The sequence below is a fragment of the Eptesicus fuscus genome, chromosome 7 (assembly GCF_027574615.1).
Source record: "Eptesicus fuscus isolate TK198812 chromosome 7, DD_ASM_mEF_20220401, whole genome shotgun sequence".
NCBI lineage: Eukaryota > Metazoa > Chordata > Mammalia > Chiroptera > Vespertilionidae > Eptesicus > Eptesicus fuscus.
This window is the reverse complement of record NC_072479.1, coordinates 59321913-59423358: the sequence shown is the minus strand read 5'-3', so window position 1 is coordinate 59423358 and position 101446 is coordinate 59321913. Positions and strand designations below refer to the sequence as shown.

Sequence of the window (101446 nt, the reverse complement as noted above, 5' to 3'; positions counted from 1 at the left end):
AGAGAGGTGGGGAAAGAAACCTCAGAGCAGTGCAGAGCAGGGATGTGACTGAGCAATAATAATAAAAGTTAACATTTACTGAGCACTTATATGCCAGGCTCTGAGCTAAGTGTGCTATGTGGATTGTTTCATTTAGTCCTGACAATGGAGGTAGGTCCTCACATGATCTTCATGGTACAGATGAGGAAACGGAGACTTAGAGAGGTTAAGTGACTTGGCCAATGTCTCCCACAGCTGGAGTCCTCCATGCAGTCCTGCCTCAGACACTCAGTCTTCAAGCCAGTTAAGTGGGGGAATGTCAGCTCCTTCACTGGGCCACGAGGCTTTAATGAGAGTAAAACCCATGAGTGTGTGATATGTTGTAGGTACCTCACGCGTGCACGGCCCTTTCCTTTCTCCTAAGCGCAACGCTGTTTCACGAGCCAGGAACCTCGTAAATATTTCAGTGGTATCTGTGGCCGAGGCTGTGAAGCCTGTTCTCTGTAGCACTTTGACAGTGAGGTCTGGGGGACGTCTCAGGCCTGGTGCAAGTGTTTGCTCAGCTTTAAAATATATATTGATTTCAGAAAGGAAGGGAGAGGGAGATCAACAATGAGAGAGAATCATTGATTGGCTGCCTTCTGCACGCCCCACACTGGGGATCGAGCCTGCAACCCAGACATATGCCCTGACTGGGAATCGAACCGTGACCTCCATAGGTCGACACTCAACCACTGAGCCACATGGGCTGGGTTGCTCAGCTTTATTAAAAAAAAAAAAAAAAAGATATTTTCCTAGAACAGTTGATAGTCATGGGCATGAGACAGATCTGTAGACTTTTTCTGGAAAGAGGCCAGAACATGAGCTGGCCCAGGGTCCCATTTCCCAAACAAGACCACCGCCAAGGCCCAGCCACCATCACGGGCTCCTCCACCCCCCACACTCCCACCCAACTTAAAGACTGTGCCAAGGGGTCCCAGGAGGGCTGGAGGGAGCCCAGAAAACAAGAGACTCAGGCTGCACCCCTACAGCAGGGGCTGAAGCTAGAACTGAGGGCAAGTTTACCTGGGCCGGTGCCTCTCGAGAACTTTGAATTCTTTTTAAAAAAAATGTTTTGTGGTAAGAACATTTAACATGAGATCTACGCTCTTAAATTTTAAGTGTACAATACAATGTTCTTTAACTATAGTCACGGTGTGGTACAGCAGATCTCTAGAATTTATTCATCTTGCATAACTGAAACTTTATACCCGTTAAATAGCAACACTCCATTACCCCTCCCCCCAGCTCCTGGCAACCGCCATTTGACACTCTGCTTCTCTGAGGTTGACCGTTTCTACCTCATAAGAGTAGAATCTTGCAGCATTAACATAAAGCCCTCAGAGTCCATCCATGTTGTCATCTACGGCAGGATTTCCTTTTTTAAGGCTGAATGATATTTCATTGTACACATTTCCTCTCCCTAATCATCCACCGAAGAACAGTTAGGTGGTTTGCACATTTTGGCTCTTGTGAATAACGCTTCAGTGAAAATGGAAGTCTAAATATCTCTTTGAGATCCTGGTTTCAACTCTTTTGGATAAATACCCAGAAGTGGGAGTTCTAGTTTAAATTTTTTTGAGGAACTGTCACTGCCATGCTGTTTTCCACAACGGCGCACCACTTCACATTTCTACCAGCAGTACACCAGGGTTCCAGGTTCTTCACTTCCTCATCAATATTTGTTATTATTTTGTTATAATAGCCATACTAACAGATGTCATGTGGTATCTCACTGTAGGGTCTTTGTTGTTGTTGTTGTGAATCCTCACCCGAGGATATTTTTTTCCATTAATTTTTTAGAGAGAGTGGAAGGGAGGGAGGGCAGGAAGGAGAGAGAAAGAGGGAGAGAAAAGGAGAGAGAGAGAGAGATCACATTAGGATTGAACCTGCAATCCAGATATGTGCCCTTGACTGGGAATTGAACCCGCGACCCTTCAACCCTTTGACCCTTCCGTTCGGAGGCTAGCACTCCAACCACGGAGCGAAACCAGCCAGAGCTCTCGCTGTAGTTTTGATTTGCCTTTCCCTGGCGATGAGTGACGCTGAGCATATTTTCATATATAGGCAGACCTTGTTGTATTGCGCTTTGCTTTATTGAGCTTCACAGATGTTGTATTTTTTGTAAATTGAAGGCAAGACACTGCACCAGCAAAAAGATTACAACTTGCTTTATTGTGGTACTGGCTTTACTACGATGGTCTGGAATCAAACCTGCAATTCTCTGAGGTATGTCTATCCCTGTTGGCCATTTGTATGTCTTCTTTTTTTTTCTTTTCTTTTTTGAGAAATGTCTATTCAAGTCCTCTGCCTGTTTTGTAATCAGATCATTTTGGGTGGTTTTATTTGCTATCGAATTAGAGGAGTTCCTTATATATTTTTTGAATATTGATCTCTTATCAGATGTATGGTTTGCAGATTTCTACTCCGTTCTATATGTTGCCTTTCCACTCTGTTAATTGTTCTCTTTGCTGTGCAAAAGCTTTTTAGTTTGATATGGTCCTACTTTCTAGTTGGAGTCTTTGAGCTCTAGCTTGCCTCCATCTTCCATCCCACAGAGTGCAGAGAGCCCCTAGGTGGCAGGCACGTGGCAGGCCTTCGGGTGATGTGGAGATGCAGACCCCACCCTCAAGGGTCTGGAGAGAAGACAGGCCCACAGTTAAACTCAGTACAGGCCAGGCCTTTGTTAGAACCACAACAGAGGACAGTGATGTGGAGGAAGGCCTCAGGGGAACTGGCATTTTAACGTGTCTTTGAAGACCAGGCAGGATTTTTAACAACATCTATTAACACAGATTGCTTTTTCAGATTATTTAAGTAATTAATTCATAAGGGAAAAAAAGTTTTAAAGAAGAGTAGAAAGAAGAAAATGGTTTCCTAGTTCTAAAATCCAGAGAAAACCATATGGTTCAAATATAGGTGTGCTTTCTTCTGGTCTCTTTGCTTTGTTACACTTTCTTTTCTCCCTTCATTTTGTAGCTTAAGCATTTTGAACGTAGCATTTTGGCAGATGCAGTTGGAGGAAGAGGAAAGGCACGCAGGAAGGAGGAGAGGGCAGAGTGAGGATGTGGCATCTCTGGACTCTTCATGTGCCCACATTGGGGTCCTCGGAGCCCACGGGTGAGCTCCCTTGCGATCCCTGGGCCCCAGTCCTCAGATTAATGGGCCACACCCTTGGCCCAGCCTCAGCCCACTTTCCTGCCTGACACCCTGGGCTGGGCTCTGGGCAGGGACATGCGGTAGCAGCCGCCCTTCTTCCTGGCCAAGTCTCTCAAAGAGATGGAGCCTGTTCCCAGGGTAATGGAGTTGAGTTTCCAGCTCCAAAGCGAAGTAAAGCAGGCTGAGCCCCAAGGCTGATCATCCAGACCTGCGCGGTCCAGCGTGGTGGCCACTCGCCACACGTGGCTGCTGAGCGCCTGGTACGTGGGTAGTCCAGGTTGAGGTGCCCTGTAAGTGGAAGGCACACACTGGGTTTCCCCGATAGTAGGAAGAGTGAATGTAAAACATGCTATTGGTGATTTTTTAATATTGATTGCATGTCGAAGTGACAATATTTTGGGGATAGTGTGTTAAATAAAACATATTATTAAAAATACTTCTACTTGTCCTTTTTGCTTTTTTTCATGTATTAAAACAATTCAAATTACATACCACATGATTTGTGTCTCATGTGTTTCTTTATGCTGAACTTTGCTGACCTAGATGGAACCTTCCCTTCCCCCTGATCTTCTGAGGGAAAGCCACGGGCAGATATTATGGGGGAGATTCAGATGGAGCTTGATGCATCCAGACGAGGCTGGAGATGGAGAGGGACATTTGACAAGGGGCTGGGAAGAGGGGATGGAGGAGCAGGCATCTTCTCTTTCACCCTCATATTCCACATAGTTCACGTCTGCCTCCCTGAGGTAAATAAGGCCTTGTTCTAGTCATCTCTATGTCCTCAGTGCCAACCATAGTGCCTGCCATAGAGAAAGTGCTTGAAAATACGAACTGAATTAATGAATCAGGTGAGGGATAGGATGGGGAGAGGATCTAGACAGCAGAGAACTGTTGGGAGATGGGTCTGCCTGGGTGGCTACAGCACTCACAATGTTTGGAGATTTTAATCTTAAATCCTTTATATTATGACCTTCGGAGAGCAGGGAGGCCAAACTCATATATATCTGTAGCCGGTAGCCGGAAGACAACTGGGAATAGGCAGTGGGGACACCCCGAGGCCATTGTCTTCACCTCCTGCCTCTCTGCCCGCTCCAAAGGAGCGGATTCTCCCCACTCCTGCAGCCTGCCTGCCCTTCCTCACAGGCACACACGCACCAGGGGGAGAGTTCAGCAGGTCTCCCTCCTCGGGCCAGGATGGTGAAGGCCGCTGGTGCAGCCAGGGAGGGAGGAAACATTCAGCTACTCCTGCCTGGCACAGCTCTGCTCCCACTTCAAACCGGGGCCCCACCCTTGCCCAACTCATGGGTCAGTGACTCTCAAGAGCACCCGTCTCACACACCTCAACTCTCAAGGTGGGGTCCCACTGGTAGGTTCCCACAGTCCCCACCCTCAGCAAGCCTCTTCGCCCAGCAGCGGGCAAGGTAGGGAGGCAGCAGGGCCAGGGAGGGCCTGTGAACACGGAGAGTCTCCCAGAGGAGCTCAGCTGGACGGGCGGCGAGCGCTGCGTGTTGGGAAGCAGCCCATCGTAGAACTTAAGCCGCAAGGGGGCTCTGGGGCTGGATCTTGGCCAAGGTACTAACCTCTTTAGACCTTAGTTTCCTCACTTCTCAAATGGGCACGAGACAGAGTCCCTGCCCACAGGACGGTTCAGAGAGTCAATGACTGAAAGCAAACCAAGGACTTCGAACTGTGCCCGCCAAGTGGTCAACACTCAATGTTAGGAGTCTAGTTCCCTCACTTACTGCTGGGGAGACGGGTTATAAAGACAAAATGGTTTTATATCACTCAGCTCCTCCTTTTGGTTTTTATTATGGAAAGTTTTAAACACACAAAAGTGGAGAGAAATAATATAATGAACTCCCATGTGCTCATTACCCCACCTCATTGACTATAGACTTATGTCCTACCAAGTCCTTCTATGCCCCTGGGCTCTTTTGAAGCAACTATCAGACGTTATATAATTTCATCTATAAACATTTCAGTATGTACCTCTAAGAGAAAGGGATTTTGAAAAATAGCCACACTACCATTAGTGTACCTAAAAAATGAACAGTAATGTACTAATATCATCAAATATCCAATAACTGTTCAAATTCTCCAGTTGTCCCATTTCTAAAACATTTGTTTAAATCGGGGTTCAAATAAAGTCTATGTATTATAAATTATTGATGCCTCTCTCTCAACTTTAAACTATAGGTGCCCCCTTTCCTTCCCCGCCCCTTACAATATATTTGTTGGAAGAAACACACACAGGCCATTTGTCCCGTAGAGTTTCCCACAGTCTGAAGTCCGGCCGTGTCCCTGTAGCCAGAGGCTCGATATGATCCAGGTTCAACATTTGGGAAGTTACTCCCAGGGGCTGGTGTTCCCTCCTGTGCGGAGACACACCGTGAAAGCAGCTACGAATGAAAAACCCCTGGACACATTATTTCATTAAGCGTTGCAAAATAGTGACGTTCTATCATTTCTTTCTGCATGAAATAGCTGAAATACTTTTAACTGTGTATGATGCCAGCTGGGTGCTAGAATTTTCGGGAGGATCACTTCATAAATTATATAATTGTCTAACCACCATGCCGTACACCTGAAACTAATATAAAATAATATTGAATGTCAGCTGTAATTGAAAAAAAAAAAAGAAAGAACTGAAATACTTTTACTAAGAGAAACTTCCTCCCTCAACTATTTGGTTAACCGGAGTTAACTTTTATAAACTATATTAAAAAAAAAAAAAGTAGATCGGTGCTTGATTCTTTCCCCTTTATTTACAATTTCACAATAATGAGTTACTTCCTTAGCATCTCCGGAAGAAATAAATGATTCTTTTAAAATCATGAACTTGTAGATTTAAATATATTTGAAGTTTCACAGCCCACTGCTGTTACACTTAGGATATTTCTAAACAATGTATTTCTGGCTTAAATTTAGGAGACGAGGGGCCACATGAAAAAGCTGAGAGAACTCTGACTTTGGAGTCAAACTAACTGCCCTGGGGTGAAGTCCTGGTTCCACCCCTTAAGCTCAGTGACCTGGATCAAGTTACTTAACTTCTCCCTCCTTCTATTTCCTGTCTCTAACATAGGGGAATGGTTGGCAATAGCTAACATTTATCGAGTGTTTACCATCTTCCAAGCATTGTGCTAAGTGCTTTAATGACATGATGACGATATGTAGTCTGCATGTCAGCTCCATGAGGTGGGAGCTGTTGTCATCATCCCCACTTTAGCGATGAGGAGGAAACTGAAGCATAGAGTTCTTGAGCAATTTGTCAAGGTTACACACCTAGAAAGTGGTGGAGCTGAGACTTGAACCCAGGACAGCAAACGCCAAAGCTCGCTGCCGTCCAGTGGTTATTGTGAAGACTTGAGATGGTGATGATCAATCATTGTATGTCTACTATATACCAGGCATCATGCCAGGCACTTGGCCTAACTCCAAAAGCCACGCTTTTAGCCAGTACTGGCCTAGAGTGGGTGCATTAGTGAGAATTGTCGGTGGTTGCAAGCATGTCAAACTCAAAGGCTAACACGGGCCAAATAAACAAGGTTTAAGTTTATGTGGGCCGCAAAAAAACAAAAATCTTCAATTTTCACAGAAACATAGGTTTATTTCGATAGAGACATGCTGAATACAAAGGGCTGAAATAAATGAGTAATCATTAACATAAAATAATAGAACATTTTAATAAACATTAATATTTTTTCTTGAACATTTACTTACCAGACACTGAATAACTGCACAAATTAAGAAGCGTAATGCAAATAAACCTATTTTTCTTGTTCTCTGAAAGTGAAATAGTTCCTGTTATGGACACCAAACAAGTCAGTCCAAGACTAATGACGTGGCAATCGGCTGCTAAAATATTTGCTGCTAGTATTAGTGGAGAGAAATGGTGCGCCTGCGCATAAGGCATGTAAGGGAAATGAATGCAACATGATTATAGTAATCAGTCATTAGTGAACGTTGTAGTTTGTTATTAATAATTGTGTATAACAGGATACTGTAAAAATTAAGTTATGAAAAATTTTAAAAACATTTCTTACATACCGTTATATGGGCTGTGCCACAAAAGTATTCATTGTGGGCCGCATGCGGCCCGCGGTGCGCGAGTTTGACATGCTTGGGTGGTTGTAGAAGTAACCACTGTGGGAGTGTGGGATGGGGCACTAAGCTAGCCAGGAAAAGGGCAGGCCCTAACGATGGGAAGATCCGTCCAGGGTCCAGAGTGTGAGCACGGCTGTCCTTGGCACTTCCCCTCAGAAAGGGAGCATGATCAGGTCTGGCCCATGGGGGGTCGAGTGGAGAAACTCCTGTTGCAGCGGTGGTCTCCTCCTCCCCGGGCTTCCCCTCACCTGCTGAGACGCAGACCTCTCGCCTAAGAGTGCACTGTTGTTCGTGCGTTCTATTTCCGCTGCCGTCGTGGTTCTCGTCCTACTACTTGCTTCATCCATCCACTAGCAGGTATAACCCTCCTTTCAAGATATGATTTGGTGGCACAATTGACACTGCAGTGGGGGGACGTGCCAGGGCTGCTGGGCGGGGGATGTCGGTGTCTGAGGACAGGACAGTGAGCTTGGAAGTGGGTGGAGGCTGGCTCTGGGGAGCCCTCAGTCAACAGTATTACTATTACTTCCGCTTAACATGCAAGAAACAGAAGTGCATTCATTTAAAAATATGTATTGTGCCGAAACCGGTTTGGCTCAGTGGATAGAGCGTCAGCCTGCGGACTCAAGGGTCCCAGGTTCGATTCCGGTCAAGGGCATGTACCTTGGTTGTGGGCACATCCCCAGTAAGGGGTGTGCAAGAGGCAGCTGATCGATGTTTCTCTCTCATCGATGTTTCTAACTCTCTATCCCTCTCTCTTCCTCTCTGTAAAAAATCAATAAAATATATTTTAAAAAAACAACAAAACAAAACAAAAATAAAAATATGTATTGACCCCAGTGCTTTTCAGGGCCTGAAGGGACAGGTTAACTGATTTGCACAGAGTCCCCAACTGGTAGCTAGTGGCCAGCTGAACTCTGCATCCCTGCGGGTTATGTACCTCTCCTCCTTCTCACAATGTCAGCTGCTGGGCAATTTCAAACAATACGTTGTCCATGTGTTAGAATTTTCTGTGTATGTGTACCCAACTCTACTCTCACACCTCACCCCTGGCTGGGATCTCCAGAGAGCAGGTATAGTCTCATTCCCCTTGGGAGTCCCAGGCAGAAGCTCAGAGAGGGGGTGCTCAGTAATGTGGATTCCAGGGACAGCTTTTTTCATGTTCTTGATGGTGTCCTTTGAAGCACAAATTTTTTAAATTCTGATGATTTCCAATTTTTTTGGTTGTTTGTGTTTCAGATGTCATATCTAACAAGGCTGCGCAGGAGCAGAGCTGGGGAAATCAGGAGCTCACGCAGGACTCTGCTTTCCTCTTTATTTCATTATGCCCTGAGTTTTGGATCAGTGTCCTGTGGGGGCTACAGCATTGGGTTTGGGGCCAGTTGTTAATTGCTCTGTGGCCTGAGCAGGTCTCATAACCATTCTGAGCCTGTTTGCTAATCTGTAAAATGGGCTGGCTCCCAGGATCGGCATGATGTACCTCTGGGAGCCCCGGGTAAACCACAGATCATCATGCAAACCCAAGTTTACCACTGTCATCCACCTGCTTGCTTAATGCCTCCTATGGCCTCTCAACCCCCCAGCTCCTGGTCTGGAAGCCACACTCTTTCTACCTTGGCTCCAGCACCACTTTCCCACTCCATCTACTGCCACTCCTCCCTACACACCCTTCACTCTGGCCATAGAGTTAGTCACCACCCTGAACAGGACATACCCTTTTACGCCTCCGCACCTTTGCACAAACTGTTCTTTCTGCCGGAAATGCCCCCGCCCTTTGCCACCTGGAGAATCCCAGCATCATCTGCCTCCTCAGTACCCTGCTTCCTGGTCTTTCTGTACCCAAAGTGGAGTCAGGGTGGGTTAGACTCCTGGCTCTACCACCTACTGGCTCAGTGACCTCAGGCAAAGTTGCTTAACCTCCCTTTGCCTCCGTGTGCTCATATGCAAAATGAAGACAGTAACAGACCCAGCTCTTGGGGGCATTGTGAGGATGACCTGAGGTAACACAGGCTTGGTCCCTGGTGTCCTCAGTGTTCCAATCCCTATCGCCTCCTCCGAGCTGCACCCGGGATCTCTGCCCCCCACCCGAGCCAGGTAGGCCCTGACCTGTCCTCTAAGACACCACCCAAGGGCCAGCTGACCTTGGAGAAGCTGAGGAATAGGAGTGGAATTGCTGGATCATCTGGTAATTCTATGTTTACTTTTTGAGAAAACACCACACTGTTCTCTACAGTGTGGTGTGGCTGCACAATTTTACATTGCTACGTATGAGAGTTACATTGTCATGTATGAGGGTTTCAGTTCCTTCACATCCTTGTCAATACTTGTTATTGTCTGTGTTTTTTATTATAGCCAAACTCCTGGGTATGAAGTGGTATCCATTTGCATTTTTAAGTGCCTATTGGCCATTTGTACACAAACACACACACACACACACACACACACATATTTATATATATATATATATATATATATATATATATATATATATGAGAAATATCTATTCAAATCCATTGTCATTTTTAAAATTAGGTTGTCTTTTTTATTGTTGAATTGTTGAGTTATAAATGTTCTTTATATGTTTTGGATGCTAGACTTTTATTAGATAGGATGATTTGCAAATATTGTCTTTTATCCTATTGGTTGCTTTTTTTCATGTTCTTGATGATGTCCTTTGAAGCACAAATTTTTAAAATTCTGATGATTTCCAATTTTTTTGGTTGTTTGTGCTTCAGATGTCATATCTAAGAAGCCATTGCCTACTCCAATGTCAAAGAGAGTTTTATAGTTTTACCCCATACATTTAGGTCTTTGATCATCTTGACTTAATTTTAGTTTAAGGGTCCAAATTCATTTGGTTGCATGTAGATATCCAGTTGTCCCAGCATTGCTTATTGAAAAGATTATTCTTTCCTCATTGATTGTCTTGGCATCTTTGCTGAAAATCTATTACCCATAAACATATGGATTTTTTTCTGGACCGTCAGTCTCTTCCTTTGATCTGTTATACGTATCCAATGCCAACACCACACAGTCCTGATACTTGATACAGAGTGCACTGCATCAAGTGTAAATCAGGAAGTGTGACTCCTCCAACTTTGTTCTTTTATTTAAAGATTTGTTTTGGCCATTCTGAAGCATGGATTACTTTTATAGAAGGAAAAATACATGTCACTATGAACAAAATCCTACATTTTCAATTCATTATCACCCAAATGCTACCTCCTCCAGGGAACTTCCTCAGACTCTCCATTCAGGATCTGCCTTCCTCTGACAGTCTTGTTAGTACTTCTCTTATAGCATCTTGTATTCTCCTGGGGTTGCTGGGATCACCAATCTCAAAGACAAACTCTTTGAAGGCAGGGATCATGTCTTATTTACTTGAAAGTATTTCCCAGGGCTTCTGGCATAGAGTCTAGTATTATGATAGGGCTGATATACATGCTGAATGAATAAATCAATAAATGAATGCTATTAAGTCAATCATATAGGTCATATTCTGATCAAAACCTGGGCAAACATCCACACAAAAAAAATCTTAGGAAATGCATTCATGAAATTCATGGCTATACCTCTATAGACAAGTGTAGTCATGTTTTGTTTCATCTGAGGTTTCCTTAGCTTATTATAGCCATTATAACGCTTATCAGTAAGAAGGGAAAAATGTGCCTGAGTTATTAGAGGAATTATGTGTGAATTGCATACTCAGGCAATTCCACAGCCAGGGCCCAGCTTCAATCAATACTGTAACACAATGACAGACAGGTCGTATCAAAGCATCAGACCTTGCTTAAATGAAAAGATTATTAGCCTTTGAATTAGCACTCTAAACAGGGCTCTTAATTAATCTGCTAATGATTTTTTTGTTGTTTAGAGGAATTAACTCTAATCCCAGAGCTCCATGCACATATTTGTCCATAAAATAATCCAGGGAGAGCTGGGGTTTGAGTTCTTGCCCTCAGTCCAGGCATGGAGACAGCACACACACCACTCTTCTGAGTCTGGGGCCAAGTGCAAGGTCGAACAGTGGGCCCAGAGCTGCAGGGCAGGAGTAATTCTGCCTGGGAGGCAGGGAGGTATCAGGCCACATGAGACCTTTAAGCCGAGCCTAGGAGCCTACCTAGGATGTTGCCAGGGAGAGACAAGGGGAGGGCACAGTGTTCCAGGCAGATGGACCACCGAGAGCAAAGACATGTTCCCAGGCGCACAGATGCATCCTTCTCCCACAAGGGCCAGTCAGAAACTATCTGGAAGATGATGTCATTGTGTCTGCCTGGGTCAGCCCACAGATCAAGCCACACCAGGCCATGGGTTCTAGCTGTCCTTTTCTCAAGAAGGCATTTAATGTCTGCCGTTCCTTGCTTTCCTTCCCATCGGGACAGGCCCTATCTTTGCCACCAGGCTGGGCATCCCCTCAGGGTCCTTATTCACTGCAAACTGTGGTACTAATCCCAGGAGGCTGGGTGTGAACTGGCCAGAGGTCATTGGTCATGATGAAGCTCCTACCCCCAACGGGTCCTTTGACTGACCAGCCAAGTGGTGGGGGCAGGGAAAACCTCCACAGCCCTGCAGGCCACGGACTGGGGTGCAGCTTTGTCCAATATTGAAAACACTTCTTAGAAACATTCTCAGTGTGCTTTCATCAATCAATGATAAGTATTTATAGACCATGTACCTTTAAAATCTTTTAATTGGAGTATTACGAACATACATTAGTATGCATTACAAACATACGGCCTGAGACATTGTCACCAACTAAACACACCCGTGTAGCCAGAACCCTGATCAAGAGACAGAATGTGACCAGCACCCAAGAACTCTTCTCGTCCCCCTCCCAGTCACCACCTCCCTCAAGGGCAACTGCTGTCCTGGCTTGTGACAGCATAGATCAATTTTATCTGGTTTTGTACTTCATAAAAATAGAATGATATAGTACGGACTCTCTTGGCACTTACCCTTGAACAAATAGTTGGTCAAAGACTCAAGAGAGAAAACGAGAGGGTGTTTGAAAGCCTGGCTCTCGGCCTGGCTGGATAGCTCGGTTGGAGCCTTGTCCCAATCCGCCAGGGTTGCAGGTTCGATCTCTGGTCAGGGCACATACAAGAACCAACATAATGGATGCATACATAAATGGAACAACAAGTCTACGTTTCTCTCTCTCTTTTTCTCTAAAATTAATCAATCAATAAAAATGTAAATAAAAAAAGACTGGCTCCCATGAAGATTATTGACCCACAAATGTAAAATGAGCGTCTCTGAGGTCCCCGGGAAGGTGGGGCGGGCAGGTGGCCTCGTGGAAAGTGCTCTGGTCTAGGAGTCGGACGCTTGTGTTCAAGTTTTATATCTGTTCACAGTGTGCTGCGCAAACTTGAAAAAACTCTTTGCCTCTCTGGACCTCAGCTGCATTCTCTGCAGGGTTGGAGTGGTTAATCGTTTCCTACCTTTTCACCAGCTCCGGCACCTTCTGTTATCTATTCCCGCCCCCACCGCTGCCGTGGAGGTCATGCTTTGAAAAATGTTGCCGACTGAGCAGACTGCATGTAAGTAATGATTAATTTGTTTCCCCGTTTCTTGTTAACGGAAGATGTATGAAGCCGACTCAGATCTGCTGCAGATAGCGAGCAGTGCCACCCTGGGTTGATAGAATTCCAGGAAAAGCAGAGGCTCTTTATGGCTGAGTTACTCGATTGCAGCCTCATGTCAGGGAAATGCTCAGAGCCCGGTGCACCCAATGAATCATTACAAACAGCTTGAGAACCCCCATTCCAGCCTTCATGCAGCCCCAGGCCCAGAACCACCGACAGACAGGCAATCACTAACTTTCTTCCCAGCTCTGGTAAGCCAAGAGTCTGGGGGTTGCCTGCTCCCCTGGAATTGACCGCAGAGTTGTGAAATATAGACCTCTCCCTTCTCAACCTGACCTCAGCCCCCAACCCCACTTTGTGCCCTTTACCTTGAGGGAGCAGAGCCCTGCCCAGCTCTGCTGGACAAATCCTGGAGGCCCAGGGCTGTCTCCTATTGCTTCATGAGGCTACTTGGAACCTGCTGATGGCACTTGAATTCCTGGAGCACTGTGATAATTGCAACTCCAGGCAGTCCTCACCATCCTGGGGGAGGAGGCCAGTGTTCCCTCTTTGCACCCCTACGAGCTCTCTACTTTCCAGCCCCGACCCCATTTCTGTCTATGACCCAAGGATGGGATGAAGTCTGCTTGAGGACAGGAATTGTGCTTGCTGCTGGGGGCAGGGAGGGAGGGAATGGATTTGGTCAAAGAGAACTTCTTGGCAAAGGGGACTCAAGCATGGACATGGAGTGTAGGCAGAGCTGTATGGAACAAGGTGTTCTGGGGCAGGGGCGTTGCATCTGGGACAGTCTCCATGTGGTACTCTGGGCAGCATGAGCACGTGCAGGGCATCCATTCTAGAGGAATGAAGTAACTGGGAATCCTCTGGGATGATGCGTTGGGGAGGGCAGAGGGGTGCAACTAGTGGGAGATGGGGGAAGTGTGACTTGAATCTGCTGAGAGCCTGGAACTCGATATAGACATCTAGAAGCCTTGGTTGGACATGTGAACATGCCTGGAGCAGGTAGTTGGATGGTCAGTGTAGATGACCCATTTCCTCTGTCTTCAAGGTAAGCTCTGGGCTTTTGTACAGTGAGGCACAGTGGGAATTGAGAGGTGTGGCCTGAGGTGTCACCTCGTGGTAAAGAAGTGCTTGTCTGGTTATAGGAAACCCCATACAAGCATGAGCTATGGCCGGCGCAGCTCTAGAAAATAAGGGTGAAGAGTTGTGATCCCTGCCCCCAGGGAGCTGACGTTGTGGAGAAGACAGACCATGGAAAACTGTAAAGACATAGAACTTAGAAAGGCTATGATGAGGGGGTGAGGAAGTGTCTAACGCCAGTTGTGTCTGAATTGCATTTTGACATTTTAAGAGTTTTCTAAGGGATGAAGTGGGGGCACATACCCAGAGGCTTAAAGATCCTCTTAGAATCCGATGAAAGTTATGAGCTCTCTCAGAAACACACACACACACACACACACACACACACACACACACACGTGCTTCTCAGGTATGGCAATAATTAAGGACATTGAATTCTGGGGCAAAGATGAATCTCAAGGACAAGGACCCCAGCCGGGGCACAGCCTGCCCATGGGTAGTGGTTGCCAAAGTGTGACTCTCGTGACATGGCTAGGCCGCTGGTGGGAGAGGGAGGTGGGCTTCAGCAGGAGCGACTTCCCTGAGACCGAGCTGTGCTGAGGGTGTGGCTGAGGTGGCTGTGGGATGAGGGACCAGGCGAGGAAGGCGATGGTGGTGAACACCTGCGATGGTAGCTGGTGGAGGTTTGGATCATGAAGGTGGTCCTGGTGAAGGCAGTGCCGTGGGGAGGTCGAGCGCATTGGTTTCAGATGTTTGAGCTCCAGGGGGTGGTTGTTATCACCTCAGAGATGACCTGGAACTCAGCCTTCAGCAGTGGCTTCTGAGGGATGGGGATGGGGAGGGTCAGCATTCCCCCGGGAGCTTTCTCAAAGTGAAGGTGTCACCCCCTCCCCATCCTCACCCTTGCCTAACTCAGACAATATGGCCTCCGGGAAGGTGGGCAACTGCATTATGGAAAGCCCCCCAGGTGCTTCCGATCGGTCCCAGCACTTTGTCTTTCTCCCCCCAGAACAACTGCCCAGAAAGGTCATTGAAAAGGAACAAGACACTGTTCCTCTGAACTAATTAGACCACCAGCAGCTCAGCCCAGCCCGATTCAACCAACTAGCTCATTCAGTCACACACTTTTAGTGAGTGTCAACGATGGGCCTGGCCCTGGACCAGGTGCTGGAGACCCCAAACCCAGCTCTAACCATCCGTGCAGGGGAGGCAGGCCGGAGCAGACATGGCGGTGCTGTCAGCCTGGGACAAGGACAGTCCAGTGCTCTAGGAACGCCCAGGAAGGGCCATCTTGGGTCATGAGGAAAGGCTTCCCGAAGGAAGAGTAGATCAGGGCCAGGAGCCAGCAGAGGGGTGGAGAAGCCCTTTCAGGGAGAAGAACCACCTGTGCACAGCCCGGAGGCAACAGAGAACAGACAGTTCAGGGAGGTGCAAGTAATCCCGAGCTGGCCTGTGTAGAAAGAGGTGGCTGGAGAGACCAGGGGGTCAGGGGTTCATCCTGCGGGCGGGAGGAGGGGGTTGGGAGAGCGGGAGCGGGGCGGGGGGGGGGGGGGCGGTGTAGAGGGGAGGTGTCTGAGTCTGAGGAGTTGTCCGCTGAGATGTGGTTACTCTGGGGACTAGAGGTCTGGAGAGAGGGGTCCCTGGAGTCAGGTTGTGGATCAGTCGGCTGCTCTGGGGACCTCAGCAGGAGATACTGAAGCCTGAATGAAGAGAGTGTCCATGGGACTGGATTCCTCAGAGCCGCACCCCAGTGTGCTGACCCCTGCTGAGAGGCCGCAGAGGGGATTGTTTGGGAAACCTTGTCCGGCCTTCCCCATCTGAGCTGTGAGTTTGTGTGGCCCTCCAGCTCTTCCCTGCTTTTTGTCCTCTGCTTCCTGTTCCCTCTTTCCCTCCCCAGTCTTCCCAGTGCCCTCTGACAAGCCTTCCAGTTTCTTCAGCGTCGCTGTTAACCCCCCTCCCTCCCTCCTCAGTGCCCTGGAAGCCCACCTCTCCTCCGGGGTAGTGATGGCCCTCATCTGCTCTGTTCATTAACATTCTCAATTCCAAAGGCCTTCCCATCTCCATTTTAGTCTCCCTCCCATGGCCACGCCCTGGAGCTTGTCTTTCCTAAAACACCTGATCTTCTTAAAGCTTGAATGAAACATTCTACTCGATGGACACATCCCTCTGTGCTTCTGATTCTGACTTCCTGGCTCCCGTCTGCCGGTCCTGGAGTCTCACTCACCCAGACCTCCAGCCCCCTTTTCCCCACACCCCAAGGCCCTCTGGCCTGCACAGCCTTCCCTGCCTGCCACCCCCGCCCAGGTTCCCCTTGTACCCACCCAGCACCCCTGATGGAGCCGCCACCACCCTGGTTTCCACCTGGGCTGCTGCACCCACCCGTAGAGAGCAGCAGCCACTGGAATCCTGGCCTCTTCCCTCAGCAGGCTCTTCCCCGCTCCGGCTGGCTCCCTCTCGGTGCTTCACTGCCGCTCTTTCAAACCCTCCCCCGTGCCCTCAGCCCCCAGCTCTCCAGTCTCTCTGGGCAGCTGATCTTGCTCCTTCTTCACAAAGAAAACAGGAGCCGTAAGAGGGACATTCCCTCAGGTTCCTTCACATTTTCATATCATCCATATCCCACCTTTCTTCCTTCTTACCACGGCTCGCTCTCCTCCTGACTGGGACCAGCCTGGGGTCTGGACCCCAGCTCCTCCCTCTTCCTTGGACATGGAGCACCATCTGTTCTCCCCCGTCACGCCCCTGTTCCCAACACATTCTTCCCCAGCACCTCCCATAATCATTGAAACCCCCCTGTCCTCACCTCCCATCCCCTGCTTCTGGCTTCTGCAACTCCCCAGAACCTGCTCTGACCCAGCCAGAAGCACCTCAACATGCGAACATCAGAGCTCATCTCGGCATTCCTCCCCCAACCTGCTCCTCCTCCAGTGCACCCCATCTCAGTAAAGGGCAGCAGGGCCCAACTACACACCAGAGTCATTCTGTACGCCCCCTTCCTCGATTTTCCACATCCCACCCCCCACCACTCACCGAGGCTTCTCTTGAATATCCCCGGAATCCATCATCATGCTTGTTAGGCGCCAGGCACTTACCCTGCGCATTCTTGGCATGTTCTTCTTTCAGGTATTCGTTCAACAAGCATTCCTTAGAAAGGCCATCCTGGGCAGCATTGACTTGACTCACGTTCACAATTCCAACTCAGGCCGTTGCCCCACTTGGCACTCGGCTTCTCTCATCCTAATACCAACCACTGCCCTGAACGCCTCCCTATTGTCCAACTCTGTCTCACCACCTACACTGCCTGGGAATTTGGCTGTTCCTCCTCAGGCCATCTCTAGCTCCTGTTGGCTTTATGCGGACCTGTTAGTGGCAATTATGATGAGGAGTCGTGGCAGCTCTGTAGACTCGATGGCAGCAGCAGCAGTGACAGGGAAACCATGTGGGATGGGGCTGGTGGAGGTAGTAAATCTATTAGAATTCCCTCAGGAATTATTAATTTATGCACACAATAAATATTTATGGAGTGCCTATGCCAGGCACTGAGGTAGACGCTAGGGGTACATCAGGGATGAAAAAAATATACAGGCTCCCCTTTCTTTCCAGGAGCTTATAATTTAGAAGGGGAGGCAGTCATCATATACATGTTGTAATTATAACCAGGACATGTACTCCACTGGAATGGCACATGGCACTTGAGCATGTAATAGGGAGGCTTGGTCCTCTCTGAGAAAGTGACGGTTAAGCTGAGATCCAAACACCCATGATGTTTTAAGTGAGAGAAGAGAGGAGAGGCAAGCATCCCAGATAGAAGGACCAGCATGTGCAAAGGCCCTGGGGGAAGCAGAAGAAATACACGAGACAGGAAGTCCAGTGCGGGTAGGACCACACAACTCACACTTTTTAAAATCTTAAAGGAAGAGAACACAAAATGCACCTCTTCACCCATCTCAAAGCGCGTTAACTCAGTGGCGTTTAGTAAAATCACAATGTTGTGCAACCACTACCACTATCCAGTTCCAGAACATTTCACACCCCAAAAGGAAACCCTGTGCCCATTAAGCAGTCACTCCCCGTTCCTCTCTTTCCCCAACCCTTGGCAACCACTCCTCTACTTTCTGTCTCGATGGATTTGCCCACTCTGGACATTTCAGATAAATGAAATCACACAACTTGTGGCCTTTTGTGACGGAGTTGTTTCACTCAGCATGTTGTTGAGGTGTAGCGATGTTATAGCACGTATCAGTACTTCCTTCCTTTTTAAGGCTGAATCCTATTCCATTGTGTGGACACACTGCATTTTGTTTATCCACCCATCAGTTGATGGACACTTGAGTTGTCTCCACCTTTTGTCCATTGTGAAGAGTGCTGCTGTGAGCATGTGTGCACACGCTTTTGTTTGAACACCTGATTTCAGCTCTTTGGATACACACCTAGGAGTAGAATGGCAGGGTCGCGTAGCTCCGTGTTTAACTTTTTGAGGAACAGCACACACTTTCTGTTGCATTCGTGTGACATGACTTCAAGCTGCGGTGATAAGACTGGGGTAAAGATGACAACTGCGGGTAAACCCTACTTTCTACAATTTACCGTTTCTTTTCTTTCAGGTTATTTAAAGCGGAGGAGACCAGGCTGAGAAGGGTCATTGAACAAACTTCCCCACGGACTGAGTAAACTGCCCACACCGTCAGCCCGCCAGGCCAGGGAGCTTTGTCAGTTTTGTTCCCTGATGCAGCTAAAGGCCTAGAGCAGTACTTGGCACACAGCTGGTGCTCAGTAACTGTTTGTCGCATGAATAGAAAAATACAATGAACTATTTCAAGTGCCCTAAAAAATCCCAAGAAAACAGACATCCAGCAGGTGGAACCAGAGAGAACGGGCCGCCCTTCCAGCCAGAATGGGGGTGGTTAGAGAAGCAAGGGTTTCCCAGAGCCACGGGCCCTCAGCCCTTGGGGAAGCCTGGACTCACATTCCTGAACACTCGCCGTGGGCAGGTCCGCTTACATTTGTTCACCCGGAAGCTTGGAGAGCCCGAGTGGCTTTGGGTTCCACAGCCAGGAAGCCTAAGAGGTGGCATCAAGGTCTGCCCCAACCCTCTGGACATGCAGGTCTTGCTCCCCTGGTGGGCACAGCAGTCCCTCCACACCGAGGCCTGGGGTGAAGTCCGCCCGAGGGATTCCCAGGGGCCCTCGAAGCGCTGTGGAGCGTGCTGTGTTCTCCCTTCCCCCCCAGCAGAGGCCGGAGGGAGGAGGGGCGGAGGGCAGCAGAGCGTGCAAATTGGAGGCTGATATTGAATTGCAGCAAAATGAGCAGAGGATCAGGTGCCCCACCTGGACCCACCCCAGAGAATACCAAGGCCTGGGCCGGCTCTCACGGGAAGCTGGCAGGCCCCGGCCCAGGCGGAATCACGGTTGAGTGAGCAGGGGTCAGGAGGCAGGCGGCTGGGCGCTCAGGCAGGAAGACACCATGGGTTTGACTGAGGCCTTCACCTCCTGGGCCCTCCATCCCTGGCCTGGGCATTCACGTTCCACAGAGCTCCTCCTGGGTTCTGGGGGCAGAGCTGGCTGGGGATCAGAGCCAGGCTGAGACACTGTCCCAGGCCCCATTTTCAAGGAGAGGGGGGATAGGAACGCACCTAAACACCCAGGATTCTGAGTAAGTCAGGGAAGGCTGCCTGGAGGCGGGGGAAGGCTGTGGGGCTCGATTGGGATCCAGGAAGATCTGAGTGTGAGTTATGGCTTAGGTACTTCTTAGCTGTTGAACCTTGGGCAAACAGTTCATTCTACAAACTCTTTTGTTTGAGCACCTACTCCATGCAAATCACGTGTGAAGTTTTGGGACTACAACGTTGAATTCAATACAGTTCCTGTCCTCAGAGCTTAAACAAATCACCCAGGACAGCATGATCCGTGCTATGACGGAGGTGAGGCAGGGTGCTGTGGCATAGAGGGCAAGAGGAGGTGGCCAGATTAAGGTGCTTTAGCCTCCTTACCCCACTCCATAAAACGGGGTTGTTTGGTACCCACTTGACCGCGGAGTTTAAATGCCGGGGGGAGAAAGGACAGGCGCCTAGCTCGGTGCCTCACACAAAGCACAGGCAGGAAGAAGCCTGAGGCTGACAGGGACAGAGGCCTGGGAGGGCAGGAGGGGGCTCCAGGGTGGGAGGAAGGTGAGTGTGTGGCATGGGGGGGAGAGAGGGACCCTGCGCAGTCTGAAAGGGGTCCTGCAGGCCCCCCTGTTGCTGGAGCCCACAGATGCTGGAGGCAGGGGCTGGGGAGCCGGGGCGGTTCAGCTGCAACTGTCCTAAGTGGGGAGTCAAACAGGTTTAGGTGACCTTTGCGAGCAAGGTGGTGGGGCGCTGCTCGCAACCCTCCAGTTCGTTGCCACCCCTTCTCTGGTAGGACCTGGGTTGGCCTGGCCCTGGTGTTCACACTCCTCTCTCTCCCTCTACGGTGGAGTCCCCAGCTCTCCTGGGCCGGCTGGCAAACACTTTCCTCTCTGCCCTCCAGGCCTGTTTCCATGGGTTTGGCTGAGGCCTTCACCTCCTGGGCCCTCCATCCCTGGCCTGGGCATTCACCTTCCACAGAGCTCCTCCTGGGTTCTGGGGCCAGAGCTGGCTGGGGATCAGAGCCAGGCTGAGACGCTGTCCCAGGCCCCAATGCACCAAGTCACCCTCAGCTCTTCGGGGCCCCCAGGCTGGTCCTCCTCCCCCAGATGTGACGGGGGAGGAAGCCGGGGGCTGGAAGGCGCTCAGTTAAGCGGGGAGCAGTCTGCCCTCCTGCAGCCTCTTCCTGCCAGCTGGTCTCCTCTCCTGCCAGATTTCACAATGGCTCCCAGTTGCCCTCTGTAAGGAGGCTTTATTGACCTGCAGCCGGGGCTTCTCCATGTGCAGAGCTATATGGGACCCCATTCGTCAGCGTGTCCAACCCTCCCCCTGTGCACAGACTCTTGCCACAGCTTCCCCGCTGCTTGCACAGCCTTTTTTGGACCCCTCCAGGCAACAGGGAGCTCTCTATCCACAAGGCAGGGCTGTTAGAAAGGTGCCCCCGCCCCCACCCCCTTACTCACACCTAATCCTTCCAAATGAAGACAAACGTGTCCCTGACCCCTCCTCGCCCGCCAATGCACAAATACACACTCCCTCTCTCTGCCCAAGCTCTGAACATCAGCTTCTCTCCTGAGCCAGGTCCCTGAGGCCTGATGCCCTGTGGCTGCAGCCTGGAGCTCGCAGGGCAGGGTGCAGGCAGGCTTGGGGGGACACGAGCTGGTGGTTTTGTTCATTTATTCACTCGACAAACATTTATCGAGCACCTTGATGTGCCAGACCCTGTGCGAGGCACGGGGTGGAGGTGCCATGGTGAGCAAACCCAGAAACGGCCCTGCCCTCTGTGCACAGCCCAGAGGAGGAGCGAGACGCCGAGGAGGTAATTACCGGCCTCTGAGGGAATCAGAAGGTCGAGGCACGGCTGGTGGTGCTGCTGGGAGGGTGTGATGTGGAGGCTGCAGGAAGGCCTCTCCAGTAAGAAAGCAACTTTAAAATGTAAACTGCTTCGTGTCTTAGTCCTCTGGGAGCAATAAGGAGAAAAGGCCATTCTTAAGCCAGGATTGAAAGTGGTGTTTTTCAAACTGTGAGTGGCGACCCATTCGTGAGTCATGAAATAGACTTAATAGTTGTGACCTGAAAAAGTCTTCTAGGGCAACGGAATAGAGGAATTTAAAACATCACCTTTAGGAAAGACTGATTTGTGAAATGTTAGTTTTAGTTATATCTTGATCTCTATCATTCTATCCAGATAATGTTATGAATTAGGATATTAAATGTATTTCCTCTTGCAGGTCTTGATCAAAAATGTTTGATAGTCACTGGCCTGAGGAGTTGGAGGAAGAATTAGTCACGAGAAAATGATGGTGACACATATACCAGGCTGAGAAAACAACACACATCAGAGCCCAGAGGGGAAGGGGTGGAAGGCGGACACGCCAAGCCCAAGGCCTGCGCTGACCTGTGGGCAGTCGGGAGCTACGTGAGGTTAGGTGAGCTCCCATCTTCTTTAGCCCTGCGCCCCACCCCGTGGGTAGGAGGAGATGGCATGAAGCTGTCTTTGTGTCCCTCCAGGAGCCTGGACCTTCAACCTCCCCTCCTCCCCCTGGGCCTCCACGGTCAGAACTGCCTGTCCTTGAGCTGCGTTTAGAGGACGAAGTCAGCCAGTCCCTGGGAGGCGGGGGGGAGCAGACAGACCTGTGTTCATAGCTTACATTCATACTAACCAGCCCTGTGTCTTGGGAAACCTTTATAACCGCTCTGTGCCTCAGTTTCCTCCTGTTGAAATGGAGCGAAAACAACGCGTCCCCAAAAGTCCTGTGAGGATTTAGGTTGAGACCCAGATGTCCCCAGGCCTTCAGCCCTCTGGGTTCCTCCTTTGCTTCCACATAGAATAGGGCTGCCAGATTTAGCAGATGCAAAGGCAGGGCACCCAGTTCGACTTCAAATAACAAATAATTTTTCAGTATACGTATGTCCCACATAGGGCTTGGAATTACTTATGCTAAACATTTTATTATTTATCTGAAATTCAAATTACCTGGGCTTCCTGTATTTTATCGGCCACCCGACAAGACATCCAAGGGCTTGCACTGTGTCCCGGAACTGCATGGATCCGGCACCCTGCAACATTCCCAGGCTTCCCGAGGGGCCCGACCTCAGCCTCCCACCCCTCCCGCCAGCTGCTGCCTGGGTCTGCTCTCCACAACGTCCCACTTCACGGGACTGAGGACGGCCCCGTCCCTTCTCCCTCATTCCCCAGTGGTCCAGCCTCCAGGCTGTGATGGGTGACCCACTTTTTCTGACCTTGTGGGGAGAATGGAGGGCATTTGCAGCTCAGCTCAGAGCAGGAAACACCGCACACCAGCGGTCAGACGGCACGGGCCCTGAATTCCGTCCTGCTCCCACGTGCGGCATCCTCACTGGCACAGCTCCCCACAGACACCCTCTTTCTGCCCCCACTTTTCCGGGGGCTCAGCCCCCTCCTTCAGGTCACCAGCAAACATCACCCAAATCATCCGTGTGTGTGTGTGTGTGTGTGTGTGTGTGTGTCCTTTAGCATTCTTTCTCACTTCTTTTCCATCTCGATTATTTCTGAAGGTGAGGTGGTGATTCACTGTCACAATCCAAAAGTCCTCGTGAAGCCAGACTTCTGGGGTTCTAATTCTGCCTCCCCACGTACAGCTGTGTGGCCTCCGGAAGGTTACTGAACCCCTCTCTGCCTCATTTTCCTCATTTCTAAAAAAAATGGGATGTTTAGCTCACAGGACTGCTGTGAAGAGTAAGAGAGTTAATACATGTAGAATGTGGAGAGCGGTGCACGGCCGAGCGAGCGCGAAGTGCATGCTAATATCGTAACTGCTACATCTCATCCACTCTCAGGTGTGCTCTTTTTCCTCAGGTTAACGTCTCTCTCAATCGTGTTGTGTCAGAGCAGCTGGGAGTGGTTGTCGCCACCTGTGCGGACTTAAACTTGGCCAGGTAAGTTCCCCGCCTCTCAGGCCTACATCCGTTCAACCTAATTGCTATTTAAATGTCTTCAAGGAGGTTGCACTGTGGTTTCGCAGTGAAGCACCGCGTTATTGTGTACACAAAGACGGAAACAGGAGCGCAGCAAGAATGTAATATTAGTGAAGCACATAGTTACCATTGAGGAGCGGTTCCATGTTTCCTTGCAAAACAACAGCCGAGTGTTTTATGAAACCTAAGACAGGAACGGCCTCCCAAGCAGACGGGGCTGTGGTGTGTTTTATTACCGAGAAAAGGGCAACACGATTGCCAGTCACATGTGAAGCAGGAAAACACATGTGATCAAGTTTACAGAAGGAGCAGCCGAGGCGTGGAGAGGAATTCTGGAAACAGCAGTGGGCAATCTCGTAGAAATGCCGCCTAACGACACTCCCGACGCACAGGGGACGCGGAGAGAAACACGGGGCGCGGGATCCAACAGGGCTTAGGAAATGTGGACTCTGACTGTGAGGGAGATCTAGGGCGACAGTGGACGCTTGAATAACACGAGGAATAGGGGTGCCAACCCCCTGTGCAGTCGAAATCCACAACTTTTTGCTCCCCCGAAACTTAATGACAAATAGCCTACTATTAACAACAAATAGCCTTACTAATAACATAATCAATCAGTTAACACATATTTTGTATGTTATATGTATTATATACTATATTCTTACAATAAAGGAAATTAGAGAAAAGAGAATGTTATTAAGAAAATCATATGGAAGAGAAAATACATTTACATCATTTTTTTCTTTTTGAAAAATACCCATATGTAAGTGGACTCGTGCAGTTCAAAGCCTGTTGTTCAAGGCTCAATTGAATTTCAGCCAATTCCTTTTGCCTATAATTTCCTTTTTTATGCATGCACAAGAGAGATTTTGACTTAAAAACTGAGGTATAGCCAAAACCGGTTTGGCTCAGTGGATAGAGCGTCGGTCTGCGGACTGGAAGGTCCCAGGTTCGATTCCGGTCAAGGGCATGTACATTGGTTGCGGGCACATCCCCCGGTGGGGGGTGTGCAGGAGGCAGCTGGTCAATGTCTCTCTCTCTCATCGATGTTTCTGGCTCTCTATCCCTCTCCCTTCCTCTCTGTGAAAAATCAATAAAATATATTTTAAAAAAAACAACAACAAAAAAAAACACCTGAGGTATAAATAAATAAAAAAAAAAGATTTCTTCCAATAAATACACCAAATAAAAATGGATTTTAAAAAAAGCATTTTCAGGTCATGTTCCTTTACTCGCTTTCTAAAATTATTTTTCATTGCTACAAAGTACCATCCTCCCCATGTTTAAGTGCACAGCTCGATGGGATTAAGTACAGCCACACTGTTGTGCAACCATGACCACCACCATCTCCAAAAGAGCATTTTGGCCATACCGCGTTAGCAGGCATCCTACAACTGATGGCATCTTGGACGTCACAAAGACACCGCATGGTGGTCACTGGAGACAAAAGGAAGCCCTCCCCTTGGGGTGCTCCACTGCCTGCCAGGACGCAGGGCTCGAACCCGTGGCTTGACGGGAACACCTTCTGTTTCCCTAGCTCAAAGGCAATGATAAGGCCCCGGGCAAGACTGGCATCCTCCCCTCCTCCCAACCTTGGGCCCAGGCAAGGATGAAAGCAAGTCACCATCTGTCCCTCCCTCTGAATCTCTTCCTTGAGCAGGAGGAATGCCTGAGGTTGGGAAGGGATGGCTGAGAGCAGAGAAGCAGGGTGCCAAGTAAGAGCTGTGCCCTGGAAAAGGAGAGGGGGGCCGGCAGGTCAAGGGAGGGGGGAGCTTTACCTGGAGATACTGGAAAACTACTGGGTGCTGGACTCAGAGTGGGCAGTGGACGTGGGGAGTATGGAGCTCGCGTCCACCCAGTCCTCAGCTCAGCTGGATTCATCGCAGCCTGTCTCAGCAGGAGGCAGGGGCGGAGCGGGTATCTTCATTCAGGACACAGTTGAGCATCCACCTGTGTATCAGGCACCATTCTAGGCCCTGGAAATACACCAGAGGACAAGCCCCATGAGAATTCCTGATTTTTTTGGGGGGCGGTCATTTTCTTCTTTCCTCCTTCCCCTCCTCCTCTTCCTCCACCTCCTCGCTAGTAGGGTTCACTAGTCCCTCTATATATTTGGGTGGTGCATTCTCAATTGCAAAATATTTCCCATTCATTGTCTTGCTCCATCCTCAAAACAACTGTGGGGTGGGCAGCATTGCTCCCATTTTCTGAACAAGGAAACTGAGGCTCGGAGTGTGACTGGCAGGGCAGGGTGTGGTAGAATGCTCTCCAGGTTAGGCTCCAGTCCCAGCTCAGCCACTAACTTGCTGGGCCACCTCAGATGAGTCACTCGCCCTCCCTGGACCTCAATGACCCCATGTGATACAATACAAGGGGTTCTACTCTACAGTCTCCCACCGGCCCAGATTTCCATTCCTGGGCCTGCGACTGGGACTGCTGGTCAGGAGGCAGAGCAGGGCCCCAAAGCTAGTCCTCCTGACCACACTCCAAGACTGACCCTGCTTTTTCATCCCCAGGAAAGGGAACAGGGCTGGGGGGATTGGGAAGAGCAGGGTGTCAGGCGGGGGCGCAGGGGGGACTTCCCAGACCCAAATGCTTCCTAGACCCTGGGCTGGAGCAGCATTGATGGCAGGAAGCGGCATTGCCCGGTGCTGGGCTGCGTGGGCACCCAGGCTGGAGAGCCGCCTACCGAGCGCTGCGGCCTCCATGAGCCTGCACAGCTCACTGCCTCTCAGAAATGTCCTCCCCAGAGCCCCGTGTGGCTCTGAGCTCCAGGGGGTACCCAGATTCTGTCCCAGCTTCTGGAACCCTAACCTGTGAGTTTGGGGAGACTTATTCTCCTCGGAGTATAAGTAATACTATTAATAATAGCTGGTATTAATTGATGGCTCACTGTGGGCCAGGCACTGCTTTGAGCACCGTATGTACATTATTTTATTTAATCCAAACCCCAATCCCATGAGGTCGTTATTGTCCTCTTTTTACAGAGCTGGATGAGAAGGGGTTCACAAAGAGGGACAAGGGGGGTGCTGGAATGGAAGCCCGCAGCTGCCTGTCAACCCCAGGTTCACTCCGTCACCCAGGGCCAGGGTCCCACTGCCCCTGGAACCGCCCCCTGCCTCCAGGCCGTGGGAGCTGCTATTTGGCTGGGGTTCCAGGGAGGGGGTGAAGCTTAATGACTTACGGGTGCTTGGCTGCAAGAAAGCAAGCACAGAAGGGACACAAAACCTTTGTGCCTCGGAAGGTCCGCGTACAGCCAACCAGTTGTTTTCCGTCCCCGTAAAGAAGAAATAACGAGGTCAGACAGCAGGAAGAACTTCCCAGTCACTAGAAGGGGTAGCACTGACATCCTCTCCCCTGGTCAGTTTTGGGTGAAGCATTGCCCCTGCCTTGGCCAACATTTTGAGTCAGAGAGAGGGGTTTTGGCAAATCTCCTACAGAATCCCCATTCTCAGGGCCTATGGGGGCCGGGGAGGCCCTGGGGCAACAGCCCTGGGGTTAACTGAGGGGACAAACACGGAAAACCAGGGGACGTCAGCCCTTATCTGGAGCTCATTAATGGGGAACATTAGTCAGCTGTGAAGGCCAAGATGGGGTGATAGGCATGTGGTGGGCCGGGGTGGGGAGTGGGGGCAGGGGAAGCCATAGGGGTGAGGAAGTATTAGTCTAAACTCCACCTCCGCCCCACGTGTCCAAATGCTGGATGGAAGGACCCTGTAAATGCCCATGACCCAGCCTCCCCAGAAACCCTGAGAGAGAGAGAGAGAGAGAGAGAGAGAGAGAGAGAGAGAGAGAGAGCACGGGAGAGAGGGAGAGAGGGAGACCCAAGCCTCCTGCCCCGAGACAGCTGGGCCGGCCCACGGAAAGCTCGGCAGCATGTGGGAACTCCGGTCCATAGCCTTCTCCAGGGCCGTGTTTGCAGAGTTCCTGGCCACTCTCCTCTTCGTCTTCTTCGGCCTGGGATCGGCCCTCAACTGGCCGCAGGCCCTGCCCTCGGGGCTGCAGATCGCCATGGCCTTCGGCCTGGCTATCGGCACCCTGGTGCAGGCGCTGGGCCACGTCAGCGGGGCCCACATCAACCCTGCCGTGACTGTGGCCTGCCTGGTGGGCTGCCACGTCTCCTTCCTCCGGGCGGTCTTCTACGTGGCTGCCCAGCTGCTGGGGGCCGTGGCAGGAGCCGCTCTGCTGCACGAGATCACACCAGAAGACATCCGAGGGGACCTGGCCATCAATGCGGTGAGTAGCCCGAGCTGCACCTCCTCCCCAGGGGCGGATGGGATGGAGGGAACAGGTCTGGGAGTGGAGAGAGACAGAGGGAGAGAGGCTGCGGTGGGGAGGAGGGGAGGACGGGGGGGGGGGGGGGATCAGAGGTGCTGGAACCAGGAACACAGCTCCCACAGGAGAACCAGGTGGAAGGAGCAACAGGCCAGAGCTGAAGCCGATACGATACCCCCGGCGCGGCTGGTACCTTCTGCCCTCCCTCGTGGAGGAAGGCCTGGGCTAGGACTCGGTGGAGGACAGGGTCCCAAAGTAGAAGTGCTTTCCGGACTGGGAGGAACCTCAGAGTGAGTCCCGTGGGTCTTCTGAGGGGAGAAGGACCCACCTTTTCTTCAGCATGTACCGGCCTCCTGCGGGGGACTCCTCACGAGCCTCGCACGGACACCTCGCAACAGCACTGCAAAGTAGGGACGGGTACGTCCTTCCTTAAGAATATGGAACAGCCGAAACCGGTTCGGCTCAGTGGATAGAGCATCGGTCTGTGGACTGAAAGGTCCCAGGTTCGATTCCGGTCAAGGGCATGTACCTTGGTTGCGGGCACATCCCTGGTAGGGGGTGTGCAGGAGGCAGCTGGTCGATGTTTCTCTCTCATCGATGTTTCTAGCTCTCTCTCCCTCTCCCTTCCTCTCTGTAAAAAAATCAATAAAATATATTAAAAAAAAAAAAAAGAATATGGAACTGAGGCTCAGAGAGGGCAAGTGCCACGGCCAGGCTTCAGACCCAGGTTTGGCTGCAAAACCCACGATCTTCCAACCTGAGCCATCACCTAAGTCTTGTTTTGCAAACAAGGAAACTGAGGCTCAGAGAGGGGAAATATGAGCCTAAAGTTCTACAGTGTGTCAATACCAGAGAAAGTACCAGAACCAGGGGGCAGCAGAGGGGCGCTGTCTCTCCAGAACCTGGAGCCCGTGAGCTAACTTCCGAGTGGACAATGTGATGGGGCCGGGGGCTGAGGGCTGAGAAAAGGCTAGGATGGCCATGGCAGGGGACAGACTGAGGAATGTGACCATTTCCATTGAGGACAAAATTGGTTTAGTTGGCAGCAAGGGGAGGTTCACTTAGACAAAGAGCAACTTCCTGAGAACAGGGCCAAGAAAGTCTCAGAATGTGACTGAGGAATCTCCTCTAATCGCAGGGCGACGGGACTGCTAAGGGGACAGGGGGACTCTCAGTCTTGCTCTTCCATCATGTCACAGTTGACTGGAGCCTCAGAATGGGAGGGTCTGGGAGGTCTCCCCCAAGGTTATCACTGCCTTGAGGAACTGAGGAGAATGGTGGCTAACCCGGCACTTGGGTGCGTTGGGAGCTGGGGGTGATGCCGCAGCCCCTCCATGCCCCCACCTGCTCCTCTCGTGGATCTGGGCAAGGCCTGGGCATCCGAGGGCGTGGGTGGGGAGGAATGGTCTGTGCCCATCAGAACCCCGACTCCCGACCCCCGCCAAGCCCAAGCCCAGACAGCAAGTGCCTCTCTCGGGCCTCAGTTTCCTGCATTTTTTGGCCTGCTCTGTCCCTGGCCACTAGGTTAGAGCTCTGGTGTGTCTGAAGCATCCTGCACAGTCCCTGTGGCCACCCACTCCTCTGCACGAGTGGCCCTTTCTGATACGAGGGGCATAGATACCCCAACTGGGGAGCTTCTCTCTTCTTACTTCTTCCGAGTGGACAATGTGATGGGGCTGGGGGCTGAGGGCTGAGAAAAGGCTAGGATGGCCATGGCAGGGGACAGACTGAGGAATGTGACCATTTCCATTGAGGACAAAATTGGTTTAGTTGGCAGCAAGGAGAGGTTCACTTAGACAAAGAGCAACTTCCTGAGAACAGGGCCAAGAAAGTCTCAGAATGTGACTGAGGAATCTCCTCTAATCACAGGGCGACGGGACTGCTAAGGGGACAGGGGGACTCTCAGTCCTGCTCCTCCATCATGTCACGGTTGACTGGAGCCTCAGAATGGGAGGGTCTGGGAGGTCTCCCCCAAGGTTATCACTACCTTGAGGAATGGAGGAGAACCCCGCCTGGCTGGAGGGAGGCAGCCGTGGCGCTGACTTACCCGGAGGCTAGAGGTCCCTAGAAAGGCTAGCCTGGCCACCAGGGAGTTTCCATGGATGTGCGCCTGCTCTGTGCCAGGCCAGATATCATTGCATTCTTGGTATAATGCTGTAAGGTGAATTCTGTGATCCTCTACCATGAGTGGTAAATTGAGGCTCAGCTTTCAACTGATTCAAGTCACAGAACCAGTAAGTGTCAGTACCTGGAAATGGACCCAGAGCCATCTGACACCAAACCCATGTCCACACCGTCTCCCTGAGAGCAGCCATTTACCAGCAGGAATGGGGCTGGGGCTCTGCCACTGTCGATTCCAGTCCTCACACAGTCCTCCCGAATTTTGTTATCCCCATTTTACAGAAGGACAAACTGAGGCTGAAGTAAATAGGGGCCCATGGTAAGTCAGAGGCCTCCAAAGTGTCTGCCTTTAAAGTGCCTTTCACTGTCCCCCACTACAGGCTTTGACATTGGGTCACAGGGGATTGAGAATAGGCTCTAGGAGACCCAACAGTGACAGTCCAATGGCTGGGATCCAGGGGTCGGGTTTCAAGGCCTGAAGAAGGGGCATGGGAGGTGAGCGCTGTCACAGGTCTACCTGGTTCAGTGCCCAGCCCCAAAGGGCAGGGTGTAGGGCACAGAATGACAAAACCCAGAGAGAAATCCAGTTCTGGGTGTGGTCCAGTTATGAAATTACCTCTTTGCTTGGCCTCAAGTTCTCTCATTGCCCAAGGCAGGGTCTGATGGGGTCACAGGCACCCCGCATGGCTATGGAGGCATCACAATGCAGGGCTCCAGCACCCTCACCTCAACTTCCATGGTATGTGCAGAGAGCAAATCACAGGGCAAAACTGAGGCCTGAAATGCAATGGGAAACAGGCACAGTCAAAGGGAACAGCCAAAGGTTAGAGGAAAGAGTCATATGCTAGGCTTGGGGGGGGGGTGCGGTTAAGGGGCACACTAGGACTATCCCCAGACACTAGTCCCTGTCCCTGGGAGCCCTCTGACCATGGGCCTCTGGTTACACCAGTATCTTATGGCCTAGGGAGAGAGGAAGGCCTTCCTGTTACCTGGCCTCCACTTCCTGCTGTATTCAAAACCTTTTATCTTCTTGCTCTTCAAGAAACAGAAAATTTGGCCCGTCCAATATGGCTCAGTGGTTGAGCATTGATCTATGAACCAAGAGGTCATGGTTCAATTCCCAGTCACAGCACTTGCCCGGGTTGTGGGCTTGGTCCCGGGTGAGAGGCGTACTGGAGGCAGCCAATCAATGATTCTCTCTCATCATTGATGTTTCTATCTCGCTCTCCCTCTCCCTTCCTCTCTGAAATCAATAAAAACATTTAAAAAAGAAAAAGAAAAGCAAGAAAAGAAACAGAAATTCTGGATTCCGCGTCCTTTTCCGCTCACATTGTAGGCACACAATCCCAGCCCCCAAATCTCATGGGCTATGGAGTCATTTCTCCTACCTCTGACCGGGGAATCACGGGCAGTCTTTGAGTCCATCCCTCTGCCTGTGGGCCACGGGCCCAGGAAGAAGCCATCAGTAGTTTGGACTAAGGTGGCTGGTGAGCCCAGGTATTCTGGCTCCCAGCCAGCCCACAAGCCGCTCTGGAGTCTTGACAGGACGATGGAGCCAGTGCGGGGAGCATGCTCACTGTTCCCCCCTCTCTGTCCTCAGCTCAGCAACAACACGACAGGTGGCCAGGCCGTCACCGTGGAGCTCTTCCTGACGCTGCAGCTGGTGCTCTGCATCTTCGCCTCCACCGATGAGCGTCGTGGAGACAACCTGGGCACCCCTGCCCTGTCCATCGGCTTCTCCGTGGCCCTGGGCCACCTCCTTGGGGTAGGTCATGGCCTCAGCCTCACTGTATACAAGACTTTCCCCCAAGGAAACACACCCAGAGACCACTCTAGAGACAGAGACACAGAATCCCCCCAAATGGCAGACAAAGACCCCAGAGGGACAGATACAGACTCCCACGAAGGACAGACACACCTCAGAGGGTCTGACTGCCAGATACCCAAGCACAGATATGACTCCGGCCTCAAAGGAATAGAGCCCAGTAAACATAACATGAACTTAATTGTCCGGGGGGTGGACTCCCTTTAGGTTGAGCTCAAGGTCTGGAGAGGGGCGCAGGACTCCCCCCCACAGGCCTCCCCTCTTTTCTCTCCCTTTCCCCTGCCTCCCACTGCAGATCCACTACACGGGCTGCTCCATGAATCCTGCCCGCTCCCTGGCTCCGGCTGTTGTCACCGGCAAATTTGATGACCACTGGGTAATGGCAGAACCCTCCCGCCCTTCCTCCCCTCCCCAGGAACCTTCCAGGGCCAGCTCAGCCCGGGCTGGAACAGATCCGGGAGGGGTGCTCCACGCCTTCCCCGGGGTCCCTGGGGCCCACCCTGCAGGTGTGATGCTGAAAGACTCGGTTTCCCCGTCTGTAAGTGAGGACCCTGGCGCTCTGGCCTCTCTGCCTTCGGGAAGGGTTAAGTGAGGTCACTGGTGTGAACAGGTCCCCGGTGCCTTCGGACCTGATAAACGGTAATAGTTATGCTGGCGAACACGCATTTTTATTCGGCGCTTATCTGGTGCTTAGTGTGTGCCAGGCCTTACTCTATATTAACTCCTTTAGTTTTCACAGCCCTGGGCGGTGTTGTAATGAAAGGAAACTGAGGCACCGAGGGGGTGAATGAGGTGTCCAGGTTCACGCAGGCAGTCCGCTGGGGAATCCGCACCCTGAACCCCAACTCACAGGCCTCCCCCCACAGCCCGCGTGGTCATTTCTAATCACAGGACACGCACTTTATACCCGCGTGAGGCCCCGGCCGCCCCCGCGGCGGGAGAGGAGCAGGCCCCCGCGCCCCGCGCCCCCGGCCCCCCCCCCGCCCCCAGCGCCCTCCGCTCCCCCCGCAGGTCTTCTGGATCGGACCCCTGGTCGGCGCCATCCTGGGCTCCCTCCTCTACAACTACGTGCTGTTCCCGTCCTCCAAGAGCCTGTCGGAGCGCCTGGCCGTGCTGAAGGGGCTGGAGCCCGACACCGACTGGGAGGAGCGCGAGGTGCGGCGGCGGCAGTCGGTGGAGCTGCACTCGCCGCAGAGCCTCCCGCGCGGCAGCAAGGCCTAGGCGCCCCGCCCGCCCGCCCGCCCGCCGGCCCCAGCTCCTGCGGCCCAGGTCCTGCCGGGGCTCCGAGGCACCGCCACCCCTGCCAGCCCACCCGCCCCGTCCCGGGTCCAACGTTGGCCCCCAGGGCAGAGGAGCTGCTTCCAGGGCCTGCACGACTCCCGGGGTGCGGGGTGCGGGGTGAGCCTGGCCGACCTGTCTAGAGGCTGCAGGCTGGAGAGCAGTGGACTCTCTCTGGCCCCTTGCAGGGAGCTGGGGACGTGGGGACCGCGCTGGGAAAGGAGGGCGGGTGAGCGGGCGGAGGAGGATTCTGGAGAGCCAGTCTCCAGTAGTGGGTGGGGTTGCGGGGAGAGTGTGCAGACCCCACCATGGGGGGTCTGGGAATGGGGTTTTGCTAGTGTGCAAGTGTGTTCATTCCCGAATGCCTCTCTGCCCCCAGGTGTAGGGCTGTGCTTGCTCCTGAGTGTGAGCAAGTGTGCCTGTGGTGGTGCGCGTGCGCACTGGCTGGCGACCCCTCTCTCACCTTCCCCTTGACCCCTTCCTCCCTTACTGCAATGACTCCACTTCCTCTGCCGCGGTTGAGTCCTTGCCAGGGGTCCCCCCCACCCCCCACCCCAGGCCCTCTAAGAGTGCTCCCTGGAGAAGGGAGGGTCTGGAGGCCACTTGGAGAGGGCTGAGGCAAGCACCTGAATTCCCTACCCTGCCCCTCCTGGGAAATTTCCCCAAGCTCAACGCTGGGCTAAGACTTGTCAGGACCCATTGCTAGAGGCGGAAAGGAGTCAACCAGAGAATGGCTCCCCCACAACTGACCTCTGGAAAAAGGAAAATTGGTGGGCCAAGGACCTCCTTCTGCCCTGAGGGAGGATCTCTCCAAGGGAGGAAGCAGGGGTGTGTGTGTGTGTGTGTGTGTGTGTGTGTGTGTGTGTATGCATGTGACCAACATGTGTGCATGTGCCCCCACCTCCAGGGGGCTCTAGACCTCGAGATTAGCCTCCCACTGTGACAGAGAAAACAAAAGTTCTTTGTGGGCCCCTGGCTTTTGTCTTGGGAGAGGGAGAAATTTGCAACTAGACACTTCTTGAAAGGAGACACTCCATTTCGCAAGTGAGCCCTCTCACCCAGCACACCCTGTGGCTGGCTGAGCAAGGAAGGCGCTTAGGCATGAAACCACAGGCACCAGGCAACACCCCTCCATCACCCATCCCACCACAGGCCCCCCTCCCCAAGCAGCAGCTCTTCCCCTCTCCGTCCCTCCTCCTCATTCCCAGTGCTCCCTCCCTCCAGCCCCACCACAGGACAGTTACTGTGGAGAGAGTAACTTGTCCAGGCAGAGGCAGGTTTGTGTCTAGAGCCTGGGCTTCTACATTTCCAGGCCAGTGTGTCGGCTCTCAAACGAGATTAACTGGGATTAAGTGAGATGGTGCATGTGAAGATGCTGTGTGCACTGTGGTTCCTCATACCATTATCACTCATTATTGAAATCATTTCACCATTTCTGCTTCCTGGGGCTAGAATGAAGAAGGGGCCTGGCCCCCTCCTCTTTTTACCTCTTTTAGTTGGTAGTCAGAGCAAAGGAGAGCCCTGAGAACCCCAAGGTGCAGACAGAAGGAGCTAGGCTGGGGTCTGGCCCCTTCCTGGTCCGGCCTCTTAAACGCTCCTGACCTGAGTGCACGCTGGTTGTTCTCTCCTTTCTTTCTTCCCGCCACCCAGACCATCCATTCTCTCCTTCCTCTCCAACCTGCTGCATGGCTAACTTAAGAATCACGCCTTGAGCCCCTTCTGCGTGCTCTCTGATGCCTGCATGCTTTCAGGGCGTCGATATGTATCTGTACCACACTGCGCCAAGCACCCACTGTGCACCCGAGTCTCCAGCCCCTTCCTGCCCTCCTCTCCCTTCAGAGATGGACCGAGTACCAGGAACATTTCTGTAATTGTGCCCACTCTGCATCTGTCTTTTTTGTCTTCCTTGACCAAAGCTCCCTTTGGGGTCAGAAAAAGGCTGCTCTGGGTCATTGGAGGCGATTCTTCCACCCACCCCCCACACCCCCACCCCCGCCCAGGACCAGCCACTTGACCTCATTACAGGGAGAAGAGTCAAGTCAGAGACCAAAGTGGCCTCCAAGGCAGTACTCCTGGTAGCTGACTGTCCTTCTCTGGAAGTTCAGGGACAGCAGAGCCCTGAGCTGTGGGCCAAGCCCGGATGTGTCCCAGGCTCTTCGTCCCCTCCACCTCACCTCAACCTGTCCCTTTAGAAGTTACCAAGAATGTCTCTCGATATCTGTTTCCCTTCCTGGATTTCATCTCCCTCAGAACTAAATGTGAGATCCCCACCGCTTCTAGCCCTGATGGCCCAGATTGGGGTTACTAAGGTCAGAGTTCAAGGCAAAATTCAAAGTGATGAGGTTGGAGGGGAACTGACACCTTTGAGCATCTCTTGTGTCCCAGCCTCTGTGCTGGGTGCTTTACATGCGTTATCTCACTTAATCCTCCTAAAACTGCAGGACTCCCTTATCCCAACCCTGCGGGATAGGCAAGGCAAACACTGTCACGCGCCGCAAAATGACATTTAGGTCAACAACTCATCACATATGCGACGGTGGTCTCATAAGATTATAATGGAGCTGAAAATTCCTATCATCTAGTGACAATCGTAGCCATCGGAGCATCGTAACATCTTAGCACAACAATTACTCACATGTTTGTGATGATGCTGGTGCAAACAAACCTACTGCGCCGTCAGTGGTATAAATGTATAGCACACACAATTACTGGGTTTATTCCATCCGGGTTTGTGTAAGTTCACTCTATGATGTTCACACAACGACAAGATTGCCTAACGATGCATTTCTCAGAATGTATCCCCCTCATTAAGTGGCCCATCCCTGTACTGGTCTTCCTCTTTTATAAACTGAAGCTAAGAAACAGGTCTAAAGTCGCGGAGACAAGACTTGAACTGAGGCCTTTTATTCAAAACCCCATGATCTTTCCAGTCAGAAGTCAGAGGAGACCAGGTCTGGGCTGAGGCAAGTCCCAGGCCCCTCTTGGAAGCCCCTGGCAGACACCAAAGCATGCAACTGAGCCTGTTCAGCCCAACCCATTGACTTGTGGTGGACACGGGGCCTGGAGGAGGGCTGTGGCAGGGCAGGAGTAAAATGACGAAGAATACGGGGCTGGTTTCTGCCCTTGAAGAGCACTCAGTGTGGAGGAGGATGGAAGTCAGTCACACCTCAAACCAGACAGAGGCCGGGCAGCATAGAGGCAGGTGCATAGGTCCCCAGGCTGGGGACAGAGAAGGCTCTGAGCCGAGGGGAGGAGGTAGCTGACCACTGGGTCCCAGCAGCATCCATTCCCATAGCCCCACGTTGTGCCAGATAAAGACTTTGCACCTGCAAATGTTGCTTTGATGTTTTGTATCTTTAAGCTGTACATATGCAATGCCCCCCAGCTAGACTGTACGCCCTACAGGGGCAGGGCTCCTCCCAGTTCTCAGATGGCATTCTCCTGTCTATCTTCACTCACCTGTGTTGTCTGGCACAGTACCCTGCATATCGTAAGCTCAATAAATGCCCATTTGCAAACCAGTGCTGTTTCTTCCACAACTTAGAAATGGTCAGTACAGTCCAAAGGGCCAGCAGGCAGACTGGGGTCCCTGGCACGTCCTGGGCTCCCCAGAGCTGCTGTTAGGAATGGTGCAGCAAGGATTTCAATGCTCAACTAATTGGTGGCAACCTGGCCAGATGAGCATCCAGGCTCTGTGACCCAGGTGGTACCATGGAGAGGGCACAGAGACATGGGTAGGCTGTGTGGCCTGCAGACAGAGTCAAGAGCAGCCCCTTTTGGTCCCCTCGTGCTGGCTGTAGCACTGTGTTGGAAAATCAGAGCAGGAACCTCCAGGGTCTGGGACAAACCTAATGCTCCACGAGTTCAAAACTGACCACCTGCTCTTCTCTCCAAACCTGTGCTTCCTATGCCCGGACACACTGGCTCAGTGGTTGAGCGTCGACCTATAAACCAGGAGGTCGTGGTTTGATTCCCGGTCAGGGCACATGCCCGGGTTGCAGGCTCAATCCCCAGTGTGAGGGGTGCAAAAGGTAGCCAATCAATGATTCCCTTTCATCATTGATGTTTCTATCTCTCCCTCCCTCTCCCTTCCTCTCTGAAATCAATAAAAATATGTACTTTTAAAAAACACCTGCTCTTCCCACAGTCCTTTCATCTCAACTGATAACAACTCCATTTGTCCAGCTGTTCAGGTCAAAAAGCTCATTATCCTTGACTCCTTGCTCTCACATGCCACGTGAGCCCCATCAGAGAATCCTGTCAGTTCTACCTTCACAGGGGATCCAGAATCCAATCATCCTCACCTCAGGTCCAGGCCACCATCATCTCGCCCTGGATAGGTCCCTATCAGTCCCCCTGCTTCCATTCCTGCCCCTCCAGTCTCTTCTCAACACCGCAGCAGAGGGGTCGTGTTGCACACTTTGTCAGACCACATCAGTCCTCGACTCAGTGACTTCCTTGATCTCTCAAGTGAAGCCAGCAGTCCTTTGGGGGGTGCACAGGTCTACCCACCTCCACCACCTCTGTCCTCACCTCCTTAAGCTTCCCCTTGCTCCCTCTGCTCCAGCAACACTGGCAGCTCCCTCTGCCTGGGATGCTCTTCCCTCGGACATACGCATGGTTCTCTCCCTCTCCTCTTTGAAGTCTTTGTTCAGCTGTCACCTTCTCCGTAAGACCTACACTGACACCCCTTTACAATTTCAAAGAAACTCCACTCCCACCCCAGCACATACCCTGTTTTTCCATAGCACTTAACAGATTCTATTGTACTATATAATCTGCGTATGTCCATTATTTGTTGTCTGTCTCTTTTCACTAGAATATTAGCTCCATGAGGCAGAGATGTTGTCTGCTAGCTCATAGCTATACCCCCAGTGCCTAGAACAGTGCCTGGTACATAATAAGTGCTCAATAACTCTTTGTGGAGTGAATGAATATTTCCCAACACTGGGGATATGTGTAGCCCCAGGGGCATCACCTCCTGTCAGTTACCCCCAGCCCCACAGAGAATACAGTGGTCCCTATGTCAGGAAAGGAGAGAAAGAGCCCTCCCTGAGATAGTCTAACTCTCTCTGCCACAAACGGGGAGACCCATCTCCCAGCCCACGAAGGTCCCAGGGAAGCACTCCTCTGGGGCTGGCAGGGCAGGGCCCTGGTGCTCAGAGAAGAGACAAGTCCAGGGCACAGGAGCTCCTATGGTTCTTTGTGACAACCTGGGGACCGAGTGACCCTGACCGAGAGTTGGAAGAGAGGGAAGGATTTCAAGCACGGGCCTAGGAAACATAACCAGCTGCCCCATCTGAGCAATCTTAACAGCCAGGTCTCCTTCTTCAGCCACACCAGGCCCATTCCTGGTGACACTGTGGGTCCCCTCTCAGGTCGCGGGGTGACTCTGGACCTCTGAGCCTGGGTTTCCTCACACGCAGCTCAGAATCGAATCACACAGTGGAGGCCAAAGACCTTGGACAGATGAAAAGGATTGGGCCAAATCCTCAAGCAGGAGCTTCCCCTGGTGGCCAGTCTCCTGTGAGCACTGCTGAGTCCTTCCACTCCCAGAGACCTGTGGGCTCAGGAAGACAGGGCCCAGAGAGAGAAGACAAGAAAGCAGGTGGAAGGGTGCAGACAGGAGGCAAGTTCAACAGCCCTCGAAGCCTGTGGGGTTATCAGGGTCCTTGTTCCAGTCTGGGCCAGGCCCACAACAAGCCCTGAGCCCCAAGCCCAGATAAAAACCCTCCACACAGCTGCCAGGCTCTGCCAGGAGCAGGGCCCCAGCACCCAAGGCAGAAAGGACGGACAGACCTCCTGCCTTAAGAGGAGAGATGTGGGGGCGGAGCTGCTCCAGCAGGAAGCACTGAGCGGAGGAGGAACAATAGCAGGGTTTCTTTGGTCCCTGTTTTCTTTGGCCTCTTCGCTGCCACGGAGCCCAGAGCCCGGACCTCTAGGCCCTTGGCTTTCCTCCCGGTCCCTCCCCTGAGCCCCTGCCTGCCTGACAGACGGACAGAGGAGCACCTGTTCTTTCCCTCTGCTGCACCCGCCACCTTAGCTCCACACAGAGCCTTCAGGGGGCTTTTTAAATTACAGTTGCAACACGAGGAAACTTGACTTAGCCTGACTCCGCGCCAGGCTCCGTGCTAAGTGCTTCCCAAGGACACACAGTGGTGGGGGTTGGAGGAGGGAGGTCTTTAGTGCAGCTCCTCTCCCGGGATCCTGAGAGTCATTCCCTGCCCCTCCTCCAAGCCCTGAGGGCGCTCCAGCCTCATTCCCCACGTGCCTGACCCCGAGACAGGAAAAGGGAGAGGTGGGAGGAATGGTGGGTAGCAGCTAGGAGCTCAGAGAGAAGGTGCAAAGACAGGAGGAGCCGTGGGAACTGGAAGAAAGCGTCACCCAGACCAGGGGTGGGAGGACCTGACTTTGGGAGCATTGAAAACGACCACATGGAAGAGAGACAGACATAGAAATGAGGTAGAGACATACAGAAACCAAGAAAGTCACAGAAATTAAGAGGCAGAAGAAAGGTGAACTAGAGAGAGAGGCTAGAGAGGCTAAGGCTAAGACTGTAACAGGAAGCGGGGAGGGGGGCAGAAATGGACAGGAGAAGGAGAGGGAGAGAAAGAGAAAGGTAGAGAAGGAGAGGGAGAGAGACTAAAGAGAAATACAAAAAGTCTGAAAAAGAGAGATGGACAGGGTTCGGAGAAACAGACTGAAGGAGAAAGCCAGAGGAGAGGCAGGAAATTCAAGGCTGAGTGAGAGTTTGCAGGACAATGAGACTAAAGAGACGGAGGAGAGGAGGGGAGCAGAAGCTGGAGGAGAAGGAAAAGCTGGCATCTAGAGTGGGGGCTTCGGAAAGGAAGGCGGGAGAGGCCAAGTCCCGGCATGGGAGGGCAGCGGTGCCCTGTACCCCCACCACCCCGCCCCACTCCAGCACCCCACGTCCCACGGCTTCTTCCCTGGCTGAAACCCTAACCGACCATGCCCCCTCCCGTCCCGTGTACAAAGTGACCCCCCCAAGCAGGCCATGCTGGACGGGTTGGACGGTTGCCGAGCAGAGGGCGCCTCCGGGGCTCCACCGGCTCCTTGCAGGGCTGCCCGGTGGCTGCTGGGGTCCAGGACGGCCAGGCGCGGGGAAGACCGGCACGGCGCTCGCTTGTCCCCAAACGCCCCCGCTCCAGCCCCGGAGGCCCGCCCGGTCCAGGCCAGGGAGAGGCCCACGACGGCCGGCCGGACGGCCCTGCGCCGCCCAGCCCGCCGGCCGCCCCCGCCAGCGGGCGGCAGGGAGCTGAGTGCGCTGTCCTCGGGGATCGCATCACTCCAACCCGCCGGGGTGAGGCTGGGTGAGGATGCCCGGGTCGCGGGAGGCACAGGAGGAGCTGGACCCGGGGCCCGCGGAGGAGAGCAGGGAAGACCACGGCGGGGGGGAAGCCCGGCGGAGGCAGCCAGCCCGAGGTCGGTAGGGCGGGAGAGCCGAGCCCAGTGTCCGCGGGACCCGGGGCACACGGCGCGGGGCTGAGCGGGGGAGCCGCCCGGAGCGCGCCATGCGCGGGCCCCCCGCCGCGGGGCCGGTCTGCGCCGCCGCCCGGGTCACCTGGCCCCGACAGGTCGCACGCTGCCCGGGCTGGAGACCTCGCGGGGCCCGGGACGGCGGCGAGCCCGGGGCGGCCGCCAAGTTCCCTCCCTGCGAGCGGCGCTGGCCGCGGAGCGCGGGAGCCGCCCCCTGCCCCCCCGCGCGGGCCCCGGCGGGGGGCGCCCGCCCTCTATATAGCGCACCCCTGCGGCGCCCGCGCCAGGCCGCCAGCCGCGCGCACGGCCCCGGAGAGCGCGCCGCGCCCGCGAGCCAGTCCCTCGTCCCCCGAGCCGCCGCCGCCCCCCCGACGGGCGCCCCCCGCCGCCGCTCGGCCCCCGCGGCCACCATGAAGAAGGAGGTGTGCTCCGTGGCCTTCGTCAAGGCCGTGTTCACCGAGTTCCTGGCCACCCTCATCTTCGTCTTCTTCGGCCTCGGCTCGGCCCTTCAGTGGCCGTCGGCGCTGCCCTCCATCCTCCAGATCTCGCTGGCCTTCGGCCTGGCCATCGGCACCCTGGCCCAGGCCCTGGGGCCCGTGAGCGGCGGCCACATCAACCCTGCCGTCACGCTGGCCCTCTTGGTGGGCAACCAGATCTCCCTGCTGCGGGCTGTCTTCTACGTGGTGGCCCAGCTGGTGGGCGCCATCGCCGGCGCCGGCATCCTCTATGGGCTGGCACCAGCCAATGCGCGGGGCAGCCTGGCGGTCAATGCGGTGAGTGCCCCGGACTGGGGGTGGGCCCGTGCACCCCGAGGCCAGGAAGAGGCATGCCCAGGCTGGGGGGTGCTCACCTTCCCCCTCTTGCTGCCCCTTCCCGGCCTCTCTCCTGGTGCCTACTGCCCCTCCTTTTTGTCGGAAGCTCCTGCCTTTTCTCCTGTCTCCCCCCCGAGTTCTGCCTTCCTCTTGCGCCCTCACAGCTCCAGTCTGTTCCTCAGTGGAGTGGTTTCATGGAACCATCAGAGAGACGGGTTGCAATCTGGGCTTCTGCTGGCCCTGGCCTCCCTGGGCCTCATTTTCCTCAGCCATTACAGGGGATGGCGGTCGCCTACCACAGCAGGTGTCACGGGATCCCATTTAGAGATCGTGCATGGGAACCCCTAATTCCGTTCTAATGTGAGGGTCTCTGTGGAATATTGGCTCCTGTTCCTGGCCCCCTGCTGCCTTCCCCCTCCCCGAAGCCCCAGATTCAGCCCCCATGTCCCATGCAAACTGGGTTCATTAGTCAAACACAGAGGAGGATTTTCTCGGCCATTGTCAGGCCGTGAGTCAGCCGCACTGGAGAGACGGGTTTGAGGTTGGCCCTGGCAGTGGCTCAGGCACGGGCGGGAGGTGGGCTGGGGGTGCAGTAGACAAACTGGGCAGCTGCCCACAGGAGGGAGGGGAAATGCCAGCTTGTGGGGGTTGGAGACTGGGCAGAACCGTTGACAGGGCCGTGTCCAATAGAAGCTCCCCGCATACCACCCTTCGGCCATGGCCTGCGCCCCAGGCTTCGTACACACTGTGAAGTATGTAGTCTCTTCGGCAGCTGGCCTCCCTGCCTTGACGTGCACTGGGCTGTGGGGTCCTCGGAGGCCCTAAACCCCTTTCTCCAGGCCCCTGGCCATAGAGCCGGAAGGCGAGCCTAACCCTCCCTCCCCTTGCAGCTCAACAACAACACGACGCCCGGCCAGGCCATGGTGGTGGAGCTGATTCTGACCTTCCAGCTGGCGCTCTGCATCTTCTCCTCTACCGACTCCCGCCGCACCAGCCCTGTGGGCTCCCCGGCCCTGTCCATCGGCCTGTCCGTCACCCTGGGCCACCTTGTGGGGGTGAGCAGAGCTGCCATGTGGATGGGGTTATGGGGAGCCTCTCAGGGCAAATAATGGGGCCCTAGAGCAGTACCTCTCTGGACCAGTGAGCCCTGCAGTTGGGCCTGGGGTGGGGCTGCTATACTCTGTCCCAGACTGGAGCCCCCCAGACCTTCTCTAGCCCGAGGGAAGATGGGAAAAGTGGGAGTTGAAGTGGGGCAGGAAACCAAGCCCAGGCTCAGGACAGAGAAGAGAGGAGTGTGCACAGGGACCTGTGGAGGGAGAGGTACCAGCCTGGGAACTGGAGATCCTGGGTTGGAGATCTGGCTGAGCCCCTGGACTGCTGGGTGACGCTGGGAGAGTTGGGGCTCAATGGGAGCAGACATGCCCTTTGTCCTCCTCACCACCTCCCTCTCTCTGTCCAGATCTATTTCACCGGCTGCTCCATGAACCCAGCCCGCTCTTTCGGCCCCGCAGTGGTCATGAAGCGGTTCAGCTCTGCACACTGGGTGAGTCTGGGCGTCCCTTGATCCCTGAGGGCCGGGACACCAGCTGCGGCTCTGGCCTTTCTGGGTGCTGTGGGCCCAGAGCTTGGGGTGGGCCTGGGGAGCAGTGGCTGGAGAGAGAAGGGGACATCCTAGGGAATAGGATGCAGCCAGATCACCGGCAGGGGTAGATTTATATGGACAAGGAGGCCCTTGTTGGTGGGGGGGGGGGGGGAAGACTATGTCTGTCTGTCCTCTAGGTAAGCGAGGGGATCCCCACCTCTAGGTTGATCTCTGAGGATTTTGTCTGTGCCTCTGGGAGTCTGTGTGTCTGTCCTCCCTGATGTTTTACTCACCTGTCCCTGTTGAGGGGTTGGGACAGTCTTCCTTCCCATGGGTCTGTCTGTCTGGACAACCCTTTGAGAGCTCATGGTCTCCCTCCGGAGTCTGACCCTGTCCCCACGTGGGAGGGAGAGGAGTTCTGTCCGTCTCTCTGAGGATCGATGTGTCTGTTCCCTCTGAAGGTTCATCTGTCTCTCTTTAGGGACAGGAGCCCTGGCCTCTGGGGACCTGGTCTGTCTCCTTTAAGGATGTGTGTGTCTGTGATCCCATCTCCCTGAGGTGGGAGAAAGTCTTTCTTTCTGGGGGCCTGGGAGTCCGTATGTCTGTCTCTTCTGAGGGTCCATGAGTTTGTCCTCTGGAGGCGGGGAGTGGGGGTCTCTGAGGCCTGGGCTCAGCCCGCTGATGCCGTCTTGTCTCCGTCAGGTGTTCTGGGTGGGGCCCATCGTGGGGGCTGCCCTGGCCGCCATCCTCTACTTCTACCTGCTCTTCCCCAACTCCCTGAGCCTGAGTGAGCGTGTGGCCGTCGTCAAGGGCACGTATGAGCCTGAGGAGGACTGGGAGGAGCAGCGGGAGGAGCGGAAGAAGACCATGGAGCTGACCGCCCACTGACCAGCGTCAGACAGGGGCTAGCCCCTCACCCCTGAATTGCAGGGGAACACCCCCCCCAAAAAAAAACAAAAACCCATGACAGCAAAGCTTCCTTCCCCCACAGCTGGGTCCCCTGGGCTAGGGAGGAGGTACTCGCCCCCCAGGCTGCAGTTAGAAATGGGAGCAGGAACCCATGATGGGACTCTTAGGGTGGGGGCCAGGGGCTGAGGTCTGACGGAAAGGGGGGTCTCTCTGAGGTCAGACCTCAGAGAGTGTGAACAGCACTGAGCTCACCGGCCGCCCCAGGGGCAGGCCAGCAAGGAGTGGCCTGCATTCTTCACTCCCCACTCTCCCCAGCCCCTCCTCAAGAGCCAGAAGGATCCCAGCCCCTAGGATGGCAGAGGCTGACCCTCCCCAGAGCTCCTTGGGAGGGAGAGAGACTGGTTCATTCAATGCTGCCTTATTTATTTCTGCTTCTAGGTGCATGGGCTAGGGCTGCTGGTGTGTGGAGTGGGGGCTTCCCAATAAACCGCTGACGTTCATGTTCTGCCTCCTCTCTCCCCAAAAGCCTCTCCTTGGGGCGCTGGCTCATCACTGCTCCTCTTCACCATCCCACACCTTCCCCACGGGCTCCGCAGGCCTCTGTGGAAAGACAGGGAAGCTGAGGGCAGGGGGGCCTAGAGTCAGATATGGGGGTGGGAAGAGCAAGAGAGGGGAGTGGGAGAGGGAGCGAGACCAAATACAGAAAGCGAGCTGGAGGTCAGGAGGAGGCAGTGGGAGCAGAGAAGGAGGCATCCTCTTCACTCAACCTCCCGCCCACACACCCCTCCCGCCTCAGCTATGTCAAGTCCCTGCCCCTCGAGGAGGGTGTGCCAGGCAGGGTGGGAGAGAAATGAACTAGCCTGCAGCCCCTTGAGATGCCAAGGGGGTGACCAGCCAGGTCTGTCATCAGGGAGGAGGCACAGCCTGGACTCCCCTCTCTGCCCCTCCGTGTTCTAAAAAGGAGCCGTGTTGGGAGCCTGTGCTCAGGGACAGCAGCACTCCCCTGCCCCGCCACACACACACACGCACACACACACACACGCACACACACATGCACACGCGCACACACACACACGCACACACACACACACATGCACACGCTGCACTGGCCCAGCTCTTTTCTGGTCTCCCCTTCCCTGCTGCGGCCGGCCAGTGTCCCCACCTCGCTGGGCCCGCTGCTCTGCCCTCACTGGCTCTTGTCCCCTTGCCACGGACACTCCTTAGGGAGCCCCCTTAACCAGCCAGGCCTCCATCTGTTAGGCTGTAAAATGAGGATTAAAACGGCTTCCCTCACAGGTTGCTGTGGGGATCAGATGAGATGAAGGAATGAGATTCCTAGGACCCGCTGCTCTCTGTGGGAAAGGGTGGGGTGCAGCTGAGCCGCTCAGGACACGGCCCTGCATCGGAGTTAAAGAGGCTGCTTGGGGTCCATGTCTTGAAGCCTAACGTTGGGTAACACACACCCTCCGAGCTTTAATGACCTCACCTGTCAAGTGGGGCTAGTTGTACGCATGGGTGGCTGTGAGGTTAAAATGACACAATGGATGGAAATAAAGCCCTGGTGCAAACAGGGCCAGGCACTTCAGGGTGAGTGCTCAATAAACAAACAAGTGTGAAGAGACGCCAGCATGTACACATCTGGGACCCTGGCCGCACCCCAGGTCCGGGCCTCTGCTCTCCTGGGAGTGTTTGAACCTGAGCTCCAGCTTTTCTCTTGGGCGGGAACCTTGCTCCACAGTCTTCAGCTTTGCCTCAGAAGACGAGGGGCCGGTAGGGCTCGGAGATGGGCGGGGAAGAGGTGGGAGAGTCCACAGGCCCTGCCGGCAAGGGTCAGTCGCAGGGGTTGGGGGTGAGGGCGGCAGAGTCCCCGGTCCTCCTCCACACCTGAGCCCAGTATCTGTGAGTGGGAGCTGCAGCCGCCCTGCCCTGCCCCGCCCGCCTCACCAGCGTGCAGTTAACACCAAAAGGCAGTTCTGCGTGTGAGAACCTGTGGAAAGGGGCAGCCAGCTCCGGCCTCCACCCAGTCCCGGCCGCAAGTGCCAGCTCCGACCAGCAGAGGGGGACCTCGTCCACCGAATGCACAACTGCTGCGCTTCTCGTCCGGCGAATTCTGGGTCTGGGCTCCAGACGTGGGGGATGGAGGACACGGGGAGTCTCTCAGGCCTGGGTCCCCCGGGGCCACCAGGAAGTAGCTACTCTCGGTCCACCCCCACGCCACTATCCGAGATGGGATGCAGAAGAGAGAGAGTCCTTTCCCATTCAGCCTCCAGAAGACTCAGGTGCAGGCACAGCCGTGCCTGGGAGGCTGGCCTCTCCCCCAGCCCAGCAACTTGCGTTCCTTTCTCTGACAAGTGGGCCTGTGGGGGACAGACCCTCAGGGCGGGGTGCGGCACCCAGTCCGAGGGAGTTCCCGGCCCCGCCAGAGGGAGAGGATCCTAGGCTTTGGACGGCCAAGTTGCGGCAGTCGGGCTGTGTGGCCAGCAGAGGGCGCTGTGCTCCGTGGTGGCTGATCCTCCACGTGCCGCTAGGTCTGGGCTCACAAAGACCCGCAGGAGCCCGCACACGCCCAGCCCCGCACCTCCGCACCGACCTGCAGCTGTGCCGAGGGGCTGCGTCTTCTCGGCATGGGCTGCTCACTCCGTGCATGTGACAGCCTCGCCAATCCTCCTCCACTCGTGTTCCGGCTCCATGTGTAACCGAGAGGCGCACGTGTGTCACACCCAAGCACACATGCTCAGTCACCCCTGTGACCCTCTGCTCCACCTGAAGATGGGACCCACGGAGCGCCTTGATTCTCCTCTAGGAGGCGTCCTACCCCTCCACTGCCCCCCTGCGCAGGGCTGCCAGGTCTCACCAGGTGGAAAGGTAGACGTGGTGAAGAGATGGAGGACTGGGGGTGAAGGAGAGGATGGACAGAGGTTGGCTGTCTAGATGGATGGACAGGAGGGTTGGCTGGAGGGTCAGCTCTCTCGGCCCCTCTCTGATCTCAGTTTCCTCCCCTGTCTGTGCAGATGAGATCAGACTTCCTCGCCTGTCACATTTTGTGGGGATTGGTGAGATAATGTGAGGGAAGCTATCTTGACTTCTTCCCTTCTATCACGTGTTTAATGCCCCTCCTCTTCTCTCCTGATACCTTCATCCTTCTTGCTGCCCCATCTTCCCCAAACCCTGGTCCTCAGTCAGCGCTCACATTTCCCTTATGCATGTTCCTCCCTTCTCAGGGATCTGGGGGGCCCAGAGACAGGCCTCTGGGAGGTGAAGAGCACACAGCCACCTGACAGGCAGCTGTAGGGCCGTGGCAAAAGGCCTCTGAGCATGAGTGACCTCAAAGCGTGGTGATAGAGCCGAGGACTGGCTGGAGCTGGAGCAAGCCCTGGCCAATGCCTGGCTGGCCTCGGGGGACGAAGGACCTTGTCCCGGGCCAGGCTGGGCCCCAGGAGGCTCTGTTCTGGGCCAGCCAGAAACAAAGGCTACCACGGCTCTTAATGCCCAGCCTCCAGGGTCCAGGGCAGGGGCCGCCGGTGCTGCTTGTCCTGGAGCTGCCACAGCAACCAGGACCCTTCCCACGCAGCCCGGTCCTCACAGCTGTCTCACCGGAGAGGGGAGGGGCGTGGCGGTTCTAATAACCAACATTTCCTCGCTCAGAAACACCCTCCCGGGAATTAGCACATTGACTCCTAATGACACGTGGGGGAGGTGGGGATTTTAATCTCCATTTCATAAGGAGGGAAACCGAAGTCACAGGCGTCAGGCACTGGTCAGGAGTGCAGTGCACGGCAAGGCCCAAATGCTTTCGCTTGTATCCTCTTATCACAGGCCTCGGCAGATGGGCTGTCCTGTTGTTTGGTGCCTGGTGTACAGGCACAGAGCTGAGGCTCGGAAAGACGGAGGGGCTGGCACGTGTCTGAACCCAAGGGAGGGAAGAAGAGAGATGCCCTTGAGGTTCCTTGGGCCAGCCTCCAGGCAGAGAGCCCACCGAGGCACGGAGGAATGTCCCTCACGCTGCCCAACGCCTCCATTCCTCGAGTAATTACTGAAAGAATCCTCTGGGCCAGGAAAGCTCCGGAGTCTGTGCTGGAACAGTGGAGGCAGTGAGGCCGCCAGAGCCCGAAGTAGCCATTGGCTTTGCTCAAGCCCAACGTCTTCCCCACGCAGCTCGCCCTGCCTCCGCTGGAGAGGAAAATCAGGGCAGCCGTCATGGAGGAATCAGACTTGAACAAAGTCTTTTAAAGAGAGACGAAGAGGAAAGGCGTTCCAAATTCATGGTCTCTCCACTACTCCGAGATTGCCAGGCGCGCTATAAAGAAGCCAGGAGAGGGCGAAGTGCACACCACGGATGAGACTGGGAACAGCAGAGAGACGGCCCCCCATGCTCGGGTGGGGCCCCCGATTCAACACGAGAGAAGGGTTGCCTCTGCTCCGGGGCACAGGGAAGCTGGTGAGGGCATGGGCAGCCGCCAGCGCGTTGGTGGCCGGAGGGCGGGAGGAAGCACTGCCCGCTAGCTTGGCTCTCTGGGTGGGACAGGAGGCCAGTCGATCCGCTAGAAGAGCGGGGTGCTTGAGCGGAGTGGGGAAAGTTGAAGTGGGCCTTGGAAGAATGGGGAGACAGCCGCCCGGGGGTGGTGTAAGGATTGCAGAACGGAGCAGCGGCCCCTGCTGAGGCCAGAAACCATGGACTTGTCATGGCAGCGGCCTGCATGGCTGGGCGAGCGTCTCCAGCAGCGCTCAGCAGTGCAGATGGTAGGCAGAGGGTGTGAGCAGAATGAGAATGGAGAGATGCAGGTGTGTGGGAGGGGGAGGGAGAAAAGAGAGCCAGGACAGTGGGGCACTAGGGTGAGATGCCAGGGCATCTGGCTGGAGAAGGTAGGGTCAAGCCAGGATGGCTGGGAGGACAGCACGGGGGGCAGTTTCACTGTGACTGAGATGGGGGAAGGTGGGTGGCCAGAGCCTGTGATCAGAGCAGGGATGTTTCACTGGAAGGTTTCAGAGGGCCCGGTCCCAGGTGAGAGAAGGTATAAGACTAAGAATAGGCAGCTGACAGGAAGCAGATGTGAAAGTCTCCTGCCTCCAGGTCAAGAAGCCGGTGAAGCCCTAGCTGGTTCGGCTCAGTGGATAGAGCGTCGGCCTTTGGACTGAAGGGTCCCAGGTTCGATTCAGGTCAAGGGCACGTGCCCAGGTTGCTGGCTCGATCGCCGACAGGCAGGAGGCAGCCGATCAATGATTCTCTGTCATCATTGATGTGTCTATCTCTCCCTCCCTCTCCCTTTCTCTCTGAAATCAATAAAAACATTTTTAAAAAGCTGGTGAAGCATAGCCAACCCAGCATTGGGGCCACCCACTCCTCCTGCCTCTCCATCCCCCTCAAACAGCCAATGAAAGCACAGACTCACAGGAAGCAGGAGAAGGGAAGCTTTTACTCACGCGTTCATTCGACAGTTATTTACTGAGCACCTGCTATGATCAATCCCTGTGCAAGGTACTGCATGGAGGGATGAGCAAACCTTGGCTCCTGCCTCCCTCAGGAGCTCGCCGCCTCACAGGGAGACCCGTTAACACCATGGCAACACCCTATGCGGACTGTAGTGCACAAAAATGTCCAGGCGTGGTGGGAACACACAGAGGGGCTCACCTGGGAAAGGAGGTGGTGACATCGAAGCTGAGCCGTAGGGATGGTATAGGGCAGTGATGGGCAACCTTTTGAGCTTGGTGTGTCAAACTTCGCCCAAAAACTGAGCATAACTCGGGTAGTGTGTCACTTTGAGGAAAAAACATTATTTCGCAAATGTTTCATCCTCAGCATGCGGGCGCCTCAGCGGCCGCGTGTCATCAGAAATGGCTACGCGTGTCAGTGCTGACACGCGTGTCATAGGTTCGCCATCACTGGTATAGGGGTTACCCAAGCAGAGGAGGTGGGGAGGGCTCTCCAAGAAGAGAGAGCATCTTCCAAGGAGAGACCAGCTCTGAGCGTTCCAGAACCACTGGCCTTGTGATGAGGCCAGAGGGTAAAGTGCAAGGCAAGGAGTGGAGAGAGGGGAGGAGGGGGAGCAGGATCCCAGGGGCCTTGGAGGCCACGCACGCACGTGCACGCATGGGGCTCACAGAAGGGACGGAAGCTTTGAAGTGCTTCAGCAGAGGAGCAGCAGGATCAGATTTGCATTTTAGAAAGATCACTGGGGCTGCGGTGTGGAGAATTGATTGGAGCAGAGCAAGGGAGCAGACAGAACGCTTAAAGGCAGCAGGGCAGCAGGGGTGCAAGAAGAGAGCACAGTCAAGAAACACGTAGGGCTAAAAGCAGCAGGACGGAGGCTTCAGTGGATGAGGCCGGAGGGGGAGAAGGGTCAGGATGCTTCCCCGGTGCCTGCAACTGAGCCGGGTAGGAACAGGAGGGGTGCGTTTGGGGGATGGGAGAGGAGGACCTCATTTCCGGAAAGGTTTCGTTTGAGGGGCCTGAGGACAAGCAGGGGACATCCACTGGGCAGGTAGGTATGTCCAGGGGCGAGGCCCTGGCACCCAGAGGTGGTTAGGAGGTGAAGACAGGATTAGTTTAACAGCTCGGCAGATCCTTCTTAGGGAGGGAATACCTTTGTTTAGGTCAACACCGCGCTATACTGCAAAGGATAGAAGGGCAGAGCCTAGGGCATGGGTGACTTTAGGGCCGGCATAGCCACAAAAATGGCTCAGCTGCCCTGTGTGGGCCATAAGAGGTATTGTTTTGTCCCCTGAGAAGGAGAGCAGAGAAGCGGGGGTGGGGGGGTGGGGGGGGGGGTGGGGGGTCTAAGGAATGAGAGGGAGGGAGGGAAGCAGAAAGAGACAGGGAAGTGGGTGTGACTCCAGTGGAAATTTCCGCGGGCAAGCAGCAGGGTGCCCCCTGCCGTGCGTGTCACCTGATTAGCCGTGGAATAACCCGTCTTCCACCTGCCCCTCTGCGTCCCCACCGGCCACGTCCCTAGGAAACTCTATTTACGGCTGCTTTCTGTGAGTTGGGTTTTAGGCGGGGATGGAGGAGAGAGCTTCATTTCACATCTGGATTTATGGGGTACAGGTAGTGTGAGCCCATCTGGAGGCAGAGGGCTAGGAGAACAGGAGTCCCCCTGTCGTCCCCCCTCCGCGCCGCCTTCCCCCCCCCCCCCCCCGAATGCACAGGACCCTCTGGGGCAGGCCTTGGGCTTGGGAATGGAGAGATCTCGCTCTATCCACGCTGACATCAGGGATGTGAGCGGCACCTGTGCCCTCAGGCTGGGCTCTGCCCGCAGCACGTTAGGCCTGTCCAGTTTGGAAACCTCCCTGGAGGTTCCAGATCAGCGCCCCGAGACCGCCCCCTCCCCCAGCTGTCAGGTGAGCTCCGGGCGGACAGGCATGTGAGCGCCGCCCCACACCTCCCGCCCACCCACACACACATAACCCCGCCGGCTCGGTCCCTGCCAGTCCGCCCAGCACAGGCCTGGCCGCAGAGCAGCGGAGGAGCTACAGGTGGGCCAGCCAAGCCTCCGCACAGTGAGGCCCCAGAGCAGCCGAGACGAACAGAGGGGCCCTGGAGCAGAGGGGGCGGCAGCCCACACTCCAGGACCTGCAGGGATGGAGCCAGGGGGGTGCGGCTTGGCCAGGAGGCTGGGGTGCCGGCTCTGGATGGCCATCAGCAAGGCGCTGTTCGCCGAGTTCCTGGCCACAGGGCTGTACGTGTTCTTCGGCGTGGGCTCGGCCATGCGCTGGCCCTCGGCGCTTCCCTCTGTGCTGCAGATCGCCATCACCTTCAACCTGGCCACGGCCATGGTGGTGCAGGTGACCTGGAAGACCAGTGGGGCTCACGTCAACCCCGCGGTGACGCTGGCCTTCCTCGTGGGCTCCCAAATCTCCCTGCCCCGCGCTGTGGCCTATATGGCTGCCCAACTGGCAGGGGCCATTGTGGGGGCTGCTCTGCTCTACGGGATCACACCAGGAGACATCCGAGAGACCCTCGCCGTCAACGTGGTAGGTGCAGGGAGGGGCGCCTGGCAGGGCCAGGAGGGGGGAGGGCCAGGCAGAGGAGAGGGGCAGGGAGGTAACCACACAGGCACCTGCTTCACCCTGCTGTGCTGGGCCCTGGGACCCAGGGAATCAGACCGTGTGTGGCTTTAGTGCAGACGGAGCAGGGATGGGGTTGTGGATTGAGGAACAGGTGGGAGCAGCCACACGAAGGGGCAGGAGTCGGAGAAGGACCAGGCATTCAAGGGCTGGGGTGGCCAGGGAGGGCTAGGGCTGTGGGTGATGGCAGGAACCCTGCATGCACTTCATCTTCCTCCCCATGGTCCCCCAGCACCCTAAGGCCTGTTTCACCAACCCCCAACCAGCTTCCCCTAGTCATCTCTGTTCCACCCACCTCCCCAAATCTCCTTCTTCCACTCCCACCCAGGTCTCCTCCCAATCAGCTCGCAAACATGCACCCCAGCTTCTCTGTGCCTCCTCTTTCCCACCAGTCCTGAGCCCCAGCCACCCGCTAAATCCCTGGCCCCAACCCACCTTTGGGGTGGGAAGGGTGACACTACTTCTGCAGAGAGCAAGTGGCCAGGCTGCCCCCAACCCCCTGCGCAGTCCTTACGTCCTGGCCTGGCAGAGGTGAGGTGTGACACGGGAAATGGGCGGACTCCAGGGTAACCCTCTCACCCAGGTCCAGAGCAGAGTCTCAGCGGGCCAGGCGGTGGCGGTGGAGCTGGTTCTGACCCTGCAGCTGGTGCTCTGTGTCTTTGCTTCCACCGACAGTCGGCAGACGTCGGCTTCCCCGGCCGCCATGATCGGGACCTCCGTGGCCTTGGGCCACCTCATCGGGGTAAGGGGCAGAGGGGCTGCAGGGGCCCCGAAGGCCAGGAAACGTCCCTCCCCGCGTCCCTCATGCCTTGGGGGGAGGGGGAGTGAGCCCCCTACTCCAGGCCCAGGCTACGTGCTGCAGAGGCCAAGGCTGGAGCTGGGTCTGAACCAAGGCAGCGGGGACTGTCCCCTCCCAGGCCTGCCTTAAGCCCCTTCGCACCCTGAACCGCAATCACTCCCCAGGTCTACTTCACTGGCTGTTCCATGAACCCGGCCCGCTCCTTCGGTCCTGCTGTCATAGTTGGGAAGTTCGAAGTCCACTGGGTGAGACCCTCTGCTGGCAGCCATGGGTGGGGGGCGTGAGGGCCCGAGGCTTCACCGGGGACGGGCAGACAAGTCTCCCTGCCACAGACCATCTTGACCCCTGATGGAGGTTTCCCTGAGCTCAGAAGACGGGGGCTTGTACTTCCTTTCTTTCTAGCTTCAATAGCCCAGGGTGCCCAGGGGACTGGCTAGAAATGGGCCAGGGCGGGAACCGCAGCCTCAAGTCCTGGCTGTTTCCTTATTCACTTTCTCCAGCTGGACCGATTTCCAAACTTGGATAAAGAACAAGGCAAACAGAAATAGACACACACACACCAGCAAAGATAGGAACAGCACTAGCCAGGGCTCCCGGCTGGTACAGGGGAGGTGAGAGCAGGGAGAAAGGAGTGGTGAGGAGCCCGGGCCGCCCGTGGGAGGCAAGATCCCCCCACGGCGGGAGTTCTGGACAGGACTCCTGCTTCTCAAATCTGCCACCTTTTAGACCGCTCCAGGGCTCCTGGGAGACCAAGTCAGCACTGGGGAAGCAGGCAGGGGTCCCACAGCCACCCTATGATCCCGATGGCTCACAAGCCGGCGCCCACTTCTCTCTGCCTCCTCAGATCTTCTGGGTGGGACCCCTGACAGGGGCTGTCCTGGCGTCGCTGATCTACAACTTCATCCTGTTCCCTGACACCAAGACCCTGGCCCAGCGGCTGGCCATCCTCACAGGCACCTCGGAGATGGAGAAAGTGGAAGGGGAGGAGCCCCAGAAAAACGAACCCCAGTCCAATCCAGGGGACACCAAAATGGAGAATATGTGTCAGATAGCATAGAACTCGGCCCTTGCCTCAGGCTTTGGAGAGGCCGGTGCGTGGGCAGTATGCCTCGTGTGACCAGAGTTGAGGTTTTCTGAGAGGAAAGGGGGGTGTTTAAGGGTGCGTAGGAAAGGCTTGGCCTCTTGTCCTAACAGGTTGGGCAGGGGATACCAATCCCTCTCCCGGGCATTCCATTTCTAGATAGAATTCGGGGAGCAAATCTGTCCCCCTTCCTCCTCCTCCATCTCTAATGGAACAGAGCAGAGGGAGGCAGGGGGATTCACGCCTGCCCTCCCCTTCTCTCATCCAACTGGACTCCAGATCCCCAGGTCTTGCGGGGGGACAGGGGAATTAGAGCCCAGAGAGCCAGTCTGCTTAAGGACTGAGGGCTAAAGGGACCTCAGGGAACCCTAACTTCTTACCCCACCCTTAGGGAGGAGAGGCCAGACTTCCCAGAAGACTCAGGGCTCCTCAGAGGGATCTCTGCCCTTCGGTGTGGTTTGGGGGGAGCGGGGGAGGAGGCCATGGCTCCCCCCTCAGACTGGGGGCTTCTTTCGGACAGAGATTACCCTCCCTATAGATCTTCATCCCTCACTCCCCCCAAATGCTCAGGAGGAAACCCCACCCTTGGGAAGAGCTGACACGGAGAGGAAGCTTTTCTCGGGCTAGCAGAGGGGCGGGACACAGGCAAGGAAGGTTTGAGCCTGACGGCCTTTCCCAGGGCAAGCTCTTCCGGGTGTTTTCCTGCCTCCCACCCCGTCCCATGGACAGGGACAGCTCTGAGAGGGGATGACTCCAGCCCAGCCCTCGGTCCATGTCCACAGGAGCTGTCTCGGCCTCATTCTCAAATCTACCAGGACCCCCAAGAGCTGTTGAATAAGTCCCAAGGATGGTTGGAATGATGCAGGCAACCAAGAAGTTCAGTTCAGTTGCCTCTGAAGGACGGCCAGAGTCCCGACTGGTTTGTCAGTATTTACAAGCTGCTATAAACCGATTCTGCCCATGGCCCGGGGTCCTGCCTGGACCTCAGCTTCCCCGGCGACTGAATGGGCACAGGCCTCCCCTAGAGACTGCTGTGAAAACAAGTAAGAAATTGGAAAATGTTTTTGGAAGTAAAAATGTTAGAAAAACAACGCCAATAAATGATGATTATTGTTGCTATTACTGCAATTATTGGGTTTGAATACAATTGCTGTTGATAATGGGAGGGAAGAAGGGAGACAGGGAGATGACTGAGAGGGAGAAACAGAGGGCGTTTTTCTCACTTCATTTGCTCCCGTCACGGGAGCCCTGCCTCCTTTTCTGCTGAGGCTACTGACCTGGGAGCTTTGTGAGTATGTGTGTGGGGCGAGTTTCTGTGGAGCTTTTCGAGGGGGCGGGGGGTGCTGGGGGAGGGACCCTGGAACGAAGAGACAAGCCAATAAAAGTTAGTTCTTCTCATCTCTATGGCGCCCATCACCATGGCATTCTGAGATGCAGCAACCAAATCCATAAAACAGATAGGCCTTTCCCTTTGGATAGGTCTCCAAAGGGGCTGGGGGTGGGGGAGGGGCTGCCAGTCTTCCCAGGGCTGGGTGACAAGGCCCAGCTGTGACCAGTGCCCGAACAGTCCCCAGTCCTCGTGGCCACAGCAGCTGAGGTCAGGGTCCTGTGATGCTGTCAGTGCAGAGTACGGCTCACAGCTCCCCAAGCTGGGCTGCACTCATCCACCATCACAAAAGCGCCCAGGGCTTCTTGTGCCTTTATGAGCAGGGATGGCTGGGCCCGTGTGTGTGTGTGTGTGTGTGTGTGTGTGTGTGTGTGTGTGTGTGTGTGTGTGATGTGATTGGCTTGCTAAAGGTCACTTGGCTCAGTACCACAGCCCCCTTAGGTCTCCCTAGCTTCCAGCTTAGAATTTTCCAAAATCGTGCGCCTGGGGGCTCACACAGCCCGGGATGGAAGAGAAGGTTGAAGAGGGCAGGGGTGGAGGTCCTGCAGCAGGCCCTTAGGCTCCCGGACAGATTATCTCCACCTCCCCGGAGCCCAGGACACACGCTGCTCAATAAAAAGTCTGGTGAGCGAATGACTGAAGCTGGGCAGCTGCGGGGGAGAGGAGGTAGTGATTGACCAAGAGGAGAATTCAGGAGTCTCAGCTCCACAGGAGCCAAGAGGACAGCAGGCAGGGGAGCCTGCGCTTGCCGGCAGGGGTAGCTGGAAGAGGGTGCAGTCACACGAGTCCCACCCTTACTCCAGAGCCAACTGTGTGACCTGTCCCAGGAACTTTGGGCCAAAAGGGTAAGGCTGGCTGCCTGAGGAGAAAGCGGGGGCTACTTTCACAAACAGTTCTATGGAGCTCTGCTAGAGCACGGAGACCAGCTTCCTGAGAAGTGAGGAACTAGGTTACAACCGGAAGAGCATCCCAAGTCAGGCAGGAGAGAGGAACCAAAGGCGAGCTTCTCCTCCGCAGCCTTTAATAGGACAGCCAGCCATCTGTTTGGCCGAGGGAAGGGCTGGCCTTCAGGGAGCCAAATCTCAGCGGGTCCAGCCAGTGGGCTCCGCGGCCGCAGCCCCCGGCCTCGGGTGGGAGTGGGGAGCTCAGGGAGGACAGAGACCCAGCCAGGCAGACCCTTGGCGTACACTCCCTTCCTCCCGTTTGTCAGGGGAAGTTTTTAATTAATGGTGTGTAATCTGATCTGGCCCTTCTCCCTGCTGAGCACTGCTTTCAATCAGCAGAGCCATCTGCAATTGCAATTCATAATTCTCCCCAAAGGGAGGGGGACTCCGGACGGGTGCCGTGGTGATTAATACAATTAGCCTTTTATGTTGATGATTGTCTTAGCAGGAGCAGATGATGCCGGCACAGAGCCCAGGCTGTCGCGTCCCCATTGGTTGGCAGGAAGCCCCTCTCCGCTTCCCACCCCACTGCTCCCTCGGGTGTAGAGGACAGGTCTAATCTGGAGCCACACGGTGGAAAGGGGAGGGCCCACTAAGGGGCCAGGTTCTGGGGCACATTTGAGTCCCTTAGGCTGAGGGGAGAGGAGGAGCAGAATGATGATCCAGAGACTTACTTTCCAAGGAAAATCATTTTGACCTAAAGGATTCTGTACACCAAGGTTAAAAGAAAAGAACTACTTAAGTAGACTAGAGGTTGGAAGGGTTGAGTTTAAATACAGGCTCAGGCACTTACAGCTGTGTGCACTTGCCTCGCTTTCCTCATCTGGAAAATGGAGTTTGTTCCTAAGGGCCTGGAAGAACTGTGTGGGGTATGCGTGTCCCGCACCGTGCCTAGTGCCATCGGTGGTAGCGGGTTTTACCCATCGCAGGAGGCTGCCATTCCCTCTGCCAGAGTCTGGCTGTTTCTCCTGTGGTGTCTAATGCAGCCCAGCTATCAGTAAAGAAGGCTTAACCCAGGCTTAGCTTGAGCAAAGGAGAGAGTCTGTAAGTATGAGTGTGTCAGGGGAGAAGGATCCAGAGGAAAGAGGAGTCAAGAATCAAACCCGAGAAAGAAACAGGACTCCTTGGAACAGACGTGGAGGGCTGCAGTGATGGCAGCTGGGAGCTGGTTTGGGGAGATTCAGGGGACGGGGGTAAGGAAGCTGGGTGGGTATAAAGGGGTGAAAAGAAGCAGGGCTTGGAGCATCTGGGATTTCATATGGCAGCTAAGTAAACAAAAAAGGAGCAGTCACCAGAGCTGAGGGTTTAAGAGGCAGCACAGATCAAAATCTGTGATCTCTGATCTATAATGAGGTCAAGTGTTCTGGAACAAGCTGACTGGGGTTTTTGTTTATGTTTTTTTTTTAAAGAATAGTTTATTAATTTATAGAGAGAGGGGGAGAGAGAGAAACATCGATGTGAGAGCATATAGAGTGGCTGCCTCCTGCACACCCCCTACCAGGGATCAAGCAAGCAACCCGGGCATGTGCCAGAACAAGAATTGAACTGGCAACCTTTCAGCGCACAGGACAACGCCCAACCAATTGAGCGACACTGGCCAGGGCCTGACTGGGGTTTTGATGGGAGACTCTGCTGGGTCAGGAGAGGGGATCACCCCAGTCTCCCTGAGCCCCAGCCTGTTCTCCAAGATCTGAAGCAGCATGAGAAGAGTGCTGCTATCACAGGAGATGTTAACCTGCAGCCAGTATCAGGCCCGGCAGTGTCATGGGGAAGAGGAGGGAAGGAGGGAGGGGTGACGTGAAGGGCTAATCAAGACGAAGCATCAGGCCAAGTTGTGGCCACTCTGGCAGCTGGGGCAGGGGGTCCACACAGCCAAGATCTGCAATCATGTCTCAGGGAGGGGCAGCTTGGTTCGTGAAGGGGAATGGAGGGTGGGGAGCCCAACGGCACTAATTAATAGGCAGCAGTCGATGGGCAGAAAAGGGGGAAATGAAAAACTGTTTCAGAGCTCTGATGAAGTCAGACAAAGGGGCAGTTGTTCAAGAGCTGATGGAGGAGGCCAGAGACAGGCAGGGACCAACAACTCCACCTGCCCCATGTGGACAGATCAAACAAGGCCCAGTCGGGCGGGCCAGACTGAATTTAGAGGCCGGACAGAGTTGGGGAGTCCGGTTATGGAACACTGGGCTGGAGGGCCTTCCTTAGCCTGGAATACGCTCCAGGCCCTCTCCAGCTGCCTGTTCATCCTGAGATCCAGCTTTAACGCATCACTTTCCAGGCTCTTAAGCCTCCAGCTCCCTCCCTCCCTCTGAGCGCCCACAGCACTCAGCACCCACCTCCATCCTGGCACCAAACACATTACTTCAGTTACTTGAACACCTCTCCCTACCAACCAGGAAGACCTTCTTAAACAAAATTGTGTTTTTAGTCTACTTCTCATCTCAGGGCAAGTCTCCTTCACTCCTGTCCTTCTCTTGTCTTGGTCCCCAAACCATGGCCTTCCAGTGTCAGAGGAGAAAAGCCCTGCTCTGGCGCTGTGGGACGGGAGCAAACGGGACAGAGGATTGCAATACACTCCCAACTCCCTGCCCCAAGCATCTAACCATCTAACCTCCTTTGTGCTGAAGCACCTGAACGTTTCCGTCCTACACTGTGACTCCAGAACTCCGCCGACATGTTCTATTATTTTGGTCTTAGCCTCACTGATTCACAACAGCTTTTGCCCCCTTCCCTGACTCAGGGGTCACATGGAATGGCTCTGGGGGTCATGACTGGAACAAACGTTGGTCCTACCCTACACAGGCTTCGTGCCAGATGTCCTGGAGCTGAGCCTTGCTTTTCCCATACCTCAGGTTGCCTCAGAGCTGAAGGAACTCCCTGTTTCAATCTCTGCACAGCTACAGTAAGTAGCAGGTTCCTACCACATCTGGTCTAGCCAACAGCGTATCTCCCACAAACAACTAACACTTCCAACCCAAATGACATTGATAATAAGGTGCACTACCACTTTATGAGCCACTAAGAAAGAAAAATCACTGCATTATATTTGTAAGATGCCATTGATTATGAGATATCTCAATTCTCAGAGACACTAAAACATATTTTTTAAGTGCACCTTACGACCAAGGAATGATCATTTCTCTCTCAAATCTTGGCTTTTTAAGTTAGATTTTAAAGAAAAGGGGAACCGAAGGACAAATGGGAACCACACTGGGGGGGGGGGGGGTCTCAAGTCTTGTCCTTCCTCTAAGGCAGTGGTTCTCAACCTTCCTAATGCTGCGACCCTTTAATACAGTTCCTCATGTTGTGGTGACCCCCAACCATAAAATTATTTCCATTGCTACTTCATAACTGTAATTTTGCTACTGTTATGAATCGTAATGTAAATATCTGTGTTTTCCGATGGTCTTAGGTGACCCAGATAGCGGTTCTCAACCTGTGGGTTGGAGAGCCTAAGACCATCGGAAAACACAGATATTTACATTACGATTTTTACATCCGATGGTCTTAGGCGACCCTGCTATCGACCCACAGGTTGAGAACCGCTTGCAGGGTCGCCTGAGACCATCAGAAAACACAGATATTTACATTACGATTCGTAACAGTAGCAAAATTACAGTTATGAAGTAGCAACGGAAATAATTTTATGGGTGGGGGTCACCACAACATGAGGAACTGTATTAAAGGGTCGCGGCATTAAAAAGGTTGAGAACCACTGCTCTAAAGGGATGGATACCAATGCCCTTAGATGCTCTCAACTCATCTACTTAACTGTTGCTAGCCCAGCTCTTAAAGACCCAGGCCACCCCTCGCTGTGAACATCTCCTCTCCTTCAGTACCAGGGAATCGCTAAAGAGAACCCCTTTTCTCATGGAGACAAAACAAAGCACAAGCCAGGACCACCATTTTTGAGATCATCGCCTACCACTCTACCATTTATCCAACCACTTCCCACCCTACCGGGTTATCTGCCCCAGAGCCTCCAGGCCATGCCATGAGAAGATGTGGAGATTAGTCATTTCCTCCTAATCGGGCTAAAACAGCTCTGTTAAACTGCCGACTGCAGGCAGTTCCCGTTAGAGCAGAGCAGCTGGAAAGGGGCTTAGCCCTTTAATGCCAGCAGCTGTATCTCCACAGTGTGGCTGCTCTGCTGAGGGGCTGGACTCTGTCCAGAAGCATCAAGCGTTTAGCCCCAGTCAATGCATATTAACCTAGGAGGGGAGAGCAGCCAGCTCCCTGGGAGGGGAGGTGGTTCATTTAAGAACCTCCACCCCCAGGCTTTGCTTTCCAATGAGGAAGAAAAATTCCAGCCCCTTCGTCTCCCTCGCTCTACTAAAATCTGGACAAGCTGCATCATCTCAAAGGCAGAAGGAGCTTTCTCTGTGGCAGGAACAATTCCATTTCAAAAACTCACCTAAGGAGAGATTCACCTGTTAGTTTTGACAACATAAAGACGTTAGGCCATTAACCATACTGACTCATTCTCCTTTAAGCTGATTTTTCCCCTCTGAGGTTTTAAGTATTCTTTTGATCTCAGGCATGCACACATGTGGACACAACAGACTGATAACCTCTTCTTGGAGAGCACTGGGCCCTCGGGCTGGTGAGGGAGGAAGCTGAACAGCCCTCAGAAAGCCCTGGCACAGAGCAGGCTGCTGGAGAGAGATCGCTCAAAGACTTCTCACTCAAAGCCAGATGGTGAACATGAGTCGGGGTGAGAGCTAATGCCACTCAGGGGAAAAGCCAATAAGCTAATCCGCTGACACGTTTCTAGAAGCAGGCTGATGGCTTTGGTTCAGAGACTTGCCTGTTCTTGGCTCTGAGCTTCAGAGCACACAAGATGCACATGCACTCCCACCAGGAGTAACCTCACAAACCCACACCAGCTCTTCCTCCTCCTTCCACACAGAATGCAGCCCTGGATCACCAAGCACAGGTCTTCCATTCCACCAAACAACAACCCTAACCATGAGACATTCCCGTCCCAAAGGCTTTCCCAGGGGCCTGGGCCTCCCTGCTCTTCCCGAGTCATCTGTTGCGAGTACATAAGCAGACCCACATACAGAACTGAGTGGAATCATTTATGTACCTAACTAGAGGCCTGGTGCCTGAATTCGTGCACAGGTGGGATCCCTCGGGGTCGCCTGCGGGAATTGGGTCGAGACTGGCAGTCTAACGTCGCCTGCCGCTCCTGCCTGCTTTTCCCGCTCATCCCGGCCCCACTGGGCCTGCTGCAGGCTCGCGCCCAGTCAGTCCTAATCAGGAGAGGCTTACACTGCTGTAGCCACAGTGGCACTCACCAGCCGTGGGCCCTGCATCTGGCGCCTGTCCCAATGGAGATTGAGGGGGGGAGCCGGGATGCGATCGGCCCTCCGGGAGGGCTGTGGGATGCCCTTGCCAGCCGGGATCCGGATCCATCTCACGGACATTCGCTCCGGTTGTCAGGAGCCACCTGGCAGCCACTTTTATATCATTTCTTCTTTGTGGAGCGTCTAGGGAGGGGAAGAGGGCCACAGTGCCCGAGGCCGACTTCCAGGAGGGCGGCACTGTCGGGATCATGCCAGCAGTGCCAGTCTGTCGGTGCCTGGCCCATTTTCCAGAGATTGGACCTGCAGGACTACTGAGGGAGGGAGTGGCTGCTGCTGGGCTTGTGGGCCGCCGGGCTTGTGGGCCGCTGGAACGGGTTGGTCAGCTGAGTGGCGCTCCCGCTGTGGGAGCACACTGACCGCCAGCGGGCAGATCCTGCATTGAGTGTCTGCCCCCTGGTGGTCCATGCATGTCATAGCGACCGGTCAGTTGGTCACTTAGGCTTTTATATATATATATATATATATACTAGTAGCCCGTTTGCACGAAGATTCGTGCAATAGACCTTCATTCACCTGGCTGCCTGCACCAGTTTTCTGCCGGCACCAGGGACCCAGGCCTTGGCTGTGGCCACCGCCTTCTGCCTTCTTTCAGGGTCCGGGCTTGGCCCTGGGCGGTGGCCTTGGGCTCGGCTGCACCCAGCGTCCCTGCTACCCGATCTCAGGAGCCAGCCGACCCCCAGGTCGGCTCGCTCCTGCGATCGGAGCAGGCACCCCACTGGCGCCCAAGGCTGGGAAAGCCTAGGGCGGCTTTCCCCGGCCTTGGGCTCGGCTGCACCCCAGCTTCCCTGCAACGGTTTCCTGGTGGGCGTGGTTGGTGGGCGTGGCTTGGTTGGTGGGCGTGGCTTGGGTGTAGTGAAGGTGCGGTCAATTTGCATATTTGTCTATTATAAGGTAAGATATATATATATATATATATATATATATATATATATATATATATATAATGTATTAACAAGTCCATGATGTTGAAGAATCTGAAGTAGCAAGCACCAAAGTTGACCTCCAGAGTGGGGCTGCAATCCCCAGGGTCTAATCCCAGTCAAGCTATAGACTTGTGGGAATTTGAGCCATCACCTCTCTGAATTTGTCAATTGGGATGATATCACCAATCCTGTCCACCATACGTGGGTGTGGCGATCAAGTAGATGATAAATGAAAGCACTTTGCACACTGTAAACCATCACATTACTTTCCCTAGAGGCTCTGTGGGGAATCAGTTCCCAAGTCCATCTTCACTGATAACCAGAGAAGGTATGAACTTGCAAGTGCTTGATTAGAAGTCTCAACTCTCCATTTATATGTGTCTGAGCCTAGCACACAGATGGTATCCAACTGTGTGAGATGTGAGAGTAATGCTATATAAAAACATGCATTTAAGTGCAGCGGGCAAGACTTATAGAGAAGGTAGACAAAAGGGAAAATTCCTGTTTCCAACTCTGAGTCCCTAAAAAGTGGCCTCCTTTCCCAGCCCACATGACTGCAGAGGAGACGGCTCCCACACACTACAAGGTTATTCCTGGTGATGTCAAGCTGTCTTCCGCCTGACTTCGTGAATAGAAACCGTCAACAAATACAGACTCAGAACCCGAGTCTGATAAGTCATACAAGGACCTCCTGGACTAGGGCCTTCACTTATTTACAAAATATACCAGCTACAGGGAGATTTTTAAAAATTATTAAATTCTTAGGTTAAGTGGCCATTCTCCAAACCCTGTTTATACTAGAAACACGATGACAAACATGCCCCAAACCTGCTTGCTTAAAAAGCTTTTTGCATCAGTGGCTTCAGCTCCAGAGTCATGACCGAGAATTATCATCAATGCGCATTGATCAAGAACCTACTGTGTGAGGTGTAGCGACTTGAACACTGAACTATGCCACCCTCGCTTCTCAGATCTGGACTGCACAATGGCTCTCTCCCTGCTCATGATGAGAGTGAGAAAAGGTGATGCATGATTATGCAAACTGCTTGGTGTACCAGGCACAGCAGTGAGTCTCCCACATGCTTTTCCAATAGGAAATCACATACCGTATGCATATGCATATATACGTGCCTATCCGAAGCTTGAGGTGGGTAGGGAGGCCCTACTGTAACAAAATAAACACAAAGCAAGCCTCGTAGCTGTGTTCTTTGCAATCACTCAGCACTACTTGTCATTTTGTGCTATCCAATAATTTAACCATGACTATAAGAATTCAGACCCCTTTCAATACCACAGGGTCAGTTTATAGCCCCCAAAATGACTATATTTACCACAGTAAATCACCTGAACACCCTATAGCCCTTGAATCAAAACCAGATGCCTTCTTGCCTTCTATTTCTGCAAGCAATGAATTCACCTTCTTAAGGAAGAAGTCATTAAACATCCAGTAAAAATGCAAATTGTTGCTGCTGAACCAAACTGTGCAATGCTTGTCCAGTTAAATAAATAGCAAACTTAGGAGACTTACACGGATTGATAATAGGAGAATAGATTTAAAGATTCTGGTTATTAGCAAGTGGGATAGTCAAGTTCAACTGCATTAAAGAAGGAGCAAGAGAGAGCAGCAGAAAGGGTTGGGAGCAGGAGATAGAGGTGACAGCCACTCCAAAGCACTGACCCCTTTCCACAGATCTCACACAGAAAGTATAATTTAATTAAGAAAGCCCTTGAAAGTGGAAAGTCAAGCTGTTCCACATGAAGTGCTGTTAAAGAAGTTGAAGGTGGGTACATATTTCCCTTTGCTAATATCAGAATTATTTTCACGGCCAAGGTCTCGTGGCCTAGCCCAAAACTGAGCAACTGGCTGCCAGCATCTGACACACAGGACCATTTTCTTTTTCGTTAATGGGCCATCAGTTCCTGCATAGGGAAGCCTTGCCTTACTAACGTTCTACAATCCATTTACTTCCTCTGCATTAGTGACTTAAAATGCACCTTGGGGAGATACTACAGAACAGCAAATATGGAGCCGGGCCAACACTAGGCTTGCAGAGACATAAGAAAAGGGATGGCACCTAGGACGAAGTTTAAAAAAACAAAACCTAACAGGCTTGTGTGTGCAAAGGCAAGGAAGGGGAGAAGGGACCCATCCTGTCAATTTGCTGAGGCAGATGGCCCTGCTGTGAGAGCTGCCACCTCCTGGGAAAAAAGCCAGTAGGTTGCCTCCTCTCTCTGCAGTTACATATTAAGCCTGCAACTGTTTACGTTCAATCTCAGATACATTCTGTTCACCAGCTTCAGAGTTCCGAGTGCAGGTGCCCTCAGTTAATCATCCCAGCTCACTCCAGAGTCACTTCCAGCAGTGAAGGATGTTCCTTCCAGGCAGCCAGCCAGCCAGCCAGCCAGCCAGCCAGCGTCGTGGTTTTTAAAAATCTGCACCATTCTGGTCCCTAAAGACTTGTTTAAAGTTTGTTTGTTTTTTGTTTAAAGTAGTTTCTTCAAATTAGAGGGTAACAGTCAAAGGGACAAATCCAGGACTTCAATTTGGACAACAAAAGAGACGATGAGAAACAGAAACAAACTACTGCTGGTGGTAAAGACTGTGTGGTAAAGGAACGGAGACAAACAGACTCAAAACACTCAGAGGAAAAAGTAGTCTTTTCTTTAAAAAGATGTTAAAGGTTACTTTCCAGGACAAGACAACCAACCTCATGTTCACTTTGAACAAAACTATTTACTTTTTTCCAAATATTATTTCAAATATGTATTGTACAGACAAGGGTCAATATGGGTCATAAACATTCTATAGAAAAACACATTTTTATAGACATTGGAAATAAATTTAATAAAAGAAAACTCTCATTTATCTAGATGTAGCTATGTTATACAGGAAGATTTCAGCATCCAAAGTGCAAAGACAAAACGTGGCTTTTCTTACCACACAAAATATTGACAATCTCCCCTGTAGCCTACTCTTAATTGTTAGTGGGATGCCAAATAGACAGCATACTGACCTCTACGGCTCCAACAGACTGGCAGGGCTCAAGCATCAGAATGAATTCAATTTATAAACAAACTGGCCTTGACCCCCCACCAAAGCCCAAGTCCAGCCAGAGGCCCATTAGAGATAAATACAAAAAGTGTCACTTTTACAAGGTTGTGCCACTTAACACTATTAAACCTAATCAATCCAAATTAAAGCTAAGTATACACCCATCACTAGTTCTGTCCTCACCCTATCCCATTTTTATGAAGGCTCCATGTTACAGCTCCAGTTCATCATGGAGAAAGAGGGATGTCCAACCAGTTCTCAGGAGCCATCCTAAATCCTCTGTCCAAACCTGTTTTTACCCTGCCTTCCCACCTCCCACCTCCCACTCTGAGACAAGTCAATGTTACTAAAAAGGTAGGGCTTCTGTCATCGCCTCGCAGAAATAAGTTGTAAGTAACACCACAGAAAGGTCATTCCATGAGCAGCATTTAGCTTTCAGGCAAAGGGACGAGGCCCTCCCCACCACAGCCGCTCCCAATCACAATGAATTTCATACTGCCCTCTACCCCTACAAAGAGCTCCCATCTAAAAGCTCCCAACGACAGCACAAGGTGTTGATGTTACATTACTTGGAGAGGAAGAGAGGAAGATATATATAGTTTTAATAAAACCCCCATGCACAATTACACTTGATTAAAAGCCTGGAGAATGCTAAAAGTGGTAACGAGTACAGGAGGCTGCGAGCAGAGAGTACAGGTGCGCCCTTCCTTTGCAGTCAGTAAATGCTGGAAGTAACTGGAGACGTGACTTCACTTGAGCATTGGAGAAGCAAAGAAGTTGCCTTGACGTCCAAGGTTTGTGGCAGACTTGCTTTTGCTCCCAAATCTGAAGAAAAGGAGAATAAACTGGAAAAAGTATTCTATGAAAAAAACAGTAAATGAACAACTATAACATGATGATGTAATCAACTAAAAGTAGAAACTCCTCAAAAACTACTCTGTGCCGAAACCGGTTTGGCTCAGTGGATAGAGCGTCGGCCTGCGGACTGAAGGGTCCCGGGTTCGATTCCGGTCAAGGGCATGTACCTTGGTTGCGGGCACATCCCCAGTCGGGGGTGTGCAGGAGGCAGCTGATCGATGTTTCTCTCTCATCGATGTTTCTGGCTCTCTATCCCTCTCTCTTCCTCTCTGTGAAAAATCAATAAAATATATTAAAAAAAAAAAAAAAACTACTCTGTAAGCTACTCAGTCATCTGAGATGAAGGGGGAGACTGTAAAGTGGGATCCTTATGGCTCCAGGTTTCCTCTTAAAGTCTAGTCACTAGCTAAGATCTAATTCAATCTTTCTTTCAATTAGCTTCAGTATGGTGGGAGAGAGATCTAAGCAGGCAATCCCCATACCTGGGCGTGTTCCTGGTGAGCGTGGAGCGGACTCGCTGCGACAGGGAGCTGGAGGAAGGCGTCTTGAGAAGCTGATGCTCAGGAGTGGTCACAGGCCCCAGAAAACTCACTTCAATCACAGTTAAGCATATTTTTAAAGGAGGGGAGAAAAAAAAAGCACCCATGTAGGTAGCCAGTTTTAAGCTGAAATCCCTGTGAAGTACTTAGGAACTAAGGCTAGAGACCTAGCAAAGCCCCAGAGATCACGTCTGTCATCATGTAACACACCAGTGTATCTTTTGAACTATGAATTGCTGACATTCACTTCCTGATTTAGGCCATCCTCAAACTCCAAACTTCACAAATCTAACATTTGACTACTTGATTTTTACCTATATTACGAAAAATAATATGCTACCTTATAATGAAAGAACATGTGAGGTTGCCAGTGCCACTGAGGTTGGAATAAAACCAGCCTCCTACAAACTGGCAAAGCTTTTAAGAAATCAAACTGGTAAAACATATCAAGAAACATAAGGATAAATTATATATAAATTATTATATCTATATATTTTTTACTTTCCATATGGGTGAAGAAGAACATAAAAAAGGTGGGGAAAATCAGGATAGGAGATCTGTATAAATTCTCCTTCAATGTTAGAATTCTCAAAATTATTGTAATTTTTATTGGAGAATATGAATTTCAAATAACTCTAGCAAAGGCAGGGAGAGAGCCCTTGACCAAATCTGAAGAGGTCTTTTAAAAAGCACAACTGGGGCCTTACCTTTAATATCTGGTGTCTGTGGTGTTGAAAAGGCATTTGAGTTTTCAATGACATGCATGGGGTCAATGTTCTCTTGTTCCACCATCATGAACTGACTCCAGTATTCCAGGGGCAGTGAGAGCAAGCGTTCTACCACCTAAAAGCCACCAAATACGTTAGCAAGCTTCCAAATCTCAGGGCTTATCTCTCAGCAGTCTCTCAAGTTATCATCTCACACAAGTTCATATATAAATATGATTGCCCACCTTGGGTTGACGCTTGATGTCCTGTAACATTGTCACTGGATCTGGATTGGGCACAGCGTGGGCAACTATTGTAGGGCCAAAGACTTTAGCCAGATTGGCAACATCCATTTTAGTGTTTGGGCTCTGAGCCACTCTAAGCAAAAGAACATTAAATTAGAAGACTTGCTCCTCCACTTAAACACAGACCAAAATACAAGAAAACAATTCACCGCCCTGACACACGACCCACACTGTCTTCCCGTGGAAAATTCCCTAACTCCCAGAAACAACTTTCTGCTGTACTTACCTCTGCAAGTGAATCATGAGGAAAGCTAATGTGTCTCTGTTGGCCTGGGGCAGCTCACCAACAGCCTGGTACATGGCAGCTATGCTGTTGTCCTCATCTGTGATTTCTATAAATGAAAAGAAAGTACCAAGAGGCCTAAGACTGCTTTCCCTTGACAGCAGGCGTCCAAGTTATCGACCACAAAGTCTCATCTATACAGTAAGCTCCTGAAACTTCTGATTAGGATCATGACTACATCAGACTCTAGGTTCATTAACAAGCAGGATACTGGCCAACAGTTCAATATTAGAAATCAGAACTTTTAAAAAACCAGCTCTTGCAGTTAGGGAAAGCCTGTGCAGGAAGGCAGACATACAACTGCTATGACTACAATTATCAAGAAGGTATTTGTTCATAAAACATATTTATGGGCCTACTATGTGCCAGGTACTATTGGAGGAGTTAATAAAAAAGCAAATATCTATTAGGTAGTAACACATGTAATAAAATAAGGCAGGCAAGCAGCTAGAAAGTAATGGAAGCTGTTATTTTAGAAAAGCTGGTCAGGAAAGAGGTTTCTGAGGACAAGATATTCAAAAAGAAAACTGAAAGAAATAAAGAAGCAAACCATGAAAATATTATTTCTGCAACTACTGTGAAGGCCAGGAGAGTTGGTATGTTCTAAGAATTGCAAGGACTCCATTGTAACTGGAGAGGAAAGAAAGAAGGGAAGGGCATAAAAGGAAATGATATTGGATACAAAACCAGGAGCCAAAGCATGCAGCGTCTTTGGGTCATGCTAAGGACTGGATTTTATCCTGTGAATGAAGGGAAGCCATTGGAAGACACTGAGGACAGAAAGAATATCATGTAATTTAAAAGAACCACTCTAATAACTACTCTACCACAGAGGGTAAGAGTAGAAACAGGAAAAATCAGGAAGTTCTTACATCACTCCAGAGTGAGAGATGTTCAGAGTGGTAGTAGGACCGTAAGTTTTCAAATATAGCCTATATTTTACAAGATCTTTGCAGATAAGATTTGCCAGCCAATGGATTAAATGTGAAATGTGAGGAAAAGGAATTAAAGATGGTTCTAAGTTCAAAAGGCCAACCTAAAACTTGACCAAACAACAACAAAAACCTATCAGAGCCCTACTGTTTAGACAAGAAGAGAACAGGCATGAGCAACATGACATAGTTATTTATCCATCAAAGTATTTGAATATCTGCTATGTTTCAGGCACTTTACTAGATGGGGAAAAACTGCAAACAAAAAAATTCAAACATTCCTGCCCCTTGTGGGACTCACACTCAAGTATTAAGATCTGCTCTTAGCCCTGACCGGTTTGGCTCAGTGGACAGAGCGTTGGCCTGCGGACTCAAGGGTCCCAGGTTCGATTCTGGTCAAGGGCATGTACCTTGGTTGCGGGCACATCCCCAGTAGGAGGTGTGCAGGAGGCAGCTGATCGATGTTGCTCTCTCATCGATGTTTCTAACTCTCTATCCCTCTCCCTTCCTCTCTGTAAAAAATCAATAAAATATATTAAAAAAAAAAAAAAAGATCTGCTCTTACCTGCTGCTCCCATAAAGGTCTTGTTCAGCCGAAAGGTGAGAAGGGGTTCTTTAAGGTTTCGAAGGAAGTCTTTCAGGAAGCTACAGATAGCATGGATGTCATCCACTTTGCTGAGGAGGGGTACAGTTTTCACTCTGAGAAATTTCTCTTTTAGCTCTTTTACTGTCCGGTCGCAGCCTGAGACCCGATATAGGCCTGTCTATTATCGAGATGACACTCTCAGTTAAGAAGCTCCTAAGTGTTAACACAAGTAACAAATTCACCCTCTTCCAGGTTCATGCTTACCTCGGTCAGCCCCCTCTGTTCAATCTCATTTACGCAGTGGACAATAATGGAGGGGATCATTGGAGAAGTCTGGGACACATAATCTGCCAATATTCCCTGAAATGGAACGTTTTATCATTTTTACCACTTAGACCAGCAGATCTAGACCAGTGTGCAGAACCATCTCCCAACTAATACTCAGGCTGGCACATCATGTCTCCTTTAAATTCCTATTCCCAACGCATATATTAGAACAGAGACACTCAATTATGTTCCCTACCTCCACACCAGGACTGATTTATGGTCAAAGATACCACACTCTTCATGAACAAGTAATAAAACCAATAGCTACAACTGTGTCCTTGTTTTTCTTCTACACAAGGGCATCAGAAAACAAGCAATAATGAGATTACAGGTAAGGCCTTTAATATAAACTAATTTGTTGCTTTTAAAAAAGAAAACCTTTTAAATTATTCTTAGTAAGGAAAATAAACACAACTCAATTGCTTGTGATACAACCTTACCTTTAAGGGAGAACTCCAGGGTACTGTATCAGAATACAGAAAATTTGTTTTAAAAAAAAATCTTTGCACAGATAAGAATTCTTAAGATTAGGGAAATAACATTTGATTTGCTGGGGGCTGGGTAGTAGCTTAGTCATTTTGCTTTGATTCTTGCTAATGTTGCTTGTACAATAAATACTTTCTTAATGGATTGAATAGATTTTTAGACAAAAGCAACCTAAAATTAATAGCCTTGTATGGGATATCTCTAACATAAGAGAAAAGATATTCACAGATGAACTTATATGTTGTCTGAAATTTGATTCAAAATAATTCACTGGACAGGGCCAAGAGGGAGAGATAGGAATATTGATAAAGCAAGACTGGATATGAATTAGTAATTGTGACATTTGAGTGATAAAAACCAGGAATTAGTTATACTAATCTCTCTACTTTTGTATGTTTCAAATTTTACAAACTAGGATAGGACAGGGAAGGGAGGGAAGGGAAGAGGAAAGAAGATGAGAAAAGAGAGGGGAGGAAGGAAAGGAGAGAATGGAAACAAGGAAGAGAAGGAGGAAGTGTGAGGAGGGAAAAAAGGGAAGGAGAAAGGGGAAGGGAGGGTGAGAGGGAGGGCAGGTAAAGGAAGAGGAGTTTTGTCTAGAAAGGTTATAAAACAGACTAACCCATACAGGACTCGACTGCAAGTTAACGTTTTATAATTTGTATTCATTACTCGTGGAAAACATATTTGGCATCATTAATTTAGAACAAAACTGATATTCAACTGTGGAAAAGCTAAGAAGCCCTAAGACGATGCTTCCGATAGGCCGTACCTCTCCAATCTTAACAGGTGTTCCTATCAGGGTAGGAATGCAGGGAAGGGGACAGCGGTCCCGACATTCTGGATGAGAGACGACACGACAGTCTCGACACTTCAGGGACAGCTTGCCAAATTTTATCCGCTTTCCACATGGAACACAAGATTCGGGTTTAATAACCTGAGGATGAAATGGGGCAGAAGGAACAAAGCGGTACGAATTAGGAAATTATCAACATCATCAACCACTTTAAGCACTTAGCATGTGCTGAACAGCTTTCTAGTCCTTTTTTACACTTATCTGTTTGTGTAATTCTCACAATAATCCCATAAAATAGTTGTGTTTTTATTTAAGGAAACATGCAAAAAGAGGCTAAGTAACTTGCATAATGTCATCCCACTGGAAGGGAACGGTGAGTGTACAACAGTGGAAAGAACTTGTTTACAAAGATTCAGAAAACCTCCATGTTAACTATGCCACTTACTGTCATGTGGCTCAAACAAGTCAGTTAACTCCCCTGAGCCTGTTGCTTGGGTTTTTATGAGGAAATCAAATGGGACAAAGTTAAAATGTGCTACTATTTAATAAGCATAAAACATAAATATATATCACTAAGAAGCACGAAATGCTTCTGAAAAGCTGCTTTCTTCGAATTTTAGTGGTTCTCCCAGAATGGAAAGCTACACACCTTTTGTAATTCAGTAGTGACGCCTGCAGAATGGGATTGGAAAGAGGAAGGAAATTCAACATTTAACTCTATAATGTTAGAGCAGCGGTCGCCAACTGGTGGTCTGTGAGGTCCGAAAGGTTGGCGACTGCTATGTTGAAGTATTAAAATTTGTTCCTGGTACATATTACTCTCACAATTGAAAAATTATAGGTGCCCCCCAAAAGGAGGAGCAATCAGAGATTTACCGTCTTAGAGACAAAGTCATGCAGACGCATCCCCCCAGTACTCTGCGGAGTGTTGGAACCATCTGTCTCAGTTCTTGGCTCCAGCGGCCTGCTGCTCAAGGTAGAGTCACTATTCCAAGGCTGTAAAGTACCTAGAAAGCAAGCAGCTTTAACCTTAAGTATTTTGCTCCTTCTGAATTTTAACCCCAATTTCAATATAATCTATAATAATAAAAGGGTAATACGATAATTAGACTGGATATCTTCCGGACGTCCTTCCTGACAAAGCCAGGGCCGGAGGGAAGCCAGCCCAGGTCCGGGTGCCTGTGGGCCTGTGGGCGGCTGGAGGAGGGAAGCCAGCCTGGGTCCCGAGTGCCTGCCGGCAGCCCGAGGAGGGAAACCCAGGTCCCGGAGGGAAGCAGGTGCCAGCAGCCAGGGGAAGGAAGGCCTACTCTTGCAAGAATTTTCGTGCATCAGGTCACTCGTTGATAGATAACCAGTAATCTGACCATAATCAGAAGTGAATAGCCTTTTATTTCATTGCTGGCTGGTGTGGCTCAACTGGTTGGAGCGACATCCCACACACCAAAAGGTTGTGGGTTTGATTCCCAGTCAGGGGACATACCTAGGTTGCAGGTTCAATTCCCCAGTCAGGAGGCAACCAACTGATATTTCTCTCTCACATCGATGTTTCTTTCTCTTTGTCTCTCTCTTTCCCCAACTTCCTCTCTCTCTCTAAAAAAAAAAAAAAAAAAAAAAGTGAGCCCTGGCTGGTGTGCTCAGTGGTTAGAGTGTTGGCCCGTGAACTAAAGTACCTGGGTTGCAGGTTCCCCCGTCCAGTTGGGGCACTAGCAGGAGGCAACCAATTGATGTGTCTCTCACATCAATGTTTCTCTCTCTCTCCTCTTTCCCCATCCCGGTCAGTCCCTTTCACACTCTCTAAAATCAATGGAAAAAATATCCTCCAATGAGGATTAACATACAAAAAAACGTGAATGTAATGGCTACTCCTACATACACACACACACACACACACACACACACACACACACACACACACAATCAAGAATAACAAGTTATGCACTAATGGCATAGGCCAGCTAGCAATCTAAGGTAGAGCTTGATACAATGCTCTGTACGTCAGCCACAATCCAGCAGACCTGATTTCCTTCGACTTCTCGTCCAATATGGAACAGTTTCAATAGTGGATGTAGCTTCAATGGGCCCGCCATCACTGGGAACAGTCACTGTAGTTTTTGCAACAATGGATTCATTCCCCTGAAACAAAATTGTAATGAGAGAAGGACAAACATTTAAATCTAATTTCCCCTCCACTACAGGATTTTGGAATGCTTGAAAAATTCCTGAGTCTTTGTCAGGACTTAAGGCCCAAATCACTATTTAGTCGAAATCTCATACTTTAGGACAGAAAAATAGGCCACAGGGGTATACATACAAGCAACTAAGAATCAAGCATAAAACTGACAGCTGTTTACTTAATCAGACTGATTCCATTCATATGGATGATAAGGACCCTATTACATAAAAAAACCCTCATCAACATCTCTCTCAAAATAACACTTGCAATGTTGACACAGAATTTTTAATGTTTTGGGCCACTAATCTTTGCTGTGTTCAAGACCACAATTGTCTTGGCCTGACTAGTCTTACCTGGTCTGCTGTAGAGCCAATGGAACGAGTTTTCTTTATAGGTCCCGGGGGGCCATCAATGAACTGTCGGCTATTGGAGCGCTAGAGAGGGGGCAAACACCATTAACTTTAGTGCCAAGCCGATCTGAAGCACAGAAGATAAACTTATTCCATTAGACAACTTGGATCCAAGTCCTAGGATCCAAGGCTATGGTAAATAACAAACAATGTGCTCTCTCTCACTGCCTATTTCCACATGAAGCTTAAGTTGTACCAACACAAAAATGTCTTCCCTTGAAGAAACAAGCAAGCTTTGGAAAAATTTAGATGACAGCACAGAGAAAGTAGAGCTGTAATCCTATCTAAGGACGTGAAGTCTTTGGAAACATATTAAGCACTCTAAATAAGCACACACAGACAGATCTCTGCATATCCCATTATACACACATTTCATCTGAAGCTTTTATTAGAGCACAAAAGTCCTGCATAAAAAGTCATATGACAACTCAAAACAAACTTAAGCGTATCCTTTTCCATATGATGAATGAAGTGAGAGCAGTCCAGAATAGTAAAATGGGACAGGATTCTATCCTGAGTTACCACCCTCAGCAAGGATTAAAATGTGTTTAACAATGGCTAGAGCAGTGGTTGGCAAACCACGGCTCGAGAGCCACATGCGGCTCTTTGGCCCCTTGAGTGTTCTAACGCCACTTCTTCAAAACAGACTCGCCCAGGCCAAAAACCAACTTCTGCACACGGGCCATGAAGTTTCAATCGCACTTTACGTGCACGCCTGCACGTGGTATTTTGTGGAAGAGCCACACTCAAGGGGCCAAAGAGCCGCATGTGGCTCATGACCTGCGGTTTGCCGACCACTGGGCTAGAGCAACATGTCAGAAATGCAATATTGTGGTAGGACTCTCAAGGAAACTCTTTTATTGTTACTTTTATTTATTTATTTATTTTTTAAAAGAAAGAGATAAGGATCAAAAGAAACTGACAAATGAAACAGATCCAGTGACATGGAAGCATGCAACAGACTGAGGACTCTCAGAGGGAAAGGGCTGGGGGGAGGGAAGAGACCAACCAAAGAAAAAATATATATACTAGAGGCCCGGTGCACGAAATTCGTGCACGGGTGGGGGGGGGTGTCCCTCAGTCCAGCCTGCACCCTCTCCAATCTGGGACCCCTCGAGGGATGTCCGACTGCCCGTTTATCTCCTACAAGGATTGGGCCTAAACAGGCAGTCGGACATCCCTCTCACAATCCAGGACTGCTGGCTCCCAACTGCTCACCTGCCTGCCTTCCTGATTGCCCCTAACCACTTCTGCCTGCCAGCCTGATTGATGCCTAACTGCTCCCCTGCCAACCTGTTTGCCCCTAACTGCCCTCCCTTTCAGGCCTGGTCACCCATAACTACCCTCCACTGCAGGCCTGGTCCCCCCGCAACTGCTTTCCCCTGCAGGCCTGGGTCCCCCCCAAATGCCCTTCCCTGCAATCCTGGTTGCCCCCAACTTTCCTCCTCTGCCAGCCTGGTCACTCCTAACTGCCCTCCCCTGCAGGCTTGATCACCCCCAACTGTCCTCCCTTGCAGGCCTGGTCCCTCCCAACTGCCCTCCCCTGGTGGCCATCTTGTGTCCACATGGGGGCAGGATCTTTGACCACATGGGGGCAGCCATCTTGTGTGTTGGAGTGATGGTCAATCTGCATATTACTCTTTTATTAGATAGGATAGAGGCCTGGTGCATGGGCGGGGGCTGGCTGGTTTGCCCTGAAGGGTGTCCCGGATCAGGGTGGGGGTTCCCTTGAGACGTGGGGTGGCCTGGGCGAGGGGCCTGTGGTGGTTTGCAGGCTGGCCACACACCCCACAGCAACCCAAGATCCTGGTATCTGGGATTTGTTTATCTTCTACAATTGAAACTTTGTAGCCTGGAGCGGAGCCAAGCCTTCTGCTCGCTCCGTGGCTGCAGCCATTTCTGTTGGGATTTATGTATCTTCTATAATTGAAACTTTGTATCGTTGAGTGGAGGCCTGGGCCAGCCAAGGTGTGCGGAAAGCTTGGCTTCCTCCATCGCCGGGGAACTCAATCCTCCTTCCTGCTCTCTGTGGCCACAGCCATCTTGGGTGGGTTTATTTGCATATTTGCTCCTGATTGGCTGGTGGGCGTGGCTTGCAGGTATAGCGGAGGTATGGTCAATTTGCATATTACTCTTTTATTAGATAGGATATGCATAACCCATGGACACAGACAATAGTGGGGTGAAGGCCTGTGGAGGAGTCATGGGGAAAAAGGGGGGGACATCTATAATACTTTCAACAATAAAGATAAATTAAAAAAAAAAAAAAGAAATAACATACCCTCTTTTCTCTCTTCTTCAGTTTGAAAGTCTTTATTACAGAAGAATCCCAATCCTGTTGACAATTACACTATATTAATTTCTTTCTTTGGTTAGGCCTCCCCTAAACCCTGTGCAAATAAATTTACAGTGAACTTTAAAGGCTTCTTAAGTCAGACTCCCTTAACTTACAATTTGAGAAAACTGGGGGGAGAACTCAAGTACTGTAGCTACAAAGTCATAGTAAGTTAACATGTTTTCTTTCCAAAATTGAAGCTATTATAACAGAATCAGGAATCAATACCACAGAGGCAAGAAAAGGTTAAAGAATCAACTTCTGTTGTGATTATCTCCAGCACCTGGTCCTTTGTTTCTGATTATGTTTGGAATTGGTTTTAGAACTTAGAGAATGTTAGGCACTATACTGATCGTGTTAGATGTGATTCTTCCTCTTACCGGACTGCTATTGTCTGTCTAATCATATGATCTGTACAATATAGCCACTTAAAAAGTTCTAGTTTAGGTTTTACTTCTCTCAATCACCTGGGCCCTAAAAGACATTCGCCACTGAAGAATTATTTGTCTTTTACTGTGGTCTAGCTTCCCTTCGCTTATTTTAACCATATGCATTTTTAGTAGCTACCTGTGAATTCCTTACTCCTGATAATCCCTTAAAACACAAAATCCACAAACAGTTGTATGCAGCAAATTGTAGCTTAGCTACATAAATTTAATCTCTCCAATTCATGGTCAAATAATTTAGCTACTTCTTGTTTGATCTAGCTTCAGTTACAACAGATAACATAGCAGAGGTCTAGCTCCCAAGTCAGCAAATAGTATGTTTTAGTTTTATTATATATCCCAGACCTATTCTATATCATTCCTTATTCCAGAAAGGAGATACCAAATATTTATATCTATAAAATGGCAATTATTTCCCTAGTCAAACACTGAATTTGGACAGAAAACTCACAGCCCATGTAACAAGTAGTTGTCACTTGTTTGGCTATCATCAGAAAACAAATCTCCAATAACCTCCTGATTTATTGTTTTGTTTGTTAGCTTTCAGTCAGTAAAACAGATTCCTGTTTCCTGAACATCAAAGATTGAAATATGAGGAGATGACCTTTCATGCAGAAACACCATCAGAAGTTAAGAGAAGGGTGCTGTCCTCCTACAAAAGCAGGGTAACAAAGAGTTTAGACATGCTGACCATTGTTGATCAAAGCATTATATAGTACCTGGAAACTCATCAGTCCTCTGGCTGAAGCTCCAGAGCACTGGTTTTCCTTCTAACTGTGAAGTAAAACTAAGTTTCCCTCTAGAACCAAACTAATTCAGAAATAAGGCACAAATCTATTCTCCCTAAGAGCAACAAATAAGCCCTGACCAAATAGAGCATTGCTAAAAAAATTTTTATTGCTAGCTGGGGCTTTAATAAGTCAAGATATAATCAATTAATACATGCAGCTCACAAATCCTTTAAACAAATTTAATCTCATGTCAAATCCTGAATTCTATATCCCCACTTCCAGAAACTAAAAAAATATATAAGCAAGTCTCTTATAGTTTGTGTGGATTTATATTTTTAATGCTACCTCAGTATCTATAACACATCAATTAATAACAGTAATAAAGGAATTCCAGAAGGACAGCAGAGATATTCCAGAGGGAGCAGAAATATAAATAATTCTCAGAGGTCAAATGTTCATTACCAGCGATTCATCAGTCTTGTCAAAGCTGATATCTGATAAAATGGAACCAGATTCATCAATGGTTGACAGTCTATTGAGTGAAACAATACAAAGTTAGACAAAGAATATTATAAAAAGTAAAATCCACCAACACCCAGAACAAGTTACCTAGCAGGTCAGATAATGTCAGCAATTTCACAGCAATCCCTTCCCTTTAAAGATAACTCCAAGCTTAGACCCTAGCTGTGGTGGGTTGCTTTTTATGGTTTCATGAGGAGTGTGTGAATGCAATACAGTTGCTTTTTCAGCAAAAGCCTTATAACTACAGCTGAAAATTACAGTTAGGGGTATGGGTTCTATTCCCTACTGAGTCTGTACTACAGGCTACTAAAAATTTACAAGGTAGAGAGTGAAGTTTAATTTGATCCCAATTGTGGTTGCTTTCTACAAGAGAGAGTATTACCCAGCATTAGCTTTTTAAGAAATTAAGCCCGTACATCTTCTTAGTTATCAAGATTCCCCATAAAACAATCAGGCAACAAAATAAATGCCTCTAAGAGTGCTGACCTTTCCCTACATACCGTATTGGGGGTGTTAAATTCAAAGCCTAGTTGAGACTTTTTTAAAGAGAGATGCAGTGGAACCAAAATTATTGTCTGGTCTTGGCTCACAGAAGACCTTTCTAAACTAGAGGAGCTACAAGAGCCCTCTGGAGAGTAAACACTGAAAGTATTGCTGAACTGCCACTTTCACCTTTAGGTTTCTTAGCAATCTGCAGGATTAGTTATTGGTGTGCAATTTAGCACTAACATCAAAATTTTACCCATGGTGAAACAACATCTTAAGGAAAGATTTAAAAAAACAAAAGAAATAGGGAGACCCCTGTTCCTTTATTTTCACCCACCCTTCCTCCAAAGTCTTTTCTGCTTTATTCAGCACACATTCCAGAACCAGTTTATTTAAGAGTTCAGATAACAAGAACTTCTGACAGCTGTGTTGCTCGTGATCAGATAACAACAGATGCAGTTCCCCCACCTTTTGTTCCCAGCATTGCCAGTGGATGGTTGGCCTCTGTTGAGAAAAGCCAGAGCTGATTTTTGCTCCTCGCTTAGTTGAATGCTGCCAGATGTGTCACACATGAGCATCTCTCGGATCAGCTGAATCTGTCTTTCCTACAGACCAAAGCAGAATAAAACATCCTAACCAACCAGGGGAGAAAGCTTCACCTCAAATTTATGGGATGGGCAGACCAAAAGACATTAAAATACAGCATTATGCAAATGAGTCTTCAGGAAAGCTGTTACACCAATAGCATATTAATTCACATCAAGTCCAGATTGTGTCTCTGATTTCTGACTGGTAAAATAAACTCCATCTAGCAAATTGGGGTTTCTCTACAAGACTTTTGGATCAAACTGCTAATCCAAGAGGACAGAGTATTGCAAAATGAGAGTCCCAAAATAAATTTTGCATAGCACAAACACTTTATTGTCATTTTATCAGGACAATTACTGGCTTCTTCCACAGATGAAAACAGCCACCCACCTTTCTAAATGGTGGAGCAAAATGTTATTAAATGGATACAAAGCTATGACACACTAGAACCAGGTAATTTGAGCTCACTGAGACATCTAACACTGTGCCAGGGTATATTAGTGCCTCCTAGTAAAGGCTTTCCTTTGTACTATGACCCACCTTGGTAAACCAAAATTAAAGTGTTCTATGTTAGCCACACTGCTCAACTTGTTGAATATATCTAGCCCTTTATCTTGAATCAGGAGCAGTGGTGAAGGAAAGACTTAGAGTTGTCTTACCTGTATCAAAGTACTAGCTATTGATATAAGGCTGAGGATATTCTGGGTGGCATGAGAGATGGCCAACTGTCTTGTGACAGACCAAGTATGCTAGGATTTCCCTGCCCTTCCCCCTAATTATAATTCTTTAAATTCTCATTTGAAATCTGTATATTAAGTAGTAGTTTCAAGTCAAAAAATGGAAAAAAATTTAAATTTCAACCTATGGAGAACAGGATTCCTAAGCTGCAGTTTCAGTTCCAATCACAAATTGTCAATGGACAGGTTGCTTTTAGTTCTTTAATATGGAATAAGAAGCTGGGTATATCTGGCAAGTGGAAGCATTATCAGGCCCTGGCTGATAGCTCAGTTGTTCAGAGCATCATCCTGATATGCCAAGGTTGTACATTCAATCCCTGGTCAGAGCACATGTAAGAATCAACCAATGAATGCATAAGTAGAACATCAAATCCATGCTTCTCCACCTCACCTCCACTTCTCTCTCTCTAAAATATCCATTTAAAAAATACCAACATTATCAGATGCTTCCCCCTCCCCCAGTGTCACAGTACTAGCATAGAAAACAATACACACCAGCTTTTCACAGTCGGCCTCAGCTCGCTGTCTCCGTTTGATCTCTACATCCACCTGATTGCGTGCATGCTTCAGCTTAACATCCAGAGCACTACGCTCAGTCTCTGCTTTCATCAAAAGATCCTTGTATTTCCCCAGCTCTTGGTCTGTTCTCTGCCACTTTTTACGGAAATCCTCGAAGTCCTTTGCCAACTGGATGAATTCTAAAGAAATGAGAGAAAGTTTAATAATTCAAACGCCAAATGCTTGAATTATAAATGCTCTCATAAATGAGTCCTCTGGTTAGTTTTACTCCAAATACATAATTAAGAGCCCAGCTAAACTATGAGCAGCTGAAAACAACCAAGAGCAGATTCTGGATATATGTTCATCACTCTAGATGAGGGCTTTGTGGGGAGCAATTCCTGTTTCAGCAGGCCACTTACTCTGGCTTAGCCAGCAGCATCTGCTATGGAATAAGTAACTCATTAGTCACCTGGCTCCAGATGTAACACCAACACTGAAAGCTCCTGAACAGAAGGCAATCAAAGGGGGATACCTTTGGGGCAGCTGTCACACACCAGGACAGTTACAGCTATAAAACAAAAGTGGCCTCCTTTAGAGTCACTCATTGCTGTGCCAGAGAGATGTTAAACAGCAAATTCAAATGTACCTGTTGTAGTATGCTCCAGTAGATGTAGATTAATATTACAGATGTCTAGGCCTGCAATTCCATTCAGCTATATAATTATACAAATACTAAAGGCCTGGTGCATGAAATGCGTGCACTTTGTGGGGGAGGGCCCTCAGCCCAGCCTGCACCCTCTCCAATCTGGGACCCCTCGATCCCTGCCAGCAGTCGAACATCCCTCTCACAATCCGGGACTGCTGGCTCCTAACCACTCGCCGGCCTTGCTGCCTGATAGCCCCCTAACTGCTTCCCTGCCGGCCTGATTGACACCGAACCGCTCCCCTGCCAGCATGATTGACACCTAACTGCTCCCCTGCCGGCCCGATCACCCCCAACTACCCTCCCCTGCAGGCCTGGTTTCCCCCGCAAATGCCCTCCCCTACAGGTCTGGTTGCCCCCAACTGCCCTCCCCTGCTGGCCATCTTGTGACAATGTGGGGTGGCCATCTTATGACGATGTGGGGGCAGCCATCTTGTGATGACATGGAACAGCCATTTTGTGACAACGTGTGGGTGGCCATCTTGTGATGCAAGGGCATGAGGGTCAATTTGCATATTACCTCTTTATTATATAGGATTGATTTTAAAGTAAAGAGCCAATTTGCTGTTTAACACTGCCTTGAAGGGTATATAAACATTCCAGTTAGAAAGATACAGAAAGAGAAGACCTACTAGGTTTGGGTGAGTCATTGATAGCAAAATGTGTATTCTCTTCAAATGTCTGCAAAGACAGCACCACTTCCAAGACAGCACACCTTAAAGCAAGAAAACCCTAGTGGCATTCATTCTTATCATCTGCTATCAGCAAAGACTTTCTTTCCACAATGCCTTACTATTTCCAGTTAACCTCAATCTATCTCTAAGCATCACTTTTCACCAGTATCAATGGAGGAAGTTTCAAAGGTGTACATCTGTTAGTCAAACTAACCCAATTTACAGCTGAAACTAGGCCAAATTTACACAAGGAGAGCAGATTTTTTTGGTGCACTTTTCCTATTTGAATTTAACTTAAGAGCATAGAAACAACATAGTCTCCTTTTAAAATAATCTTAATAATTTGACTAAATTTCAAACTTGAAATTAAAATTAGGCTACCAATTCAATCTATAGAAATCAAGTCTTACATATAAGGAAATTATAGTTTTTAGCCAACAAAAGATTTTAGCAAAACAAGGTATTATGACCTAGTTATCTTAGACAATGCAAATAACAAGGACCATATATATATATATATACATACATACACACACACACACACACATACACATTAGGTGTACCAGTTAATTATAGTGGATTTGTAATTAAAAAAAAAACACATGATAATTTCAAGAGAAACATCAAAAGTGCTTTATTCAAAGTAATGTCCATCGCTAGCTACACATTTTCCCCATCTTTCAGGTAATTTGTGGATACCGTCCCAATAGAACTTTTCTTGTTTTGAGGCAAATCATTCAGAGACCCAATTTTCCACTTCTTCATATGTTTTGAAGTGCTGATCAGAAAGTGTGTGTGCCATCGATCGGAACAAGTGGTAATCTGAAGGAGCAAGATCTGGTGAATATAGCGGGTGGGTTAATACTTCCCAAGGTCTTTTAATGTGTCTTTAACTGGTTTTGAAGTGTGTGATGGTGTGTCATCATGAAGCAAAACTACTTTGCCGTGTCTTCTGGCACATTCTGGTCGTTTCATGATCAAAGCGTGGTTCAGCCCTAACTGGTTTGGCTCAGTGGATAGAGCGTCGGCCTGCGGACTGAAGGGTCCCAGGTTAGATTCCAGTCAAGGGCATGTACCTTGGTTGTGGGCACATCCCCAGTTGGGGGTGTGCAGGATGCAGCTGATTGATGTTTCTCTCTCATCGATGTTTCTAACTCTCTATCCCTCTCCCTTTCTCTCTGTAAAAAATCAATAAAATATATTTTTTTAAAAGCGTGGTTCAAATTGATTATTTGTTGTTGGTAGCAATCAGTATTAACGGTTTCACCCAGTTTTAGAAGCTCATAATACACCACACCTTCCTGATCCCACCAAACACAGAGCATTGTCTTCTTTCCGAAGCAATTTGGCCTTGCAATCGATGTTGATGGATGACCTGGATCAACCCATGATTTCGTCATTTGGGATTCTCAAAATAAATCCACTTTTTATCACCAGTCACAAGTCAATGCAAAAAAGACTTTCTTTTGTGCCATTGAAGCAACATTTTACTGATGACTTTTTGGTTTTCCATTTGTCTTTCGTTCAGTTGATGTGGCACCCATTTTCCTTCCTTTAAAATCTTTTCCATTGCTTGTAAACGATCAGAAATTATTTGCTGAGCAACGTTTAATCTTTCTGCAAGTTGTTTTTGAGTTTGACATGCATCTTTATCCAATAATGCTTGTAATTGTTGGTCTTCAAACTTTTTCGGTTGACTTGGACGTCCTTTGTCTCGCACATCAATCTCATCACCTTTAAAGCGTTTAAACCAGTGTTCACAAGTATCTTGAGATGGAGCATGTTCATCATAAACTTCCCGAAGTATACGATCACTTTTTCTTCAAAATAAATAATGAATTAAAACTTCCCATAAATGCTCTTTTCTTGGCACGAAATTTGACATTTTTAAGTGTAAAAATATCTATGATGTTAACACATTCAGAAAATTTGACATTATGAAGTTTTGAAGCTTGCTGTCAATACAAAATAGCATACATATCAAATCACATATATATCAACATATGTGTAACTCCATCTATTGAAAAAATCTGCATTATTAACCGATACACCTAGTATATGTATATATGCGTGCATATATATATATATATATACATTATTACAATTCAAATAGTTTTAAAAGATACCCTGGTTTGGTTAACAGTTTGGAACATTACTAAGGGCTAATTTTCCTCCTTAATTTAAGAAACAACAATATATCCTTTTGTAAATTTAACAATTTCAACACTATAGATTTACAAAGAAGAAAATTAAAAAACGAGCCCAGCCTGTATGGCTCAATGGTTGAGCATTGAACCAGGAACCAAGAAATCACTGATTCCCATGTCAGGGCACATGCCCGAGCTGCGGGCTCGATCCCCAGTAGGAGTGTGTGTAGGAGGCAGCTGATCGATGATGTTCCTCTCTCATCAATGTTTCTATCCCTCTATCCCTCTTCCTTCCTCTCTCTAAAAATCAATAAAAACTTATTTTAAAAAAACAACACACACAAAAAAACCCAAAGCTGATTCTTAGCCATGTTCACTCCAGTAATCATTAAGTAGTACACTTATGATTTGTGTATTTTCCTGATGTATGTAATACTTCAATTTCAAAAAATAAAGAATAAGAAACACACTTTTCAACTACACTGTCTAAAAACTTTCTACCTCCACGCTGCAGTCAATTAAATGTTTCTAAATGTAGTTGTACATACACACACAAATATTTAAGAAATTGAAAGACAAATTGAGAACAAAAAGATTTTCTTTCTTTTTAAATGTATTTTATTGATATTTTACAGAGAGGAAGGGAGAGGGATAGTTAGAAACATCGATCAGCTGCCTCCTGCACACCTCCCACTGTGGATGTGCCCGCAACCAAGGTACATGCCCTTGACCGGAATCGAACCTGGGACCCTTCAGTCCACAGGCCGACGCTCTATCCACTGAGCCAAACCAGTCAGGGCGAGAACAAAAAGATTTTCATTTGACCTAATTTTGCTTGTTTGTTTATTCTTTGGGATATTCCCTTTTTTTCTTTCTATAATTCTTTATTGTTGGAAGTATTTACATATGTCCCCTTTTGGGGGATATTCCTTAATAAGTCTTATTAAATTTAGGTTTTTAGCCCTGGCCAGTGTGGCTCTGTTGTTTGGGTGCTGGTTCAATTCTGGTCAGGACACATGCCCGGGTTGCAACCTTGATCCCAGGTAGGAGGCGTGCAGGAGGCAGCCATGTCAGTGTTTCACTCACAACATAGATGTTTCTCTCTCCCTCGCCCTATCGCTCTCTCTAAAAATCAATTAAAATATTTTTAAAAATAAAAATAATGAAGTGATCAACCAAAGAACTTGTATGCATATATGCATAACCTATGGACACAGACAACAGGGTGGTAAAGGCCTGGGGTGGAGGGCGGAGCAGACCAGAAGGGGTCAATAGGGGAAAAACAAGGGACTTATGTAATACTAGAGGCCCGGTGCACAAAATTCGTGAAGGGGGGGTGTCCCTCAACCCGGCCTGCACCCTCTCCAATCTGGGACCCCTAGGGGGATGTCTGGCAGTCAGACATCCCTCTCACAATCTGGGACCACTGGCTCCTAACCGCTTGCCTGCATGCCTGCCTGATTGCCCCTAACTGCTTCTGCCTGCCAACCTGATCGCCCCCTAACCGCTCCCCAGACAGCCTGATTGACGCCTAACTGCTCCCCGTCGGCTTGATCGGCCCCAACTGCCCTCCCCTGCTGACCTGATCGCCCACAACTGCCCTCCCCTGCTGACCTAATGGCCCACAACTGCCCTCCCCTGCCGCGACCCGCCTCCTCTGCTGGGACCCACCTCCTCTGCACCACGCAGAGACACGGGACCCCCAGGCCTCACCATGCGGAGCGGACACCGGGCCCCGCCTCCACTGTGCACGCAGCCATCTTGTGATGATGTCACACAAGGGCGTCGTGCAAGGGCATGATGCCACCTAGGCTTTTATTATATAAGATTTCCAACAATAAAGATTTAAAAAATAAAATAATAAAAATAAGTAATAAATTAATAAATAAAATTTAGGTCTTAATTCTTGTTCATTGTTAATTGGCATACATTATAGGTCTCACTGCAATGGAACTCCAAATAAAGTATCAATTAATTTCAAGGAAAAAGTTCCTATTTTAATAGTACAAATTATTAAATTACTAGTAATTCGCCAAAACCAGTTTGGCTCAGTGGATGGAGCGTCGGCCTGCGGACTGAAAGGTCCCAGGTTCGATTCCGGTCAAGGGCATGTACCTTGGTTGCGGGCACATCCCCGGTAGGGGGTGTGCAGGAGGCAGCTGATCGATGTTTCTCTCTCAGCGATGTTTCTAGCTTTCTATCCCTCTCCCTTCCTCTCTGTAAGAAATCAATAAAATATTTTTTTTAAAATTTTTAAATAAAAATAAATTACTAGTAGTTCAACTTAGTTTGTTAGACCAAAACCATAACATGTGCATACATGACTAAGTGATTACTTTTTTTGTAATCCTCACCTGAGGACATGCTTAGAGAGAGGAAGTGATTAGGGGGAGGAGAGAGAGAGAGAGAGAGAGAGAGAGCGCGAGAAAAACATCGATGTGAGAGAAATATCGATCAGCTGCCTTCCCTATACACCCCAACTGGGGGATTGAGCCCACAACCCAGGTATGTGCCTGACCAGGAATCGAAGCAGCAACTTTTTGGTGCACAGAACACTCAACCAACTGAGTCACTCCAGCCAGGCCAAGTTATTACTGTTAAGTACAATTCTGTTATAAACTAAGTTTGTTATAAAGGGTCAAAAAGGCCCTTTAGACCACAGACCAGGAAAAATTCTGACGTTGGAGATCAACAAACTTGGCCCCCTAGTTTGTGAATCACAATTCGACTTCATACCAGCCCGTCATGAAGTACATACACATTCAAATGATTAAATTCAAACTATCTCCTTAAAAAAAACACACAAGGACATATTAAATTCATTTAACAAAAAGGAGAAAGGAAAAGAGAAATTTCCTTAAAACAAATTGAGGATAATCTTTGATTCATTAAAAAAAAAATTAGGGTTTGGTTCATAATTCAGCAAACAGATAAAAGCAATTCAGAAATCTTTTCTCAGTTCACCGCTCTTGGGACCTTTGTTATTGGGCCCTTTATCTTATCTACTGTCCTCAAAGCTGCTGCTGCTTCTTTTTTAAAAAATATATTTTTATTGATTTCAGAGAGGAAGGGAGAGGGAAGAAGAGATAGAAACATCAATGATGAGAAAGAATCATTGATTGGCTGCCTCTGGCACCCCCCTACTGGGGATCAAGCCCGCAACCCGGGCATGTGCCCTTGACTGGAATTGAACCTGGGACCCTTCAGTCCACAGGCCAACGCTCTATCCACTGAGCCAAACCGGTGAGGGCCTTTGAAGCTTCTTAAGGGCAATGACCCAGTGTCTCTTTTGCTCTTTTATCACTAGTGCCTAGCACTCTGCCTAATACATAATAGGCATTTAGTGTTAACTAAAATTTTTATTGGTAGTTCATCTCATGATAAAATTGAGTAACATGTAATGAACCTAAAGCAGTCATATTATAGTGCAAAAAATTAAAATTTAAAAGCTATCAAGACTACATTATAAAATTTTCAAAAGCCTCCAATATTTAAATCAAAAAAGGGGGGATAGTAGAAGAATATCATGTAAGGAAAAATATCCTGTAAGTAAATTACATCTAGAAAATTTGTACTTTAGAAAATTAATTGTAATGCAAGACACCCATGAAAAACACACATGATGTCAAAACAAGCCAGAGGAAAATCATTTGGGCAAAAAATGAAAAAGTATCCCAAGTCAAATTTATGGAAAATATTCCTTTGTTAACTTTTGGTCGAGAATGTGTTTGTATATTTTCAGAAGACAACTCTGAGACCATGTGGATTCCGGCAACAGAGAGGAATTGACAGGACTACTCCAGCCATGAAGACAGAGGAGAGGCAGTCCAGAGGTGGAAGACGCTGACGTTGCCTTGCCAGGCTGGCGGTCAGCAGCTGTGCGTTGCTGCAGATTGCCTGGGACCAAACTGGAGAGGGTCGGACCTGCATTGCCACCATTTTCCACCATCCAGAACTGAAATATCATTGCTGACATGTACACATAAGGAACTGTTTGACATTGAAATTGGGTCTCAAAAGAACTGATGGCCCAGAGAGAAACTCACTATGGACTGGTTCATTTCCCTTTCAGCATAGCCATTGTTACTTGTCTCATTTTCAGTTCTTATAAGTGTATTTCTAGTAGGACATGATCTCATTCATCTAGGGGAAATGATGAACAACATGGACAGATGAACAAGAACAGACCCAGAGACAAGGAGGCATGGATCAGACTGTCGGACCTCAGAGGGAGGGTAAGGGGGGGTGGGGATAAAGGGGAGAGATCAACCAAAGGAATTGTGTGCATACATATGAGCCTAACCAGTGGTCAAGGACAACAGGGGGGTGGGGGCATGCAAGGGGAGGGCTGTGGGATGGCAATGGGGGTATGAGGACAAATTATGTGATACCTTAATCAATATAGAAATTTAAACCAAAAAAAAATAGGCATTTAAATATTGACTGAATGAATGAGTGAGTGAATAAATGAAGAATTGCTGTTCATATCAAAGTTAAATTCCAGGGATCCAAGCCCACCTTACCAATCTAATCAAATTTACCCCCAACGCACAACACCCTCTTTCTAACTAACACAGTTTGTCCCTGTCCTCAGAACAGACCTATGCTCATTTCTGCCATCTCACTTGTGATCAAGCTATGCACTCCAAATGAAATGCCCTATCTACTCTTCTTTATTTACCCATTTTTCTAGTCCCATCTGCTCTCTGAGTCCTTTCCTAACTTGTTTGCTCCACATTAAATTTTTCTCTACTTCCCACAAGCATATATTCTAATATTTGTACTGTCTTCATTTCATGAGAAAGAATCCTGTCTCTGAAACTTAAATACCATAATCTTCTTGAAGACAGGTACCATATCACATACACTTCAGTATCACCTACTGTATAGCATAGCACAAACCTTGCATGGTATTGGAATACAATAGGCACCTAATAAACACTGTTATATTTATTCCTAATTTACACACCAACAACATCAAAAAATTCAGGCAGCCCGGCTGGTGTGGCTCAGTGGTTGAGTGTCAACCTATGAACCAGGGGGTCACCATTCGATTCTCTGTCAGAGCACACGCCCGGGTTGCGGGCTCAAACCCCAGCGTGGGGCATGCTAGAAGCAGCTGATCAATGATTCTCTCTCATCACTGATGTTTCTCTCTCGCCTTCTCCCTTCTCTGAAATCAATAAAATATGTATTTTTTAAAAATTCAGGCAATTCATAATAAAATAAAGATAAAAATCATGGTGACTGGGGAAAACAAAGATAACAAAATACCTAGGCCCGTGGTCAGCAAACTGCAGCTCGAGAGCCACATGGGGCTCTTTGGCCCCTTGAGTGTGGCTCTTCTACAAAATACCGCGGACTGGACGAGTATATTTTGAAGAAGTGGCATTAGAAGAAGTTTAAGTTTAAAAATTTTTCCTCTCAAAAGAAATTTCAATCGTTGTACTGTTGATACTTGGCTCTGTTGACTAATGAGTTTGCCGACCACTGACCTAGGCCATTAAAGTCATTTTATTTGAATACTAGTGGCCCGGTGCACGAAATTCGTGCACGGGAGCGGGGTGTCCCTCAGCCTGGCCTGCACCCGCTCCAATCTGGGACCCCTTGTGGGGTGTCTGACTGCCGACATCCCTCTCACAATCCGGGACTACTGGCTCCTAACTGCTCACCTGCCCGCCTACCCAACTGGCCCTAACCACTCTGCTTGCCGGCCTGCTCGCCCCCAACTGCCCCCCCGCCAGCCTGATTACCCCCAACTGCCCCCCTGCCGGCCTGATTGTCCCAAACTGACCCCCACTGATGGCTTACTCACTCCCAACTGCCCCCCACCTCCGCCAGACTGCTTGCCAACTGCCCCCCAACGGCCTGCTCACCCCCAACGGCCCCTCCACACTGGCCTGATCACCCACAACTGCCCTCCCCTCTTGGCCCCTAACCACCTCTACCTCAGCCCCACCACCATGGCTTTGTCCAGAAGAATGTCTGGAAGGTCTCCTGGAAGGTCTCCCAGTCTAATTAGCATATTACCCTTTTATTAGTATAGATTAACCCTCACTCTGATCTTTCAATAACCTTGGACTTAGCTTAAAAAAAAAAAAAATGACTATACAAAAAGGAGAAAGAAGAATGAAGTTATGATGAAACTCAAGAATAAAGAGTTGGGATACCTGGGCGTGGGAAGAATTCCTAGTGTCAAAGAAAAGGACAGAGACTAGGGTGGTTGCAGAAAAGAGATTCTAGAGTCTAGAAAACACTGAGCCACTTTAGTTGCTCAAAAGCCAACATTCCAAGTTAGGGATTTAAGAGGGAGACAAAACATACCTCTATTTTATAACAGAAATCAATGGGAAGGTATAAATTTGCTTATAAAATAAGGGTATCTGTAAAAATAAATACCTTGTATATTTTTGGCATAACTACTTCCAAAGTATTTTCACAACTAGTATCTCATTTTATCCCCAATCTTCACATAACTCCCACAAAGAAGACAGACATTTAAATTCATATTTTACAGATAGAGACAGAAATAACCATTAAAAGTCAGCATAGTTATTGAGACTCCAAACCTCAGATTCCTCTCTCTGCCCCCACATCTACCAGCTGCCTCCTCCTAGAGATCTTAATTCTCACAATCTCTTCTACCCGTTTCCCCTTATTTCCATCTTCACACTATCCCAGTTAGGACTCCCGTTGCCTCTTTCCTGAACAATGGCAACCATGTCTTATCATTCTCCCAGCCTCCACCTCTAAGGCAGCCTCCACCTCTGCCGGGTAATCTTCCAAAAGTACAGCTCTGAGTATATCACTCCCCCTTACTCCTATTCCCCTCAACCCCACACCCTCTTGCCTCCATTCAGGCTATTCCCCTGACCTAAATGCCCTATTTCATCTCTGTCTATTGGGATCCTACCCTACATCTAAGGCTCAACTCAAACCCTACTTTTCTCCCTTATGCCCTTTAGTCACCTCTTTCCCTCAATTCAACATGTGCTAGAGGTTGTGATAGGTTCTCACTAAATATTTGCTGAATTTTAAGATCTATTCAATACTCCTCCCCACTAGACTCCAAAGTTAGCCATCTTCTGAGATGATGTGATCTCAAAAAGAAGCCTAATTAGTATGCCATCATGGTTACTGAGCTAGTACCAGATGATAGGGTCGTGTAACAGCTATTAAAGAGAGAAAACAGAATATTGTTTTGAAAGGCCTGTAAGTGGATAAGAGCTATTAAAAACATCAATCAAACTGAAGTAAATATTGAATGGCATAAGCAGATGCCATTACTAAATACAGTAGGGTTTTTTTTTTAAGTTTAAGACATAGTTCTTACATTACTTTTTAGCAACGAGGCTGACTTAAGAGCAACACTTACTAAGTTAAGTATTAATAAAAATCTGAAATAGGAGAGGATGGCAACACAAAGAGAAGCTGGTATAGACTATTTCCAGATCACTTAAGCCTGTGCTACCAGCCCCACCTTCCTTTCTCACTAATTTACTTCACAGATGACTGTTTTATTACCACCTCCTTTTTCTCCCTAGCTCTCTACCCAATCTCAATCCTTTATTACTAAACATCAAATATATGAAGTAGGTAAAAGCAGATGAATAATTACTCCAAAAAGATGTTATAACATTTTTCTCTTCTCCAACTGAAAATGTTCTTTAGAACACAGGGAAAGCCCAGGATAAAAAAATGTAGATAACTACTCTCTAAAGAAAAAAGCAAAAACATCCTTGAAAATTCAGATTTTGCCCATTTCATGGTACAAAAATGAAATTGGCAACTACTTAGTGGAAAAAAAATCTGTATAAACCCATTTAATAACTACAGAAAACATGACCATCCTATCTAATAAAAGATTAATATGCAAATTGACCATCACTACAACACACAAGATGGCCACCCCCATATGGTCAAATATGGCTGCCCCCATGTGGAAACAAGATGGCCACCACAAAATGGCCAGCAGGGGAGGGCAGTTGTGGGCGATCAGGCCTGCAAGGGAGGACAATTGGGAGGGACCAGGCCTGCAAGGGAGGGCAGCTGGGGGGGACCAGGCCTGCAGGGGAGGGCAGTTGGGAAGGACCAGGCCTGCAAGGGAGGACAGTTGTGGGTGATCAGGACTGTAAAGGAGGGCAGTTGGGGGGGACCAGGCCTGCAGGGGAGGGCAGTTGGGGGTGACCGGGCCAGCAGGGGAGAGCAGTTGGGTGGGGGACCAGGCCTGCAAGGGAGGGCAGTCGGACATCCCTCAAGGGGGATTGAAGAGGGTGCAGGCTGGGCTGAAGGGACCCCCCGCCCCCTTGCACAAATTTCATGCATGGGGCCTCTAGTTTAGAATAAGTGTCCATTAAGCTTTAACCATGGATAAATGACCATCACTTTATTTTAGGAAACCCAAATAAAAAACAAGTTTCAGATTGGAATGTACTTCAGCTCTTTAGAAAACCCAAGTCTGAAATGTTTTCTCTCTTCACACAGGCCAGCTCAGAATGACTTACGGAGTTCATTTCCTTCACTGAGAATCTCCACCCGGCGTACAAGCTGCTCAAACAGATTCCGCAAATTCAGCATCGTAGTATCCATCTTTCTGCCAAGAAATCAAATATACATTAGGGGTCCTGCCTTCTCCCCCAGACAAAAGATTCAGTCGCAATCCAGTACAGTCATCAGTGACTAACATCTGGTCTCTTCCATTTGTAGCTACCATTATAAGAATCACAAGTCAACAATTTGTGTAATCCTTATTATAAAAACAAAGTTGGAATGTTTAATACTCATTTGAAAATTAGAAAAGCATTTCAGACCTCTGATTATAATACCCTCTTCCTGCCTACTGCTTTTCCTCCACTCTGCAATCACTACACAACTGAGAGGAAAGCAATTAGGGACAAGCATGTCCGCTGATCACTAGGTGACCAAATACAAAATGTGGTTCTTAGTCAAGCATACTGATTAATAACACTTCTACCACTTTAATCCTTCTGGACACTTAAGACCTTCAAGATAACTTAAAGGTTTATTTTTAATTTCATTTTTAGCTAGTACCCCTGTTGCATCTGCCTTTTAAAATGCAGGACATGGTCAGCACATTTCCTACCAACAGCACAGATGACGTCACACAAGTGATTAAGTGGGGAAATCGCCAGCTCAGCAGCACAAGAATTATTTCTGTAATGCAGGGCTCTCTGCTAGACTGCATGCAGGGACTATGTCTAATAAATTTATACTAAGTATAGGCAAAGGCTTATGTTATACCACATTCTGACATCAAGGAGACAATACACCACCTTCACAGATAGAAGGGCAAAGGAAAAATCATTTGCTACTGTGTTCTGTATAGTGAATTTCAAGCTTGGTATTTCTCCCAAAGAGCTGCTGATATTACATTAAAAATGGTGTCCTTACTAGCAGTTTTGCTCCAACTAGACTTTAACTGGGAACACTTTGAGAAAATAAGCTCTTCATTTAACAGGAAAGAAAGAAAGACAACAACTAGATATTACATAAACTATCAAGAAAATTTAAAAAATTAAATTCATATAAAAGCTGAACATCTAAAGAAATACCATTAAAGGATTATTCTTATGTTTCAACATTCTAGTCCAGGTCCTTATTTCATACTCTAAATAAAATTTGAGGAACTCTTTTATGAAGGTTTAGTGATTTTATAATGTTTATAAGATTATGCCATATGCTATGAGGGCAAAAAAGAAAAAGAAAACCACAAAGAACAAAAGAATATATAAAGATATTTTCTATTAAATGCTACAGAATTAATCATTTGTATGATGATTGCTCTAATAGCAAAAAAAGCTTTCAATTCCAAGCTTGGATGCAATATATACCTGAACTAGGGCCGGAAACCAAGATTTTCAAATGGCAATGTATCTGTTCCAAGCTACATGAACACAGCTAGCTGCTAAGCAACCAGACCAACAAATTTATTACAAAGATCTTTCTCTAAACTAAGAACAAAACTAAAATAATAGCATTGAAACTGGCAGGAAGATATCTGGAAGTTATGGAGAAGCCCATGGATTTAACAATATGACAAAACAGGCAAATACATTCAAATGCTACGGGAAAGAAGCAAGAATAGGGCATTCAAGATCCTACTCAAATGATTTCCTTTGGCTCCCTGTGAAAATGGAAGATACTGATCACTTTTAATATGGGATATTGACTTCTATCATTTCAGCATTCATCTGTATTATTCTGAGACTATAAGCTCAGACCTAGGAAAACTGACCAAGAATGCAAAAAAGGAGTATTTCACAGTGCAACTAGGGTACTAAAAACTAGTTGTTAACATTTTTTTTCCCAGGAAGTTTTTATGACTTAAATGGCAATACAATAACCTGATCCTTTGCCCCTTTATAAGAAATCATCACATTTTCTCAAGTTCCTCTAGTCCATTATTCTTCTTTTCTATGTTTTTTGTACATACCACTTCCTAGAGAGAGGGTTTAGGGGAGGTACTCTCTTGAAAACACAACCTGCTTCCTGAAAAATCTAAGAACACAGAGAACCTACCTGGGGACATCTCCTCATCATAGTAACTGTTATCTCATATACTAGTAACTACCTCAATCTACATTGTTCTCCTAATATGATGCCTAGTGCCTAGAAACTAGCTATATAACTGAACTTCCAGTGCTGTATTGTAAAACGGAAGAGGTAACCCTAACTCTGTCAGACCATTAGTCTCCAGATTTAGAATTTTAGTTTTACTAATAGTTTGATTATGGATTTTTCTCTATTCTTCTCTCTCAACACCTGACATTCCTTTAGTTCAGAGGTTCTCAACCTTTCTAATGCCGTGACCCTTTAATACAGTTCCTCATGTTGTGGTGACCCCCAACCATAAAATTATTTTCGTTGCCATTTCATAACTGTAATTTTGCTACTGTTATGAATCGTAATGTAAATATCTGTGTTTTCCGATGGTCTTAGGCGACCCTGCTAGCGGTTCTCAACCTGTGGGTCATGACCCACAGGTTGAGAACCACTGGGCTTTAGTTCAATCCTCCAACCTCTCAAAAAATGTATCAATGCCCTGACTGGTTTGGCTCAGTGGATAGAGCGTCGGCCTGTGGATTGAAGGGTCCCGGGTTCGATCCCGGTCAAGGGCATGTACCTTGGTTGCATGGTACATCCCCAGTGGGGGGTGTGCAGGAGGCAGCTGATCGATGTTTCTAACTCTCTATCCTTCTCCCTTCCTCTCTGTAAAAAATCAATAAAATATATTTTTTTAAAAAAATGTATCAAACTATTCCACTTTAATCATTACATCTCTACAGACTACTCACTCATTTATCTCACCAGCCCTACCCTCTCTCCTAATGCCAACTCAGCAGCTCTCAATTTGCTTGGGATGCACCAGATGCTGGGCTTGATTCTGAGATATTATCCAATCTTATCCCCTCATATACATAAAGTTAAAAAAAAATGTTACATTACAGTAAGCTAAGGTTACTGAAGAAAAAAAATTTATAAATTTACTGTAGCCCAGTGTTTATAAAGTCTACAGTAGTGTATAGTAATGTCCTAGGCCCTCACATTCACCCACTCACTGACTCACCCAGAGCAACTTCCAGTTCTGCAAGCTCCATTCATGGTAAGTGCCCTATATGGGTGTACCATTTTTATCTTTCACACCACATTTTTACTGTTACCTTTTCTGTTTAGATATACAAATATTTACCATTGTGTTACAATTGCCTACAGTATTCAGTACAGATCATGTGGTATAGGCTTAACTTTATTATCAATTACCTATCCACTGACCTACCCTACCCTACTGACTCCCAATTTTGATTCCTTATTTTTATCATTCTCCCACTCACTCAGTTCCAAATCTCAGAATCACCTAAAGTTAGTCCCTTTCTTATAAGTATAATCACCAAACCTGTGCATTCTTCTCTCATGTGTATTATAACCATCCCCTCATCACACGCAGGTCATCATCACTCACTTCACCTGATCTTTCCCCCACTGCTTTACTTAATTGGCACTCAGACACATATACCTTGCACTCTAGCATGTATGTACCATCCCAGGTAAACTGTAAATTCGAGAACAGAAACCTTACATTTGGCACTATTGTACATACAAACACCCAGTATTTAAAAATATTTGACAAAAGTCAGATCACACACACACACACACATCCAGTCATCACTCTATTGTCAAAAGAATTTCCATTCTACGTGAACATCAATGTATAATCTAGATTTTTTTTTTTTTTTAATGTTAAAAGGGAGCAGGGCAGAGCCCTGGTATAAAGTCTTAGTTCTTCTATTTACCAGTAGTATAACTTTAGGTGAGTCACTTAATTTATGAGACATATCTATAAATAGGAACAATAATACATGTTCTAGTTACCTCACAGAATATTATCAATTAATGAGTTAAAAGTTTTATAATGTACAGCCCAGGCAGTGTGGCTCAGTGGTTGAGCATCAACCTATGAACCAGGAGGTCAGGGCACATACCCGGGTTACGGGCTGGATCCCCAGTGGAAGGTAAGCAGGAGGCAGCTGATCAATGATTCTCTCTCATCATTGATGTTTCCATCTCCTCTCCTTCCCCCTTCCTCTCTGAAATTAATAAAAGTAAATAAAAGTTGTATAATGTATAAATTGAATCTTACCATAAAAATACATGGTATTATTATAGTAGATATGAAATTTTTGTTTTTGCTTTGGTCTGACAGTTGTTATTTACACTATAATGATTACAAAATTATAGCTGGACCCCAGACCAAGAAGAATGGGGAATAGCAAAGTCTGACCAGTTCTAGGCTCGTTTTTAAACAAGCTGTTCTAAATGAGGCTTATTGTATCTAAGAGTTAGTTTTTCCTCTAACATAGGTTTATTTAGGATAATAATAAAAAAAACAGAACTAGGAAAATATAATCCTCTTTTCTTCTTTTTCTTTTTTTAAATATATTTTACTAGAGGCCCAGTGCATGACTGAATCATGCACATGTAGGGTCCCCTACACGCTTTCGCTTTCGATCACGGGGGAGCTGGGTGCCTGTCCGCTGGTGCACCAGGCCTTTCAGAAGCCTCCAGCGTGGAAGGTCTGGTGCCTGAGTGGACAGGCACCCAGCTCCCACGCTTTTGTTTTCGATTGCAGGGGAGCTGGGTGCCTGTCCGCTGGTGCACCAGGCCTTTCAGAAGCCTCCGGCGCGGAAGGCCTGGTGCCTGAGCGGACAGGCACCCAGCTCCCCCGCTTTTGATGGTCCACGGTGGGACGTGAGCTCACTGCCCCAGGGGCCCCTTCTGTGCCGCAGCACAACCATGGCGCAGACACTGCTGAGCTCGAGCCACCGCTGGCGAGGCGAGCTCAGCGTCCCGCCGGCCCAATCAGCCACCCCGGCCACCCCGAGTCCCACCCCACCCCCACGCCTCCTGGCCAATCGCGGGCATAGTGAAGGTACGGTCAATTTGCATATTTGTCTATTATTAGGTAGGATTGATTTTTTACAGAGAGGAGAGAGAGGGATAGAGAGTTAGAAACACCCCCTACTGGGGATGTGCCGGCAACCAAGGTACACGCCCTTGACCGGAATCGAACCTGGGACCCTTGAGTCCACAGGCCGACGCTCTATCCACTGAGCCAAACCGGTTTCGGCAATCCTCTTTTCTTTAGACACTAGGGGACCATAATTCATTTTTACTAATGTTCTATAGAAGTGACTCTCAGGAATTAAAAACTTTTATAGAGGACTAAATATCTTTTTGCATTAGTTCTAACTGTGATATCGCAGCCAAATTGTAACTTGCAAAGTTAAAAATTACTCATCCTATTCAATGTCCATTGAAAATGGCTTAATTTTCCTCCTGGGTCACATTTTCACCCCCATGAGTACTTCTTTATTTCTCCCCCTTTATTATTTAGCTCCATAGCTAGGAGATACACTAATGTGAAAGGAAACAAAAACAATGTCATATTGTAGTACATTGCTTTGCAGCTGTACAACAGCTGTCACTTTTCACTACAGAGGCGGCTGCCTTTTGGGAAAGCTGAAATGATCCCTGTGTGGAGCAAGGAAATCAGTTTGTAGAGCACTTTAAGCAAAAAGGTGCTAGAAAATCTCAGCTGTTATTGATGAGAAGCCCCAGAGGTGGAGAAGTCATTGTTACAGATTCCCAATCTGTGAGTATTCCTAAGGGAGCAATTTTGCATCACCGGGAAAGAGCCTCAGCTTGATGTGATTGCCTTGAGTCCCCAATTTAATTTCAGTCACCCAGCCAAGAGACAGACATCGTCTGTCCTTCAGAATAACAGACTACTACACATCTTTACTGCAGAGTATCCTGGCAAAGTCTCTATCCTCTTCTTCCTCCCCCTACAAATAACATTATTAAGAGACCTATACATCATGTGTTTTAGATGCATCAAGGGTGTTAAATATTGTAAGCCAAAGCAATGGAAGATTGCCTGAATTTTTCAGGAAGAGTTTTAATGAAAAACATTCTCACAAACATTACTAAATCTGGAGATCCCCAAGAAATCAACAGTATAGGTTCTCTGCTGCCAAGGAAAACCATTCCCCAAGACAGTCTCAATACTATAGAATTCTTCTATATGAAAGCATTTCTTTTCCCCAAATGTCCAGTTTCTGCTTCACCATATCAAAAGCCTCTATACAGCCCGGCCAGCATAGCTCAGTGGTTGAGCGTCAACCTATGAACCAGGAGGTCATGGTTCCATTCCCAGTCAGGGCACATGCCCAGGTAGCAAGCTCGATTCCCAGTAGGGGGCCTGCAGGAGGCAGCCCATCAGTGATTCTCTCTCATCACTGATATTTCTCTCTCTCCCTCCTCTCCCTTCCTCTCTGAAATCAATAAAAAAAAAATATGTATTTTTTAAAAGCCTCTATTCAACTGGCAGGCAGAAGGAATATCTTGAAAACAAATGTTTTTATGAGCAAATCAATTGCACAAAGAGTAAATAGACCATCTTCAGGCCAACATGAATGAAAACCAAAGAAAGGGATGAGTTGAATTATTTTTCAGAAAATTATTACCAGTACAATATATTAAGTTCTCCTTTTTTTCTTCTGTGAATTCCCTTTATGAAGTGCTCCATTCTTCAACATCTAGTATAAGTCTTATCAATTCACCAAAGCATTCCCTAACCATTTCAGTCCAAAATGATCTCTTCTTTATCTACAATATTTATTTAGCAAATATAAAACATTGCCTCATATTGTTAATTTTCTGTTCAAAAAATTTAATTTTTAATAGTAAATCTAAAGCCTTACCACCCTAACTATATGTACCTCCTTATCTAATCTTTGCCCATTATGCTCAAATTTATTTCATAAAAATTACAATCACAGCCGAGACCGGTTTGGCTCAGTGGATAGAGCGTCGGCCTGCGGACTCAAGGGTCCCAGGTTCGATTCCGGTCAAGGGCATGTACCTTGGTTGCGGGCACATCCCCAGTAGGGGGTGTGCAAGAGGCAGCTGATCGATGTTTCTCTCTCATCGATGTTTCTAACTCTCTATCCCTCTCTCTTCCTCTCTGTAAAAAAATCAATAAAATATATTTTTAAAAAAAAATTACAATCACAGATAGCACATAATTTTGTTTTGCTTTTTTTTCTACCATGTTTCCATTAAGTTCCAAAAAGTTGATGAGCAATTATTTGTTTAGCCGTTCTCTTCTTTGGACGTTTAGGTAATTTCCAGTTTTCAGTTACATCTGCCTGGAACTTCTTGCAGTCACTCCCTTACCTCCTTCTTCAAGTGTTTATTCAAACATCCTTTCCTCAGTGAGGACTTTCCTAGCCACCCTATTTTATTCCTCACCCAAAGATATGTTTTCTTAACTGATTTTTTTTTAAATGTGTTTTTATTGATTTCAGAGGGAGGAAGGGAGAGGGAGAGATAGAAACATCAATGATGAGAGAGAATTATTGATCGGCTGCCCCCTATTGGGGATCTGCCCAGGAATCTGACGGTCAGCTCCCAGTTCATATGTCAACAGTCAACCACTGAGGCACGGCGGCTGGGCTTAATTGATTTTGATTGGTTGCCTCCTGTTTGCACCCCAACTAGGGATCGAACCCCGGGAATCAAACCCACAACCTTTTGGTGTTTGGGACGATACTCCAAACAATTAAACCACACGGCCAGGGCCAGCCACCCTATTTTAAACTGCAGGCTTCCCCTCCAACACGTTTCTGCTTTATTTTGCTCCAAAGCACTTATCCCCATCTAACAACATACATATACATATTAACTTATTTATTTGGCTTATTGTCTGTCTCCCCAGGAGTTTAAGTACCAAGAAGGCAGAGATTTTTGTCTGTTTTGTTCATGGTGGAGCCCCTGGTGTCCAGAACAGTACCTGACACTTGGCAAATGATTGATAAATATTCACTGAAGGAATGACTTGAATATCCCACGGACAGTGTTTTTCTTCAGGTGGCCGTGTTCCTTGGATTTCCAAGGCTGGGATTACTATATCAGAGAGTAAAAACCTCTTGTGGCTCTTGATAAATATTGCCAAAATATTTTCTAAAAGGGCTGTACTAATTAATACACATTACTTTCAACAGTGTACAAGCCTACTAGATTCACCACAGTTATCTTTTTAAGTTCTATCACCCCCCAAATAAACTGCAAGCTCCTTTAAAACCAAATAAGACTGCCTTTTACCTACATTTTGCACTTAATATTGTTGAATGATTAAGCTATAGGAGAATGATAATGACATTTCTAAAAAAAAAAAAAAAAAGGCTTATCTTCCCACCCACCCCACGTTCCGCCTACGAATGGAATCCTATGGAGAGGAATGTACGTGAAAGTATAAACGTAAGGCCTCGTTGTTACTAAGACGAAGAATTAATTAGGGTGGGAAGGGCAAGAAGTCACTGCCGACGCCAGCTTACCTGGACGCCCACAGGGAAAGGCACTCCCCCTCAGCCGCCGCGGCCTCTCCCACACCAGGGTCCTTCCCTCGGAAAGGAGGGGGTGCTACCCCCAAAACTCCCAAACTCTCATCTAGGTGGCAGCCACACCCTTGAGGTGGCGCTTGCCTTGTTCAAGCCACCACCTTTACAAAAAGACGCCCCGGCTTTCTACAGAACGCGGCGCCAGGAGCGAAGTCTCCCCCCGCCTCCCCGGCCGCCACCCATTCAGGCCGCTCCGGCTGCCGGCCCGGCCGGAGTCCCAGCGGAGGGGCTGTGGGCGCCGCCTTCTCACCGGCACCGGCGGCGGCCTCGGCTCACCACTGCCGACGCCCTCCCTCCTGCCACAAACCCAGCGCCGTACCGACCTCTCCTCGCAGACCCCAAGCCCACTCAGCCGGGTCGCTGGGCCCCACCTGGGCGGCCTTCCGCTTCCCTCGGCGCCGCACCCAACGGCAGAGCAGCACCGCGCCGCCGGCTCTAGTTTGAAATCCGGCACCAACCAATCACAGAGACATTTATTCCTCCCGCGCTGGCCCTCGACGCTGCCACGCATGCGCAGCAGGGCCGCGGAGGGGCGGGGACAGATGTAAGCATGCGCATTCTCATAGAGTGAAGCCAACGGCAGCCATTTTTACTAAGGTCAACAGTTTCAGTTTTCCCCCTTCTGCACCCCATGCCCCGCTCCCCCCGCCCCAAAGCCCTCTCCTGAAGCCATTTAGAATACCATGTTGACTAAGGGCAAGTGATAGTTATTGAGTACAAATTTTTTTTTAATTTTTTTTATTGATTTCAGAGAGATAGGGAGAAGGAGAGAGCAATAGAT

At 49.5% G+C, this 101446-nt stretch overlaps 4 protein-coding genes across 5 annotated transcripts; 3 read left to right on the top strand and 1 right to left on the bottom strand.

Annotated features, from left to right (window-relative positions):
- Positions 1-27378: 27378 nt before the first annotated feature.
- On the top strand, positions 27379-32944 carry AQP2 (aquaporin 2). The gene is made up of 4 exons (XM_008140657.3): positions 27379-27738; positions 31499-31663; positions 32019-32099; positions 32735-32944. The coding sequence occupies exons 1-4, from the start codon at positions 27379-27381 to the stop codon at positions 32942-32944; spliced, it is 816 nt and encodes a 271-aa protein (XP_008138879.2).
- A 7949-nt stretch (positions 32945-40893) lies between these two features.
- Positions 40894-43817, top strand: AQP5 (aquaporin 5). Its single transcript, XM_008140658.3, has 4 exons — positions 40894-41271; positions 42201-42365; positions 42770-42853; positions 43595-43817. The coding sequence occupies exons 1-4, from the start codon at positions 40909-40911 to the stop codon at positions 43778-43780; spliced, it is 798 nt and encodes a 265-aa protein (XP_008138880.2). The 5' UTR covers positions 40894-40908; the 3' UTR covers positions 43781-43817.
- Positions 43818-51376: 7559 nt separating this feature from the next.
- AQP6 (aquaporin 6) lies at positions 51377-53718 on the top strand. Its single transcript, XM_008140659.3, has 4 exons — positions 51377-51769; positions 52446-52604; positions 52826-52906; positions 53506-53718. Exons 1-4 carry the CDS (start codon positions 51377-51379, stop codon positions 53716-53718), a joined length of 846 nt encoding a protein of 281 aa, XP_008138881.1.
- Positions 53719-66002: 12284 nt separating this feature from the next.
- RACGAP1 (Rac GTPase activating protein 1) lies at positions 66003-101133 on the bottom strand. 2 transcript variants are annotated; one of them, XM_008140660.3, is made up of 17 exons: positions 100989-101133; positions 92191-92279; positions 80157-80359; positions 78805-78941; positions 77791-77860; positions 76098-76151; positions 73760-73840; positions 73249-73366; positions 72110-72240; positions 71210-71374; positions 69892-69987; positions 69607-69805; positions 68053-68158; positions 67767-67899; positions 67522-67657; positions 66758-66866; positions 66003-66242 (listed from the first exon to the last, which is right to left on the bottom strand). In XM_008140660.3, exons 2-17 carry the CDS (start codon positions 92273-92275, stop codon positions 66167-66169), a joined length of 1899 nt encoding a protein of 632 aa, XP_008138882.2. In that variant the 5' UTR covers positions 92276-92279; positions 100989-101133; the 3' UTR covers positions 66003-66166. The 2 variants fall into 2 exon arrangements, with proteins under 2 accessions (XP_008138882.2, XP_054575073.1); XM_054719098.1 differs by having other exon boundaries at positions 92191-92275.
- Between the last annotated feature and the right edge of the window lie 313 nt (positions 101134-101446).

Coding starts and splice junctions, on each gene's coding strand:
- AQP2 (XM_008140657.3), top strand. CDS start 27,379: ATGTGGGAACTCCGGTCCATAGCCTTCTCCAGGGCCGTGTTTGCAGAG. Junction 27,739..31,498: donor GGGACCTGGCCATCAATGCG/GTGAGTAGCCCG, acceptor CTCTGTCCTCAG/CTCAGCAACAACACGACAGG. Junction 32,100..32,734: donor GCAAATTTGATGACCACTGG/GTAATGGCAGAA, acceptor CTCCCCCCGCAG/GTCTTCTGGATCGGACCCCT.
- AQP5 (XM_008140658.3), top strand. CDS start 40,909: ATGAAGAAGGAGGTGTGCTCCGTGGCCTTCGTCAAGGCCGTGTTCACC. Junction 41,272..42,200: donor GCAGCCTGGCGGTCAATGCG/GTGAGTGCCCCG, acceptor CTCCCCTTGCAG/CTCAACAACAACACGACGCC. Junction 42,854..43,594: donor GGTTCAGCTCTGCACACTGG/GTGAGTCTGGGC, acceptor TGTCTCCGTCAG/GTGTTCTGGGTGGGGCCCAT.
- AQP6 (XM_008140659.3), top strand. CDS start 51,377: ATGGAGCCAGGGGGGTGCGGCTTGGCCAGGAGGCTGGGGTGCCGGCTC. Junction 51,770..52,445: donor AGACCCTCGCCGTCAACGTG/GTAGGTGCAGGG, acceptor CCTCTCACCCAG/GTCCAGAGCAGAGTCTCAGC. Junction 52,907..53,505: donor GGAAGTTCGAAGTCCACTGG/GTGAGACCCTCT, acceptor CTGCCTCCTCAG/ATCTTCTGGGTGGGACCCCT.
- RACGAP1 (XM_008140660.3), bottom strand. CDS start 92,275: ATGGATACTACGATGCTGAATTTGCGGAATCTGTTTGAGCAGCTTGTA. Junction 67,900..68,052: donor CTCATGATTCACTTGCAGAG/GTAAGTACAGCA, acceptor TCTTTTGCTTAG/AGTGGCTCAGAGCCCAAACA. Junction 66,243..66,757: donor CTCACCAGGAACACGCCCAG/GTATGGGGATTG, acceptor CCTTTTCTTCAG/ATTTGGGAGCAAAAGCAAGT.